The 144,179-nt window shown below is 47.6% G+C and overlaps 2 protein-coding genes across 2 annotated transcripts; both read left to right on the plus strand.

Annotated features, from left to right (window-relative positions):
* Positions 1-30,425: 30,425 nt before the first annotated feature.
* On the plus strand, positions 30,426-64,482 carry LOC149449575 (uncharacterized). The gene is made up of 7 exons (XM_089693072.1): positions 30,426-30,484; positions 33,364-33,449; positions 41,599-41,814; positions 55,625-55,741; positions 58,843-58,991; positions 59,351-59,451; positions 64,058-64,482. Exons 1-7 carry the CDS (start codon positions 30,426-30,428, stop codon positions 64,173-64,175), a joined length of 846 nt encoding a protein of 281 aa, XP_089549198.1. The 3' UTR covers positions 64,176-64,482.
* Positions 64,483-70,210: 5,728 nt separating this feature from the next.
* LOC149449576 (killer cell lectin-like receptor subfamily B member 1A) lies at positions 70,211-120,690 on the plus strand. The gene is made up of 6 exons (XM_089693073.1): positions 70,211-70,256; positions 86,228-86,413; positions 88,475-88,588; positions 95,128-95,276; positions 100,274-100,374; positions 120,469-120,690. Exons 1-6 carry the CDS (start codon positions 70,211-70,213, stop codon positions 120,572-120,574), a joined length of 702 nt encoding a protein of 233 aa, XP_089549199.1. The 3' UTR covers positions 120,575-120,690.
* Positions 120,691-144,179: the final 23,489 nt, after the last annotated feature.

Raw genomic sequence — 144,179 nt, forward strand, 5'->3', positions numbered from 1 at the left:
CTGACCATAACCACCATCTATAACCTACTATCTAGACCCAACACCTAACTGTAATCCACACCTAACCATAACCTCCATCTATAACCTACTATCTAGACCCACCACCTAACTGTAATCCACACCTGACCATAACCTCCATCTATAACCTACTATCTAGACCCAACACCTAACTACAATCCACACATGACCATAACCTCTATCTATAACCTACTATCTAGACCCAACACCTAACTGTAATCCACACCTGACCATAACCTCCATCTATAACCTACTATCTAGACCCAACACCTAACTATAATCCATACCTGACCATAACCTCCATCTATAACCTACTATCTAGACCCAACACCTAACTACAATCCACACCTGACCATAACCACCATCTATAACCTACTATCTAGACCCAACACCTAACTGTAATCCACACCTGACCATAGCCTCTATCTATAACCTACTATCCAGACCCAACACCTAACTATAATCCACACCTGACCATAACCACTATCTATAACCTACTATCTAGACCCAACACCTAACTAAAATCCACACCTGTCCATAACCTCCATCTATAACCTACTATCCAGACCCAACACCTAACTATAATCCACACCTGTCCATAACCTCCATCTATAACCTACTATCTAGACCCAACACCTAACTGTAATCCACGCCTGACCATAACCACCATCTATAACCTACTATCTAGACCCAACACCTAACTTTAATCCACGCCTGACCATAACCTCTATCTATAACCTACTATCTAGACCCAACACCTAACTGTAATCCACACCTGACCATAACCTCCATCTATAACCTACTATCTAGACCCAACACCTAACTGTAATCCACACCTGACCATAACCTCCATCTATAACCTACTATCTAGACCCAACACCTAACTGTAATCCACACCTGACCATAACCTCTATCTATAACCTACTATCTAGACCCAACACATAACTGTAATCCACACCTGACCATAACCTCCATCTATAACCTACTATCTAGACCCAACACCTAACTACAATCCACGCCTGACCATAACCTCTATCTATAACCTACTATCTAGACCCAACACCTAACTTTAATCCACGCCTGACCATAACCTCTATCTATAACCTTCTATCTAGACCCAACACCTAACTATAATCCACACCTGACCATAACCTCTATCTATAACCTACTATCTAGACCCAACACCTAACTACAATCCACGCCTGACCATAACCTCTATCTATAACCTACTATCTAGACCCAACACCTAACTGTAATCCACACCTGACCATAGCCTCTATCTATAACCTACTATCTAGACCCAACACCTAACTATAACCCACACCTGACCATAACCTCTATCTATAACCTACTATCTAGACCCAACACCTAACTGTAATCCACGCCTGACCATAACCTCCATCTATAACCTGCTATCTAGACCCAACACCTAACTAAAATCCACACCTGACAATAACCTCCATCTATAACCTACTATCTAGACCCAACACCTAACTGTAATCCACACCTGACCATAACCTCTATCTATAACCTACTATCTAGACCCAACACCTAATTGTAATCCACACCCAACCATAACCTCCATCTATAATGTACTATCTAGACCCAACACCTAACTGTAATCCACACCTGACCATAACCTCCATCTATAACCTACTATCTAGACCCAACACCTAACTGTAATCCACACCTGACCATAGCCTCTATCTATAACCTACTATCTAGACCCAACACCTAACTGTAATCCACACCTGACCATAACCTCCATCTATAACCTACTATCTAGACCCAACACCTAACTGTAATCCACACCTGACCATAACCTCCATCTATAACCTACTATCTAGACCCAACACCTAACTGTAATCCACACCTGACCATAACCTCCAGCTATAACCTACTATCTAGACCCAACACCTAACTGTAATCCACACCTGTCCATAACCTCCATCTATAACCTACTATCTAGACCCAACACCTAACTGTAATCCACACCTGTCCATAACCTCCATCTATAACCTACTATCTAGACCCAACACCTAACTGTAATCCACACCTGTCCATAACCTCCATCTATAACCTACTATCTAGACCCAACACCTAACTGTAATCCACACCCGACCATAACCTCCATCTATAACCTACTATCTAGACCCAACACCTAACTGTAATCCACACCTGTCCATAACCTCCATCTATAACCTACTATCTAGACCCAACACCTAACTACAATCCACACCTGTCCATAACCTCCATCTATAACCTACTATCTAGACCCAACACCTAACTGTAATCCACACCTGTCCATAACCTCCATCTATAACCTACTATCTAGACCCAACACCTAACTGTAATCCACACCTGTCCATAACCTCCATCTATAACCTACTATCTAGACCCAACACCTAACTGTAATCCACACCCGACCATAACCTCCATCTATAACCTACTATCTAGACCCAACACCTAACTGTAATCCACACCTGTCCATAACCTCCATCTATAACCTACTATCTAGACCCAACACCTAACTGTAATCCACACCCGACCATAACCTCCATCTATAACCTACTATCTAGACCCAACACCTAACTGTAATCCACACCTGACCATAACCTCCATCTATAACCTACTATCTAGACCCAACACCTAACTGTAATCCACACCTGACCATAACCTCCATCTATAACCTACTATCTAGACCCAACACCTAACTGTAATCCACACCTGACCATAACCTCCATCTATAACCTACTATCTAGACCCAACACCTAACTACAATCCACGCCTGACCATAACCTCTATCTATAACCTACTATCTAGACCCAACACCTAACTATAATCCACACCTGACCATAACCACCATCTATAACCTACTATCTAGACCCAACACCTAACTGTAATCCACACCTGACCATAACCTCTATCTATAACCTGCTATCTAGACCCAACACCTAACTGTAATCCACACCTGACCCAACTGAACTGCCTCTAACACTCAACCATAACCTCCTCAAACATAACCTAATATAACTGCTCACCTGACCTTGACACTTAACAATAACCCCCACCTGATCCTAATTCAACTATAACCCCCCCACACACACCTGAACCTGACACGTATCAACACCCCCCCACACACACACCTGAGCCTGACATGTATCCATAACCCCCCACACACCTGAACCTGACACGTATCCATACCCCCACTCCCACACCTGAACCTGACACATATCGATACCCCCACTCCCACACCTGAACCTGACACATATCCATACCCCCCCACACACCTGAACCTAACACATATCCATACCCCCTTCCCCACACCTGAACCTGACACATATCCATACCCCCACACCTGAACCCGACACGTATCCATACCCCCACACCTGAACCTGACACGTATCCATACCCCTACCCCCACACCTGAACCCGACACGTATCCATACCCCCCACACCTGAACCTGACCCATAGCCAAAACTTCAGCCTTACCCTTAAAAATCTTTAGCCCATGAGACATTGTATTGCTGACTTGTTTCCTGGCTGTCTCTGACTTCAGAACTTACTGAGTCCCTGACCAGGGCTAATGTCAACTCAAAATTGAATTGCAGCCTTAACCCCTAACTCTGACTTTATCACTTTGCAGATTGAGTGACGGCTGTTGGATGGTGAGCGGTGGAAATCTGCAGATTGTGTCCTGCTCAGATAATCACAGATGGATCTGTGAGAGGAACATTGTACTAACTTCATATAAAGGCTCCTCGTACCTCAATATGGAATTCAGCCTGTGGAGGGAGACCTTCGCTTGCTACAGACAATCAAGCTGAACAATGAGCAGGAGCCTGTATATAAAAACTGTGATATTTACTATCAACTGCTTCCAGCATATAAATGTAGCACCCTCCTAGTTAGCTATGGGGAGCTGGGTAATCATTTATTTTAGTTAGAGGCAGAGCAGCAGCCTGGAGAAATAGTCAGAGGATCAAATTTGGGTCAGGGATGAGAGGCTCTGCAGATCAGCTCCCTGAAACCTCCCTCTGATCTATTGGCTTGGAGAATTCTCTAGAATTCCGTGGGCAAGGGTGAGGAGAAGCTGGTCTGAACTCTCAAGGGATTCTGGCCAATCCCCAAGCAGAAGGCTTAGCATGGGGTCAGGACAGCGCTTAAAGTGTTACTAAACCCACAACAGTAAAATCAGTCTGCAGATATAGTAAAGCATGCTTGTTATACTCACTGTGGAACCTAAGGGGTTAATCCTTTGCATTGTGTAAAAATGATGTTTGATCCTGACTTCTCTTATCCTCCCCTTCTTCCAATGTCTCTCTCTTATCTCCATACAAGACATATCGTGTGGAGATACTGCACATGCTCAATTTGGTGTGTATTGCTAGATAGTTTTTTTTTTCTTGGGAGAGTGCATGTGGTCACCACAGGACCAATCAGCACTGTCCAGTCAGAGGTTCTGCATCCTCCTAGAGAAAACTCCTACAAGCTTTAACAAGTGCTCTGCTGTACACTGATAGAAGTCACAAGACTGCTATATACTGCTGGTGAGAAAAGGTATTTAACAATTTATATTTACTAAAATTATTGCATTTCCATGTTGTGTGTACTGTGAGATATAATTAATGCAGGGTCCGGGGTTTAGTAACACTTTAAGAGTGACCGAGCCTGCTCAGTAGCAGGAGAGTGCAGGTGGAAGATGGAGAAAACAGGCCGGAGTGACGAGCCTAGGAGGGGGTCCACGAGAGGGGCCTACCTACAGACAGAGTAGTTGAAAGGGAGGATCTCTCTTCCTCATTGGCCCCTGAGAGAGGACAACCTAGGAAGCAAGAAGGAGCCAGCCCAGTAAAAGGCCTGAAGGCATCCACCAACCCACAAGCTTGCAGGAGAGGACTGAGTGAGTAATCCCACACCCCCAGGCCAGAGATAAGGGGAGAGGACATTCTGGTGGGAAACCTGACTAGCCCTCATCTGAGACTGTTGATTCTAAAGTGACAGATTCTGGGCCCCCTAGCCCAAGGATTCCCACAGGCAGCTGGGTGAAGAGGAGATTTCATCTAGAGTCTAAGGAGGTATATCAGGAGGGCTGAATAGCTCTCCAAGAAGTGGAGTTTTGTCTAATGGACCTGTACATAGTTGTTAAAGAGTTTGTCTCCAGTTTACAGTAACCCTGGGCATCCCATACACCCCTCTACACTATCTAAGTTCAATACCGCTTAATAAAAAAAAACAAGTTCAAGAACAGTTTACTGTCTCCTGTGTGAAAGGTCTGGAGGAAATGAGTGTTGCTTGGCTGTTCAGGACTATAGGGGGACCCAAAATCTTCAGTGACTCCTAAGGGGGTAGTGCTACATAAATATTAACAAGGTCTTCACTGTTTTAGCTTTTGTTTTAAAATGGGACTCTTTGTTCCCTCCATCAGTTGGTCACATGACCAATTTTTTTTAAGATTTTGGGGGACTGACACTGAGGTAGTGCTTGACAATCAGCAGTGGAGGGGTGCTCCTCCCCTTCAAAGGAACTCATCTGGTCAATTGTATGAGCAGCTGTGGAGTGTTTCTCCCCTTTACCAGAACCAATGTGCCCAATTGCATGAGCAGATGAAGGGGGCTAATTCCCTCTAGTGGAACCCATGTGGCTAATTGCATGAGCAGATGAAGAGTGCCCCTCTACTTTAGTGGAATCCATGTGGCCAATTGCATGAGCAGATGAAGAGTGCCCCTCTACTTTACCAGATCCAATGTGCCCAATTGCATGAGCAGCTGTGGAGCGCTCCTCCCCTTTACCAGAACCAATGTGCCCAATTGCTTGAGCAGCTGTGGAGTGCTCCTCCCCTTTACCAGAACCAATGTGCCCAATTGCATGAGCAGTTGAAGAGTGTTCCTTCCCTCTAGTGTAACCCATGTGGCTAATTGCATGAGCAACTGAAGAGTGCCCCACTACTTTAGTGGAATCCACATGGCCAATTTCATGAGCAGCTGAAGACTGCTCTCCCCTTTACCAGATCCAATGTGCCCAATTGCATGAGCTGCTGCAGAGTGCTCCTCCCCTTTAGTGGAACCCATGTGGCCAATTGCATGAGCAGTTAAAGAGTGCTCCTCCCCTTCAGTGGAACCCATGTGGCCAATTGTATCATCAACTGAAAACTGCTCCTCCCTTTATCAGATCCAATGTGCCCAATTGCATGAGCAGCTGTGGAGTGCTCTTCCCCTTTATCAGAACCAATGTGCTCAATTGCATGAGCAGCTGCAAAGTGCCCCTCCACTTCAATGGAATCCACGTGGCCAATTGCATGGTTGTTCCAGTCTGTGATGAACATGCTTTGTTGCCTCTGATCCATCGGGAGATCAAAGGAAAGGGAACTCTGATGGCGTACTAAACCATGGGAAGCAACCAATTCACCCAATTCATGATTTTACTTTCTTTTCTTGCAATGGATGTGCACCTAGTAGGGGCATAACATTTCCAGCTCAGCTGGGTTCCCATTTGTCTGGCCTTGGTATCAGCACAATTTGTAAAAGGAGTGAAATGCAGTTTTGTTTATCGGTTCAGGTGCGATTCAGGTGTAAAGTTTTATTTGAAATCCCACCTGAACTGGACTGAAAATTGCACAGGACTCTTTAGAAACCACATATGTGAACCAGCTTCATAGCAAACCAGTTTGGTTCATGTGTCATGCGGTTCAAATCACATCCCACTCACAAGCTTTTTATAGCCTATAAAGGAGATCACATCAAGCATGAACAGATTGTTGGAAAATAAATATATGACTTTGTAAATAAAAGCTGCAAAGATATGACTGCTTACCATTTCATCCACATGAATACTTCTCTGACTGTCAGCAAGGAATTATAAAATGATCACAAAGGTAACAGAGAAGTTTCCATCCATTAATTATCAGCAAAGATCTTCACATAGTGATAGGGATGGTTTTGGTATAGTAGAGTCTCCAGCTGGGGAAGTGGCCGGGACTGGGACCTGGAAGTCTCATTGGATGATATATAGAGATCTCTTATTGGTGATCATGTTCAGTGTTCTAGGATAAAAGATACAGAATATCAGTCATCATTTATAATCCCAGAAATCAGAATTATCAGCATTATCAGCACAGGCTCTTCTACTGCTGCAGGTATTTATCAAAATGTCTCCCACTTGACTGATTGAGAAAGGTCCATACCTTGAGTAATGATGTCAGAAAATGTGGAGCCATAAAATCCCCCATGACTGATATCCCAGCACTCAGCAATGCACAGTTGTGGTTGAGAAGTTATCACTCACTTGGGCTGTGAATGGATGAAGGTTTTTGCGCACAAGTCCTCAAAAAATGACTCAGACCAGTCCTGCACAGGACCTCAAGCAGCTCTCACTGTTGCCCTAAAAACAAAGATCAAAGTTTCTATTCCCCATAGGTTTCCTGAGGACCTTCCAGGGGCTAAATGGAATACTTCACCTGGGCTTTACCTGAGCCCTGCCAATCATATTCATCAGTCTTCTTTACTGTTGTCACTGGTGCCGGTCACTTCTTGTTCTGCCAACAGCATCGGGTACAAGGGTGTCATACCAAATACAGAATGCTCTTTATGGAAAGTCAATTATAGTACCAGTAGGAATGAGGAAAAATGATTTGTTTAGTGCAGTGATAAAACCATAAAATAGTAAAAAAATTAAAGTCATTGTCTACTACAGCCTCAGAATTTAGTTAGATCCCCTGCCAAGCCTCAGACCAGCCTGCTTGCCTGCCAGCCACTACCTTCAACTAGCCTCTTCAGGTGTCAATTACAGCCTCCAACTAGTTTGTTTCTCTGTCAACTCAAGCTTCCAAAGAGCCTGATTCTCTGCTCTTCTCAGACCAGTCTGCCCTTGTGCCTGTCTCAGTGCCTATCTCAGTGCCTTCCTTGGTGCCAGCCTGTATTGGTGCTTTCCTTGGTGCCAGACTGTCTTGGTGCTTTCCTTGGTGCCAGCCTGTCTTGGTGATATCCTTGGTACCAGACTGTCTTGGTGCTTTCCTTGGTGCCAGCCTGTCTTGGTGATATCCTTGGTACCAGCCTGTCTTGGTACTTTCCTTGGTGCCAGCCTGTCTTGGTGCTTTCCTTGGTGCCAGCCTGTCTTGGTGATATCCTTGGTACCAGACTGTCTTGGTGCTTTCCTTGGTGCCAGCCTGTCTTGGTGATATCCTTGGTGCCAGCCTGTCTTGGTGCTTTCCTTGGTGCCAGCCTGTCTTGGTGCTTTCCTTGGTGCCAGCCTGTCTTGGTGCTTTCCTTGGTGCCAGCCTGTCTTGGTGCTTTCCTTGGTGATATCCTTGGTACCAGCCTGTCTTGGTGCTTTCCTTGGTACCAGCCTGTCTTGGTGCTTTCCTTGCTGCCAGCCTATCTCTGTGCTTTCCTTGGTGCCAGCCTGTCTCTGTGCTTTCCTTGGGGCCAGCCTTTCTCTGTGCTTTCCTTGGTACCAGACTGTCTCAGTGCTTTCCTTGGTACCAGCCTGTCTCAGTACTTTCCTTGGTACCAGACTGTCTCAGTGCTTTCCTTGGGGCCTGCCTGTCTCTGTGCTTTCCTTGGGGCCAGCCTGTATTGGTACTTTCTTTGGTGCCAGCCTGTATTGGTACTTTCCTTGGTGCCAGCCTGTATTGGTACTTTTCTTGGTGCCAGCCTGTATTGGTACTTTCCTTGGTGCCAGCCTATATTGGTACTTTCCTTGGTGCCAGCCTGTATTGGTACTTTCCTTGGTGCCAGCCTGTATTGGTGATTTCCTTGGTGCCAGCCTGTATTGGTGATTTCCTTGCTGCCAGCCTGTCTCAGTGCTTTCCTTGCTGCCAGCCTGTCTCAGTGATTTCCTTGGTGCCAGCCTGTATTGGTGCTTTCCTTGGTGCCAGCCTGTCTTGGTGATATCCTTGGTACCAGCCTGTCTTGGTACTTTCCTTGGTGCCAGCCTGTCTTGGTGCTTTCCTTGGTGCCAGCCTGTCTTGGTGATATCCTTGGTACCAGACTGTCTTGGTGCTTTCCTTGGTGCCAGCCTGTCTTGGTGATATCCTTGGTGCCAGCCTGTCTTGGTGCTTTCCTTGGTGCCAGCCTGTCTTGGTGCTTTCCTTGGTGCCAGCCTGTCTTGGTGCTTTCCTTGGTGCCAGCCTGTCTTGGTGCTTTCCTTGGTGCCAGCCTGTCTTGGTGATATCCTTGGTACCAGCCTGTCTTGGTGCTTTCCTTGGTACCAGCCTGTCTTGGTGCTTTCCTTGCTGCCAGCCTATCTCTGTGCTTTCCTTGGTGCCAGCCTGTCTCTGTGCTTTCCTTGGGGCCAGCCTTTCTCTGTGCTTTCCTTGGTACCAGACTGTCTCAGTGCTTTCCTTGGTGCCAGCCTGTCTCAGTGCTTTCCTTGGTACCAGCCTGTCTCAGTACTTTCCTTGGTACCAGACTGTCTCAGTGCTTTCCTTGGGGCCTGCCTGTCTCTGTGCTTTCCTTGGGGCCAGCCTGTATTGGTACTTTCTTTGGTGCCAGCCTGTATTGGTACTTTCCTTGGTGCCAGCCTGTATTGGTACTTTTCTTGGTGCCAGCCTGTATTGGTACTTTCCTTGGTGCCAGCCTATATTGGTACTTTCCTTGGTGCCAGCCTGTATTGGTACTTTCCTTGGTGCCAGCCTGTATTGGTGATTTCCTTGGTGCCAGCCTGTATTGGTGATTTCCTTGCTGCCAGCCTGTCTCAGTGCTTTCCTTGCTGCCAGCCTGTCTCAGTGATTTCCTTGGTGCCAGCCTGTATTGGTGCTTTCCTTGGTGCCAGCCTGTCTTGGTGATATCCTTGGTACCAGCCTGTCTCAGTGCTTTCCTTGCTGCCAGCCTGTCTCAGTGATTTCCTTGGTGCCAGCCTGTATTGGTGCTTTCCTTGGTGCCAGCCTGTATTGGTGCTTTCCTTGGTACCAGCCTGTCTCAGTGCTTTCCTTGGTGCCAGCCTGTCTCAGTGCCTATCCAAGTGCTTTCCCCAGTGCCAGCCTTTCTCAGTGCTGTCCTTGGGGCCAGCCTATCTCAGTGCCAGCTGTGGCTATGTCTGTGCCAGCCTTCAGACGATCTACTTCTGTGTCAGCTCTTGCTCACTTTGAGCTTGCTCCATCTATGTCTCCATTCAACGCATATCATCTTCTGTTCCAGCTGCTGCCTTTTTTTTTTTAACTTACTATACCCCAGCCTTCCTTATCTGCAATAATTCTTCCTCACTTCCACCACCAGTATAATTCGTCTTTTGGAGAGATTCACTCATTTAGCCAAGCGGCGTCATTGACCATTTCTAAAAACTTCCCAGTTTCCCAACTCTGGTCCAAAGACCCTATAATGTCTTCTCTGTGTCAAAAGTCCTTCACCATGATTGATCTCCAGTGGTCCAGCACTATACTCTGCTCCATAATCCCTGCATCATAACTCTGCTTCAGCGGGTTTGAACCTTGACTGCTTGCTTCAATCATCTTTCACCATGTTGCTGCTCCAGAGGTCAGTCACCCCATCTCTTGTCCTGAGGTCTTGCACCCTGAAGAAACTTCCAAGTATCTACATTCTGATTAGTCGGATGCTTGATGCCGCTGAGTCTGTGTCTGCTATCTAGTGTGACTCCAGCGTTTATGCTGAGCTTCCACCAGCTGACTGGTCTATGTCCATTTAACCTCCATTTTCACTACTGTTTGCCTGGCCTGGGTCATCTGCCTTACCTGAGAGGAATCCATTTGGCTGATCTTCCTTCCTTCAGCAGCAATGCCTCTATGGTTAAGCCCAGAAGCTGGCGGTTGGTACCCAAGTTTCCAGGCCTAGTTGCAGTGATCTTTTAGAGAATAGGGGAGTTCCATGTAAGCTTCTCTGTGCCTCGGTGGATAGCAAAAAAGAAATTGAAAGGTAGTAATATTGCACTTCAGGATTATCACAGGACCAAATGCCCAAACAAAACATATATCCTATGGTCTTGGAAAACAGGTAAGTCCTGCAGCTCTTATGACCTTTCAGACTGAGAAATTCTGTAAATCATCGATGAAGGAAAATTAGAGACGAGGTGCAATGACCTGGTGTATTACATAAACAAGAATTTGTTAAGTCCAAGAATAAAACACACTTAGAAAACCTTCTGAGGGTCATACCCATATCCCAGTCTTAGCAGCAGGGCCAGATCTAGCCTGCCTGATTTAGGGGTGCACGGGGCGGACTGACCATTTGAGCACTCGGGCACTGCCCGAGGGCCTGGGGTCAGTAGGGGGCCCCATGAGATGCCCCTGGTACCTTTCATTGTCTTTTTCATAGGCTTTTTTGGGTGAGGGCGAGGACACAGGGGCCCCATGATCCCCTATTGCCCAGGGGCCCCATGAGTTTTCAATCCGCCCCTGGGGGTGCAGTAAAAATGTCATGGGGGCAGAGGATGCAAGGTCAGCAGGGCAGCATATAAGAGTCAGTAGAGCAGTGTACAGGGGGTCGGCGGTTTGTAGGGCAGTGTACAGGGGGCTGGCGGTTTGTAGGGCAGTGTACAGGGGTCAGCAGTGCAGAGGACAGGGGTTAGCAGGGCAGGGTACAGGACTGAGCATGGCAGAAGACAGCGGTCAGCAGAGTTGAGGACAGGATCACACTGTGAGGAATCTGATCTCAGCTATGTGCTATGTGGGGAGGAAAAGATCTGTTGAGTGCCTTGCGTGCTGCGCAGGCAGTGCCGGAACATCATCTAGCAGTCAAGGTGACAAATTGCACCCCCTCCCCAAAAAAAAAACAGCACCCCCCCCCAAGCATAAACACCTTCTGCAAGCCCAAATTCTACTCAAAGAAAAATGCAAAAATTCCCATCTTCACAGTCCAAATCCCCTTCCAGCACAAATCTTTGCTCCCAGTCCCACCTTCCAGCTCAAATCCCCCTAATCCCTAACAAATTTTCCATTCCCAAAAAATCACCCCTCCTAGTACAAACCCTTTCCCCCAAATCTCCACTCCTATTACTAATTCTCTTACCAATATCTCCCCCAGTACAAATCTCCACTCCTAGTACAAACCCTTTAATAAATTCCTCCTTTTAGTTCAAAGCCTCTCCACAAATACCCCCTCCTAGTAAAAATTATCTCCTAAAATCACCCCTCCTAGTACAAATTCCCCCCATTTCTAACACAAACCCTCTCCCCCAAATCCCCACTCCTTGCGTAAATCCTTTCCTCAAATCTCCCTTCCTAGTACAAATCCTCCTCCCTAAATACTCCCTCCTAGCACAAATATTCCCCCAACCCCCCCTCCTAGTATAAATTCTCCCTACTAGTACAAATTCCCCACCATCCCCACTCCTAGCACAAATCCTCTCCTCAAATCTCCCCTCCTAGCACAAATCCTCCCCCCTAAATCCTCCCTCCTAGCACAAATAACCCCCCATCCCCCCTCCTAATACATATCCTCCCTACTAGTACAAATTCCCCACCATCTCTCCTCCTAGCACAAATCCTCTCCTCAAATCTCCCCTCCTAGTACAAATCCTCCCCCTAAATCCCATCTCCTAGCACAAATATTACCCCCCACCCCCCCTCCTAGTACAAATCCTCCCTACTAGGTCAAATTCCCTACCATCCCCACTCCTAGCACAAATCCTCTCCTCAAATCCCCACTCCTAGTACAAATTATCTCCTAAACTCACCCCTCCTAGTACAAATTATCTATTAAAATCACCCCTCCTAGTACAAATTCCCCCCATTTCTAACACAAACCCTCTCCTCCAAATCCCCACTCTTATCGTAAATCCTCTCCCCAAATCCCCCCTCTTAGTACAAATTCCCCCCATTTCTAGAACAAATGCTCTCCCCCAAATCCCCACTCCTATCTTAAATCCTCTCCCCAAATCTCCCCTCCTAGTACAAATACTCCCCCCTAAATTCCACCTTCTAGCACAAATATTACCCCGAGTACAAATCCCCCCCCCAAATCCCCCCCATAGTACAAATCGCCCCTCCTAGTGCAAATCCCCCTTACTAATACAAATCCCCCCAAATTCCTCCCAGCACAACTGCCTACAAATGACCCTTCCCAGCACAAATCCCTGCATACCCAAATCACCCTAGTAGCACATATTGCCCCAAATTCCTAACACTAATCCTCCCCCCTCAATTCCCCCCTCCTAGCACAAATTCACCCCCCCTCCCAAATCCCCCTCCTAACACCCCCCCCCCTCAATTCCCCTTTCCTAGCACAAACCTTCCCCAATCCTGCCTCCTAACACACCCCTGCTCCCCCCCCCCCAATTACTCTTCCCAGCACAAATAGCTCTCCCTACCCCTCCTCGACAAGCTCACCCTCCCCCAATCTTACATGATTGAACAACAGGAGTAGTGGAGTAGTGAGGAGATGATCTCCCTCCTCCTGTCATAACAGCGATCCTCCATACAGCAGGTTACATAGGATCACAATTACATCCGACAGTACACGGCTTCATTCCCCCCCCCCATCCACATTTCCAAGAGTTGAGCAGTCATTGGAGGATATTGGGGGGGGTAATGGAGCCGTGTAGAGTCGGATGTAACAGCAATCCTGTGTAGCCTGCTGTATGGAGGATCGCTGTTATGACAGGAGGGGAAGATCACAGAGAACCTGCATCTCCTCCCCGCTCTCTACACTCCTGTCTGGTCTGATCACTTTAGATGCGGCCGGCCATGAGTGAGGGGGGGGGGGGGGAGAGCTCAGTGGGCATGGCATAAAGTACACGGGAGGAGGGGGGCACCCAGCCTGGGGGGGCACAACTAAAATCTGGTGGGGGGGCACAGCCCACCCCATCACTCCCCTAGATCCGGCCATGCTTAGCACTCTGATGTAAGAACAGCAACCTCCATGTAGCTGTGGGCATCCAAGGAACATCATCCTGTATTCCAGCTATAAGATGCGTTGGATCCACCAATAGAGCGGGTAAGTCGTGGTGTCCTTCCACTTCTGGGCAACCTACTTCCAGAGCACACGGTTGTGGTGAGGTGTTTTGGGAATGAATCCCCCTTTCCTAGGCAGTTCTCTTTCCACCCCTGGAATACAGGACACCACTCTTTGGCTACCTACAGGCCCATTGCTGGCCAAAGCATTTGGTGTTTTTAAATTGGATTGCTAAGGCTCTGATATGTGCATACTGTACATATCTATGGTTTTGTAAGTACATTTTATTCTTGGACCTAATAAATGTTCTAATATGGCAATACATGGGGTCATGTCACCCTGCTGTCTCAGAGGGATACATTGTGCCTCTGAGCCAAGGGCGGACTGACAACTCATGGGGCCCCGGGCAATAGGGGATCATGGGGCCCCTGTGTCCTTGCCCAAACTCAAAAAAGCCTATGAAAAAGGTACCAGGGGCATCTCATGGGGCCCCCTACTGACCCAGGGCCCTCGGGCAGTGCCCGAGTTTCCAAATGGTCAGTCCGCCCCTGCTCTGAGCACTCTAGACAATCCATATAGGATAACCAGTGTGTAAGCAGATGCAGATAGCTAGTCGGTCACTTGGTGGTAGGTCCCTTATAGCTAGAACCCTCCTGTAGTGGTGTCATAGGTGAGTCAAAGCCCATATATAAGCCAGGTTGGGAGGGGCCTGAGTGCAGTTGGGGCAAGGGAGCCAGTTTACCCACATTGTGCAGATGTAGTCACCTAGTGCCGGAGCCCTGGACAGGGCTGGAGAACAGGGGGGATAGTTCTGCACTCAGAATAGCCCACTTTTGAGTGGGTTGCAAAAGGCCTTTCGGGCTAAGCCAAGTGTTCTCTGTTGGGGGTCCATCCTCCTGGATAACCTGGGAGAAGTATACCTGAGCTGGAGGTGCAGTGTTCTTGTCTCTGGAATGACAAGCAAGGAATTGTGAGCTGGACACAGATAGTCTAAGGGAAATCTGAGCCCTCTGAGTGAGTACTAATGACCCTGGGAAGGAGAGAGACTGTAAAAGGGAAGATGGCTAAAAGGTAAAGTGTTGTATGCTGCTTTCACATGTGATTGCTGCGGGTCATCCACTTTATGTGATTGGCAAAGTACTGTCAAGTAGCCCCTGGTAGTATGTCTATGTGATGTGACTGTAATTGCCATCTCTTGAAGTAACAGCAGTAAAGTGCAACAACTATACTTGTTTTGTGTGGACAGTCCTTTCTTCACTATATAAAGGCCGGGGATGTCATGGGAAGTCCTAGGGCAAGGAGTTGGACACAAGATGGCAGAGGTTTGGGGCTTTAAGCATGTGGGTGTTCTAGCAAGAAGAAGCAAGGCAGGGATTGTTTTCTTTGGTGCCAACACGCCATTTACAAACTCCCTTACAAGTGTCTTGAGAAAGTCAAGATGTCTGCCATTCAGCAGGTCCTGGAGATAGGACTTTGAGCTGTGCAATATACCTTTCCATAGAATGCTCAGGTATTTTGCAGTACCCTGGAATCAAGGTTTTCTTCTCTTCTGTGGACCCTAATTCAAAGTTATACCCCAGTATTGGGATGTCTGATCTCTAGAAAGACTCTGAATAATTTTTATATGTCCTAGCAAATCTGGATGTGACACCCAGCCTGGTACCAGACCCTGGTGCAGGAAACCCTCTTGGTGGACGAGTTCAAACTAAAGATTTCTGGTCACACCAGATGACTGGTTACCTATTACTGGTTTCCTGATACTGTGGTTCTGAAGGACCCTCTCAGTGGCCAGGAGTGACAGATGGAACATACCAGGAACAGAGCCAATGGCCAGGAGTGACAGATGGAACATACCAGGAACAGAGCCAATGGCCAGGAGTGACAGATGGAACATACCAGGAACGGTGCCAGTGGCCAGGAGTGACAGATGGAACATACCAGGAACAGAGCCAGTGGCCAGGAGTGACAGAACATACCAGGAACAGAGCCAATGGCCAGGAATGACAGATGGAACATACCAGGGACAGAGCCAATGGCCAGGTGTGACAGATGGAACATACCAGGAACAGAGCCAGTGGTCAGGAGTGACAGAACATACCAGGAACAGAGCCAATGGCCAGGAATGACAGATGGAACATACCAGGGACAGAGCCAATGGCCAGGAGTGACAGATGGAACATACCAGGGACAGAGCCAATGGTCAGGAATGACAGATGGAACATACCAGGGACAGAGCCAATGGCCAGGTGTGACAGATGGAACATACCAGGAACAGAGCCAATGGCCAGGAATGACAGATGGAACATACCAGGGACAGAGCCAATGGCCAGGAATGACAGATGGAACATACCAGGGACAGAGCCAGTGGCCAGGAGTGACAGATGGAACATACCAGGGACAGAGCCAATGGTCAGGAATGACAGATGGAACATACCAGGGACAGAGCCAGTGGCCAGGAGTGACAGATGGAACATACCAGGGACAGAGCCAGGGGCCAGGAGTGACAGATGGAACATACCAGGAACAGTGCCAGTGGCCAGGAGTGACAGATGGAACATACCAGGGACAGAGCCAGGGGCCAGGAGTGACAGATGGAACATACCAGGAACAGAGCCAGTGGCCAGGAGTGACAGATGGAACATACCAGGGACAGAGCCAGGGGCCAGGAGTGAGAGATGGAACATACCAGGGACAGTGCCAGGGGCCAGGAGTGACAGAAGGAACATACCAGGAACAGTGCCAGGGGCCAGGAGTGACAGAAGGAACATACCAGGAACAGTGCCAGGGGCCAGGAGTGACAGAAGGAACATACCAGGAACAGTGCCAGGGGCCAGGAGTGACAGAAGGAACATACCAGGGACAGAGCCAGGGGCCAGGAGTGACAGATGGAACATACCAGGGACAGAGCCAGGGACCAGGAGTGACAGATGGAACATACCAGGGACAGTGCCAGGGGCCAGGAGTGACAGAAGGAACATACCAGGAACAGTGCCAGGGGCCAGGAGTGACAGAAGGAACATACCAGGAACAGTGCCAGGGGCCAGGAGTGACAGAAGGAACATACCAGGAACAGTGCCAGGGGCCAGGAGTGACAGATGGAACATCCTCCGGACCCAGCAGAACACCAACCACTGTAAGGGACCTCTGTGTGAGGTCTCGATCACGTGATCACTGATTGGCCAATCAGTGATCACATGAATAGCTGTAAGCAAGATGTCACTTCTGACATCATTGCTTACTGCATGTGAAATCTGTGAATGATCACAGAGATCACATTGTACAGGGCCATTCACAACAGCCTCGTACCATGTGACAAGCTGTTACCAATCACAGCTCACACAGTATTTCTCAGTGGCTGCAAGAATGCAGCCAAAGAGGAGAAATGATTGCTTTAACAGTCTTTATGGGTGTAAAAACAATCAGTGTAAAATAAAAAAAAAAAAAATCTTCATCACCCCCCACAAGTAGTACATAAAAAAAAAAATAATAATAATACAAAAAAAATAAAATAAAAATGTAAAAAACATTTTTTGAAAAATTATCTTTTTAGTAAAAAAAATTAACCGAAAATTATAACTGAATAATTTTGGCCAAGATTTATGAAGAAAGATTTATTTATTTTATAAGAAAAACACTTTTTTTTCAAACTTTTTGTACTTTTTCATTTATATAGCAAAAAAAAAAAAAATCCCAGCGGTGAATACATATCACCAAAATAAAGCTTTATCTGTCTCAAAAAAATACTTAAAAATTCATATGGGTACAGTGTTGCATGACCGCGCAATTGTCATTCAAATTGCGACAGTGCTGAAAGCTGAAAATTGGCCTGGGCAGGAAGGGGGGAAAGTGTCCGGACCGGAAGGGGGGAAAGTGTCCGGACCGGAAGGGGGGAAAGTGTCCGGACTGGAAGGGGGGAAAGTGTCCGGACTGGAAGGGGGGAAAGTGTCCAGACCGGAAGGGGGGAAAGTGTCCGGACTGGAAGGGGGGGAAAGTGTCCGGACTGGAAGGGGGGAAAGTGTCCGGACGGAAGGGGGGAAAGTGTCCGGACTGGAAGGGGGGAAAGTGTCCGGACTGGAAGGGGGTGAAAGTGTCCGGACTGGAAGGGGGGGAAGCGTCCGGACTGGAAGGGGGTGAAAGTGTCCGGACTGGAAGGGGGTGAAAGTGTCCGGACTGGAAGGGGGGGGAAAGTGTCCGGACTGGAGCGGGGGAAAGTGTCTGGACTGGAAGGGGGAAAAGTGTCCGGACTGAAAGGGGGTGAAAGTGTCCGGAATGGAAGGGGGTGAAAGTGTCCGGACTGGAAGGGGGTGAAAGTGTCAAGACTGGAAGGGGGGGAAGTGTCTGGACTAGAAGGGGGGAAAGTGTCCGGACTGGAAGGGGGTGAAAGAGTCCAGACTGGAAGGGGGGAAAGTGTCCGGACTGGAAGGGGGGTGAAGTGTCTGGGCTAGAAGGAGGTGAAAGTGTCCGGACTGGAAGGGGGTGAAAGTGTCCGGACTGGAAGGGGGGAAGTGTTCAGACTAGAAGGGGGGGAAAGTGTCCGGACTGGAAGGGGGGGAAAGTGTCTGGACTGGAAGGGGGGAAAGTGTCCGGACTGGAAGGGGGAGAAAGTGTCCGGACTGGAAGGGGGTGAAAGTGTCCGGACTGGAAGAGGGTGAAAGTGTCCGGACTGGAAGTGGGGGAAAGTGTCCGGACTAGAAGGGGGGGAAAGTGTCCGGACTGGAAGTGGGGGAAAGTGTCCAGACTGTAAGGGGGGAAAGTGTCCGGACTGGAAGGGGGGGAAAGTGTCCGGACTGAAAGGGGGGGAAAGTGTCCGGACTGGAAGGGGGGTGAAAGTGTCCGGACTGGAAGGGGGGGAAAAGTGTCCGGACTGGAAAGGGGGAAAAGTGTCCGGACTGGAAGTGGGAGAAAGCGTCCGGACTGGAAGGGGGTGAAAGTGTCCGGAATGGAAGGGGGTGAAAGTGTCCGGACTAGAAGGGGGTGAAAGTGTCAAGACTGGAAGGGGGTGAAAGTGTCCAGACTGGAAGGGGGGGAAGTGTCTGGACTAGAAGGGGGGAAAGTGTCCGGACTGGAAGGGGGGGAAGTGTCTGGGCTAGAAGGAGGTGAAAGTGTCCGGACTGGAAGGGGGGGAAAGTGTCTGGACTGGAAGGGGGGGAAAGTGTCCGGACTGGAAGGGGGGGAAAGTGTCCGGACTGGAAGGGGGAGAAAGTGTCCGGACTGGAAGGGGGGGAAAGTGTCCGGACTGGAAGGGGGGAAAGTGTCCGGACTGGAAGGGGGAGAAAGTGTCCGGACTGGAAGGGGGGGAAAGTGTCCGGACTGGAAGGGGGTGAAAGTGTCCGGACTGGAAGTGGGGGAAAGTGTCCGGACTGGAAGGGGGGTGAAAGTGTCCGGACTGGAAAGGGGGGAAAGTGTCCGGACTGGAGCGGGGGAAAGTGTCCGGACTGGAAGGGGGAAAAGTGTCCAGACTGAAAGGGGGTGAAAGTGTCCGGAATGGAAGGGGGTAAAAGTGTCTGGACTGGAAGGGGGTGAAAGTGTCCGGATTGGAAGGGGGTGAAAGTGTCCAGACTGGAAGGGGGTGAAAGTGTCCAGACTGGAAGGGGGGGAAGTGTCTGGACTAGAAGGGGGGAAAGTGTCCGGACTGGAAGGGGGTGAAAGAGTCCAGAATGGAAGGGGGGAAAGTGTCCGGACTGGAAGGGGGGTGAAGTGTCTGGGCTAGAAGTAGGTGAAAGTGTCCGGACTGGAAGGGGGTGAAAGTGTCCGGACTGGAAGGGGGGAAGTGTCCGGACTAGAAGGGGGGGGGGAAGTGTCCGGACTGGAAGGGGGGGAAGTGTTCAGACTAGAAGGGGGGAAAGTGTCCGGACTGGAAGGGGGGGAAAGTGTCCGGACTGGAAGGGGGGAAAGTGTCCGGACTGGAAGGGGGAGAAAGTGTCCGGACTGGAAGGGGGGGAAAGTGTCCGGACTGGAAGGGGGTGAAAGTGTCCGGACTGGAAGTGGGGGAAAGTGTCCGGACTAGAAGGGGGGTGAAAGTGTCCGGACTGGAAGTGGGGGAAAGTGTCCAGACTGTAAGGGGGAAAGTGTCCGGACTGGAAGGGGGGGAAAGTGTCCGGACTTGAAGGGGAAGGGGAAGTGTCCGGACTGGAAGGGGGTGAAAGTGTCCGGACTGAAAGGGGGAGAAGTGTCCGGACTGGAAGGGGGGAAAGTGTCCGGACTGGAAGGGGGGGAAAGTGTCCGGACTGGAAGGGGGTGAAAGTGTCCGGACTGGAAGGGGGGGGAAAGTGTCCGGACTGGAAGGGGGGAAAAGTGTCCGGACTGGAAGGGGGTGAAAGTGTCCGGAATGGAAGGGGGTGAAAGTGTCCGGACTGGAAGGGGGTGAAAGTGTCCGGAATGGAAGGGGGTGAAAGTGTCCGGACTGGAAGGGGGTGAAAGTGTCAGGACTGGAAGGGGGTGAAAGTGTCCGGACTGGAAGGGGGTGAAAGTGTCCAGACTGGAAGGGGGTGAAAGTGTCCAGACTGGAAGGGGGGGAAGTGTCTGGACTAGAAGGGGGGAAAGTGTCCGGACTGGAAGGGGGTGAAAGAGTCCCGACTGGAAGGGGGGAAAGTGTCCGGACTGGAAGGGGGGGGAAGTGTCTGGGCTAGAAGGAGGTGAAAGTGTCCGGACTGGAAGGGGGTGAAAGTGTCCGGACTGGAAGGGGGAAAGTGTCCGGACTAGAAGGGGGGGGGGGAAGTGTCCGGACTGGAAGGGGGGGAAGTGTTCAGACTAGAAGGGGGGGAAAGTGTCCGGACTGGAAGGGGGGAAAGTGTCCGGACTGGAAGGGGGGAAAGTGTCCGGACAGGAAGGGGGAGAAAGTGTCCGGACTGGAAGGGCGGGAAAGTGTCCAGACTGGAAGGGGGTGAAAATGTCCGGACTGGAAGTGGGGGGAAAGTGTCCGGACTAGAAGGGGGGTGAAAGTGTCCGGACTGGAAGGGGGGGAAAGTGTCCAGACTGTAAGGGGGGAAAAGTGTCCGGACTGGAAGGGGGGAAAAGTGTCCGGACTGGAAGTGGGAGAAAGCGTCCGGACTGGAAGGGGGTGAAAGTGTCCGGAATGGAAGGGGGTGAAAGTGTCCAGACTGGAAGGGGGGGAAGTGTCTGGACTAGAAGGGGGGAAAGTGTCCGGACTGGAAGGGGGTGAAAGAGTCCAGACTGGAAGGGGGGAAAGTGTCCGGACTAGAAGGGGGGGGGAAGTGTCTGGGCTAGAAGGAGGTGAAAGTGTCCGGACTGGAAGGGGGTGAAAGTGTCCGGACTGGAAGGGGGGAAGTGTCCGGACTAGAAGGGGGGGGGGGATGTGTCCGGACTGGAAGGGGGGGAAGTGTTCAGACTAAAAGGGGGGGAAAGTGTCCGGACTGGAAGGGGGGGAAAGTGTCCAGACTGGAAGGGGGGGAAAGTGTCCGGACTGGAAGGGGGGAAAGTGTCTGGACTGGAAGGGGGAAAAAGTGTCCGGACTGGAAGGGGGGGAAAGTGTCCGGACTGGAAGGGGGTGAAAGTGTCCGGACTGGAAGTGGGGGAAAGTGTCCGGACTAGAAGGGGGGTGAAAGTGTCCGGACTGGAAGTGGGGGAAAGTGTCCAGACTGTAAGGGGGGAAAGTGTCCGGACTTGAAGGGGAAGGGGAAGTGTCCGGACTGGAAGGGGGTGAAAGTGTCCGGACTGAAAGGGGGAGAAGTGTCCGGACTGGAAGGGGGGAAAGTGTCCGGACTGGAAGGGGGGGAAAGTGTCCGGACTGGAAGGGGGTGAAAGTGTCCGGACTGGAAGGGGGGAAAAGTGTCCGGACTGGAAGGGGGTGAAAGTGTCCGGACTGGAAGGGGGGAAAAGTGTCCGGACTGGAAGTGGGAGAAAGCGTCTGGACTGGAAGGGGGGGAAAGCACCCAGACTGGAAGGGGGGAAGTGTTTGGACTAGAAGGGGGTGAAAGTGTCCGGACTTGAAGGGGAAGGGGAAGTGTCCGGACTGGAAGGGGGTGAAAGTGTCCAGACTGGAAGGGGGGAAAGTGTCCGGACTGGAAGGGGGGAAAAGTGTCCGGACTGGAAGGGGGGAAAAGTGTCCGGACTGGAAGTGGGAGAAAGCGTCCAAACTGGAAGGGGGTGAAAGTGTCCGGAATGGAAGGGGGTGAAAGTGTCCAGACTGGAAGGGGGGGAAGTGTCTGGACTAGAAGGGGGGAAAGTGTCCGGACTGGAAGGGGGTGAAAGAGTCCAGACTGGAAGGGGGGAAAGTGTCCGGACTGGAAGGGGGGGGGAAGTGTCTGGGCTAGAGGGAGGTGAAAGTGTCCGGACTGGAAGGGGGTGAAAGTGTCCGGACTGGAAGGGGGGAAGTGTCCGGACTAGAAGGGGGGGGGAAGTGTCCGGACTGGAAGGGGGGGAAGTGTTCAGACTAGAAGGGGGGAAAGTGTCCGGACTGGAAGGGGGGGAAAGTGTCCGGACTGGAACGGGGGAAAGTGTCCGGACTGGAAGGGGGAGAAAGTGTCCGGACTGGAAGGGGGGGAAAGTGTCCGGACTGGAAGGGGGTGAAAGTGTCCGGACTGGAAGTGGGGGAAAGTGTCCGGACTAGAAGGGGGGTGAAAGTGTCCGGACTGGAAGTGGGGGAAAGTGTCCAGACTGTAAGGGGGGAAAGTGTCCGGACTGGAAGGGGGTGAAAGTGTCCGGACTGAAAGGGGGAGAAGTGTCCGGACTGGAAGGGGGGAAAGTGTCCGGACTGGAAGGGGGGGAAAGTGTCCGGACTGGAAGGGGGTGAAAGTGTCCGGACTGGAAGGGGGGAAAAGTGTCCGGACTGGAAGGGGGTGAAAGTGTCCGGACTGGAAGGGGGGAAAAGTGTCCGGACTGGAAGGGGGGGAAAGCACCCAGACTGGAAGGGGGGAAGTGTCTGGACTAGAAGGGGGTGAAAGTGTCGGACTTGAAGGGGAAGGGGAAGTGTCCGGACTGGAAGGGGGTGAAAGTGTCCAGACTGGAAGGGGGGAAAGTGTCCGGACTGGAAGGGGGGGAAAGTGTCCGGACTGGAAGGGGGGAAAGTGTCCGGACTGGAAGGGGAGGAAAGTGTCCGGACTGGAAGGGGGTGAAAGTGTCCGGACTGGAAGGGGGGAAAGTGTCCGGACTGGAAGGGGGGAAAAGTGTCCGGACTGGAAGGGGGGGAAAATGTCCGGACTGGAAGGGGGGGAAAGTGTCCGGACTGGAAGGGGGGGAAAGTGTCCGGACTGGAAGGGGGGAAAAGTGTCCGGACTGGAAGGGGGGGAAAGTGTCTGGACTGGAAGGGGGTAAAAATGGCTGACGTATATGGATCATTGAGAGGTGGCTAACTGTCAGCAGATAGACTATAAATGATACTTTCTATTGTTCAACAGAAGACAATACAGGGGGAGATCATTAAAATAATCATCATTTATAGAAAAATGGAAGGTTATATATTGATAGATTATTGATAGGATATTTTTGAGGCATGTTATTTATTTAAGGAATACTTGGAAGTTTAATTCAGTATTTAGCCCCTGGGGCATCAAAGTTCCCAACATGTAAATCCAAAATTTCTCTTTTTGTAACAAGATTCTATCAAAGTCACCTCTTCTAGATGAAATATTGAGTAGAAAAATACCTTTCACTTTCAGGCCTTCTGTTTTACCTTGATGTACTTCCTTAAAATGTAGCGTCAGGGGATTTTCCCTTTCTTTGTCAGTTTTATCTTTTTGGTCATTTCTAATATCACGTAAATGTTCATTTATGCGTACTCTTAAAGATCTTTTAGTTTTTCCTATATAAAATTTCTCACATGGGCATTCAAGCCTATATATCACTCTATTACTAGAGCAGTTTATAACATTTTTAATTGTAAAAGTTTTTGATTTATCTGCATTAGAGAAATTTTGACTTTTTTGTACATAAGGACAAATTTGGCAGTGGCCACATGGAAACCTACCTGTTGTTTTACCCATTTTTGTCAAACAATTTTCTTTAGGAATGTTTCTAAATTCCGATTGGACTAAAAAAGATCAGTTAAGTTTAGATGTTCTTTTTTCTACCATTTGTGGCTTATTTCCCACTATCTCTGCTATGCCGGGGTTAGCGGTTAGTATTTGCCAATGAGAATGCAGTACTTTTTTAACTTCCTTCCATTGTTGGCCAAATATAGTTATAAATCTAATGGGTTCATTTTGCTTTACCTTTGTATCTTCACTTTTCTTACCAAATAATTCACAATGAGCTTTGCTTAAAGCTTTAGATTTGGTCTTCCAAAGAGTTCTATGTGAGTAGCCTCTTTCCCTGAATCTCTGATACATTTGGGCAGCCTCTACTTTGCTTTGCTTAAAGCTTTAGATTTGGCCTTCCTAAGAGTTCTATGTCAGTAGCAGGGGTGGACTGACAACTCATGGGACCCCAGGCAATAGGGAATCATGGGGCCCCTTGTACTTGCCCAAACTCAAAAAAGCCTATTAAAAAGGTACCAGGGGCATCTCATGGGGCCCCCTACTGACCCTGGGCCCTCGAGCAGTGCCCGAGTTTCCAAATGGTCAGTCCGCCCCTGGTGAATAGCCTCTTTCCCTGAATCTCTGATACATTTGGGCAGCCTCTACTTTGAATTGGTTTTCATTTGTACGGTTTCTCCGTATTCGAAGGAATTGACCAATCGGTATACCTTGCTTCAGGGATTCATGGTGATGGCTTCCCCCATGTAGAAGTGTATTGGCTGCTGTTTCTTTCCTATATGTTTTTGTGATTAAATTTTTATCTTGAATAGAAATGGGCAGATATAAAAAATGAAATTTCCTTATAGTCATAGGTGTATGTTAGTTTAATATTCCTATCGTTTTGATTCAAAAGAGTCAAAAATTCCTGAAGTTGGTCTATGTTACCCTCCCATAACAGGAAAATGTCATCAATGTATCTGAACCATTGTGCAACATGGCTCCTATACATTGGTGAGGTATATACTTCATCTAATTCCCATAGTTCTAAATGAAGACAAGCATACGCTGGGGTCCATGGGGCACCCATGGAAGTACCACATATTTGTTGAAAGAAAGCTCCCAAAAATTAAAAACAATTATGTGAGAGCATAAATTCCTAAAGATCAATAATTAGTTCATTTTGGGCTCCCATTTCAGGATAATGTAATTCCAGAAAGTAGGCTACCCCTCTAAGGCCCAGTTATGTAGGATAGCTGTATATAGGGATTCCACATCAATTCCTACCAGAAGGGCATCCTCTGGGACTTTAATATTTTCCAACTTTGATAAAACATATCTTGTGTCTTTAACATAGGATTGTAAGGCAATAACTAGGTCTTTGTTTAGATCATCTATATATTTACCAATCGTTTCTAAAGGGCCATTAACAACCGATACAATAGGGCGACCATCCAGTTGCCGCCCGGCCTATAGCCAGATGGCAGCTGGGCGAACAGCTCATCCTTCTGGGTGGACGGCATATGGCGATCTTTCAGGAATGCGCACTGCGCATGCCCGCAGGGCCATGCTGGAGCGCGATCTGGCACCAGCCGTGTACCTCGAACACAGCCGATGACAGATCTGTGTATTGGCCCCGATGCCAGTACCATGTGACCTGCTGTGACCAATCACAAACCTGAAAATTGGCCTGGGCAGGAAGGGGGTAAAAATGTCCGGTATGGAGGTGGTTAAGTGGGTTCTTGTGGATTTTTGGGATCACATAGAAAGTAGGAATGTTATATGTATCAATTTTGAGCATATCATTTTCCTGTTTAGTTAACAGGTTAGCTTTTTATACCCAAATTATTTGTCAGGGTCCTGTCCACGGCAGAAGTTCTGGAAGATCTGGCATTTCTGCCAGTACCCTGCATGGCCGCAGAATCATGCATCAGCCTCAGTTTGGTACCAGATGGCCTTTATAAGGAGGCTCATCACTTCCTCAAGTTGCTGGATGATCTCTAGCTCCTTGTGCCCTGTTCCTGTTTCCTGTGACCTGTTTCCTGTGTTATTGTGACCTGTGATTTCCTGATACCGACTCAGCTTGCTCTTGGACCTGTCTACTCTATTTAACCCCTTAATTGACCTCGGCTTGGCTTACGGATACTCTCGCTCCTCCATGTATGACCTCGGCTATCCCATCTGACTACGTTTGCTCTGATTCCCACCTGGTACCTGACCTTGGCTTGAACCGGTTATCCAGTAAATGTCTAAATCCTGGAAGGGCTTGCATACCACGCACAGACGCCACCTGTCTGCAGACCTATCTCCGTGCATCAGCTGTGCTTCTAGGAGGACCACCAACCAGCACTCCTACAGGTGACCTGTGCAACTTTGGGCCTGACTCCCGCTGTCCCACTCTCAGGGGAGTCTGGAACTTAGCCACAAGAGAAGCCCTCTCTCCATTGGCCTCCATCACCAGGTACGTGATATTATTTTACGATTCAGAATATTAACTATTTTTGGAAATGGATTTTCAGATCATTTAATACAAGTTCTTAAATTGTTTAGTTGTCTTTTAATCTCATTTTCATAGTCATCACTAGAGATGAGCGAAGAAATGAAAAATTCGATTCGGCTGATTCGGCGAATTCCAGTGTGAAATTCGATTCGATGCGAATTTCTTCGCTACGAAGATGACTTATTTAAAGGGTTTCTAGGCTTCAGAGAGCCTTTAAATTAGTGCAGAACACTGTACCTTTAATTTAAATGCCCTTGGAGATGAGGAAGGAGAAGGAGAAGGAGAAGGATGAGAAGAAGGAGAAGGAGAAGGATGAGAAGAAGGAGAAGGAGAAGGATGAGAAGAAGGAGAAGGATGAGAAGAAGGAGAAGGATGAGAAGAAGGAGAAGGAGAAGGAGAAGGATGAGAAGAAGGAGAAGGAGAAGGAGAAGGATGAGAAGAAGGAGAAGGAGAAGGATGAGAAGAAGGAGAAGGATGAGAAGGAGAAGGATGAGAAGAAGAAGGATGAGAAGAAGGAGAAGGATGAGAAGAAGGAGAAGGAGAAGGATGAGAAGAAGGAGAAGGAGAAGGATGAGAAGAAAGAGAAGGATGAGAAGGAGAAGGATGAGAAGAAGAAAGATGAGAAGAAGGAGAAGGATGAGAAGAAGAAGGATGAGAAGAAGGAAAAGGATGAGAAGAAGAAGGATGAGAAGAAGGAGAAGGATGAGAAGAAGGAGAATGATGAGAAGAAGGAGAAGGATGATAAGAAGGAGAAGGAAGAGAAGAAGGAGAAGGAGAAGGATGAGAAGAAGGAGAAGGATGAGAAGAAGGAGAAGGAGAAGGATGAGAAGAAGGAGAAGGAGAAGGATGAGAAGAAGGAGAAGGATGAGAAGAAGAAGGATGAGAAGAAGGATGAGAAGAAGGATGAGAAGAAGGAGAAGGATGAGAAGAAGGACAGTTCTGTGACAGTTTCTGTCTATTTCTGACAGATCTGGGACATTCACTCCATACAGCTGTTTTAACCGCTGTATGGAGGGAATGTCATGGAACTGTCAGAAATAGACTATTAATGACAGTTCTGGGACTGTCCTTCAATGCAGCGGTTGAAACATTGTATGTATTTGTTTCCATAAATGGATCCATTTATGGAAACAAATACATACAATGTTTCAACCGCTGTATGGAAGGACAGTCCCACAACTGTCATTAATAGTCTATTTCTGACAGTTCCATGACATTCCCTCCATACAGCGGTTAAAACAGCTGTATGGAGTGAATGTCCCAGAACTGTCATAAGTAGTCTATTTCTGACAGTTCTGGGACATTCACTCCATACAGCGGTTTCCGGCAAAAAGTGTATGTGCAGAGTTCCTCTATTCTGCAGATACACTTAGAGGAGCTCTGCAGATACACTTAGAGGAGCTCTGCACATACACTTTTTTCCGGTTTGGAATTATTCTTATTTTCATCCTACTTCTTCTTCTTCTTCTTCATCCTCATCCTCATCCTCTTCTTCTTCTGAGGATGAGGATGAAGAAGAAGAAGAAGAAGAAGAAGAAGTAGGATGAAAATAAGATTAATTCCAAGCCGGCAAAAAGTGTATGTGCAGAGCTCCTCTAAGTGTATCTGCAGAGCTCCTCTAAGTGTATCTGCAGAATAGAGGAACTCTGCACATACACTTTTTGCCGGCTTGGAATTATTCTTCTTTTCATCCTACTTCTTCTTCTTCTTCATCCTCAGAAGAAGAGGATGAGGATGAGGATGAAGAAGAAGAAGAAGAAGAAGAAGAAGAAGAAGAAGAAGAAGAAGTATAATGAAAAGAAGAATAATTCCATGCCGGAAAAAAGTGTATGTGCAGAGTTCCTCTATTTCTGACAGTTCTCTCACAGCTTCTTCACATGTACAGCGGTTGAAATATCTGTATCCTAAATGTAAACTAATAGATACAATGTTTCAACCGCTAAACATGTGTTCCTTCTGTCAGAGAACTGTCAGAAATAGCGGAGCTCACTGCAGGGACACTTTTGCCGGCTGATCGGGAAATGTTCGATTCGCGCACCCGAAGTAGGCAAAATTTCGGTTTCGACACGAATCGAATATTTCCTGAAATTCGACTCGAATTCCGGTTCGCCTAGTTCGATTCGCTCATCTCTAGTCATCACTATCCATAAGCACTACGTTACCTCCCTTATCACTTCTTTTAATGACTATTTACATGGCATTACGTAATTCACCGAGAGCAATTCTCTCATTTTTGGTTAAGTTATCGGGGCGATTTTTTCCCCAATTAATTTTCCGTAGATCTTTATGGACTAGGTCAAGAAAAAGACTAAGCCATTTTGAATCTGATTTAATATTGATACCATACTCATGAATGGGGTGATTCTTTATCTATAAATCATTCACTACTCATGTTGACGTCCCAGGATTCTTTCTTCATGTCACTCCTAAGACGTTAAAGAGATATCGGTCGATTGAGGTTGGAAACATATTGACAATTCTTCACATCTGCAAGCCATTCATGATGATGATGAGATATGATGAAGGTAATACATATTTTAGAATCTAGTCTTTTCCTCTACACAGCATCAATAACATATATTTTGAATCTGATTTAATATTGATACCATACTCATGAATGTGGTGATTCTTTATTGATAAATCATTCACTACTCATGTTGACTTCCCAGGATTCTTTCTACATGTCACTCCTATATCCAGAATTGATGACCATACAAATGAGGTGACAAGGTGTATCCTCCTACAGTCATGTCATTATTGGAGTCCAGGTTACTATATGATCGAGATTCCTGATATCTACATGCTATTCATATTTTGAAGATTTATATCCTTTATGCTAATAGGAGGACATCTTCTTCATTGAAAACAGATCATAAGATATTCTCTCTTTATACATGTCCGATCACGGACTTTACTGGGGTATAAATCTTACTATATATCTTAGTATCCATTTATGATCTCTTTTTTCATTCAATTAATATGCTTATGTTATTTATTTTAGATTTAGCAATATATTGCCATTAACAGATGTCGCTCCCTAAAGATATATCAGCCGGTTGAGGCTGGAAACATATTGACAATTCTTCATATCTGCAAGCCATTCATGATGATGATGATGATGATGAAGGAAATACATGTTTTAGATTCTAAAGTCTTTTCCTCTATAGATCATCAACAACATGTATTTTGAATCTGATTTAATATTGATACCATACTAATGAATGTGGTGAATCTTTATTTATAAATCATTCACTACTCATGTTGACTTCCCAGGATTCTTTCTATATGTCACTCCTATATCCAGAATTGATGACCATACAAATGAGGTGACGACATGTATCCTCCTACAGTCATGTCATTATTGGAAGTCAGCGAGGAACACTAATTGTGAAAGCAGAATCACAGATCATATTGGAAGTAGACTTTCCATACACACTACAACCCCTCCTAGATGAAGATCTTTTTTTATTCATATCCTTCAGTTTCCCAGCCATGCACTTCATCACCATGATTCAGCTAAGTGTACACGCAGGACGTGTTTTTGTTTTTAACTCACTGTTTTGATTGACTATGTGTTCACCATGTCATATGCCCACCTTTTCAGAGGATGCTAGTGATCATAATAAAGAAATGATTTGCATCTATTACTGATGTGTTTGTTTACATTGGATGTAAAATACCATCTTTTTTTGCAGTTTGCTCTAGTCAACTGCTTACCTTTTCTTACTGCGATGCACCCCACCTATAAACTGGTCCTGCAGACAGAAGGTTTTTTGATGCGGCTTTATGGTGCCTGCAAGGACCTGAAACCTGATTTGATTTGTCATTTTATGTTTTGTTATTTCAAATTTTGTATGTCATTTATAATAAATGTTTTTTCTTTTTTTTGGTGAGCTATAGAATGGTGGAGTTGGGATGATGGTCAGATGGTGGAGTTGGGATGATGGTCAGATGGTGGAGTTGGGATGATGGTCAGATGGTGGAGTTGGGATGATGGTCTATCCTGGTCAAGAAAATGAAGAAGATATGAGAGATCACATGAGTGTGCAAACGCGAGTGGTTTTCTTTCTTTTTGGTGAGCTATAGAATGGTGGAGTTGGGATGATGGTCAGATGGTGGAGTTGGGATGATGGTCAGATGGTGGAGTTGGGATGATGGTCTATCCTGGTCAAGAAAATGAAGAAGATATGAGAGATCACATGAGTGTACAAACGTGAGTGGTTTTCTTTATTTTTGGTGAGCTATAGAATGGTGGAGTTGGGATGATGGTCAGATGGTAGAGTTGGGATGATGGTCAGATGGTGGAGTTGGGATGATGGTCAGATGGTGGAGTTGGGATGATGGTCTATCCTGGTCAAGAAAATGAAGAAGATATGAGAGATCACATGAGTGTACAAACGCGAGTGGTTTTCTTTATTTTTGGTGAGCTATAGAATTGTGGAGTTGGGATGATGGTCAGATGGTGGAGTTGGGATGATGGTCAGATGGTGGAGTTGGGATGATGGTCTATCCTGGTCAAGAAAATGAAGAAGATATGAGAGATCACATGAGTGTACAAACGCAAGTGGTTTTCTTTATTTTTGGTGAGCTATAAAATGGTGGAGTTGGGATGATGGTCAGATGGTGGAGTTGGGATGATGGTCAGATGGTGGAGTTGGGATGATGGTCTATGCTGGTCAAGAAAATGAAGAAGATATGAGAGATCACATGAGTGTGCAAACGCGAGTGGTTTCCTTTCTTTTTGGTGAGCTATAGAATGGTGGAGTTGGGATGATGGTCAGATGGTGGAGTTGGGATGATGGTCAGATGGTGGAGTTGGGATGATGGTCTATCCTGGTCAAGAAAATGAAGAAGATATGAGAGATCACATGAGTGTACAAACGCGAGTGGTTTTCTTTATTTTTGGTGAGCTATAGAATGGTGGAGTTGGGATGATGGTCAGATGGTGGAGTTGGGATGATGGTCAGATGGTGGAGTTGGGATGATGGTCAGATGGGAGTTGACCTCTGATCTACCCTGGTCAAGGAAGTGAAGAAGATATGAGAGATCACATGAGTGTTCAAATGCAATCACAGAATCTGTTTAGCCAATCATACACCGATGCCTGATTTGTTCCTAGATTGCTGTGTGTAGAACATCCAAATAACGCTGATTTTGTGTCTTTTAATATTGAGGGGGTACTACTAGGGGCTTTAGCCCTCTGCTCGCAGAAAACGGGTCACAGGAGTGCAGAATGAACCTGCACTCCTGTGATTCAAAGGAGAACCAAAGCCAAAGTAGCTTTGGCTATACTTCTCCTTTAATTAAAGATTTCTGAGACTTTATGTAAAGTCTTGAACTATTGCAAGTTCTCTCAGCTGAAGACACGCAAATCCTGGAATACAATTCAAGTAACACTGTACTTCTCAATAGAGTTCTCAAATAAGAGAAATACGCATTTCTGCCACTAGACGGCACTACAGGGGAAAGGATCTAGTTTAGTCTCCTTTAATCAAAGATTTCTGAGATTTTAAACTTTACATAAAATACCGTCTTTTTTTGCAGTTTGCTCTAGTCAACTACTAACGTTTTGCTAATATTCGTTTTTTAATCCACACCTCAATATAGGGCGAGTCAGAGAAATGGGTGGTTACACCCTGTATGTTGGCATTTTCTCTTTTTGTTAATGCATCGCAGTAAGGCTGCAATAACCCACACAGTCCAAGTGTCATGAAACAACCTGCATTGAAATGATGCAAAAACAGTTCACAATATACCCGGGGGGAAGACAGCCCAACTGGGAACACTCACGGGTCCAAGGGCATGTAGAGATCAGGTTTCAGTCAAACTGACAGCGCCTGTTAGGAGGGGCAGAATGCAGCCTGGCCATCGACTGTCCTAGTGGGAAGATGTCCAGAGAAGTTGCGAGCCTTACGCTTTCCCTCCTCATCAGGAACCTTTTCCTGCCTCCAGTTTTGTCCCCACCAGGCGGGTTACCTGTCCCTACTCTACCCACTCGCAAAATATGTGCCAAGCCTGGGAGTCGGGGCCTTTAATAGGCTCTACCTGACCCAAGATAGCTTCTAGAGTCACATGGGACAGCAGCATCCAATTGGATAGCTTCCGCAATGACCCAGGGAACCATTAGCAAACCATGTTCCTCTTGACTTCCTCTCCAGCTGCAATGCCGCTGGGGAAGAGCACCACCTACAGTTGAGCAAATAGACTGCACCTGCCTACAAATTAGTTAAAGCGGAGTTCCACTTAAAAAATAAAAAATAAAAGTCAGCAGCTACAAAAACTGTAGCTGCTGACTTTTAAAATACAACCACTTACCTGCCCCTCGGTCCAGCAGTGTCCTCACCACAGCTGGTTTCACCGACTGCCTTCTCTCCCTGGCGCTGGCATTTTCAGTGTGGGCACCCGGCTGTGACAGCTTGCAGCTTTACAGCCGGGTGCCAACTGCGCATGTGCGAGAAGCACTGTGCTTTGTGAATGGCCCTGCAGTCTTCTGGGACCTGTCACATGTCTCAGAAGACTACGGGGAGGGAGGGACAACTTCCGCTTCTGATCACCTAGGCAATCGCAGTGGAAGTGGGAGCAGGTACCTGTCAAATTTGGGTACCCGCTCCCCAAAGGTGCCAATCATTAATGGGGAGCGGGGGACAAAGGCTTCAAGTGGAACTTCCCCTTTTGGGTTGAGCTCCGCTTTAAATGATGCCTCCAGCCCTAAAACACCACCTCATTTTATCTCAGACACGTGCTGATCTACAACTGCCTGGTCACTATAAGTTGACCAGACCAACTAGAGGACGCCATACCAACGTTGGGTCCCTACCATTTTCTCCAAAACACAGGATATCACCATAGGTTTCTATGGAAACAATAGACTCCAAAGCAAAAATAGATCCTCACCAGTAACAGTAGATCCCCCAGCAGCCAACATAAATAGACCTTCCAGCGCAGCCCAACACCCCTGGCCATTACATACATTCAGTGCAGGAGATGCCGGAAAAAAAAGCCCAGTCACGGTTTTGTTTTTTATGTATGGGAAAATACATTGCTGACCACAGAGGAGCTCTCAGGTCTCACTACCTCTTCCCCTCTGGCTAGAGGGACCACAGGACAAAGTTCCTCTGCCTGCAGAGACAGCATGAAGGAGGATGCCGAGTCTGCCTGGAGGAGCGCACAGAAAGCAGGTAACCCAGGAAGGGATGAGGGGGAACACCGTGGGTACAGAATGCTCAGATCTGACATTGGGGGGGGGGCAATGATGTGCCCAAACCCAGAGTGACCAATCACAGATCAGATACTGCGAGGGTTGGGTAACTGATGGAGGTTATTACTAGACTCTGCTCCTTGGAATGCACCAGAATTCTACTGATGGGTAGAATGTACTTAATATTTGGGTAGATCATATCTCACTATGAATTAGACCCTCTGTGATCCCCATCGTTTATATCATTTGGAAGGTTTTCTGTCCATGAGCTCAGAGCCTCCGTATCTAATATTCCCACAAGAGCTGGAGTAGCAGAAGGTACAACGTCTATGAAGAGTCCAAAGTTGTTCCCTTCTTAGTAAATGTGCCGTTTGTCCAGTTCCCACCAACATCTGGTAAGGTAACTAAACATGGATTCAGCAGGATATCGGGAAGAGCCACACTAACCTTATGTTTGCTATCATTTCATCCAACCGAAAATTTCTTAAATGTCCTCATTGTGAAAGCGGGATTTACAAAATGGATTTGTATGTGATGTCATCCAAACACCCTCACTCTTCACCTCCATCAACCCAAAGCCCTCCCTGAATCTCTGAATCCAAATATCTTCCCCAAAGCACCATCGTCCAGGAAAACACAAAATTTAAACGGGATTAAACCCAACACCAGAAATCCTATATATGGCAGGTTTTTTTTTTTAATGAGCTGGTATTGCCAATCCATCAGCACCGCATCCCTATGAGATAAGTCCAAAAAGATATGAAAAGGTATGTGGGACTTTTAAGGTGCTCTCATACCCTCAGGAAAAATTTAAGGGCTGTTTCTGCCCAATTTTATTTTAAAGAAACTTCTGCACAACATAGGTTTCCCATGCAGGGGTATCCACCATCAATGAAACAAAACCATAAATTCAGCCTCCTGGCTCTCTTTAGTAGCACCGCTGCTCAGGCTTCATGCCTCGGTCCTCTTGACCATGCATGTGCAACACACTGTACCTAGGTTAGCGCCCTTTCTCAGCACTCCTGCTTCTCCAGCCCATAGGCTTGGGCCCTGTCTGCTCTCAGACTTCTCTGTGCCACCATGCACACTTGTGGCTGCTCCCTTGCACACACATGGACTCCTCGGGAGGGTGGAGCCCTAAAGACTCCAGGGCAAAGACCTCCTGTTGCCGGGGTGGATCCCAGAACCCTGGTCCTGACTCTAGAAGAGAGCTATGCACACCTGACCAATCAGTCTCCTGGCCATTCCCAAAACCTGGCCCCAGGATTGGAGATTTCATCCCTCCCAAATCACTTTGAAATCTCCAGGCTCCAGGTCCCAAAATGGACTTTACAAACAAATGAGGAAAGTGAAAAGCCACTTTCCTCTGCATCAAACAAGTACCCTGGAGCCCCTCAACCTGCCTTGTTGAGAATTGTCACATTGTCACTATATATATATATATATATATATATATATATATATATAAAATGATAACATTTTGTTACATAGTGAAAACCATAAAAACATAAATAACAATCCTCACCATTTGGGGGCAATATCAAGCCTTCAGTATAGTGAACCCGTAAACACCTTCCTCATTGAAAGTTAATATATTTATAACATAGAGTCACTCAGTGCAGAGAAAGTAGAAATTAGGAAGGTGATCCGATGGTTAATCCAACGCGTTTTGCCGATTGGGCTTCTTCTGGGCGGAAACACTGTAAACACAGAAGGAATCATAAGACACAGTGCAAACAAATCATCATCTATATTTACATTTACTGTCAACAGTTTTTGACATCATATATTGTCAGAGAAAACAAAGTATGAATATTGACGTAGCTACAGTAGTCATATGTATGGCAGCTTACCGATCATTCCATGTGGCGGCTGCGTTAGCTTTCTTTTTTTAATCTTTTTTCCCTCTGTTTACACCTGCTGATCTGGCCAGTAGCACACCCCCTGTATTAGAGCGCCTCCACTCTGGATGAAGGAGCACAGCAGCATTGTCAGTCTGGGGGGAGGGGAGTGTTAGATGTACTAGCAAATTTAGATACGCTAGCAAAAAGAAGCCAAACTCCAGATCACACTTTATTAGGAGTTACAGCAATCAGTTTTGTTTTTTTTGGAATAATTTTACATAAAAAAATAAAATATTATCATTGTAAGCAGTGGGAAATGGTTTGTCTCATTCCTGTAACTGATACAATCTGCAGGAGAGATTGTTCTTTTGAAAAACAAAAGACCTCCTTATCCAAGTCAAACCAATCCTCCAAGGCACTCCAACCCAAATATTAGCCAAGGTTCTTTTACCTAACCAGCCTCTTTCAGTCCAAACCCTTTACTCAACTCAAACACCAACACTATATGGCCAAAAGTATTGGTCGGCCAGCCTTTCCAAGCACATGACCTTTAACCACTTGCCTACAGGGCACTTATACCCCCTTATTTACCAGGCCAATTTTCAGCTTTCAGCGCTGCCGCACTTTGATTGACAATTGCACGGTCATGCAACATTGTACCCATATGAAATTTTAATAATTTTTTTCTCACAAATAGAGCTTTCTTTTGGTGGTATTTAATCGCCACTGGGCGCTTTACTTTTTGTGCTATAAATAAAAAAAGTGCAAAATATTTGAAAAAAAAAGAAAAGTTTCTTTGTTTCTATTATAAAATTTTTCAAACAGGTATTTTTTCTCCTTCACTGATGTGCGTTGATGAGGCAGCACTGATGGGCACTGATAGGCGGCACTGATGGGCACTGATAGGCAGCACTAAAGGGCACTGATAGGCAGTACTAATGAGGTGGCACGGATACGCGGCACTAATATGCAGCACTGATAGGTGACACTGATGATGGGTACTGATAGACGGCACTGACTGGCATCACTGCTGGGCACTGACTGGCGGCACTGACTGGCACAACCCCTGGGCACTGACTGGCAGCACTGCTGGGCTGCACTGGTGGGTGGCACTGGTGGGCAGCACTGGTGGGTGGCACTGGTGGGCAGCACTGGTGGGTGGGCACAGGTGGGTGGCACTGGTGGGCACAGGTGGGTGGGCACAGGTGGGTGGCACTGCTGGGCACAGGTGGGTGGCACTTCTGGGCACAGGTGGGTGACACTGCAGAGTGGCACAGGTGGGTGCACTGCTGGGCACAGGTGGGTGATCTGCTGGGCACAGGTGGGCGGAGCTAGTGGGCGCACTGCTGGGCACAGGTGGGCGGAGCTAGTGGGCGCACTGCTGGGCACAGGTGGGCGGAACTTGCGGGTGGCACTGCTGAGCACCGATCATCAGGGCACTGGTGATCAGTGACCCTGATGATCGGTGCCGATCCCCGCTCTGACAACTGCCGGTTCTCGGCAGTACTTTCCTCACGATCTGACAGCGTGAGGAAAGTGCAGCCGAGAACCGGCACTTGCATTTCCCTCTGATCAGCGTGTCATTGGACACCGCTGATCACGTGGTAAAAGGCCGCTGTGATTGGCCTTATACCACATCACGTGATCAGCTGTGTCCGTAGGATACAGATCGCTGGGTGCGCGCCCCCTGGGGCGCGCAGGAGAGCGCGTTCTGGGAGGACGTCATATGACGTCCACTCAGAACTGGCCGGCCGCAGTTTAGCCGTCATTCGGCTATCTGCGGTCGGCAGGTAGTTAATGGCCTCCCAGTCTTAGTCCGTAGGGTTCAATATTGAGTTGGCCCCGCCCTTTGCAGCCTTCTGGGAAGGCCGTCCACAAGGTTTAGGAGGGTGTCTATGGGAATGTTGGACCATTCTTCCAGAAGCACATTTGTCATGTCAGGCACTGATGTCGGGGGAGGAGTCCTGGCTCACAGTCTCAGCTCTAATTCATCCCAAAGGTGTTCTGTGGGGTTGAGGTCAGGACTCTGTGCAGGACAGTCAGGTTCCTCCAACCCAAACTGGCTCCTCCATGTCTTTATGGACCTTGCTTTGTGCACTGGTGCGCAGTCATGTTGGAACAGGAAGGGGCCGTCCCCAAACTCTTCCCACAAAGTTGGGAGCAGGAAATTGTCCCAAATTTTGCCTTAAGAGTTCCCTTCACTGGAACTAGGGGAGCAAGCCCAACCCCTGAAAAACACCCCCACACCATAATCCCCCCTCCACCAAACTTTACACTTGGCACAATGCAGTCAGGCAAGTTCCATTCTCTTGACCACCGCCAAACCCTGACACATCTATCGGATTGCCAGACAGAGAAGCTTGATTGGTCACTCAGGGAAACATGTATCCACTGCTCTAGAGTCCAGTGGTGGCGTGCTTTACACCACGGCATCCAACGCTTTGCATTGCACTTGGTGATGGAAGGCTTGGATGCAGCTGCTCGGCCATGGAAACCCATTCCATGAAGCTCTCTACGCACTGTTGTTGGGCTCATCTGAAGGCCACACAAAGTTTGGAGGTCTTTAGCTATTGACTCTGCAGACAGTTGGCGACTTCTGCGCACTGTGCACTTCAGCATGCGCTGACCCCGCTCTGTCATGTGACGTGGCCTACCACTTGGTGGCTAAATTGCTGTTGTTCCCAGTTGCTTCCACTTTGTTATAATCCCACTAACAGTTGAGCGTGGAATATTTAGTAGCCAGGAAATGTCACGGATGGACTTATTGCCCAGGTGGCCACCTATCACGGGACCACGCTTGGAGTCACTGAGCTCCTGAGAGCAACCCATTCTTTCACCAATGTTTGTAGAAGCAGTCTGCATGCCTAGGGCCTTGATTTTACACACCTGTGTCCATGGCGGGGATTGGAACACCTGAATCACATGATATGGAGGGGATTGGAATACCTGAATCACATGATATGGAGGGGATTGGAATACCTGAATCACATGATATGGAGGGGATTGGAGCACCTGAATCACATGATATGGAGGGGATTGGAACACCTGAATCACATGATATGGAGGGGATTGGAACACCTGAATCACATGATATGGAGGGGATTGGAGCACCTGAATCACATGATTTGGAGGGGATTGGAATACCTGAATCACATGATATGGAGGAGATTGGAGCACCTGAATCACATGATATGGAGGGGATTGGAGCACCGGAATCACATGATATGGAGGGGATTGGAACACCTGAATCACATGATATGGAGGGGATTGGAGCACCTGAATCACATGATTTGGAGGGCAGAGACAATACTTTTGGCAATATAGTGTATATTTAGCATCTGACCCAAAGCAAGGCATGATTACTCACTACAAACTTACACGGCCTAATCTCCCCCGCCAAGTTGTCTGCCTTATCCAAACCACTCACGTGCTCTCATCAACCAAGACATCCTCACAAATCCAACCTCAAGCAAATCTCATCCCTCAACTACTCATTCCCTATAACCATGTTGATACAATGGAATGCCATTGTAAAGACTGCAAGCAAAGCTCATTAAATCCTTCTCATTGCTCCATGCAGAGGTCATTACTATGTGTTTCTCATTGCTCCATGCAGAAGTCATTACTATGTCCTTCTCATTGCTCCATGCAGAGGTCATTACTATGTCCTTCTCATTGCTCCATGCAGAGGTCATTACTATGTCCTTCTCATTGCTCCATGCAGAGGTCATTACTATGTCTTTCTCATTGCTCCATGCAGAGGTCATTACTATGTCCTTCTCATTGCTCCATGAAGAGGTCATTACTATGTCCTTCTCATTGCTCCATGCAGAGGTCATTACTATGTACTTCTCATTGCTCCATGCAGAGGTCATTACTATGTCCTTCTCATTGTTCCATGCAGAGGTCATTACTATGTCCTTCTCATTGCTCAATGCAGAGGTCATTACTATGTGTTTGTCATTGCTCCATGCAGAGGTCATTACTATGTCCTTCTCATTGCTCCATGCAGAGGTCATTACTATGTCCTTCTCATTGCTCCATGCAGAGGTCATTACTATGTCCTTCTCATTGCTCCATGCAGAGGTCATTACTATGTCCCTCTCATTGCTCCATGCAGAGGTCATTACTATGTGTTTGTCATTGCTCCATGCAGAGGTCATTACTATGTGTTTGTCATTGCTCCATGCAGAGGTCATTACTATGTGTTTGTCATTGCTCCATGCAGAGGTCATTACTATGTCCTTCTCATTGCTCCATGCAGAGGTCATTACTATGTCCTTCTCATTGCTCCATGCAGAGGTCATTACTATGTCCTTCTCATTGCTCCATGCAGAGGTCATTACTATGTCTTTCTCATTGCTCCATGCAGAGGTCATTACTATGTCCTTCTCATTGCTCCATGCAGAGGTCATTACTATTTCTTTCTCATTGCTCCATGCAGAGGTCATTACTATGTCTTTCTCATTGCTCCATGCAGAGGTCATTACTATGTCCTTCTCATTGCTCCATGCAGAGATCATTACTATGTCCTTCTCATTGCTCCATGCAGAGATCATTACTATGTCCTTCTCATTGCTCCATGCAGAGGTCATTACTATGTCCTTCTCATTGCTCCATGCAGAGGTCATTACTATGTCCTTCTCATTGCTCCATGCAGAGGTCATTACTATGTCCTTCTCATTGCTCCATGCAGAGGTCATTACTATGTCCTTCTCATTGCTCCACCTATTTGAGACATCATATGTATGTGGATTTTGGTAGTGTTGAGTATTCCTGCAAAAAACCACTACTGCCCGTCTCTGTGAAATATTTCCACACAAGACAGATCTTCATATTGGGTACAATTCACTAAAGGTTATCTCATGAGTTAACTCCGTCACATGACCACATATTTTATGCGATACTGAAAATGTCAATTCACTATTGCTAGTATTTACAGAAAATAGCAAAAATACAGCATAAAAACACCTTAAAGCTCCACCCAAAAGGGGAAGTTCCACTTTAATGCCTTGTCCCCCGCTCCCCATTAAGGATTGGCACCTTTGGAGAGCGGGTACATGAATTTGACAGGTACCCGCTCCCACTTCCGCTGCCGATCGCCTAGGTGATCGGAAGTGGAAGTTGTCCTCCCTCCCTGTAGTCTTGATGGGTCCCAGAAGACTACGGGGCGATTCACAAAGCGCAGCGCTTCTCCTGCATGCACAGTGGGCATCCAGCTGTGAATGCCGGGTGCCCTCACTGAAGACGGCCGGTGAAACCAATGGTGGTGAGGACACCGCTGGACCGAGGGACAGGTAAATGACTGTATATTCAAAGTCAGCAGCTACAGTTTTTGTATCTGCTGACTTTTTTTTTTTTTTTTTAGGTGGAACTTGTCAATTCACAAAAGGAAAAAAATAATTAAATGCATGCGGTAATTAAGTAGTGGTCCAGGCATGCGGTATGTACTGGTAACTGTCATGGGTTGTTCCCCACTGACAGGTGAATGTAAAAAAAAAAAAAAAATTGCCGGCAATTAAAAAATAATTTAAAAAACAGCGTGGGGTTCCCCCCGCCCCCATCCATACCAAACCCTTCAAGTCTGGTATGGGTTTTGAGTGGAACCCGCACGCAATTTGTTTTTAAAAAAATGGTGCGGGGTCTCGCCAAAATCCATACCAGAACTTTATCCGAGCATTCAGATCGGTAGTTCAGGAAAGGGGGGGGGACAAGCCAGCGCTCGGGGGGAAGGGGGATTCCCCGCAAAGCACCCTGCCCCATGATGATGGGGACAAGGGCCTCTTCCCCACAACCGTGGCCGGTGGTTAAAGCTGTCTGTGGATACGGGGCTTATCAGAACCTTGAAGCCCACTTTAACAAGAGGGCCCCCAGATCCCACCCCCCCCGTAATATTTTTTTTCATTGCTGGCAATTTTTTTTTTACATTCAGCTATCAGGTGGGAACCCCGCTGACAGCTGAAACATTAACGCATGGTTGTCACTACTAAAATAGCCCATGGATTACTAAAATAACTCATGCGGTATTTAAGTAGCGTTTTTTTGTGAATTCAAACTTTAAAAACAATAAATTTTGTGCAGTATTTTGCCGCGTACTCAGACGCAGTAAGATACCACTTAGTGAATTGTGCCCACTGTCTGCGGTTGCTAACTGCTCCCAGCTAATATTTCCAATACTGTCAGTGGAGGGGATGGAGAGATCCATTGAATAACATATACTGTATATACTCATCAGAATGTATCATGACCACCATTGATAATTCAATGTTCTCTGTGTTTTTCCAGGACCTTCTTCTGAGCATGTTGCCCCTGATTTACCCAGTTGCCACCAGGAGGCTCCGAAGGAATCTCATTTTGTGCATGTGGCCCCCGCATCATACAGTGATAAGCATGTGGCCCCTGGATCATCCTGCAGCAATTGCCTGGTCCCTGCACTGCTCATGGCTTTGCTGTTGATGTGTGCCGCTCTGCAGTCCGTACTGATATTTCTCAAAGTCTCAGGTAAAGGACTCCTCGGGGGTGGGGCTCACGCATAGACTGACTAAATCTGAAAGATGCTATTGGGTGAAAACCAAAGATGGCTGTCAATATAATTTAATCGGGGGGATTAGATTCCGTTTAGCTCCTATGGCTCATTCCAGCAATGAATCATTTTCCTACGAACTCCTTTTCTGGTTGTACACTTCTAACTGCACCTATTGGAGAGTCCAAGTTTCTTGATTCGATGGAGAGAGGATTATCAAAGATACTTTTGTGCAAATTTGGTTGGTGCTTAATGGTAATCTCAACTGGTATTGACAGAGGTCAACCATGCATGAGGCTGGGACACCCAGGAACAGCCCAAGTAGGTTGGTCCTGCACAGCAGACCAGCAGACCCAATGAGCTCATATGGCTCATTCCAGCAATGAATCATTTTCCTATGAACTCCTTTTCTGGTTGTACACTTCTAACTGCACCTATTGAGGAGTCCAAGTTTCTTGACTCGATGGAGAGAGGATTATCAAAGATACTTTTGTGCAAATTTGGTTGCTGCTTAATGGTAATCTCAACTGGTATTGACAGAGGTCAACCATGCATGAGGCTGGGACACCCAGGAACAGCCCAAGTAGGTTGGTCCTGCACAGCAGACCAGCAGACCCAATGAGCTCCTATGGCTCATTCCAGCAATGAATCATTTTCCTACGAACTCCTTTTCTGGTTGTACACTTCTAACTGCACCTATTGGAGAGTCCAAGTTTCTTGACTCGATGGAGAGAGGATTATCAAAGATACTTTTGTGCAAATTTGGTTGGTGCTTAATGGTAATCTCAACTGGTATTGACAGAGGTCAACCATGCGTGAGGCTGGGACACCCAGGAACAGCCCAAGTAGGTTGGTCCTGCACAGCAGACCAGCAGACCCAATGAGCTCCTATGGCTCATTCCAGCAATGAATCATTTTCCTACGAACTCCTTTTCTGGTTGTACACTTCTAACTGCACCTATTGGGGAGTCCAAGTTTCTTGACTCGATGGAGAGAGGATTATCAAAGATACTTTTGTGCAAATTTGGTTGGTGCTTAATGGTAATCTCAACTGGTATTGACAGAGGTCAACCATGTGTGAGGCTGGGACACCCAGGAACAACCCAAGTAGGTTGGTCCTGCACAGCAGACCAGCAGACCCAGTAGTACCGGAGGGCTTTGTACAACGCAGAAAACAAACAAAACATCTGCTTGACCGAACTACTAACTAAACCTACTAACATTAGCTTGGCCGGGCATTTCTAACAAACAGGTTTTGATTTTTCTGTAAGAACTCTCTTGCTGCCTCGATACAAGTAGCGGTAGGGGGTCTCTCACATACTAAACTCTGGTATCGGATGTTTCTGGTGAGTCTGCTGAGAACTTTCTGGACCTTATGGGGTTGTACTAGGTTAGCATAGTATTTTTGGAGGGGCTTCCTCTGTCTGGATCGGTGTTCCCTCTGATCCCATAGAGACCCTGTGACTTTACCCAAGCCTCCTGGGTTAAAGGTTCTGATTTAGGCAGAGTGGTTAAAAGTTGTTCTGTAGAGCAGCCTTTCTCAACCAGGGTGCCCAGGCCCCCCCCTGGGGTTCCTTGAAGTTTCTTCAGGGCTGCCTTGGCAAAATGTCTAAAAATTGCCCAAAACTTGCATACAAGCCAGCGGGTGGACAGGTCTGCCTTTAGTTAACCACTTCCCATCCGGCTGTTGTATATAAATGGCCAGACGGTGGCAGTGCAGGGTCAGGTGGACATTTATATACGGCCTCCCCGCACCCTGCTTGTGCGCGCTCCCTGAGATCCGGTGCCCGCTGTGTCCTCCAGACACAGTGGAACACCGATCGTCGGACGGGACCTCTCTGTGAGGTCCCGATCATGTGATCACTGATTGACCAATCAGTGATCACATGCAGAGTAGTAAGCAAGATGTCACTTCTGACCAGGGGCGGACTGACCATTCGAGTACTCAGGCACTGCCCGAGAGCCCGTGGGTCAGTAGGGGGCCCTATGAGATGCCCCTGGTACCTTTCATTGGCTTTTTCATAGGATTTTTTGGTTGTGAGCAAGGACACAGGGGCCCCATGATCCCTTATTATTGCCCGGGGGCCCCATGAGTTGTCAGTCCACCCCTGCTTCTGACATCATTGCTTACTACGTGTGAAATCTGTGAATGATCACAGAGGTCACATGGTACAGGGCCATTCACAACAGCATTGTACCATGTGAAAAGGTGTGACCAATCACAGCTCACACAGTATTTCTCAGTGGCTGCAAGAATGCAGCCAGAGAGGAGAAATGATTGCTTTTACAGTCTTTATGGGTGTAAAAACAATCAGTGTAAAATAAAAAAAATAAAAAAATCTTCATCGCCCCCACAAGTAGTACATAAAAAAAAAAAATAATAATATAAAAAAATAAAATAAAAATGTAAAAAACATTTTTTGAAAAATTATCTTTTTAGTAAAAAAAAATTAACCAAAAATTATAACTGAATAATTTTGGCCAAGATTTATGAAGAAAGATTATTTAGTTTTATTATGTAGTATTATGTAGTTCTCAATGGTTGCAGGAATGCAGCCAGAGAGAAGGAGAAATTATTGATTTTACATCCTTTATGGGTGTAAAAGCAATCAGTGAAAAAAAAATCTTCATCACCCCCCACAAGTAGTAAAGTGTCACCATGGTAACATTGTACTGCTAGGGTGGCAGTATGTAAAACAACAAAAAAACAAAAATAATATTAAAAAATTAAAAAAAATTAAAAAAAATTTAAAAATTATAATTTTTGGTTATAAACTAATTTGGGTTATTTTTTTTTTACTAAAGATAATGGAATACATTTTGGCAAAGATTAATGATGAAATACTATTTATTTGCAAAATTTTATAAGAAAAACACTTTTTTCAAAATTTTTGGACATTTCATTTACATAGCAAAAAAAATAAAAATCCCAGTGATGAATAAATACCACCAAAATAAAACTTTATCTGTCTCAAAAAAAATGGTAAAACATTCATATGGGTACATTGTCATTCAAAGTGTTATAGCACTGAAAGCTGAAAATTGGCCTGGTCAGGAAGGGGGTGAAAGTGTCCGGACAGGAAGGGGGGGGAGTGTCCAGACAGGAAGGGGGGGGGAGTGTCCGGACTGGAAGGGGGGGAGTGTCCGGACTGGAAGGGGGGGGGAGTGTCCGGACTGGAAGGGGGGGGAAAGTGTCCGGACTGGAAGGGGGGGGAGTGTCCGGACAGGAAGGGGGGGGAGTGTCCGGACTGGAAGGGGGGGGGAGTGTCCGGACTGGAAGGGGGGGGGAAAGTGTCCAGACTGGAAGGGGGGGGAAGTGTCCGGACTGGAAGGGGGGGAAGTGTCCGGACTGGAAGGGGCTGAAAGTGTCCAGACTGGAAGGGGAAAGTGTTCAGACTGGAAGGGGGGGAAAGTGTCCAGACTGGAAGGGGTGAAAGTGTCCGGACTGGAAGGGGGGGAAAGTGTCCGGACTGGAAGGGGGTGAAAGTGTCCGGACTGGAAGGGGGGGGAGTGTCCGGACAGGAAGGGGGGGGAGTGTCCGGACTGGAAGGGGGGGGGAGTGTCCGGACTGGAAGGGGGGGGGAAGTGTCCAGACTGGAAGGGGGGGAAGTGTCCGGACTGGAAGGGGGGAAGTGTCCGGACTGAAAGGGGCTGAAAGTGTCCAGACTGGAAGGGGGGGAAAGTGTTCAGACTGGAAGGGGGGGAAAGTGTCCAGACTGGAAGGGGTGAAAGTGTCCGGACTGGAAGGGGGGGAAAGTGTCCGGACTGGAAGGGGGTGAAAGTGTCCGGACAGGAAGGGGGGGAAAGTGTCCGGACTGGAAGGGGGTAAAACTGTCTGGACTGGAAGGGGGGGAAGTGTTCGGACTGGAAGGGGGTGAAAGTGTCCGGACAGGAAGGGGGGGAAAGTGTCCGGACTGGAAGGGGGGGAAGTGTTCGGACTGGAAGGGGGGGAAGTGTCCAGACTGGAAGGGGGGGAAAGTGTCCAGACTGGAAGGGGGGAAAGTGTCCGGACAGGAAGGGGGGGGGGGAAGTGTCCGGACTGGAAGGGGGGGAAAGTGTCCGGACTGGAAGATGGGAAAGTGTCCAGACTGGAAGTGGTTAATAAATCACCTCTAACGTTGGGGGTCCTACATGCGTGGATGTTGCTGCATTATAAAGACTATTAGAATAGTTTCTCACATTTTAGAATGGGGTGCCTCTACACTGTCCATAATTTTTAAAGGGTGCCTCGGGACTACCCATCATTTTTAAAGGGTGCCTTGACTGAAAAAAGGTTGGGAAACACTATTGTGGAGACTAATATTAGGATCTGGAGACCAGGTAAGGTGTGGACCTAGGAATGGAGCTCTAAAAACCTCTGCACTACAGGACCCAGAAAGAACTTGTTAAGATTCTGAGAAAACAAAACATTTGTTTTCTCCATATCAGTGAAAAACCCTGGAGCCCCTCACCATGTGTAGTTGAGAAATCTAGGGGACACATATGTAGTGCTCAACGGCCTGCTGTTTGGGTCCCAAGGTTCCATGGTTAGCATGCTAGCAGCCAGGAACACAGTCATAGTTAGGCATGTGCAATTTGTTTCGGTCTGAATCTAAATTTGGATAAATTTTTGGTTATTCAAAATCTCAATAACAAGAGTAACTAAAATTTTTTTTTTAGTTTTTTTCTAACGAATTTCAAATTCGAATCGGTCAAAAATGTATTGACCAATCCAAATTCTGTGTTATTAACCACTTCCCAACCGTGCTATAGCCAAAAGACGGCTGAAGTATGGTCAGCTAGTTCTGGAAAGGCGTCCGTGGACGTCCTCCCAGAACCACACCCCCCGCACACCCCCAGCTGATCACAGGTCCAAGTAAAGGGCCAATCAGAGCTGCCTTTTACCATGTGACCAGCTGTGTCCAATCACAGCTGATCACAGTGTAAATAGGAAATGCCAGTTATCGGCAGTCCTCTCCTCACATTGACAGTGCTTGAGGAGAGGAGAGCCAATAAGCCGGATTTCTCAGGGGGAAATCTATACTGATCACCAGTGCCCTGATGATCAGTGTAGCTCCATTGGTGCCTATCAGTGCAGCCAATAGTGCCCATCTGTGCTGGCTTTCAGTGCCCATCTGTGCTGGTGTTCAGTGCCCACCTGTGCTGGCTTTTAGAGCCCATCTGTGCTGGCTATCAGTGCCCATCTGTGCTGGTGTTCAGTGCCCATCTATGCTGGCTATCAGTGCCCATCTGTGCTGGCTTTTAGAGCCCATCTGTGCTGGCTATCAGTGCCCATCTGTGCTGGTGTTCAGTGCCCACCTGTGCTGGCTTTTAGAGCCCATCTGTGCTGGCTATCAGTGCCCATCTGTGCTGGTGTTCAGTGCCCATCTATGCTGGCTATCAGTGCCCATCTGTGCTGGCTTTTAGAGCCCATCTGTGCTGGCTATCAGTGCCCATCTGTGCTGGTGTTCAGTGCCCATCTGTGCTGGCTTTTAGAGCCCATCTGTGCTGGCTATCAGTGCCCATCTTTGCTGGCTTTTAGTGCCCATCTGTGCTGGCTATCAGTGCCCATCTGTGCTGGCTTTTAGTGCCCATCTGTGCTGGCTATCAGTGCCCATCTGTGCTGGCTTTTAGTGCCCATCTGTGCTGGCTATCAGTGCCCATCTGTGCTGGCTTTTAGAGCCCATCTGTGCTGGCTATCAGTGCCCATCTGTGCTGGTGTTCAGTGCCCATCTGTGCTGGCTTTTAGTGCCCATCTGTGCTGACTATCAGTGCCCATCTGTGCTGGCTATCAGTGCCCATCTGTGCTGGCTTTTACAGCCCATCTGTGCTGGCTATCAGTGCCCATCTGTGCTGGTGTTCAGTGCCCACCTGTGCTGGCTATCAGTGTCTCCTCAGTGATGCCTGTCAGTACCCATCAGTGCCACTTATCAGTGCAGCCTCATTAGTGCCTCCTCAATAGTGCCCATCATTGCAGGCTATCAGTGCCCATCAGTGCAGCCTCATCAGCACACATCAGTGAGAAAAATCACTTATTTACAAAACTTTATAACAGAAATTACGAAAATAGTTTTTTTTCAAAGTTTTTGGTCTTTTTTTGTTTGTTTAGCAAAAAATAAACATCCCAGTGATGATTAAATACCACCAAAAGAAAGCTCTATTTGTCAAAAAAATTATAAAAATTTAGTTTGGGCACAGTGTTGCATGACTGCACAATTGTCATTCAAAGTTTGAGAGTGCTGAAAATTATCCTGGGCAGGAAGGGGTTAAGGAAAGGGCTGAGAAACCGGCCGCTGGGTCCATAACAACCTATGATTTATCAGCTGTCAGTGATTTTCCTCTGACAACTGAATGTAAAATAAAAGAATTGCCGGCAATAATTAAGAAAAAAAAATGTTGTGGGGTCCCCCCCACTATCCAAACTGGGCCCTTCTGGTCTAGAATGGCTTTTAAAGGGAACCCCATGCCAAAATGTTTTAGAAAATGGTGTGGGGTCCCCCCAAAATCCATACCAGACCCTTTTCTGTGCATGCTGCCCGGCAGGTCAGGAAAGGGGGGATGAGCTAGCGCCCCCTCCCCTCCTTAACCATACCAGGCCACATGCTCTCAACTTGGGGGTGCTTTGGGGTAGGGAATGCTCCCCTCCAAAGCATCTTGTCCCCATGTTGAGGAGGACAAGGGTCTCTTCCCCACACCCTGGGCTGTGGTTGTGGGGGTTTGCTGGCATGGGGCTTATCAGAATCTGGAAGCCCCCTTTAACATGGGAGCCCCCAGATCCCCCATGTGGATGATTATGGGGTACTAATCATTCAACAAAAAAGTGTAAGAAGTGAAAAAAGGCCAGTTTCTGACAAATCCTTTATTAAAAAATATCCCCCGAAGTAGATCCAATGTCATTGATGATGAAGGCCAGCGCCGCCAACCTGAAAAAACAAAAACAAATGCTCCGCCCTCCACAAAGGCCCTACTGTCTGCCAAACAGAACAAAAAAAACACTCCTCTCTACAAAGGTCTGCCAGCTCTGCCGTTTGACAGTTCTAAAATAACAGAGGGGCGGGCCACCCAATGTTGGTGCCAGGTGACCCCACCCCCTTGGGATGTCATTGACTCAGTATGCCCCCAGTGGATGACATAACAAGGGGGTGATGTCATTGGCACCGCCCCTTTTTTATTTAAGAACTGTCAAACGGCGGAGCTGGCAGGCCTTTGTAGAGAGGAGTGTTTTTTTGTTCTGTTTTTCTGGGTCGGTGGCTGCGGTCATCGTCATTGGCATTGGATCTACTTCCAGGGACATTTATTTTTTAAAGGATTTGTCAAAAACTTTTTTTTTTTTTCACTTCTTACACTTTTTTGGTGAATGATTAGGGGTACTATGCATCCACTAATCATTCACATGGGGGGCGGGAATTGGGGGTCCCATTAAGGGGGCTTTTAGATTCCAATAAGCTCCCCACCCGCAGACCCTCACAACCACAGGGTTGTGGGGAACAGACCCTTGTCCCCAACAACATGGGGAAAAGGTGCTTTGGGGGGGAGCCCCCCCAACCCTAAAGCACCCCCAACCCTAAAGCACCCCCCCATGTTGAGGGCATGTGGCCTGGTATGGCGCTCGCTCACCCCCCCCCCCCCCCTTTTCTGACCTTCCAGGCTGCATGCTCAGATAGGGTTTTTTTTTTATAATTTTATGGATAGTGGGGGGGGGGGGAGGGGGAACCCCATGCCATTGTTTTTCCTAATTGTTCATTGCCGGCAATTTTTTTTTAACATTCAGCTGTCGGTTGTTAAGGACGCGGCGACCAGCTTCCCGGCCCTTTCCTTAACAACCAGCTATTCTTCTCTCTTCTGGAATTCGGATCAGTTGATACATTTTCAAACAATTTGACTTTGAATCATTCCGAAAATTTGAAATTCGTTTGAAAATGAATAAATGAAACAAATTCTGAAACAAAACAAAACGAATTCTGAAACATATCCATTGCACAAAATTAGTAACGTAACAAATCTATCCAAAATAAAACATATTTTTCCATTCTGCGCAGGTCTAGTCACAGTCACTCTTCCAGCTCAATGATACGTCTAGGGGTATACTTTTTCAGGGTTTATTGAAGAACTTGAACTTAGATGGGTGCAGGGTCACCATGGGATATTCCAGAAACGTTAAGCAGAAGCTTGAGGACACTAATCTTCCTCCTAGCGATTCTGGGTACAGTACTTGCAGCAGCACATAATGGACTGAGCTACAATGGGACATCATGAACAATGTCCTCTTTTAAGCATCAGCTGACTCTGGTGCGTAGGGGATATCAGCAGACAGTTACTGGGATCTCACACTCCGATCTTTGCTGACTAATGTCCTTGGATAGTTGGATGCCTCCTTCCAATATCTTCCAGACACCTCTGCTGTCAATTCTTCAGACCAGATCCCAAAAAGAAGTCCCTCAGTCAGCTCCAGCAAAGATTAGTAGGATAGACCCCCCCAACCAGCATAGCTGGGACCTCGATGAGCATTAGAAAAACACAGCTGTACTGTCGAGAAGGGCAGTGGCCCTTCAAGCTGGGATACCCTCCTCCTAGAGAAGAACCCCTCTATTCTAGGCTCCAAACTATTTATGTTCATTCCCAGCCACCATCTGGGCACCACTCCCCAGGGATTGGCTTGGATTGCATGAATATTATCAAAATATAGCCCATTAATTTCTAGGATAATCACAAGCAGCCCAACGTATTACAGTGGAGCTAAGAACTAAATTTACCCAGCACCTATCTTGGAGGGAACTAAACATTACATTTTGCACAATCCTGCCCAGGGGCGGACTGAGAACTCATGGGGCCCCTGGGTAATAGGGGATCATGGGGCCCCTGTGTCCTTGCCCAAACTCAAAAAAGCCTATGAAAAAGGTACCAGGGGCATCTCATGGGGCCCCCTACTAACCCGGGCCCTCGGGCAGTGCCCGAGTTTCCAAATGGTCATTCCGCCCCTGGTCCTGCCATCCAGTGCCTCACACTAGATACACAGACTCAGAAAATTGAACCCTTGGTGCTGTATTCTTCCTCATTTACTCACTCTTAGTTTGAATTAGCTTTATGGCTAGTCCAGGTACTTATTGGAGACGCTCCCAAACAGGAAAGGACTGGGTTGGGCAGAATTTGCTCCCAGGGCCAGTATTGTTAACATTTGTTGGGTTGTGGCCTTTATAGTTCACTATTTAGACATCAATCGCAGTGGGACCCACAATCAGGGACATTTCTGTCCTCACCATGAAGGGGCCAAATGGTTGTAGTTGCTGCTTTGCAAAAAAGGAGGTTTTCCTTCACAGTCTAAAATGTTGGTTTTGCTTCCCGTCATACACTTTGTTCTTCTTTTCAGTGAAGTAGGCAGATAAAATGATGGTGATTAGTTGCTGCATGGAGCTTGGGCAAAAAATAGTACAGGAAAAGGCAGAGACAGGACAATGCTGAAAGAATAAAACAATTGATGGAAAAGATGATGAGATGAGCCTTAAAGTTGAACAATGGACTAAACTCTGAAATATAAAGTGTGTCAATGTTTTCTTAACAGCATTATATGTTTCCATTTACCAAGTGCCCATAGCTGCTCCTTACCACAGTTACATAGTTAGTCTGGCTGAAAAAAAGACAAAAGTCCATCCAGTTCGACTATTAAAAAAAAAAATATATAATCCTATACCCACAGTTGATCCAGAGGAAGGCAAAAAAACCAGCAAAGCACGATCCAATCTGCTCCTGCTGGGGAAAAAATTCCTCCCTGATCCCCCAAGAGGTGATTGGATATTCCCTAGATCTACTTTTCCATTATTGTGTACTGTCTGCAGATACTGCACAGGGGAAGATGCATTTGTCACCAGTAACTTCTCCAATCTACAAAGAAGTGCATCAAAGGCAGAACTTGGGAAATGTCTCAAATACCTCATTGAGACAATCAGACTAAACTAGGCAAAGCAGAAAAATGTAACTCTAACATTTCTGACTGATATTATCAGCATCTGCTGAGGATTCCTGCTGGACTTTGATGAGAGGCCAGGAAAGTTAGAGATCAGTATCAGATTGTTCTACAATGTCCTCATCACCCTCCCCTCCCATCACCAGAAATCATCCTCTCTTCCTATCACCTACCAAAAATCATCCTCTCTTCCTATCACCAACCAGAAATCATCCTCTCTTGCTATCACCATCCAGAAATCATCCTCTCTTGCTATCACCATCCAGAAATCATCCTCTCTTCCTATCACCTACCAGAAATCATCCTCTCTTCCTATCACCAACCAGAAATCATCCTCTCTTGCTATCACCATCCAGAAATCATCCTCTCTTGCTATCACCATCCAGAAATCATCCTCTCTTCCTGTCACCAACCAGAAATCATCCTCTCTTCCTGTCACCAACCAGAAATTGTTGTCCCTTCCAGCCACCAACCTGAAGTCCTCCTTGCTTCCCATCATAAACCAGAAATTGTCCTCCCTTTCCATCATCATCAAGAAAATATCCTTACTTGCCATCAGCAATAAGAAATTGTCCTCCCTCCTCATTCTTAATCAGAAATTGTCCTTCCTTCCCATCACCATCCAGAAATAATTCTTACTTCCCATCATCATCCAGAAATCATCATCCCTTCCCATCACCATCCAGAAATCATTCTTACTTTCCATCATCAAGAACAGGTTGTTCTTCCTTCTTATTGTTAACCAGAAATTGTCTTCACTACCCATAACCATCTAGAAATAATCCTTTCTTTTCATCACTGACCAGGAATCATTCTCCCTTCTCATCAACATCCAGAAATAATCCTCCCACCCCATCAGCAGCCTGAAATTATGTTCCCTTCCCATCATTATCAGGAAATAATTATGCCTCCCATCAGCAAAACAAAATAGTTCTTCCTTCCCATCATCAAGTAGAAATCATCCTCCCTTCCCATCGCCATCCAGAAATCATCCTCCCATCCCATCACCATCCAGAAATCATCCTCCCATCCCATCGCCATCCAGAAATTATCCTCCCATCCCATCACCATCCAGAAATCAACCTCCCATCCCATCGCCATCCAGAAATTATCCTCCCATCCCATCGCCATCCAGAAATCATCCTCCCTTCCCATCACATCCAGAAATCATCCTCCCATCCTATCACCATCCAGAAATCATCCTCCCTTCCTATCACCATCCAGAAATCATCCTCCCATCCCCATCCAGAAATCATTCTCCCATCCCATCACCATCCAGAAATCATCCTCCCTTCCTATCCCCATCCAGAAATCATCCTCCCATCCCATCACCATCCAGAAATCATCCTCCCTTCCTATCCCCATCCAGAAATCATCCTCCAATCCCATCGCCATCCAGAAATCATCCTTCCATCCCATCACATCCAGAAATCATCCTCCCTTCCTATCACCATCCAGAAATCATCCTCCCTTCCTATCACCATCCAGAAATCATCCTCCCATCCCATCACCATCCAGAAATCATCCTCCCATCCCATCACCATCCAGAAATCATCCTCCCATCCCATCGCCATCCAGAAATTATCCTCCCATCCCATCACCATCCAGAAATCAACCTCCCATCCCATCGCCATCCAGAAATTATCCTCCCATCCCATCGCCATCCAGAAATCATCCTCCCTTCCCATCACATCCAGAAATCATCCTCCCATCCTATCACCATCCAGAAATCATCCTCCCTTCCTATCACCATCCAGAAATCATCCTCCCATCCCCATCCAGAAATCATCCTCCCATCCCATCACCATCCAGAAATCATCCTCCCTTCCTATCCCCATCCAGAAATCATCCTCCCATCCCATCACCATCCAGAAATCATCCTCCCTTCCTATCCCCATCCAGAAATCATCCTCCAATCCCATCGCCATCCAGAAATCATCCTTCCATCCCATCACATCCAGAAATCATCCTCCCTTCCTATCACCATCCAGAAATCATCCTCCCTTCCTATCACCATCCAGAAATCATCCTCCCATCCCATCACCATCCAGAAATCATCCTCCCTTCCTATCACCATCCAGAAATCATCCTCCCATCCCATCACCATCCAGAAATCATCCTCCCATCCCATCGCCATCCAGAAATCATCCTCCCTGCCCATCATCATCCAGAAATCATCCTCCCATTCCATCACCATCCAGAAATTATCCTACATTCCCATCGCCAACCAGAAATTGTTCTCCCTTCCTATCACCATCCAGAAATTATGTTCCCTTCCCATCACCTTCAGGAAATAATTCTTGCTTCCCACCAGCAAAACAAAATAGTTCTCCCTTCCCATCATCAACATAAAGAAATCATCCTCCCATCCCATCACCATCCAGAAATCATCCTCCCATCTCATCATCATCCAGAAATCATCCTCCCATCCCATCACCATCCAGAAATCATCCTCCCATCTCATCATCATCCAGAAATCATCCTCCCATCCCATCACCATCCAGAAATCATCCTCCCATCTCATCATCATCCAGAAATCATCCTCCCATCCCATCACCATCCAGAAATCATCCTCCCGTCATCATCCAGAAATAATCCTCCCTTCCCATCGCCATCCAGAAATCATTCTCCCATCCCATCACCATCCTGAAATCATCCGCCCATCACCATCCAGAAATCATCCTCCCTTCCCATCACCATCCAGAAATCATCCTCCCATCCCATCATCAACCTGAAATCATCCTCCCTGCCCACATGCAGCACTAGGATGTCATGTATACTGGAAGATCTGAAGGCTTTTTTTTACAACAAGCCATGCCCACCTTTCACCATGCCCACCTTTCGTCATGCCCACCTTTCACCATGCCCACCTTTTACCATGCCCACCTTTCACCATGCCCACCTTTCACCATGCCCACCTTTCACCATGCCCACCTTTCACCATGCCCACCTTTTGTCATGCCCACCTTTCACCATGCCCACCTTTTACCATGCCCACCTTTCTCCATGCCCACCTTTCGCCATGCCCACCTTACAGCATGCCCACCTTTCACCATGCCCACCTTTTGTCATGCCCACCTTTCACCATGGCCACCTTTCACCATGCCCACCTTTTGTCATGCCCACCTTTCACCATGCCCACCTTTTGTCATGCCCACCTTTCACCATGCCCACCTTTTACCATGCCCACCTTTCACCATGCCCACCTTTCACCATGCCCACCTTTTGCCATACCCACCTTTCACCATGCCCACCAATCACTGCAGCACTATGGCGCACTTTTACATGGTACACCTGGTTGCAGCTGCCGCTTTACAAGAGGTTCTCAGTCCTCTCCTGCATTAGTGGGAGGAAATGGGAGATAAGGTTTCCTTCACGGTCTACAAAAATTGGGTTTCCTTTCCACCATACACTATGTTCCTCCTCCTCAATGAAGGAGCCAGATAAAGTGATGGCAATTGGCTGCTGGATGGAGCTTGTGCAAAGACATGTGCAGGAAAAGGCAGAGATAGGACAATGCTGAAAGAAAAACACAATTAAGGGAGAAGATGATGAGATGAGCCTCAAATGTGAGCAATGGAGTAATCTCCGAACCAGGGGCGGACTGAAAACTCATGGGGCCCCCGGGCAATAGGGGATCATGGGGCTCCTGTGTCCTCACCCACACTCAAACCACACCCAAAAAAGCCTAGGATAAAGCCTATGAAAGGTACCAGGGGCATCTCACAGGGCCCCCTACTGACCCCGGGCCCTCCGAAAATTGGGCAAATGATTTCTGAATAGCATTGTGTGTTAGTAAACCATTTACCACGTGCCCAGAACGGCTCATTATTGTGTATTGTCTTTAGGTACAAGTGAAGGTGGATTTGTCAACAGTAACTTCTCCGATCTACAAAGAAATACTTTGAAGCAAGAACTGGAGAAATGGCTGGAATTCCTCCTGGAGAACAATCAGACAAAACTAGGTAAAGTGGCAAAATTGAATCCTGACATTTCTGACTGGCATTTGCAGCCTCTGCTGAGGATGAGTGCTGAGGACTCTTAGAGATCAGCATCGGAAGATCGTTCTACAATGTCCTCATCATCCTCCATTCCCATCACCAACCAGAAATTGTCCTCCTATCCAGGACTGGGATGAAAAATAGGATGGGAATCAGATTCTTCTCTTAGCAAAAGTGTGAGGGATCTGAGAGTACTTGACACTCTGCCAGTAGATCACAAAATCTTGGTAGCATCTTCACATAATGTTCCTCACCAGTAGTCTCATCTCATACCGTTTAGTGGTCAATAATCACAATCCTATCCAGGGCAGACATCAGACATTTTGGGGCCCCTTACACAGCGTTAGGCCTGGGCCCCCCAGGCTTGACCACCAACATTCCCAGGGCCCACCCACTGGATAATCCAATGAATCCACCCACTGGCCAAAGAGCAGCAAAGAGAAAGCCTCTTATATTCAGGAAAGAGATAGCCTAATCCAGAAAAGAGATATCCCCGTATATTCAGCAAAGAGACATCTTCAAATATTCAGCAAAAAGACATTCCCTTTATAATAAGCAAAGACACCCCTATATATACAGCAAAAGATGGCCCAATCCATCAAAGAGATAGCCCAATCCAGCAAAGAAACATCCCCATATATTCAGCAAAGAGACATCTTCAAATATTCAGCAAAAAGAAATCCCCTTTATAATAAGCAAAGACACATCCCCTATATATACAGAAAAAGATGGCCCAATCCATCAAAGAGATAGCCCAATCCAGCAAAGAAACATCCCCATATATTCAGCAAAGAGACATCACCATATATTTAGCAAAGAGATGGCCCAATCCTGCAAAGAGAGATCTCCATTTAGCAAAGCGACAGCTTAATGCAGCAAAGAGACTTTCCCATATAGCAAAGAGATGGCCGAATCCAGCAAAGAGACAGCCCATATAGCAAGAGACATACTCATATAGAAAATATACCAATCCAGCAAAGAGACAGCCTAGTCCAGCAAAGAAACATCCCCATATAGCAGAGAGACATCCCCATATAGCAAAGAGACAGCCCAATCCAGCAAAGAGACATCCCTATATAGTAAAGAGACAGCACAATCCAGCAAAGAGACAGCCCAATCTAGCAAAGAGACATTCCCATATAGCAGAGGCAGCCCAATCCAGAAAAGAGAGATTCCCGTGTAGCAAAATACATCCCCATATAGCAAAGACACGGCCAAATCCAGCAAAGAGACAGCCTAATCCAAAAAAGAGACAGCCTAATCCACTAAATAAACATCACTATATAGCAAAGAGACAGCCCCATATAGCATCCATCAATGCACCCCTCATTAGAAGTCTCTGCATCAGTGCACCCCTCATTAGAGGGGTCTCCATCAGTGTCCCCCTCATTAGAGGTTGCCCCTGAGTGTCCTCCACATTGAATTCCTTTAGTCCGCCCTTACTGAGAGCTAGATGGGAATAGCCTAAATTTCATGGGCGGGATTTAGAGGGTGGGACTCGGTGGGTGGGATTTGGTGAGCTCGGGAACACAGTGTTTTTTTTTTATATTCAGTGCGCTTAGTGCAGTCCTGTCTGAGTCTTCAGCCACACCTAAAGCAGGAAGAGAGGCGAGGCACAGGAAGCAGCCAGATCTGGAGGAGGAAGTTCTGTTCTCCTCCACTGGATGATGGGGTGGCCCAACCACCAGGGTGGTTGGACTGCATCGGCAGAGCTGCAGGTAAGGCAAAAGAAGAATCATTCAAGTTTAAAACACTTCCCCAAATTACCCCTACTAGAACAAATCTTACATCTGCACCACCCAAATTCCCCCTCCAAGCAAAAATCCCCCCCACCAGAGTTCCTTTCCTAGCACAAGTACCCACCAAATCCCCCCAACTAGAAGTAAGCATCTTCTCCCTCCCCCTCCTAGGACATTTTACACACGTTAGATTAGCACATTTAACCCTTTGATCGCCCCGTCACACAGGTCAGTAAGAGCCCCTCCCATCCTGGGTCAGCTAGCGATAGATTGCCCGCACATCATCGCACTCACGCTATAGTTCGCTGATCACCGCCGTTACTAGTATAGTGTTTGTTTGGATCAATATATTGACATTACTGACTGTCTCTATTATTCCATATTACGGGACGGTCTCTCCTGTGTCTGGCTGTCTCTCCATCATTACTGACTGTCTCTATTATTCCATATTACAGGACGGTCTCTCCTGTGTCCGGCTGTCTCTCCATCATTACTGACTGTCTCTATCATTCCATATTACGGGGCGGTCTCTCCTGTGTCCGGCTGTCTCTCCATCATTACTGACTGTCTCTATTATTCCATATTACGGGACGGTTTCTCCTGTGTCCGGCTGTCTCTCAATCATTACTGATTGTCTCTATTATTCCATATTACGGGATGGTCTCTCCTGTGTCCGGCTGTCTCTCCATAATTACTGGCTGTCTCTATCATTCCATATTACAGGACGGTCTCTCCTGTGTCCGGCTGTCTCTCCATCATTACTGACTGTCTCTATTATTCCATATTACGGGATGGTCTCTCCTGTGTCCGGCTGTCTCTCCATCATTACTGACTGTCTCTATTATTCCATATTACAGGACGGTCTCTCCTGTGTCCAGCTGTCTCTCCATCATTACTGACTGTCTCTATCATTCCATATTACAGGACGGTCTCTCCTGTGTCCGGCCGTCTCTCCATCATTACTGACTGTCTCTATCATTCCATATTACAGGACGGTCTCTCCTGTGTCCTGCTGTCTCTCCATCATTACTGACTGTCTCTATCATTCCATATTATAGGACGGTCTCTCCTGTGTCCGGCTGTCTCTCCATCATTACTGACTGTCTCTATCATTCCATATTACAGGACGGTCTCTCCTGTGTCTGGCTGTCTCTCCATCATTACTGACTGTCTCTATCATTCCATATTACAGGACGGTCTCTCCTGTGTCCGGCTGTCTCTCCATCATTACTGACTGTCTCTATCATTCCATATTACAGGACGGTCTCTCCTGTGTCCGGCTGTCTCTCCATCATTACTGACTGTCTCTATCATTCCATATTACAGGATGGTGTCTTAGATGTCCTGATCTCTGGATCCCCATCCATGATAAATGTTATTTCTTCTCTGAGAACAAGATGACATATTTACTTAGCGATGAAGACTGTGCAGAACGTGGCTCCAGACTGGCCCTGGTGAAGGAGAAGACCATACGGGTCAGTATGAGGGTCACCTGGTGTTAGGGGTGGACATCAGCTGGTGGTCCATATATTGGGATGCTTTATTGGAGACACTCTCCCTCTTAGTTGAGTTTTGCTCAGACAATTCTGCAATGGGGTCCCAGCTATTGACGAGGAGACCCAAAACTCAAGTGATTTCAGTAACTTTGACTGCTGAATCCACATCTAAAAAGTGAAGCTATTTATTGTACAAACGTGCAGGGAGAGCAGCAGGCAAAACTGAGTACTGTGTTCAAAATGAAATCCAGTTACTGTTCTGTGGGACGCTGTTGTCTGGAGCCTTTGGGAGATGATAGAAATATAGTTAATGTTCTGCTGTGTATTGTGTTATCCAGAATCTGGTGACCATCACAGGAAAGGAATTCTGGGTTGGATTAATCCAATTTTACAGACATGGTGGAGTGTGGACAGGAAAATGGACAGACGGCAGCATGGAGTAAGTATCACTGGATGTTCATCAACATTAATTTGCAGACACACCACTCTTCAGTAGAAGTATCTCTGTATGATGTCATGCTTCCTCCTCCTTCCTCCTCCTTCCTCTTTCTGGTTAGCACTTCCACCTGGCAGCACTAGGGTTGTTGGTTCAAATCTCAACCACGGCAGGACCTGTCTAGAGTTTGCATGTTCTCTCTGTACCTGCGTGGGTTTTTCTCCCACGTTCCAAAGACCTGCTGGGAAGTTAATTGCCTCCGGTGTAAATTGGACCCGGAATGTGTATGTATGAATGTGAGTTAGGGACCTTAAATTGTACACCCCTTGAGGATCAGGGATGTGAGTGTACAATATATTGTCAGCCCCTGTGGTGTTGAGCGCTTGTAGATAGTCACTTGGAGTTCCCCAGGGCGTGGAGTCAAAGCCCCAGCTTGCTTCTTCACCAGAGCCCCTGATGGTGGGGTTGGACTTGCAGCAAGCTGGGACCAGGTCACGGCCCCCGGGTATGCCTAGCTGAGGATGAGGAGACCGCTCGCAGGAGCAGAGTACAATGGGAGGAGACAAAATGAATCTGATAGACTAGCTGAGGTCAGGACGGGTGGAAAACAAGCACAGTCAGAGAACGAAGCCGGGGTCAGTACACGAGTAGTCAATGCAGGATACAGGAGATAGCAACACACAGGAGCTCCGACAACTAGGAAGTTGCTCAGGCAAAGTGGCCTAGACTGAGCATGTCTTATATAGGCAGGAAAACAAGGAGGTGGGACAGGAAGTGATGGAAGGGAAGGAAATAAAACCCAGAGGACAGCAGACGACACCCATAGGTGAGCACAGACAAACACGTGAAAGGGATCAGGAACAGCACTGCAGCAAGGAGGTAAGAATACATAGAAACTGCAGGCCAACTTGTGACATATATGTAAAGCACTGTGTAAATTGACGGCGCTGTATAAGTACCTGAAATAATAAAGATTTGTATACACTCTGGCTGGATGACAGAACAGCTTTTCTCTTTACTGAACCCTGACAGACTATGAGAAACCAATTAGTAAGTACACATAAGTGGTGTCTTGTTAGCAGCCCAGGGCAGGACAAATGGAGGAGCTCTTGTGGTCACTCCCTTAGGGCATCTCATATAGAAGACGTTCTTTGGCATCTTTCATATGGGACCTCCCCACTTTGGAAACTTTCTTATGGTATTTCTTCTATGGAAGCTCTCTTACATGGTGGCTCTCTGATGGTAGCTTCCTATGACAGTCTTCTGTTGGCACCTCTCCTACAGCAGTTCTCAGTAGGACAGTTTCTGGCACTAGTAACTCATCTGTAGCACTCATGTGACCTCATTCACCTGTAATAGGACTGAACACGTCTGAGCAGTGTCTGACGTCTGTCACTCCGATTGGGTGATTCCGTCAGAGCACTGCTTCCTCACGACTGGGACACAAGACCAAGGTATTATAGCTGGACATCGCACCCAAAACTAGATGACACCAGCTTAGGTGAAGAACTGGATCATCTTTATTGAACAGGAACACAGGCTTTTATATGAAATAAACACACAACTCATATGGTGTTGTAGTGGCGCTAAATAAACATGTGAAGTGACTACCACAAAATAAATGTGACCAGAAACGTATGAAACATCCACGATTGACGTGCTAAAAAATTAATTTAAATTAAAGTGATCCAAAGTCCATAAAAAGCATCATAACGTGATCCAAAGTCCATAAAAAGCATCATAACGTGATCCAGAGTCCATAAAAAGCATCATAAAGTGATCCAGAGTTCATAAAAAGCATCATAAAGTGATCCAGAGTCCATAAAAAGCATCATAAAGTGATCCAGAGTTCATAAAAAGCATCATAAAGTGATCCAGAGTCCATAAAAAGCATCATAACGTGATCCAGAGTCCATAAAAAGCATCATAACGTGATCCAGAGTCCATAAAAAGCATCATAAAGTGATCCAGAGTCCATAAAAAGCATCATAACGTGATCTAGAGTCCATAAAAAGCATCATAACGTGATCCAGAGTCCATAAAAAGCATCATAACGTGATCTAGAGTCCATAAAAAGCATCATAACGTGATCTAGAGTCCATAAAAAGCATCATAACGTGATCCAGAGTCCATAAAAAGCATCATAAAGTGATCCAGAGTCCATAAAAAGCATCATAACGTGATCTAGAGTCCATAAAAAGCATCATAACGTGATCTAGAGTCCATAAAAAGCATCATAACGTGATCCAGAGTCTATAAAAAGCATCATAAAGTGATCCAGAGTCCATAAAAAGCATCATAAAGTGATCCAGAGTCCATGAACTCAATTCTTCTCCTTCACCACGTGCTTTAGACTGATAACCGAGTGCTTCACAGAAATCCCCCACATGGATGTACACTCACCACAGATAATTGCCTTCCACTCGTGGTTGGCAAACAAGCTTCCTGGGATAATCTTCCCAATTATAGATGACGCTTATATATTGCATAAGAAAGAGACTCCACTGCCTCGAGATCAACCATGTAAAACATAAACAGAAAGACGCTCCAATGGTATAGTAAAACCCAGATTCTTTGATTTAGCGAATGGACATTACTCACAGCAAACTAATAAAACAATCCCAAACCATTTGACCATGGATAAGCCTGAAGCGATCGTAGACCAGGTGCTCTCACCACCTCCGGTTTGTTTTTATCTGACGCCGTCACTTCCGGTCATGGTCCACGTCACTTCCAGTCACCGCACCATCACGCCATGACGCGTTTCATCACTGCCAACTTATTCATAGGGGCCCGGAAGTGATGTGGACCATGACCGGAAGTGACGTGATGGCGTCAGATACCAACAAACCGGAGGTGGTGAGAGCACCTGGTCTACGATCGCTTCAGGCTTATCCATGGTGGAGTCTCTTTCTTATGCAATATATAAGCGTCATCTATAATTGGGAAGATTATCCCAGGAAGCTTGTTTGCCAACCACGAGTGGAAGGCAATTATCTGTGGTGAGTGTACGTCCATGTGGGGGATTTCTGTGAAGCACTCGGTTATCAGTCTAAAGCACGTGGTGAAGGAGAAGAATTGAGTTCATGGACTCTGGATCACTTTATGATGCTTTTTATGGACTCTGGATCACTTTATGATGCTTTTTATTGACTCTGGATCACTTTATGATGCTTTTTATGGACTCTGGATCACTTTATGATGCTTTTTATGGACTCTGGATCACTTTATGATGCTTTTTATGGACTCTGGATCACTTTATTTTAAATTAATTTTTTAGCACGCCAATCACGGATGTTTCATTCGTTTTTGGTCACATTTATTTTGTGGTATTCACTTCACATTTTTATTTAGCGCCACTACAACACCATATGAGTTGTCTGTTTATTTAATTTATTATGGTTTATATAAAGTGTCAGCTTTTCACATATTGATCACATTTAGTGTAATATAATAGGTGTTGATAATTGTCACGATTGTATTATCACATTTGTTTCTCTTTATTCTTACAGGTCTTTATATACTTTAGAAATAGGGGCAGTCCCCACATGAGTAATAAAACAAATATTATTATTACATTAGGATAAACATCCCACACTGATTAGATAACGAGGTCAAGTTGACACCAGTCTACCCCATCATATAGGAACCTCGAGGGGGACTCCCCAACAGACAGAAACAATAGGTGACTCAATTAACCAATGGGGGCAAAGACACAATGGTAACACCAGGGGCGGACTGACAACTCATGGGGCCCCCGGGCAATAGGAAATCATGGGGCCCCTGTGTCCTCACCCACACTCAAACCACACCCAAAAAAGCCTATGAAAGGTACCAGGGGCATCTCATGGGGCCCCCTACTGACCCCGGGCCCTCGGGCAGTGCCCGAGTTCCTAAATGGTCAGTCCGCCCCTGGGTAACACACATCACCCCTTAATAAACAGAGTCCTCAGCATCAGGTTGTTTTGAGCTGATTAATCAGGGAGTCCACCCAGACAGTCCGGAGCCTACATGGGAATACACAAAGTACATTACACGTTCTGTATTTGAGGTGTTTGCTTTCATCATAAGACAACACTCGTACTCTCAATATTCCACCAGTCTGAAAAAGTGGCATTCCTCCATAGATTACTTGAGGGGGATTACTGACAAATATTTCTGTCCCAAGTGGAGGAGCTTCTCCAATCCAGTCTGCAGGAGGGCCCCATATTTCCTTTGACCATTACCCTATACAAGATGAATATTACACCTTTCCATCTGTTCCAGAAGGGAAGCTGTATTGTCTTTACTCAGAGGAGTAATCCAAGCCTCGCTCTCAGCATTCATCAAATGGTTGTCTATCATTAGAGAATGATCTGCTCTCTCCATCGGCCATATTACGTGGATAGAAGGCTAGCCCCTGTCCTGGTTGGGTCTGTCACAGTGTCCTCTATGGTTCCTCATCACCAGAGACTCAAGTATAGCAGCCTGTTTGTGTGCCAAACCCAACTACATATGTGGAGGCTCCTGGACATACTCTATTTCCTCTTGATCTCCTCTATCTCCCCCCATTACTATGCATCATCAATGCTTGTGGGACTTCTCTCATCAGATTCTATCTCCGATCTAGAACTATCACTGAAGGGATTGGAAGCTGTGCCAAGCTGGGATCTCATCTGACACTGGAGAACTGTTTTACCGAACTGATCTATATCTGTGAGAGAAGCTGTGTGACCCCGCTGATCTGAGGAACGCTGTGTGACCCCGCTGATCTGAGGAACGCTGTGTGACCCCACTGATCTGAGGAACGCTGTGTGACCCCACTGATCTGAGGAACGCTGTGTGACCGCACTGATCTGAGGAACGCTGTGTGACCCCGCTGATCTGAGGAACGCTGTGTGACCCCGCTGATCTGAGGAACGCTGGGTGAATGTTCTGGTCATTGTATGAATATTATGAATTGTATATAAAATAGAGGCAAAGTCATAGTTTTATGTTGCTGTTTCATATTTGTTTCTGTATTTGTTGAGTAATAAAATAATTGATACCAATAAACGTATACTGATTCTTGTAGGATTAAAGGATTAGGACACTTTTCTTACGCCATCCTCAGCTGATAAAAAGTTAGTATCCATTTTTGTCTGACTCGCTGGAGATGGTGCCGAACACATTGGACACCTTCATCTGTTATTGTGCTCTACTGGGATTCCAATGCATCCCTGAATCTTTAGGATGGAATGGGCAGCCTCCGGTTATCCCTGCCGTCAATTTATTCATTGCTATACAATAAATTCTCCAACATGGAGACCCTCATAGGTTAGAGTTAGGACTAAACTATAGAGAGGGGCCATATCAGGGCCATAACATGGGACCTCTGCTGTGTCTGGCAATGTCTCTTCTTGCTGAGCCACCTGAAATGCTGGACAACTTACTGGACAATTCCTTGAATGATCCTGCTTTGACCTTGTTTGTTGTGAAGCTTGAACCCTTTGCTCCTCCCATGAACTTCCTGATTTTGATCAAGTCTCTGCACTTCCTTTTTGCCAGATTATTGTGCTCTCTCCAGCCAATATCTCACTCGTGTCTCTCCTGCTGCCATCCAAAACTTTGCTATCACTCATTACTGATCTTTGGCTTGTTCCTCAACTAGACTTCTGCTTGATTCCAACCTGCAATTACTTGTTACCAACTTTCGCCTTGTTTACTGACTATGCTCCTGTTTGATCCCTACCTGCTATTGCTACTGGACCCTGGCTTGCTCCACCATCAGGAACTCTGGTGAACTATGCTCCTGTTTGATCCCTATCTGCTCCCTCATTTCCACCCCCTCTCTTCTCCCTTCACCCCTCTCCACCCATCTCATTTTCTAACTCCTCTATCTTATCTTCTCCTCTTCCCATCCTTCCACTTTTCTCATGGCATGTCATGGTCAGAAATCAGGCTCAGAGACCAGTAGCTATAGCAGTTGAGGGACCCCCACCGACCAGCAGGATTGGCATGCAAGCAGGTCACACCAATAAAGTCGCACCCGAAGGGCAGAGTCTAAGTACTAACCAGTTGTTAGTTAGTTAGTTAGTTAGTACTTAGTTAGTACTTAGTTAGTTAGTTAGTACTTAGACTCTGCCCTTCGGGTGCGACTTTATGTTGGTTATGTGTTATAGAAGACACTGGTAGTGATAAGCAGAATTATGACTTTACTTGTGTGGCTTAAGTTACAAACATACAGAGCACATTTCATCAGACATATTACAGACTCATTACTTCCTGAAGAGATGATAGAGAGACAGAGAACCATGAAGTCTTACACATACACAAACTGATAACCTTAGTGTACAGTGCCATCTACTGGTCAAGTGATATTAACATACAAATACAGTATATAGTACATGCTGTTGCATTCCCAACACCCCTTCTCAACGGCATGTGCATAATTATATGACTTTTAGTCTCTTTTGTAGAAAACAATAACGTTCCCTTGTTTTTGGATAATCTGGTTCCATTGGTGTTTTCGCTTCCTTTGCATCTTGCATGTGAAACTGTTCTAACATTTCTGTAATTTTCTGACTTTGGTTAAGAAGATAGCTTCCATCCTCTTCCCGCTCTATTTGAATTCCTAGGTAGTGAGTAATGTTCCCCAACTCTTTAATTTCAAAATTTTGTTTCAGTTTGTGAACTATTTGGTCATAGTCCCCTTCTTGTTCAAAACACGTCAAGATGTCATCGACGTATATTAGGATGTATGTCCATTTGTTTCCGATGGTTTTGCGACCAGGAGGGAGTTCTGTTAGTGACCAAGTTTTATTTTCTTGAAGTGATTTTATTTCTTCTTCAGCTGCTTTTCTCCACTGATCGGCTTCCCTTCTCGGCAAAGTTTCTATGTCTTCCCAGGATGTTGGCTCCTGTGTTTGATGTGTTTTAGCAGCGTATGATAACCTGCGGGGTGGGATCCCTTTTGTCATTCGTGAGGATCTTCTGATTTCTTGTTGTTCAGTGGATTCTATTGGCTCGTTGATTGTAAGTTCCACTTCTTGTTCTGGCTCTTGTCCTGCTTCGCATGGGTCAGTGTCTCTTGCCGATTCAGCGTGTAAATCCTCTCCACATTTTTCAAGAATTGTATTATCTGGTGCTTTACTTTCATCAAAATAAACACTGCGGCTTACTGTGACCTTGTTGGTCTTTGGACAAAGGATTCTATATCCCTTCCTCTGCTCACTGTAGCCCACCAGAATGCCTTCTATGGCTTTGTTCTCCAACTTGGAGCGTTTCTGACTTGGAATGTGGGCATATGCTTTACAGCCAAACACTTTGATGTGTCCTACGTTAGGTTTTGATCCATTCCACAGTTCATATGGTGTACTCTCAATAGCTTTTGATGGGAGCCTGTTTTGTAGGTATGTTGCAGTCATTATTGCTTCTCCCCAGTATTTGTTAGGTAAGGCAGCGTCCGTAATCATACATCTGGTCATTTCTACAAGAGTGCGATTCTTTCTTTCCGCTACACCGTTTTGCTCAGGAGTGTATGGTACGGTTGTTTGGTGTATAATACCTTGTTTCTTTAGGTATGATTCCATCTCTTTATACATATATTCCCCTCCATTGTCAGTGCGTATTATTCCAGGTTTCCTTTGGAACTTGTTGCTTGTCATAGCTACAAACTCTTGAAGTTTTTCTAATGTCTCACTTTTGTGCTTCATTAGATACCTTATTGTGTACCGGGAATAATCATCAATGAAAGTCAGTAAATATCTGTTCCCGCCAGGTGTGATGGTTTTCATTGGTCCGCACACATCACTGTGTATCAGTTCCATGGGTTTAATGGTTTTACTCTGACTGGTCTGTGGAAGAGAGGTTCGGGTGGCCTTTGCTTTGATGCAACACGTGCACTTGCTGAGTGTGTGGCAAGGCAATATTTTCATGTCTTCTGATAGACCTCTCTTTGCAAAGTCCTTTATAGCTTCTGGGTTTCGATGCCCCAATCTTCTATGCCACAGGTGGATGCACTTGTCATGTGGGTTATGAGTTGCCACATTAGCCTTCTCACTTTCAGTGATGAGTTTGTACAGATGTTCATTTAATCTTCCTCTTGCTAGAATTTGCTTTCCATTTTGAATTGTGCATTCATTACCTCTGAACTGGACAGTGAGTCCATTGCTTACAAGGGTTTTTACTGATAGGAGGCTTCCTTCTAGGCTTGGAACATATAGAACATTCTTTACAAGGATGCTCTGCTTGCCCCCTGATGGCGTTTTGCAGTTCAGAAATCCCTGACCTTTACCTTCTGCTGTAATACTTTTCCCATTTGCTAGGAAGACTTTATCTTTTACACTAAAATCAATTTCTGTGAAGAATGTCTCGTCACTTGTCATGTGACTTGTTGCCCCTGAATCAATGTACCATCCATGTGAGGTACTATTCTGAGTCACTTTAAAAGTACCACTCCATGACGCACTTTCATTTTCTTTCATGACCGCTTTAGCTCTTTCTCTTGTGGGTAGCTCCCGCTTTCGCTGCTCAGCTTTCCAGATTGAACAGTTCTTTTTCAGGTGACCGGCCTTTTTGCAGCGAAAACATACCCTGGTTTCTTTGCTTTGTCTTATGCCTTCATGCACCTTCAGAGCTGCCTCTAGTCTCTCATTCTCTTCACTATGCAAATTTTCCTTTCTTCTGCTGTATTCATCAATTAATTTTCCCTTAACATATTCTAGCGTCAGTTCAGTTTCCGGTCTAGTTTCTAGAGCATTTATAAGGGCACTGTATGATTCTGGAAGGCTGCATAGCAGTAGTGCCACAACATGGTTGCCTTTTATTTCTTCACCTATTGCACCCAGCTTGTCCACAATTTCTAGCATAGCATTTACATGTTCACCCATTTCCTGCCCTTTTTCCAGCCTCATCTTATACAGTTTGCGTAGCAGATATAGTTTACTGTTTAGGTTTGCACGTTCATGCAGTGTTTGTAATGCAGTCCACATACCTTTAGCTGTGTGTTCTTTCCTTATATGAATGAGATGATTGTCCTCCACTAACAGGCTTATGACTGCTTTTGCTTGCCTGTTTCTCCTGTCCCATTCTTCCGGGTTGTCATTGGGTCTGTGTGTATCTAGTACCGGCCACAAGTCATCTTTGGATAACAGCAGTTCAAGCTTAAACTTCCATAGCTGGTAGTTGGTATTGTTGAGCTTTGCTATTGTAAACTTCATATCTGAAGCACTTGCCATCTTTCAGTGAATTGGACACAGCTCTTGTTTCCTCACACAGGATTTGGTAGGATTTTAAATGCAGCACTTACTTGCTTGTAGTTTTCCTTTTTCCAGTGTCTGGAGCTGGGCCCATAACCTGTTGGTTATGTGTTAGAGAAGACACTGGTAGTGATAAGCAGAATTATGACTTTACTTGTGTGGCTTAAGTTACAAACATACAGAGCACATTTCATCAGACATATTACAGACTCATTACTTCCTGAAGAGATGATAGAGAGAGAGACAGAGAACCATGAAGTCTTACACATACACAAACTGATAACCTTAGTGTCATCTACTGGTCAAGTGATATTAACATACAAATACAGTATATAGTACATGCTGTTGCATTCCCAACACTTTATTGGTGTGACCTGCTTGCATGCCAATCCTGCTGGTCGGTGGGGGTCCCTCAACTGCTATAGCTACTGGTCTCTGAGCCTGACTTCTGACCATGACAGGCCATGAGAAAAGTGGAAGGAAGAGGAGAAGATAAGATAGAGCAGTTAGAAAATGAGATGGGTGGAGAGGGGTGAAGGGAGAAGAGAGGGGGTGGAAATGAGGGAAGGGGTGTATTGGAATTGGTGACAAGAGCAGAGGAAGCAAGAGGGAGGGAAAGAAGGTTGGAAATATTGAGGTGGTAAGGGAAAAGGAGGAGAGAGAGATGGAGAAGAGTAAAAGGGTAGTTAGAGGACTCAGAGGAGAGAAGAGGTGTGTCATGTACCTGATAGGAGACTGAAGAGACCAGGTTAGCCTCTTTAGTATCTCCGGCCAGAGCACCATTGGAAGTGAAACAGATAGTGCAGAGGGACAGGAGGATCACAAGTGTCTGTAGATGTTGGTGGCAGAACCTTGGTCTGAAGATGCTCAGAAGATCAAGCAGAACATCTGGCTCAGCACCACAAATAGAACCAGCGACCATTAGAGGGGAACTCTGATTTCACTGCAGATTCAAAAGTGGAGTCCATTAATGCTCTCAGTGAGCTTGCAACAGGAACACACAGGAATTACTGGAGCTGGTGCTGAATGCAGCCAGTGCAGGTGCTCAGTAACAGTGTGGAGCAGAAGGGTAGACACATAGGAAGCCAAGATCAGCAGCAAACCAGCAGCAAGGTACAGAATCAAATCAGGGTCATAAATGGAGCCGAGGACAGGAACTTGTATGGAAAGTTACAGACCACCCAGAGTTGACAAATATAGCAGGAGAGAAGGACACTCACACAGAGACTTCAGATCTCAGCCCACTTCTTGTAACCAATCCAGTAAGTTCCTTTACTTTTATTATTTTTAAACCATTTAACTCCATACTGTCTGATTCCTTTCCACCCAGTCATGTAGGCCCTGTGCTTAATCCACTTCCCTCATATCTCCAGAGCTGTTATTAGTAAATCAGCCCCATTGCCTCTAATAGGTCATATTCTTGTTCTTGCTGTCCTCATACATAGCTGACCACAGTGTGCAGACACAGAGGAGCTCTCAGGTTTCACTACCTCTTCTCCTTCAGATGCAGAGATCACAGAACATCATATGAGAGCAGAGACAACATGGAGGAGGATGCCGAGTCTGCCCTGAGGAGAGCTCAGAAAGCAGGTAACCTGGGGAGGGATGTGGGAGAACACCGTGGGTACTGGGGGCCCACAACTGTATTCTATCATAGGGGACAATGATGTGCTGAACCTAAAAGTGGCCAAACATAGATCAGCTACTGGAAGATTTGGGTAGTTGACGAAGGGTATTGCTGAACTCAATCATCTCTGATTCTTGTACTGTACGATCCTAAATAATGTATGATTACCTCATGGGGCACTACAGAAGGGGAACTTAGAGAGCTTTGTCAGGAACGTGTGTAGAGATGTCTTGGAGAACTGTTCCTTTGTTACCTTTAACTACTTTAGTGAAAGAACTTTGTTGTTCAGTTTAACTGCCTAGTCTGAACTCAGTAAAGGGTTTCATGCATGGCATATCAAAGAACAGGGCGTATTCCGGGGGATAAGAAAAGTTAAAGAAGACACAGAACAGAGGTCTAACGAGCAAAGAGCTGTCCTTAGGAGGCGATACCGCCATTACTAATGAATACCGCACTTGTTTCATGCTTAAGCCAACCAACCAGGAAACAGGTGACATGGTTAAAGAGACGTAGACATTGGTAGTGAAGGGATTTGATGCTTGCCCCCTTTCCTGGCGACCAGTTCCCCAAACACGGTGACTGACTTTCAGACACAGAGTACCTAGGGACCTAGCTTGAGAGTCTCGAGAGTTGTGCTGAGGCTTTGAGAGGAGAACAAGCATGGGTTTATAGAAGTATGCTTCCTGTATCCAATTATATACATAGGAGGTGCAGCGCTAAAACAAATTCTTAAATAGATTTTTCCATATAACAAAAAGTCCAATCCAGAGCTTTTATATAGAGAGATAAAAAATGAATCAGCCAAGACCTGACAGATATCCAGTATCCACCTAGGAAGGAGTTGGAAGTAGAATAGCAGTTGTTGCAATTTGGATTCAGAGCCCTGTCTGGAAACCTGGTTGCCTGTCTGAGACTGCATCCCTGGGTGACATTTATTCATGTGTGTCTGTAAGCTTTATATTGAAGGAATATATTCAGTCCAGTGGTCGCTTCCAGGAAGCACACAGCGTATATTGACCTTTCCTTTGGAGGAAAAGTACAATCCAGCCAAGACCCGACAGATATCTGATAGGTGCCCAGGAAACCACCAAAGGGAGAAATCCTTCACCAACATCAATCACACCGTCCCTTACCAGATGGTATTGACCCCCAAAGGAAAGGTCAATATCCGATAGGTGCCCAGAAAACCACCAGAGGGAGAAATCCTTCACCAACACTAATCACACTGCCCCTTACCAGATGGTATTGACCCCCAAAGGAAAGGTCAATATCCGATAGGTGCCCAGGAAACCACCAAAGGGAGAAATCCTTCACCAACACCAATCACACTGCCCCCTATAAGATGGTATTGACCCCCAAAGGAAAGGTCAATATCTGATAGGTGCCCAGAAAACCACCAAAGGGAGAAATCCTTCACCAAAAACAATCACACTGCCCCTTACCAGATGGTATTGACCCCCAAAGGAAAGGTCAATATCCAATAGGTGCCCAGGAAACCACCAAAGAGAGAAATCGTTCACCAACAACAATCACACTGTCCCTTACCAGATGGTATTGACCCCCAAAGGAAAGGTCAATATCCGATAGGTGCCCAGGAAACCACCAAAGGGAGAAATCCTTCACCAACATCAATCACACTGTCCCTTACCAGATGGTATTGACCCCCAAAGGAAAGGTCAATATCCGATAGGTGCCCAGGAAACCACCAGAGGGAGAAATCCTTCACCAACACCAATCACACTGCCCCCTATAAGATGGTATTGACCCCCAAAGGAAAGGTCAATATCTGATAGGTGCCCAGAAAACCACCAAAGGGAGAAATCCTTCACCAAAAACAATCACACTGCCCCTTACCAGATGGTATTGACCCCCAAAGGAAAGGTCAATATCTGATAGGTGCCCAGAAAACCACCAAAGGGAGAAATCCTTCACCAACACCAATCACACTGTCCCTTTCCAGATGGTATTGACCCCCAAAGGAAAGGTCAATTTTCTACAGGTGCCCAGGAAACCACCAAAGGGAGAAATCCTTCACCAACACCAATCACACTGCCCCTTACCAGATGGTATTGACCCCCAAAGAAAAGGTCGATATGCGCTATGCGCTTCCTGGAAGCGACCACTGGACTGAATATATTCCTTAAGGATCCTGGTCTTCAATATAAAGATACACCTGAATAAATGTCACCCAGGGATGCAGTCTCAGACAGGCAACCAGGTCTCCAGACAGGGCTCTGAATCCAAATGGCAGCAACTGCTATTCTCGGAAGGAGGTGGCTATCGGGTATCTGTCAGGTCTTGGCTGATGAATTTTTTATCTCTATATATAAAAGTTCCGGATTGGACTATTTGTTATATGGAAAAATCTATTGAACAATTAGTTTTAGAGCTGCACCTCCTATATATATATATAAGTATTGTAACCTGCAATACTGTGCTAGCTGCTTATGTGGGGTATAAGTACTGAGCTTGAACGGACCAGAGTGCGATATAGTATATTTTTTATTGTTCCTGTATCCAATAGCAACATGTGGATCATGGTCACTGGGAGTGAGGAGATGGGACTGCTGTATTATTGGAGACCGGTACAAGCTATGCGGTACTGGCTTAGAAATGCTGAACACCTGCAGAGGGGCAAAGTCTAACAGAAGTGTGCCCATAGTGCATACGTGTACAAAGTGTAGGAGTTTGGCCATGGATTGCAAAGAGTCAACAGTGCTCTCTTGGAGGAGTCTCGCTTCTCATTTAGAGCACTGCTTTAACATGGATTTCATGTGACCACAACTTCTGCCACCACTGAGGGCACACGAGAGATCTCTCATTCAGTTCCCCAACTGAAGACCTGCCCACAATTAACTATCCCAAATGCTTTCACCAGCCATGATATCCTCACAAACCCAACCTAAGCTGATCAATCAACCAAATCTCATCCTTCAACTACTCATTCCCTACAACCATGTCAAAACAATGGAATGCCATTGTAAAGACTGACAGCAAAGCTCATTATTAAATCCTTCTCATTGCTCCATGCACAGTCCATCACCATATCCTCATTGTTCCATGCACAGTCCATCACCATATCCTCATTGTTCCATGCACAGTCCATCACCATATCCTCATTGTTCCATGTGCAGTCCATCATTATATCCTCATTGTTCCATGCGCAGTCCATCATTATATCCTCATTGTTCCATGTACAGTCCATCATTATATCCTCATTGTTCCATGCACAGTCCATCACCATATCCTCATTGTTCCATGCACAGTCCATCATTATATCCTCATTGTTCCATGCGCAGTCCATCATTATATCCTCATTGTTCCATGTACAGTCCATCATTATATCCTCATTGTTCCATGCGCAGTCCATCATTATATCCTCAATGTTCCATGCGCAGTCCATCATTATATCCTCATTGTTCCATGTGCAGTCCATCATTATATCCTCATTGTTCCATGCGCAGTCCATCATTATATCCTCATTGTTCCATGCACAGTCCATCATCATATCCTCATTGTTCCATGCACAGTCCATCACCATATCCTCATTGTTCCATGCACAGTCCATCATTATATCCTCATTGTTCCATGCGCAGTCCATCATTATATCCTCATTGTTCCATGTACAGTCCATCATTATATCCTCATTGTTCCATGCGCAGTCCATCATTATATCCTCAATGTTCCATGCGCAGTCCATCATTATATCCTCATTGTTCCATGCACAGTCCATCATTGTATCCTCATTGTTCCATGCGCAGTCCATCATTATATCCTCATTGTTCCATGCGCAGTCCATCATTATATCCTCATTGTTCCATGCGCAGTCCATCATTGTATCCTCATTGTTCCATGCGCAGTCCATCATTATATCCTCATTGTTCCATGCACGGTCCATCATTGTATCCTCATTGTTCCATGCGCAGTCCATCATTATATCCTCATTGTTCCATGCGCAGTCCATCATTATATCCTCATTGTTCCATGCACAGTCCATCATTATATCCTCATTGTTCCATGCACGGTCCATCATTGTATCCTCATTGTTCCATGCGCAGTCCATCACCATATCTTCATTGTTCCATGTACAGTCCATCATTATATCCTCATTGTTCCATGCGCAGTCCATCATTATATCCTCATTGTTCCATGCGCAGTCCATCATTATATCCTCATTGTTCCATGCGCAGTCCATCACCATATCCTCGTTGTTCCATGCACAGTCCATCATTATATCCTCATTGTTCCATGCGCAGTCCATCATTATATCCTCATTGTTCCATGCGCAGTCAATCACCATATCCTCATTGTTCCATGCGCAGTCCATCATTATATCCTCATTGCTCCATGCGCAGTCCATCATTGTATCCTTATTGTTCCATGCGCAGTCCATCATTGTATCCTCATTGTTCCATGTGCAGTCCATCATTATATCCTCATTGTTCCATGTGCAGTCCATCATTGTATCCTCATTGTTCCATGCGCAGTCCATCATTGTATCCTCATTGTTCCATGTGCAGTCCATCATTATATCCTCATTGTTCCATGCACGGTCCATCATTATATCCTCAATGTTCCATGCACAGTCCATCATTATATCCTCATTGTTCCATGCGCAGTCCACCATTATATCCTCATTGTTTCATGCACGGTCCATCACCATATCCTCATTGTTCCATGCACAGTCCATCACTATATCCTCATTGTTCCATGCGCAGTCAATCACCATATCCTCATTGTTCCATGCGCAGTCCATCATTATATCCTCATTGCTCCATGCGCAGTCCATCATTATATCCTCATTGTTCCATGCGCAGTCCATCATTGTATCCTTATTGTTCCATGCGCAGTCCATCATTGTATCCTCATTGTTCCATGTGCAGTCCATCATTATATCCTCATTGTTCCATGTGCAGTCCATCATTATATCCTCATTGTTCCATGCACAGTCCATCATTATATCCTCATTGTTCCATGCACAGTCCATCATTATATCCTCATTGTTCCATGCACAGTCCATCATTATATCCTCATTGTTCCATGCACGGTCCATCATTGTATCCTTATTGTTCCATGCGCAGTCCATCATTATATCCTCATTGTTCCATGCACGGTCCATCATTGTATCCTTATTGTTCCATGCACGGTCCATCATTGTATCCTCATTGTTCCATGCACAGTCCATCACCATATCCTCATTGTTCCATGTACAGTCCATCATTATATCCTCATTGTTCCATGCACAGTCCATCATTATATCCTCATTGTTCCATGCGCAGTCCATCATTGTATCCTCATTGTTCCATGCACAGTCCATCATTATATCCTCATTGTTCCATGCGCAGTCCATCATTATATCCTCATTGTTCCATGCGCAATCAATCACCATATCCTCATTGTTCCATGCGCAGTCCATCATTATATCCTCATTGCTCCATGCGCAGTCCATCATTGTATCCTTATTGTTCCATGCACAGTCCATCATTATATCCTCATTGTTCCATGCACAGTCCACCATTATATCCTCATTGTTCCATGCGCAGTCAATCACCATATCCTCATTGTTCCATCCGCAGTCCATCATTATATCCTCATTGTACCATGCACAGTCCATCATTATATCCTCATTGCTCCATGCGCAGTCCATCATTGTATCCTCATTGTTCCATGCACAGTCCATCATTATATCCTCATTGCTCCATGCGCAGTCCATCATTATATCCTCATTGTTCCATGCACGGTCCATCATTATATCCTCATTGTTCCATGCACAGTCCATCATTATATCCTCATTGTTCCATGCACAGTCCATCATTATATCCTCATTGTTACATGCGCAGTCCATCACCATATCCTCATTGTTCCATGCACGGTCCATCATTATATCCTCAATGTTCCATGCACGGTCCATCATTATATCCTCATTGTTCCATGCGCAGTCCATCATTATATCCTCATTGCTCCATGCGCAGTCCATCATTATATCCTCATTGTTCCATGCGCAGTCCATCATTATATCCTCATTGTTCCATGCACAGTCCATCATTATATCCTCAATGTTCCATGCACGGTCCATCATTATATCCTCATTGTTCCATGCACAGTCCATCATTATATCCTCAATGTTCCATGCACGGTCCATCATTATATCCTCATTGTTACATGCGCAGTCCATCACCATATCCTCATTGTTCCATGCACAGTTCATCATTATATCCTCATTGTTCCATGCACAGTCCATCATTATATCCTCAATGTTCCATGCACGGTCCATCATTATATCCTCATTGTTCCATGCACAGTCCATCATTATATCCTCATTGTTCCATGCACAGTTCATCATTATATCCTCATTGTTCCATGCGCAGTCCATCATTATATCGTCATTGTTCCATGCACAGTTCATCATTATATCCTCATTGTTCCATGCGCAGTCCATCATTATATCCTCATTGTTCCATGCGCAGTCCATCATTATATCGTCATTGTTCCATGCACAGTCCATCACCATATCCTCATTGTTCCATGCACAGTCCATCATTATATCCTCATTGTTCCATGCACAGTCCATCATTATATCCTCAGTGTTCCATGCACAGTCCATCACCATATCCTCATTGTTCCATGCGCAGTCCATCATTATATCCTCATTGTTCCATGCACAGTCCATCATTATATCCTCATTGTTCCATGCACAGTCCATCATTATATCCTCATTGTTCCATGCACAGTCCATCATTATATCCTCATTGTTCCATGCACAGTCCATCATTATATCCTCATTGTTCCATGCGCAGTCCATCACCATATCCTCATTGTTCCATGCTCAATCCATCACCATATCCTCATTGTTCCATGCACAGTCTATCATTATATCCTCATTGTTCCATGCACAGTTCATCATTATATCGTCGTTGTTCCATGCACAGTCCATCACCATATCCTCATTGTTCCATGCACAGTCCATCACCATATCCTCATTGTTCCATGCGTAGTCCATCATTATATCCTCATTGTTCCATGCGTAGTCCATCACCATATCCTCATTGTTCCATGCGCAGTCCATCATTATATCCTCATTGTTCCATGCACAGTCCATCACCATATCCTCATTGTTCCATGCACAGTCCATCATTATATCCTCATTGTTCCATGCGTAGTCCATCACCATATCCTCATTGTTCCATGCGCAGTCCATCATTATATCCTCATTGTTCCATGCACAGTCCATCACCATATCCTCATTGTTCCATGCACAGTCCATCATTATATCCTCATTGTTCCATGCACAGTCCATCACCATATCCTCATTGTTCCATGCGTAGTCCATCATTATATCCTCATTGTTCCATGCGTAGTCCATCACCATATCCTCATTGTTCCATGCGCAGTCCATCATTATATCCTCATTGTTCCATGTACAGTCCATCATTATATCGTCATTGTTCCATGCGCAGTCCATCATTATATCGTCATTGTTCCATGCACAGTCCATCACCATATCTTCATTGTTCCATGCACAGTCCATCACCATATCCTCATTGTTCCATGCACAGTCCATCACCATATCCTCATTGTTCCATGCGCTGTCCATCATTATATCCTCATTGTTCCATGCACAGTCCATTATATCCTCATTGTTCCATGCACAGTCCATCATTATATCCTCATTGTTCCATGCGCAGTCCATCATTATATCCTCATTGTTCCATGCACAGTCCATCATTATATCCTCATTGTTCCATGCACAGTCCATCATTATATCCTCATTGTTCCATGCACAGTCCATCATTATATCCTCATTGTTCCATGCACAGTCCATCATTATATCCTCATTTTTCCATGCACAGTCCATTATATCCTCATTGTTCCATGCACAGTCCATCATTATATCCTCATTGTTCCATGCGCAGTCCATCATTATATCCTCATTGTTCCATGCGCAGTCCATCATTATATCCTCATTGTTCCATGCACAGTCCATCATTATATCCTCATTGTTCCATGCACAGTCCATCATTATATCCTCATTGTTCCATGCACAGTCCATCATTATATCCTCATTGTTCCATGCGCAGTCCATCACCATATCCTCATTGTTCCATGCTCAATCCATCACCATATCCTCATTGTTCCATGCACAGTCTATCATTATATCCTCATTGTTCCATGCGTAGTCCATCACCATATCCTCATTGTTCCATGCGCAGTCCATCATTATATCCTCATTGTTCCATGTACAGTCCATCATTATATCGTCATTGTTCCATGCGCAGTCCATCATTATATCGTCATTGTTCCATGCACAGTCCATCACCATATCTTCATTGTTCCATGCACAGTCCATCACCATATCCTCATTGTTCCATGCACAGTCCATCATTATATCCTCATTGCTCCATGCACAGTCCATCATTATATCCTCATTGTTCCATGCGCAGTCCATCATTATATCTTCATTGTTCCATGCACAGTCCATTATATCCTCATTGTTCCATGCACAGTCCATCACCATATCCTCATTGTTCCATGCGCTGTCCATCATTATATCCTCATTGTTCCATGCACAGTCCATTATATCCTCATTGTTCCATGCACAGTCCATCACCATATCCTCATTGTTCCATGCACAGTCCATCATTATATCCTCATTGTTCCATGCGCAGTCCATCATTATATCCTCATTGTTCCATGCACAGTCCATCATTATATCCTCATTGTTCCATGCACAGTCCATCATTATATCCTCATTGTTCCATGCACAGTCCATCATTATATCCTCATTGTTCCATGCACAGTCCATCATTATATCCTCATTTTTCCATGCACAGTCCATTATATCCTCATTGTTCCATGCACAGTCCATCATTATATCCTCATTGTTCCATGCGCAGTCCATCATTATATCCTCATTGTTCCATGCGCAGTCCATCATTATATCCTCATTGTTCCATACACAGTCCATCATTATATCCTCATTGTTCCATACACAGTCCATCATTATATCCTCATTGTTCCATGTGCAGTCCACCATTATATCCTCATTGTTCCATGCGCAGTCCATCATTATATCCTCATTGTTCCATGCACAGTCCACCATTATATCCTCATTGTTCCATGCACAGTCCATCATTATATCCTCATTGTTCCATGCACAGTCCATCATTATATCCTCATTGTTCCATGCACAGTCCACCATTATATCCTCATTGTTCCATGCACAGTCCATCATTATATCCTCATTGTTCCATGCGCAGTCCATCATTATATCCTCATTGTTCCATGCACAGTCCATCACCATATCCTCATTGTTCCATGCACAGTCCATTATATCCTCATTGTTCCATGCGCAGTCCATCATTATATCCTCATTGTTCCATGCGCAGTCCATCATTATATCGTCATTGTTCCATGCGCAGTCCATCATTATATCCTCATTGTTCCATGCGCAGTCCATCACTATATCCTCATTGTTCCATGCACAGTCCATCACCATATCCTCATTGTTCCATGCACAGTCCATCACCATATCCTCATTGTTCCATGCACAGTCCATCACCATATCCTCATTGTTCCATGCGTAGTCCATCATTATATCCTCATTGTTCCATGCGTAGTCCATCACCATATCCTCATTGTTCCATGCGCAGTCCATCATTATATCCTCATTGTTCCATGCACAGTCCATCACCATATCCTCATTGTTCCATGCACAGTCCATCATTATATCCTCATTGTTCCATGCACAGTCCATCACCATATCCTCATTGTTCCATGCGTAGTCCATCATTATATCCTCATTGTTCCATGCGTAGTCCATCACCATATCCTCAATGTTCCATGCACAGTCTATCATTATATCCTCATTGTTCCATGCACAGTCTATCATTATATCCTCATTGTTCCATGCACAGTCCATCACCATATCCTCATTGTTCCATGCACAGTCTATCATTATATCCTCATTGCTCCATGCACAGTCCATCATTATATCCTCATTGTTCCATGCCCAGTCCATCATTATATCCTCATTGCTCCATGCACAGTCCATCACCATATCCTCGTTGTTCCATGCACAGTCCATCATTATATCCTCATTGTTCCATGCACAGTCCATCATTATATCCTCATTGTTCCATGCAAAGTCCATCATTATATCCTCATTGTTCCATGCAAAGTCCATCATTATATCCTCATTGTTCCATGCACAGTCCATTATATCCTCATTGTTCCATGCGCAGTCCATCATTATATCCTCATTGTTCCATGCACAGTCCATCATTATATCCTCGTTGTTCCATGCGCAGTCCATCATTATATCCTCATTGTTCCATGCGCAGTCCGTCATTATATCCTCGTTGTTCCATGCACAGTCCATCATTATATCCTCATTGTTCCATGCGCAGTCCATCATTATATCCTCATTGTTCCATGCACAGTCCATCACCATATCCTCATTGTTCCATGCACAGTCCATTATATCCTCATTGTTCCATGCGCAGTCCATCATTATATCCTCATTGTTCCATGCGCAGTCCATCATTATATCGTCATTGTTCCATGCGCAGTCCATCACTATATCCTCATTGTTCCATGCACAGTCCATCACCATATCCTCATTGTTCCATGCACAGTCCATCACCATATCCTCATTGTTCCATGCACAGTCCATCACCATATCCTCATTGTTCCATGCGTAGTCCATCATTATATCCTCATTGTTCCATGCGTAGTCCATCACCATATCCTCATTGTTCCATGCGCAGTCCATCATTATATCCTCATTGTTCCATGCACAGTCCATCACCATATCCTCATTGTTCCATGCACAGTCCATCATTATATCCTCATTGTTCCATGCACAGTCCATCACCATATCCTCATTGTTCCATGCGTAGTCCATCATTATATCCTCATTGTTCCATGCGTAGTCCATCACCATATCCTCAATGTTCCATGCACAGTCTATCATTATATCCTCATTGTTCCATGCACAGTCTATCATTATATCCTCATTGTTCCATGCACAGTCCATCACCATATCCTCATTGTTCCATGCACAGTCTATCATTATATCCTCATTGCTCCATGCACAGTCCATCATTATATCCTCATTGTTCCATGCCCAGTCCATCATTATATCCTCATTGCTCCATGCACAGTCCATCACCATATCCTCGTTGTTCCATGCACAGTCCATCATTATATCCTCATTGTTCCATGCACAGTCCATCATTATATCCTCATTGTTCCATGCAAAGTCCATCATTATATCCTCATTGTTCCATGCAAAGTCCATCATTATATCCTCATTGTTCCATGCACAGTCCATTATATCCTCATTGTTCCATGCGCAGTCCATCATTATATCCTCATTGTTCCATGCACAGTCCATCATTATATCCTCGTTGTTCCATGCGCAGTCCATCATTATATCCTCATTGTTCCATGCGCAGTCCGTCATTATATCCTCGTTGTTCCATGCACAGTCCACCATTATATCCTCATTGTTCCATGCACAGTCCATCATTATATCCTCATTGTTCCATGCACAGTCCATCACCATATCCTCATTGTTCCATGCACAGTCCATCATTATATCCTCATTGTTCCATGCACAGTCCATCATTATATCCTCGTTGTTCCATGCGCAGTCCATCATTATATCCTCATTGTTCCATGCCCAGTCCATCATTATATCCTCATTGCTCCATGCAGAGTTCCTTACTATACCCTTCTCATGGTTCCACCTATTTGAGACATTTGGATCTTGGTGGTGTGGCGTATTCCTGGAAATGACCACTACTGCCCATCTTTGTGAAATACTTCCACACAAGGCAGGTCTCCGTATTGTATGTCCTTGTTCATTGCTTCCAACTGACATTAACAATGCTATAAATAGAGGATCTGGAGAGATCCATAACCTAACAAACACACTCATCGGAATGCACCATGACCATACATTACGTCTGGAGGAAAATACATTTCATCTCCAAACACGGAAAGGTTTCTTCACAGTAAGAGCTGTGAGAATGTGGTATAGACTCCCTCCAGAGTTGGGTGTGGCCAGCTCAGTGGATTGCTGTAGGAAAGTCCTGGATTCTTTCTTGGATACACAGAATATAACTGGATATAACATTTATATGGAAAGCTGATCCAGGGAATATCCGATTGCCTCTCGGGGGGTCAGGAAGGAATTTTTTTTCCCTGCAGCAGCAAATTGGATCATACTTTGCTGGGTTTTTTTCGCCTTCCTCTGGATCAACTGTGGGTGTAGGATTGTAACTTTTTGCTTTTTTAAAGAGGATTGGAACCCCTTTGAGCACTTATTAGATACACGGGGAGATGGGAAGCACGGGATTTTTACAATATATAAGATTCTCACAGGATTAAGCACGACTATAAGGCCACCATTTATAGAGAATTGGGAAAGGGATTTAGGAGTAATAATTGATGAGGGAAAACAAAAGAAAATGTATAGATTAATTCACGGGAATGTAAACATGAAGGAAGTTGAAATGAACTATAAATGTTTGGTAAGATGGTATATCACACCGAATGTAGGACATAGAATACGTAGAGACAATTCTCCTTTATGTTGGTGAGGATGTGGGGTTAGAGGTACAATATTTCACTTATGGTGGGAGTGTCACAAAATCCAAGATTACTGGGAGGGTATAGTACGTATAATACAGGAAATAACAGAGGTCAGTACCCCAAAGGATCCAGAGACTTGGCTTCTCTATGGTATGCAGCGAAGGGATTGATACCCAAGTTTTGGAGGGAACAACAGGTGCCGAAGGTAAAGGATTGGGTAGAAAGGGTGGAGAAGATATATAGAATGGAGGAACTTTACCACATGGAGGAAGATACAATGGAGATTTTCAGTACAAGGTGGGAAAAGTGGGAAGAATTTAACCACATGCCGCCCAGCCACTGTAGAAATACATTGGCAGGGCGGCACGGCTGGGCAAAACCACGTTTTAAATCGTGTGTTTGCAAAACAAGTAGGAGGCGCGCGAGAGGCGCGCCACCGCCCTACCTGTCCTGCTGATCATGGCCGCGGATGTCAGTCGCCGGGTCACAGCCGGTCGTTACCGATTAGCGGCTATCACTGACAGAGAGCAGAGCTGCAGTAGCTCTACTCTCTGTCAGTTCCCTGTCAGCTCCTGACATGCTGAGCCGGAGAGAAGAGTTTATCTCACATACACACCCCCGCCCCCTAGTAAAACACTCCCTTCACACAGTTAACCCTTTCAGTAAATAAAAATGTTAACCCCTTCCTCCCCAGTGCCATTAGTACAGTGTCAGTGGGGTTTTTTTTGCACTGATCAGTGTATTGGTGTCACTGGGGATGTCAGTGACCCCAAGTCAGTTCCCCCCCAGTGTCAGAATGTCCGCCACAGTCCCGCAATCCCGCCATAAGTCGCTGATCGCCGCCATTATTAGTATAAATAAAAATTAAAAATCCCAGTATCTTTCCCGCCATTTGTAAACGCTATAACTTTCATGTAAACCAATTAATTTACACATATTGGGTTTTTTTTTTTAGCAAAGACATGTCGCAGAATGCATTTTGCCAGAAATTTATGACGAATGTTGATTTTTAATTTTTTTTTACTGGACATGTTTTATAGCAAAAAGTCCAAAATATTGTTTTTTTTTCTCAAAAATTACAGCCTTTTTTTTTATAGCACAAAAAATAAAAACCGCACAGGCGATCAAATACCACCAAAAGAAAGCTCAATTTGTGGGGAAAAAAGGATGTAAATTTCTTTTATGTACCGTATTGCATGACCGCGCAATTGTCCATTAAACTAGCACAGCGCTGTATAGCAAAAAAATGGTGTAAATTGCAGTATCTCTCCCATAGTTTGTAGTCTCTATAACTGTCACACAAAGCAATCAATATACACTTATTGGGATTTTTTTTTACCAAAAACATGGAGCAGAATACATTTTGGCCTAAATTTATAACCAACTTTGAGTTTACTATATATTTCTTATAGCTGAAATTAAAAAATATTGTTTTTCTTCAACATTTTTGGTCTTTTTTTGTTTATAGCGTGAAAAATAAAAAGCGCACAGGTGATCAAATACCACCGAAAGAAAGCTCTATTCGTGTGAAAAAAAGGATGTAAATTTCGTTTGGGTGCAGCGTTGCATGACCGCGCAATTATCAGTTGAATTAGTGCAGCGCCGAGTAGCAAAAAGAGGCGTGGTCATTAAGGGGGGTAAATCCTCAGGAGGGCGAGGGGTTAAAAAGTCAAGTTTATACGTAGAATATGTGAAATAGAGAAAAGAAGTCATAGGGGACAAAAACAATATAATATCAGTATAACTCCAGGAACAGAATCTTTAGAATGAGGGGGAAAGTGCACAATCAAGGGGGATTTGGAGGGGAGGGGGGAGGGGTAAAAGATTACCAAGATTAATATTATAATTTGATAATGTTAGACAAATTTGAGTAACTTATTTTGTCTATTTTACTAACTTTTGTATATCCAAAATGGTCATTTGAAAAGTATTAATAAAATATTTAAATGATAAAAAAATAACTTTTTTTCTTTTTTAATGGTTGAACTGGATGGACTTTTGTCTTTTTTCAGCCAGGCTAACTATGTACCGTATTTGCCGGCGTATAAGACGACTTTTTGACCCTTGAAAATCTTCTCAAAAGTCGGGGGTCGTCTTATACGCCGGTACACATGTTAGGGGGGCTGCGGCATTAAGTACAGGGGTTTGCAGGGGCTGACGTCTCTTACCTGGATCCAGTCCCACGACGATCCGGTCCAGGAAGCGCGGCGTCTCCTTCAGTTCGGCCACTGGATGTTCGTGCGGCTGCGCGGCTCCGCCTCCTCACCGGTGATTGGCCGCCAGAACTGTAGCTCAGGAAAGGCACACAGGCGGCCAATCACCGGCGAGGGGGCGGAGCCGAGCGGCCCCGCGAAAATTGAGTGCCGGAGCAGCAGGTAAGTGCTCTGTGTAGAGGTGCTGCTGCAACCACATATGCTGGCTGCAGCAGCACCATACGAGAACAGGGTCAGCAAGTGTCAGTGGGAGGAATAGTGCCCCATCATTGGTGTCACTGATACCAATGATGGGGCACTATTCCTCCCACTGATACCAACGATGGGGCACTATTCCTCCCACTGACACCAACGATGGGGCACTATTCCTCCCCCCCACTGACACCAACGATGGGGCACTATTCCTCCCCCCCACTGACACCAACGATGGGGCACTATTCCACCCCCCACTGACACCAATGATGGGGCACTATTCCTCCCCTCACTGACACCAATGATGGGGCACTATTCCACCCCTCACTGACACCAATGATGGGACACTATTCCTCTCACTGATACCAACGATGGGGCACTATTCCCCCCCCCACTGACACCAACGATGGGGCACTATTCCCCCCCCCACTGACACCAACGATGGGGCACTATTCCCCCCCCCACTGACACCAACGATGGGGCACTATTCCCCCCCCCACTGACACCAACGATGGGGCACTATTCCACCCCTCACTGACACCAATGATGGGGCACTATTCCTCCCACTGACACCAATGATGGGGCACCTATTCCCCCCACTGATACCAATGACGGGGCACCTATTCCTCCCACTGATACCAATGATGGGGCACTATTCCTCCCACTGATGCCAATGATGGGGCACCATTCCTGCCACTGATACCAATGATGGGGCACCTATTCCCCCCACTGATACCAATGATGGGGCACTATTCCTCCCACTGGTGTGCATTGGAAGAGGGGTAGTCTTATACGGCGAGTATAGCCCAAACACTACATTTTAGCAGGAAAAGTAGGGGGGTCGTCTTATACGCCCAGTCGTCTTATACGCCGGCAAATACGGTAACTATATAACCATCATTCACGGTTCTTTGTTCTCTGTGTATTTCCAGGAACTGTTTCTGAGCATGTGGCCCCTGATTTATCCAGCTGCAACCAGGAGGCTCAAAATTCATTTCATTGTGTGCATGTGGCCCCTGGACCATCCTGCGGTATTTACCGAGTCCCTGCGCTGCTCATGGCATTGCTGTTGACGTGTGCTGTTCTCCAGTTAGTACTGATATTTCTCAAAGTCTCAGGTAAAGGACTCCTCAGGGGTGGGGCCATTACATACGGTATACTGCCATTGGCTTAAATCTCCTTGGGCTGTAAATAGATCTTGATTCAATTGATTGCTGCTGGCTCTCCAGTACATTTCAGAGGTGATCATTCAGTTTCTCACACACCCTTTTCGGATTGCGCACTTCTAATTGAACCTATGTTGGTGTCCAAGTTTTTCGATCTGATCTGAAGAGTTTTAACAAAGGTCATTTTTTTGCAAATTTGCTGGAATTTTGAGAATGGCTGGTGCTTAATGGCAATCTCATCAGGTAGTGGCAGAGGTGAACCATGCAGGAGACAGGGACACCCAAGGACATTTCAGGTAGGTTAGTCCTGCACTTTACTCCAGTGACACAGCAATCTAACACAGGTTCAGTGCAGGACATCTTCGTACAACAAGTCCATAACAGAACAAACAAAACATCTGCTCATCTGAGCTATTAAAAAAGCTCACAAAAATTTGGATAGGTATTTCTGAAAACACCCTTTGATTTTTTGACAATTACCTCTCACCCCCTAAATCTGAGTATCAGACAGGGGCATACCTACAGGGGTTGCAGGGGTCACAATTGCGACCCGGTCTTATGCTCCAGGGAGCACTGTGCGGCTCCCCTGTACACCTGGATAGGAGGAACCAACGTCCTTCCTTTTTCTCCTGCAGTCACGGAAAGCCTGCTTCTCCTCCTCTCCCTCCCAAAGGCATTCAGTAGCTGCAGGGGGAAAATGGAGGGGGTTGCCTCTTTTATATTCCACCCTGCTGCCCCTCCTATCCAGGCTCCGCTGCCACCGGGCCCCTGTGTGCTCTCCTGGTCCCCCTCACCCCCCTGCATTGCTCCCAGCTTCCCCCCTTCCCTCCTTCACTGGCTGCTGGGGGTGGATACTTTCAGGGAGGAGAGCAGGAGATGGGCCAGTAAATATGTAATTTGACACTCCCTTCCTTTTCTGAATGGACAAAGTCAGTGATCGGTACTGATCACTGACTCCGTCCATTCATAACTGAAACATAGTAAACTGTATTTACTATGCTTCAGTTTGTGAATGGAGGGGAAGCTCTGTACAGAGTTATTCCTGTCCATTCATTCTGTGCAGCTGAGGCTGCAGAGAAGGCGATTGAGGGCTGTGTCCTCAATCTCTTTTCTCTGTCTTAAAGGTGAAAAATCAGAAGCCCGTTTAGACCCCAGATATTTCACCGAAGCCCTCCAACAGGGCGCCTAAAACTTTTTTCTTAAAATTGTAAAAAATTAATTTGTAAAAAAAAAACCCCAAAATGATAAAAAAATGAAATTAAAATATAAAACTACTGGCATCAGTGGGTGGCAGAACTATCAGGGTCACAAATGTTGCACTTGACTCTGACATTCCGCCACTGTAGGGGGGGGCCCTAAGACTCTTTCTTGTGGGTTAAATGATCTGATTCTAGAGTGGTTATAAGCTACTTTGCTAAGGCTACCAGGTATGATGTGGACCTGGAAATGGAGGCTTTTCCCACCCAAAGCTCTATAAAGCCCCTTCACTCCAGGACCAGTGAACTTGTTGAGATCTGATTTTTTTTTCAAATCTTTGAGCCTTTTACCTTGTGTGGGTGAGAAACCTAGCTGGCATACAGTATATACATTGAGCACAGACCTGTCAGTGACTGTTTTTCAATGGATACACAAATCTGTACAATTAAATCCTTGGTTCATATAGTTCTTCATCATTTACTCACTTTTACTTATTCCAGGTTTGTGTTAGCTTAATGGCCAGTCTATTCCTGAGGATCCAGGAGATGCTGCCACACAGGGAAGGACAGGACTGGGGGCATTTGCTATCTGGGTTAGTATAATTATGACATGTTGGGTTGGTAGCTCTTTAGTAGAGGTACATCATCATTCCAACATCACTCACAATAGGACCCATAACCAGTGAGACATATGGGGAGACTTGTTAAAGGAAAGTCCTCAAGCACTGACTTCCTTTGCTACACTAGAATGTCATGAGAGCGAATGCCCAGGGAGTGGCCAGAGTTACTCTTTAACAATATTGTGCACTATTTTCAGGTATAAGAGAAGATGGATTGGTCACAAGTAACTTCAATTTACAAAGACGTCTGTCAAAGGAAGAACTGGAAAAATGTTTCAAATTCCTCCTTGAGACCAAACAGGCAAAACTAGGTAACATAGCAAGATTTACATTTAACATTTCTGACTGAAGTTTGTAGCATCTGGTAATGATTCCTACTGGACTCTAGTGAGGACGGAGGATTGTTAGAGATCAGTATCAGAAAATTGTTCCACAATGTCCTCAACATCCTTTGCTCCTGTCTCCAACCAAAAATCATCCTCACATCCCATCAGCAACCAGAAATCATGCTCCCTTCCCATCCTCAACCAGAAATCACCCTCCCTTCCCATCATCAACCAGAAATGATTCTCCATTCCCATCATCAACCAGAAATGATTCTCCCTTCCCATCATCAACCAGAAATGATTCTTCATTCCCATCATCAACCAGAAATGATTCTCCATTCCCATCATCAACCAGAAATGATTCTCCCTTCCCATCATCAACCAGAAATGATTCTCCATTCCCATCATCAACCAGAAATGATTCTCCCTTACCATCTCTGAATGGTAATTGCCCCTCCTCCTCATAACCATGCAATAATTGAACTTCCTCCCATTCACCAATCATAATTCATCCTCCCATCCCATCACCAATCCTAAATTGATATTATTTCTCATCATGAACCAGATACTGTCCTCCCATCATATGACCAACAAAAAAAAAATCCTCTCTTCCTATCACCATCCAGAAATCATCCTCTTTTCCATCACATCCAGAAATGGTCCTCCCAACCCATTACCAACCAAAAACCATCCTCCCTTCCCATCCTCAACCAGAAATCTCCCTCCCTTCCCATCCTCAACCAGAAATCACCCTGCCTTCCCATCCTCAACCAGAAATCACCCTCCTTCTCATCCTCAACCAGAAATCACCCTCCCTTCCCATCCTCAACCGAAAATCACCCTCCCTTCCCATCGCCATCCAGAAATCAACCTCTTCCAACTACTGTACCATCCAGAATTTCTCCCCACTTCCCATCACCATCCAGAAGATTGTCCCCCCTTCTCACCACCACCCAGAAAACGTTCTATCTTACCATCAGCATCCAGGAAATTGTCCCCTCTTCCCATTACCATCTAGAAATAGTCCTCTCTTCCCATCACCATCCAGAAATCATCCTCTCTTCCCATTACTAACCAGAAATTGTCTTCCCTTCCTATCAACCGGAAATCATCCTCCCTTCCCATCACCAACCAGAAATAGTCCTCTCTTCTCATCACCATCCAGAAATCATCCTTCCTTCCCATCACCAACCAGAAATAGTCCTCTCTTCCCATCACCATCCAAAAATCATCCTCTCTTCCCATCACCAACCAGAAATTGTCTTCCCTTCCCATCATCAACTAGAATTCATCCTTCTCCTCATCATCAACCAGTAATTGTCTTCCCTTCACATCGTAAACCAGAAATAATTCCCTCTTCCCATCTTCTCATCACCATCCAAAAAATAGTCCTCTCTTCCCATAACCACCCAGAAATCATCCATTCTTCCCATCACCATCCAGAAATCATCCTCTCTTCCCAACACCATCCAGAAATCATCCTCTCTTCCCAACACCATCCAGAAATCATCCATTCTTCCCATCACCATCCAGAAATCATCCTCTCTTCCCAACACCATCCAGAAATCATCCTCCTATCCCATCACCATCCAGAAATCATCCTCTCTTCTCATCACCATCCAGAAATCATCCTCTCTTCCCAACACCATCCAGAAATCATCCATTCTTCCCATCACCATCCAGAAATCATCCTCTCTTCCCATCACCATCCAGAAATCATCCTCTCTTCCCATCACCATCCAGAAATCATCCTCTCTTCCCATCACCATCCAGAAATCATCCTCTCTTCTCATCACCATCCAGAAATCATCCTCTCTTCCCAACACCATCCAGAAATCATCCATTCTTCCCATCACCATCCAGAAATCATCCTCTCTTCCCATCACCATCCAGAAATCATCCTCTCTTCCCATCACCATCCAGAAATCATCCTCTCTTCTCATCACCATCCAGAAATCATCCTCCCATCCCATCACCATCCAGAAATTTTCCTCTCTTCCCATCACCATCCAGAAATCATCCTCCCATCCCATCACCATCCAGAAATTTTCCTCTCTTCTCATCACCATCCAGAAATCATCCTCCCATCCCATCACCATCCAGAAATTTTCCTCTCTTCCCATCACCATCCAGAAATCATCCTCCCATCCCATCACCATCCAGAAATTGCCCTCTCTAACCATCACCATCCAGAAATCATCCTCTCTTCTCATCACCATCCAGAAATCATCCTCTGTTCTCATCACCATCCAGAAATTGTCCTCTCTAACCATCACCATCCAGAAATCATCCTCTCTTCTCATCACCATCCAGAAATCATCCTCTGTTCTCATCACCATCCAGAAATCATCTTCCCATCCCATCACCATCCAGAAATTTTCCTCTCTTCCCATCACCATCCAGAAATTGTCCTCTCTAACCATCACCATCCAGAAATTGCTCTCCCTTCCCATCACCATCCAGACTGAAAGACCAGATGCTTAACCTCCCTGGCGGTATGATTATTTCAGATTTTTGGTGCTGAAAGCGGTACATTTTTTTGCATGGAAATATGTAGTTTTTTTATTGTAGGCTGTAATTCTTAGGAATAACTCCCTGAAATCTGTCCGGACAAGAGTCTAGTAAACATCCCGGGGAGGATAAAACTTGAAACATGAAATCATAAATTATAATGTAATAAATAATCATAAACAATAATAATATAATAATAATAAATTTAACTCAATAATATAATCAAACCAGAAACACTGAAATGTGAAATATAGCGCCAAGTTCGCACGTCGCTGAGCAAAGTCGCAGAATCGTTTTCAGTGTCTGATGAGGAATTTCCCCCACCAATCATTATCACTCAATTCTGCAAGTGGTTCTGATTTACTATCGCTGTTCTCTAGCCGGTCTAAAACCGCGTCTGACCTAAAGGGACGCTTTTTGGACGCCATAGACATTTCTCAGTTTCCAGGCGGAAAGGGCGGTAAAAATGCAGGCAGGGCGCCGGACAAAGCACTCGGGACAAAATGTATGTGAAATGGTTTGAAACAGCAATGTTTTGCTAAGTAATATTTGTTTACAAAAAAATGACAGTTTTTAAAATTTTTAATTTGCCGCTTGTTCCGACCCCCATACTTCCCGACGTCACAGGGACCGGAACACAGAAGCCGGATGCCGGCATCGGCCGGAGGAGATGGTCGGGGACGCTGCAGGGGACACAACACGGGAGCGAAGGACAAGGTAAGCGCTACAGGGAATCCCTGAGCAACGCCGCATGGTAAGCACAAATGTTGCTCGGGGATACCACTTTTGGTATTGAAATTTCTCCCCGAGCTACACTCGGGAATACCGCCAGGTATATCCATAAGACCGACAGACAAAGATACCTTGGGTCAAAAAAGCAAACAGAAATACAGTGGGGCAAAAAAGTATTTAGTCCCCACCAATTGTGCAAGTTCTCCCACTTACAGAGATGAGAGAGGCCTGTAATTGGCATCATAGGTAGACCTCAACTATGAGAGACAAAATGAGAAAACAAATCCAGACAATCTCATTGGCTGATCTGGAAAGAATTTATTTGCAAATTATGGTGGAAAATAAGTATTTGGTCACCTACAAACAAGCAAGATTTCTGGCTCTCACAGACCTGGACCTTCTTCTTTAAGAGGCTCCTCTGTCCTGCACTCATTACCTGTATCAATGGCACCTGTTTGAACTTGTTATCAGTATAAAAGACACCTGTCCACAACCTCAAACAGTCACACTCCAAACTCCACTATGGTGAAGACCAAAGAGCTGTCGAAGGACACCAGAAACAAAATTGTAGACCTGCACCAGGCTGGGAAGACTGAATCCGCAATAGGCAAGCAGCTTGGTGTGAACAAATCAACTGTGGGAGCAATAATTAGAAAATGGAAGACATACAAGACCACTGATAATCTCCCTCTATCTGGGGCTCCACCCCGTGGGGTCAAAATGATCACAAGAACGGTGAGCAAAACTCCCAGGACCACACGGGGGGACCTAGTGAATGACCTGCAGAGAGCTGGGACCAACGTAACAAAGGCTACCATCAGTAACACACTACGCCGCCAGGGACTCAGATCCTGCAGTGCCAGACGTCTCCCCCTGCTTAATCCAGTACATGTCCGGGGCCCGTCTGAAGTTTGCTAGAGATCATTTGGATGATCCAGAAGAGGATTGGGAGAATGTCATATGGTCAGATGAAACCAAAATAGAACTGTTTGGTAGAAACACAACTCGTCGTGTTTGGAGGAGAGAGAATGCAGAGTTGCATCCAAAGAACACCATACCTACTGTGAAGCATGGGGGTGGCAACATCATGCTTTGGGGCTGTTTCTCCGCAAAGGGACCAGGACGACTGATCCATGTACAGGACAGAATGAATGGAGCCATGTATCATGAGATTTTGAGTGCAAACCTCCTTCCATCAGCAAGGGCATTGAAGATGAAACGTGGCTGGGTCTTCCAACATGACAATGATCCCAAACATACCGCCCGGGCAACGAAGGAGTGGCTTCATAAGAAGCATTTCAAGGTCCTGGAGTGGCCTAGCCAGTCTCCAGATCTCAACCCCATAGAAAACCTTTGGAGGGAGTTGAAAGTCCGTGTTGCCCAGCGACAGCCCCCAAAACATCACTGCTCTAGAGGAGATCTGCATGGAGGATGGGCCAACATACCAGCAACAGTTGTATAGGTAAAAGACACACAGTGAGCGCTCTCAAAGAAACAGCAGATGAACATCCAGGATAAACGCATATAAAAATCCTCAATAAAACATATACATATAAAATGCAGCGCTGTAAAACGATCAAATCATGCAAATCAACACAATAATAGTCCTGAAAAGGTGCTCAATAATTCCCAGTGCCAATGGAAAGAATGCAAACTAACCAGAAGCGTATTTAAAATACGCATGTGTGTAAGAAATCCTGGAGATTCCCCTCTCTCCCTCTGGTCAGAAAATGGATATGTGCTGAAATGGATGACGATAACGCCCTCTTGTGGAAAAGCGAAATCCTGCAGGCCAGGAAGCTCCCAGGATAGGATATTCCTCTTCAATGGCACCAGGGCTGGGATTGAAATCACTCTGTGGCTGTGAAATTGGGAGAGGGACCCCTCACAGAGAACACAGAGAGATACTCATAGTGTAGTATATTACTTCAATTTATTTAAAAAAACCAAGTAAAAAGCATGTAATCAGGTGGCAAGTGAAAGTGACCCACTGACCCTCTTAAAATTAAAGGTGGCCGCCGGGCCTCCACATGGCACCGGCGGCGTAGTGTCAATGATGTCCACAGGCTCCCTCTGATGCGTTTCGTGCGCACGCACTTCTTCTGAGGTAGAGCAAGTTTGCTAGAGAGCATTTGGATGATCCAGAAGAGGATTGGGAGAATGTCATATGGTCAGATGAAACCAAAATAGAACTGTTTGGTAGAAACACAACTCGTCATGTTTGGAGGAGAGAGAATGCTGAGATGCATCCAAAGAACACCATACCTACTGTGAAGCATGGGGGTGGCAACATCATGCTTTGGGGCTGTTTCTCCGCAAAGGGACCAGGACGACTGATCCATGTACAGGACAGAATGAATGGGGCCATGTATCGTGAGATTTTGAGTGCAAACCTCCTTCCATCAGCAAGGGCATTGAAGATGAAACGTGGCTGGGTCTTCCAACATGACAATGATCTCAAACATACCGCCCGGGCAACGAAGGAGTGGCTTCGTAAGAAGCATTTCAAGGTCCTGGAGTGGCCTAGCCAGTCTCCAGATCTCAACCCCATAGAAAACCTTTGGAGGGAGTTGAAAGTCCGTGTTGCCCAGGGACAGCCCCCAAAACATCACTACTCTAGAGGAGATCTGCATGGAGGATGGGCCAACATACCAGCAGTGTGTGCCAACCTTGTGAAGACTTCCAGGAAACGTCTGACCTCTGTCATTGCCAACAAAGGATATATAACAAAGTATTGACATGAACTTTTCATATTCACCAAATACTTATTTTCCACCATAATTTGCAAATAAATTCTTTCCAGATCAGCCAATGAGATTGTCTGGATTTGTTTTCTCATTTTGTCTCTCATAGTTGAGGTCTCCCTATGATGCCAATTACAGGCCTCTCTCATCTTTGTAAGTGGGAGAACTTGCACCATTGGTGGTGACTAAATACTTTTTTGCCCCACTGTACCTGCAGAAAGAAGAGGCGACATACTTATCATTCTGGCCGCCTACACTTATCCTAGCCCCCAGTACATACAGTGCCAGTGGAAGGAACTACTGATTGTGATAGGGAAAAGGATATTCACCTCATTTGGCCCATCGAATGGTTGTGATGGATAGATTAGCAGCATTTCCGCAGTATTTCAGCACATGGACGCCCAATATAAAACGTTTATTGCCTCTGGTTTTGCCTGTATGCTCCTTTGACCTTGAAGTGATAAAGATTTTTTTTTTGCCTGAATATCTATGGATTTGGTTACTCAGTGATACCGCACTCTCTATTCCATATCACAGGAAATTCATCTAGATGTCCACATCTTTGGATCAACATTCATGATAAATGTTATTTCTTCTCTGAGGACCAAAAATACCATGAAGACAGCATTAAAGACTGCACAGAACGTGACTCCAGATTGGCTCTGGCAAAGGAGGAGAGCATGCGGGTCAGTGTCAAATGGGGTGTGAGATGGAGAACAGTTTGTGGCATATATACTGTATATTTTTAGTTCTAGTAATATTATTGATATCTCAAAATTTTATTTGCCTCGTGATTCTGACCCTGGTTCAGCTATGGGATTAGAAGCAGCAGCATCAGAACCATAGCAGGAATAATCCCCCCTGCAGCTGTAATGGGGGTCCCAGGGATGGGGTTTCAGTCGATGTCTTAGATCTGGTGGAAGAAAAGCTCCTCTTGTTTTGCTGCACAGATTCAGCGCTGCAGCAATCCACAAGAAGGAAGCTGAGTCTCACACCAGGCCTGGCGCCATCACAATAATTCCAACAGATTGACTACAGTTTGACACTTTGGGGTTTATTTACTAAAGCTGGAGAGTCCAAAATCAGACTCCCTTCTGCATAGAAACCAATCAGCTTCTAACCTCAGCTTGTTCAATGAAGCTTTGGCAATGAAACCTGGAAGCTGATTGGTTTCTATGCAGAAGGGAGTCTGATTTTGGACTCTCCAGCTTTAGTAAATAAACCCCTAAGTGTCAGGATCTCAAGTAGGACATGGGCCTTAGACTACAGCTTTAAATTGATGTCACCGAAGTTTGGTTAGTTGTCACCGTTGTCGGGATCATTGAAGCATGAACCTTACACTACAATGGCCTTTTATACTGTGTAAAGAGGGATTTATCATAGGCTATCTGCCGCTGATGGGGTCCATTAAAAATGTTCAAATTCTAGATACATCTCTGGAAAGAAAGTGTCCTCCAGGTCACACAACACAGCCAGGTGGAAAATTTTGTTGAGTTCTGCTACAATCTGAATGGCATAGGCCAGTGGTCGGCAAGCCGCGGCTCGCGAGCCACATGCGGCTCTTTACAAACTTCAATGCGGCTCTTCTGTGTGCCGGGTGCCCGCTCCCCTCCCTCCTCTCGGGCGGCCGGCTGCCCCCTCCCCTCCCTCCTCTCGGGCGGCCTCCCCCTCCCCTCCCTCCTCTCGGGCGGCCGCCCCAAAAGTCAGGACTCTGCAGCTGTCAGGATGTAGGCGGGGCAGCCAGGATGTAGGCGGGGCAGCGTGACGAACTCCTCTCCTCTCACAGTCCGCCCTGAAGACCAGAACGGCGCGGGAACACGGCGAGAGGAACGCGCGGAGCAAAGGTAAGTGAATTGACACAGGGGAATATGGGGAATGAATTACTATATGGGGAATGAATTACTATATGGGGGATGTATTACTATGGGGGATGAATTACTATATGGGGGATGAATTACTATAGGGGGGATGAATTACTATATGGGGGATGAATTACTATAGGGGGGATGAATTACTATAGGGGGGATGAATTACTATGGGGGATGAATTACTATATGGGAGATGAATTACTATATGGAGGATGAATTACTATATGGGGGATGAATTACTATATGGGGGATGAATTACTATATGGGGGATGAATTACTATGGGGGATGAATTACTATATGGGGGATGAATTACTATGGGGGATGAATTACTATATGGGGGATGAATTACTATATGGGGGATGAATTACTATGGGGGATGAATTACTATATGGGGGATGAATTACTATGGGGGATGAATTACTATGGGGGATGAATTACTATATGGGAGATGTATTTTCAGTTTTAAAAATGTGGCTCTCAAAATAAATTTCAATTGTGGTTTTGGCGAGATTTGGCTCAGTTGAAAAAAAAGGTTGCCCACCACTGGCATAGGCCGATTGTACATGAACTCCTGAAGCCATGGAATGGCCCCATTCAGAAAGCCTAGGCGCTGCAGCTCCCCATAGATAGAAATGGCAGTGTGGTGTACTGGTGTGGTGTATTTAGGGCGGCATTTCTCAGGGGGGTCAGCACTGCCCTTCAGAAGAAGGGACAGAAAAAGGGACACACACTGCCTGGGGACCTGGTGGGTTCCAAGAGAGGCTGCAGGTTTCATGATGTTGTATGCACAGCCAGGCTCACTCCTGGGGATGTCCAGAGCTGTGAAGGTGAGTGTCTTTCTCTCTCTCGCCATGGGGGATGGTGGCTGGTGTATGGTGGGCAGTGGTAGGGGAAGGCTCTCTCGGAAGGGAGGAAGGGGTGTATTTACCACAGGGCATTTGCCTAAGGTGGCATTTCTCAGAAGAAGGGACGGAAGAAGGGACATACGTGGCATGGGGACCTGGTGAGTTCCAAGAGAGGCTGCAGGTTTCATGACAGTGTATGCACAGCCCGACTCTCGTTCCCGGGGATGTCCAGAGCTGTGAAGGTGAATGTCTTTCTCTCTCTCGCCATGGGGGATGGTGGCTGGTGTTTGGGGGGCAGTGGTAGTGGAAGGCTCTCTCGGGTAGGAGGCAGGGGTGTATTTACCACAAGGCATTTGCCTAATATGGCATTTCTCAGAAGAAGGGACAGAAGATGAGACACACGTGGCATGGAGACCTGGTGGGTTCCGAGAGAGGCTGCGGGTTTCATGACGGTGTATGCACAACCCGACTCCCGTTCCTGGGGATGTCCGGAGCTGTGAAGGTGAATGTCTTTCTCTCTCTCACCTTGGGGGATGGTGGCTGGTGTATGGGGGGCAGTGTTAGGGGAAGGCTCTCTCGGGTGGGAGGCAGGGGTGTATTTACCACAAGGCATTTGCCGAGGGTGACCTTTCTCAGGGGGGCAGCACTGCCCCTCAGAAGTAGGGATAGATGAAGGGACACACGCGGCATGGGGACCTGGTGGGTTCCAAGAGAGGCTGTGGGTTTCATGACGGTGTATGCACAGCCTGACTCTCGTTCCCGGGGATGTCCAGAGCTGTGAAGGTAAGTGTCTTTCTCTCTCTCGCCATGGGGGATGGTGGCTGGTGTATGGTGGGCAGTGGTAGTGGTAGGCTCTCTCGGGTGGGAGGAAGGGGTGTATTTACCACAAGGCATTTGCCTAGGGTGGCATTTCTCAGGGGAGGCAGCACTGCCCCTCAGAAGAAGGGACGGAAGAAGGGACACACGTGGCATGGGGACCTGGTGGGTTCCAGGAGAGGCTGCAGGTTTCATGACAGTGTATGCACGGCCTGACTCTCATTCCCGGGGATGTCCAGAGCCGTGAAGGTGAATGTCTTTCTCTCTCTCGCCATGGGAGATGGTGGCTGGTGTATGGGAGGCAGTGGTAGTGGAAGGCTCTCTTGGGTAGGAGGCAGGGGTGTATTTACCACAAGGCATTTGCCTAGGGTGGCATTTCTCAGAAGAAGGGACAGAAGAAGGCACACACGTGGCATGGAAACCTGGTGGGTTCTGAGAGAGGCTGCGGGCTTCATGACGGTGTATGCACAGCCCGACTCCTGTTCCCGGGGATGTCTGGAGCTGTGAAGGTGAATGTCTTTCTCTCTCTCACCTTGGGGGATGGTGGCTGGTGTATGGGGGGCAATGTTAGGGGAAGGCTCTCTCGGGTGGGAGGCAGGGGTGTATTTATCACAAGGTATTTGCCTAGGGTGACCTTTCTCAGGGGGACAGCAATGCCCCTCAGAAGAAGGGATAGATGAAAGGACACACGCGGCATGGGGACCTGGTAGGTTCCAGGAGAGGCTGCGGGTTTCATGACGGTGTATGCACAGCCTGACTCTTGTTCCCCGGGATGTACAGAGCTGTGAAGGTGAATGTCTTTCTCTCACTCGCAATTGGGATGGTGGCTGGTGTATGGTGGGCAATGGTAGTGGAATGCTCTCTCGGGTGGAGTCAGGGGTGTTGTTGGTCAATGTCAGGCTCTCTCTGTGGGGGGGGGGGGCAATTTTTGTGTTGCCTAGGGCAGCACAAAACCTAAATACATCACTGAGTATATGCATATGAGGTATGTAAAAAATAAATGACAAACTCTTCTAAGCTCAAGTGTGAAGCCTCTCATGAGCGTAGATGGTAAATATTCCACTGGAAGGGTCCCAGGCACCACATACACACAAGCTTTGCAGCAGTCTATGCAGGCAGGGAAGGTGCAAAGCTGCACAGTATAAGAAACAAAGGAGGGCATACCAGCCTAATCACGGTATACATCCTAGGTTGGCTCAGATGACATCCAATAAACTCAACGCATGTAGCGCCTTCGTCTAGTCAGGCTACAAGGTCACATTTCGTTTTTGGCTGCACTGTAGTGCGTGGAGCAATGACTGAATTCTGTGATCTGTACAGGGTTTCTTGAGATGGATTTTGATTTGTTTGGCCTGTTTTTGGAAGACGTTTCAAGAGCACAGAGCAGGGAGATTCAGACTATCATCTGAATATTCATCATCCCCCAGCCAATCCCTAAAAGGAAGATTCAGAAGGTGGCTGGGGAAATGTGCAGAAGGCCTAAGCAGATTGTCTTTCCTCTCCAAGGAAGGTTTTGGTATCCTGGAGGGGGCAGCTGCCCCTGGGAGAGAGAGATACTGAGACAAGAGATTGCAGTCTGGGCCTCAGCATGGGCAAGACTCACCATTTAGGACCACATCAAGGAAAATCCTGATATGGAATCTAAAAGGACCACATGTCAATGACTTCATGTGTCTTCATGTATATGCTGTACAAGAGCAAATTATTTAAAATTCATCATCAGACAAGACCCAGACATCGGCCCTAATTTTGGACGCATCTCATAAAGAATTTCCTCCATATTATTGGGCAATGCTGGAAGACTCCAAGGGAAGGCAAATGTAACATAAGTCCTCTATATACTGTAGGTGACTGGCTTGGAAAGTGTTGGAAAATTGAGCCCCTTCCCAATTGGCAACCATAGCCCACTCACCGGGGCCACTATTAGTCACAGAGGAATGCTCCATGCGACATAGACTGCTGTTGCTTGACAAGAGAGACTCCAGCTTAAACACAGTCCAATTGCCCACATTTACTTCATAATAAAGGGACAAAATAGACACCTTCTATCATTTATATTTCCAGCTGGAACACTGTTGTCTGGGGCCAGTAGAAGGTGCTGGGAGTACAGATGATCAGATGGTGAATAATCTGCTGTGTATTGTATTCTCCAGAGAATGGTGACCATCACAGGAAAGGAATTCTGGATCGGATTACCACAATATAACACCCATGATGCAACGTGGGCAGGGAGATGGGCAGACGGCACTACGGAGTAAGTAACACTTAGCATTTAGTAAATATCCTCAAAACATATTTTGGTTTTCAAAACAGAACTAAGAAATACAACATCTAAATAGGTCTCTTCCATTGTTTCTGGGGAGAAGATCTCACTTGGACAATGCACGCGTCCCATTCATATCATCAAACCAGATTGGGTGATCCAGGATTCAGTGTGGATCAGTGGGATGTGCTTGATGCTGATTCCCATCACCTGCACCTGGTGTTCCTCAATAGACTAGGCTAGATGTCTAGGACCAGGCTAGTTGTCTAGGACCAGGCTAGGTGTCTAGGACCAGGCTAGGTTCTAGGACCATGCTAGGTGTCTGGGACCAGGCTAGGTGTCTAGGACCAGGCTAGGTGTCTAGGACCAGGCTAGGTGACTCGGACCAGGCTAGGTGTCTAGGACCTGGCTAGGTGTCTAGGACCAGGCTAGGTGTCTAGGACTTGGCTAGGTGTCTAGGACCTCGCTAGGTATCTAGGACCAGGCTAGGTGTCCATGACCAGGCTAGGTGTCTAGGACTAGGCTAGGTGTCTAGGACTTGGCTAGGTGTCTAGGACCAGGCTAGGTGTCTAGGACCAGGCTAGGTGTCTAAAAGCAGGCTAGGTGTCCATGACCAGGCTAGGTGTCTAGGACTAGGCTAGGTGTCTAGGACCAGGCTAGGTGTCTAGGACCAGGCTAGGTGTCTAGGATTAGGCTAGGTGTCTAGGATCAGGCTAGGTGTCTAGGACTAGGCTAGGTGTCTAGGACCAGGCTAGGTGTCTAGGACTAGGCTAGGTGTCTAGGACCTGGCTAGGACTTGGCTAGGTGTCCATGACCAGGCTAGGTGTCTAGGACTAGGCTAGGTGTCCATGACCAGGTTAGGTGTCTAGGACTAGGCTAGGTGTCTAGGACCTGGCTAGGTGTCTAGGACCAGGCTAGGTGTCTAGGACTAGGCTAGGTGTCCATGACCAGGCTAGGTGTCTAGGACCAGGCTAGGTGTCCATGACCAGGCTAGGTGTCCATGACCAGGCTATGTGTCTAGGACTAGGCTAGGTGTCCATGACCAGGCTAGGTGTCTAGGACTAGGCTAGGTGTCTAGGACCAGGCTAGGTGTATAGTACTTGGCTAGGTGTCTAGGACTAGGCTAGATGTCTAGGACCAGGCTAGGTGTCTAGGACTTGGCTAGATGTCTAGGACCAGGCTAGGTGTCTAGGACCAGGCTAGGTGTCTAGGACTTGGCTAGATGTCTAGGACCAGGCTAGGTGTCTAGGACCAGGCTAGGTGTCTAGTAAATGTAGTTCTCCTGGATGATGATGATGATTATTATTATTAATAATAATAATAATCTTCCTCTAATAATAATAATAGCAAAACAGTTTTATTATTATTACATCATCAAAATTATCATCATCATCATAAAAATAATATATTTTTTCTGCTTCTTCTACTTCTTTGTATTGTTAACAATAATATTAATAATAATGTTGCTGTTGTCGCTATTATTAGAGATGAGCGAAGAAATGAAAAATTCGATTCGACTGATTCGGCGAATTCGTGGACAATATTCGATTCGAGTCGAATAAATTCGCTGTGAATTTAACTTAAAAAAGGGTGTTTCTAGGCTTCAGAGAGACTTAATATTAGTGCAGAACACTGTACCTTTAATTTAAATGCCCTTGGAGTCTGCTGGGGAAGAGAAATAATACTGTCTGTCAGTATGACATGCAGATGAGTGCCGTCGATCTTAGAATCACTGCACACTTCACTCCTTTGGCCAGTCACGGGGCCAAAACCAGTGTTTGGAGCCACAGTGTGGCGGTGGAGGCAGCAGCAATGGGAGGCCATACAGCAACCTATGACAAAATGGAAACCAGCAGGAGCGTGAGGAGACCTGAAAGTGGCACATGGCAGAGTGGGAGCAATGGGAGGCGGTACAGGGACCCAGGTCACACTATGGGCCCAGCAGCAGCGTGACCAGGCGGTACGGGGGCCCATGGCCGATATGGGGCTTGGTGGCACCTATGGAAGCCTGTAATCTGCCAGCAACCTATGACAAAATGGACAACCGCAGGAGTGTGAGGAGATTTCAAAGTGGCACATGGCAGATGGAAGCAATGGGAGGCCGTACAGGGACCCAGGTCACACTGTGGGACCAGCATCAGCGTGAACAGGCGGTACGGGGGCCCATGGCCGATTTGACCTCATTCATCCCATAGTCCTGCCGACTCACGAATAGCGTGGCCTCCTCAAAGGGCCTGAGCAAGCGCAGGTGTCACACATGAGCTGACAATGGCTGACATCTAAGTTACACAGGGAGTACCTTTATCCGCTTTTAACATCAGGAAATCTGTGATGGCCTTTAGCTGTTCGTAAAGGCGGTCTAACATATGTAGGGTTGAATTACACCTTGTTGCAACGTCACAGCATGAGGAGTCGGTACGGGGGCCCATGGCAGATTACATGTCTGGCAGCAGCTATGTGAGGCCCGTAATCTGCCTGCACCCTATGTCAAAAAATTTAACACACCAGCAGTGTGAAGAGACCTGAAAGTGGCACATGGCAGCAGAGTGTGGCGATGGAGACAGCAGCAATGGGAGGCCGTACAGGGACCCATGAGAGACTCTAGACTTGGCAGCAGCATGAGGAGGCGGTATATAGGGGCCCATGGCAGATTAGGGCCTGGCAGCAGCTATGTGAGGCCCGTAATCTGCCTGCACCCTATGTCAAAAAATTAAACACACCAGCAGTGTGAAGAGACCTGAAAGTGGCACATGGCAGCAGAGTGTGGCGATGGAGACAGCAGCAATGGGAGGCCGTACAGGGACCCATGACAGACTCTGGACTTGGCAGCAGCATGAGGAGGCGGTATATAGGGGCCCATGGCAGATTAGGGGCCTGGCAGCAGCTATGTGAGGCCCGTAATCTGCCTGCACCCTATGTCAAAAAATTAAACACACCAGCAGTGTGAAGAGACCTGAAAGTGGCACATGGCAGCAGAGTGTGGCGATGGAGACAGCAGCAATGGGAGGCCTTACAGGGACCCATGACAGACTCTGGACTTGGCAGCAGCATGAGGAGGCGGTATATAGGGGCCCATGGCAGATTAGGGGCCTGGCAGCAGCTATGTGAGGCCCGTAATCTGCCTGCACCCTATGTCAAAAAATTTAACACACCAGCAGTGTGAAGAGACCTGAAAGTGGCACATGGCAGCAGAGTGTGGCGATGGAGACAGCAGCAATGGGAGGCCGTACAGGGACCCATGAGAGACTCTAGACTTGGCAGCAGCATGAGGAGGCGGTATATAGGGGCCCATGGCAGATTAGGGGCCTGGCAGCAGCTATGTGAGGCCCGTAATCTGCCTGCACCCTATGTCAAAAAATTTAACACACCAGCAGTGTGAAGAGACCTGAAAGTGGCACATGGCAGCAGAGTGTGGCGATGGAGACAGCAGCAATGGGAGGCCGTACAGGGACCCATGACAGACTCTGGACTTGGCAGCAGCATGAGGAGGCGGTATATAGGGGCCCATGGCAGATTAGGGGCCTGGCAGCAGCTATGTGAGGCCCGTAATCTGCCTGCACCCTATGTCAAAAAATTTAACACACCAGCAGTGTGAAGAGACCTGAAAGTGGCACATGGCAGCAGAGTGTGGCGATGGAGACAGCAGCAATGGGAGGCCGTACAGGGACCCATGAGAGACTCTAGACTTGGCAGCAGCATGAGGAGGCGGTATATAGGGGCCCATGGCAGATTAGGGGCCTGGCAGCAGCTATGTGAGGCCCGTAATCTGCCTGCACCCTATGTCAAAAAATTTAACACACCAGCAGTGTGAAGAGACCTGAAAGTGGCACATGGCAGCAGAGTGTGGCGATGGAGACAGCAGCAATGGGAGGCCGTACAGGGACCCATGACAGACTCTGGACTTGGCAGCAGCATGAGGAGGCGGTATATAGGGGCCCATGGCAGATTAGGGGCCTGGCAGCAGCTATGTGAGGCCCGTAATCTGCCTGCACCCTATGTCAAAAAATTTAACACACCAGCAGTGTGAAGAGACCTGAAAGTGGCACATGGCAGCAGAGTGTGGCGATGGAGACAGCAGCAATGGGAGGCCGTACAGGGACCCATGACAGACTCTGGACTTGGCAGCAGCATGAGGAGGCGGTATATAGGGGCCCATGGCAGATTAGGGGCCTGGCAGCAGCTATGTGAGGCCCGTAATCTGCCTGCACCCTATGTCAAAAAATTTAACACACCAGCAGTGTGAAGAGACCTGAAAGTGGCACATGGCAGCAGAGTGTGGCGATGGAGACAGCAGCAATGGGAGGCCGTACAGGGACCCATGAGAGACTCTAGACTTGGCAGCAGCATGAGGAGGCGGTATATAGGGGCCCATGGCAGATTAGGGGCCTGGCAGCAGCTATGTGAGGCCCGTAATCTGCCTGCACCCTATGTCAAAAAATTAAACACACCAGCAGTGTGAAGAGACCTGAAAGTGGCACATGGCAGCAGAGTGTGGCGATGGAGACAGCAGCAATGGGAGGCCGTACAGGGACCCATGACAGACTCTGGACTTGGCAGCAGCATGAGGAGGCGGTATATAGGGGCCCATGGCAGATTAGGGGCCTGGCAGCAGCTATGTGAGGCCCGTAATCTGCCTGCACCCTATGTCAAAAAATTAAACACACCAGCAGTGTGAAGAGACCTGAAAGTGGCACATGGCAGCAGAGTGTGGCGATGGAGACAGCAGCAATGGGAGGCCGTACAGGGACCCATGAGAGACTCTAGACTTGGCAGCAGCATGAGGAGGCGGTATATAGGGGCCCATGGCAGATTAGGGGCCTGGCAGCAGCTATGTGAGGCCCGTAATCTGCCTGCACCCTATGTCAAAAAATTAAACACACCAGCAGTGTGAAGAGACCTGAAAGTGGCACATGGCAGCAGAGTGTGGCGATGGAGACAGCAGCAATGGGAGGCCGTACAGGGACCCATGACAGACTCTGGACTTGGCAGCAGCATGAGGAGGCGGTATATAGGGGCCCATGGCAGATTAGGGGCCTGGCAGCAGCTATGTGAGGCCCGTAATCTGCCTGCACCCTATGTCAAAAAATTAAACACACCAGCAGTGTGAAGAGACCTGAAAGTGGCACATGGCAGCAGAGTGTGGCGATGGAGACAGCAGCAATGGGAGGCCGTACAGGGACCCATGACAGACTCTGGACTTGGCAGCAGCATGAGGAGGCGGTATATAGGGGCCCATGGCAGATTAGGGGCCTGGCAGCAGCTATGTGAGGCCCGTAATCTGCCTGCACCCTATGTCAAAAAATTTAACACACCAGCAGTGTGAAGAGACCTGAAAGTGGCACATGGCAGCAGAGTGTGGCGATGGAGACAGCAGCAATGGGAGGCCGTACAGGGACCCATGACAGACTCTGGACTTGGCAGCAGCATGAGGAGGCGGTATATAGGGGCCCATGGCAGATTAGGGGCCTGGCAGCAGCTATGTGAGGCCCGTAATCTGCCTGCACCCTATGTCAAAAAATTTAACACACCAGCAGTGTGAAGAGACCTGAAAGTGGCACATGGCAGCAGAGTGTGGCGATGGAGACAGCAGCAATGGGAGGCCGTACAGGGACCCATGAGAGACTCTAGACTTGGCAGCAGCATGAGGAGGCGGTATATAGGGGCCCATGGCAGATTAGGGGCCTGGCAGCAGCTATGTGAGGCCCGTAATCTGCCTGCACCCTATGTCAAAAAATTAAACACACCAGCAGTGTGAAGAGACCTGAAAGTGGCACATGGCAGCAGAGTGTGGCGATGGAGACAGCAGCAATGGGAGGCCGTACAGGGACCCATGACAGACTCTGGACTTGGCAGCAGCATGAGGAGGCGGTATATAGGGGCCCATGGCAGATTAGGGGCCTGGCAGCAGCTATGTGAGGCCCGTAATCTGCCTGCACCCTATGTCAAAAAATTAAACACACCAGCAGTGTGAAGAGACCTGAAAGTGGCACATGGCAGCAGAGTGTGGCGATGGAGACAGCAGCAATGGGAGGCCGTACAGGGACCCATGAGAGACTCTAGACTTGGCAGCAGCATGAGGAGGCGGTATATAGGGGCCCATGGCAGATTAGGGGCCTGGCAGCAGCTATGTGAGGCCCGTAATCTGCCTGCACCCTATGTCAAAAAATTAAACACACCAGCAGTGTGAAGAGACCTGAAAGTGGCACATGGCAGCAGAGTGTGGCGATGGAGACAGCAGCAATGGGAGGCCGTACAGGGACCCATGACAGACTCTGGACTTGGCAGCAGCATGAGGAGGCGGTATATAGGGGCCCATGGCAGATTAGGGGCCTGGCAGCAGCTATGTGAGGCCCGTAATCTGCCTGCACCCTATGTCAAAAAATTTAACACACCAGCAGTGTGAAGAGACCTGAAAGTGGCACATGGCAGCAGAGTGTGGCGATGGAGACAGCAGCAATGGGAGGCCGTACAGGGACCCATGACAGACTCTGGACTTGGCAGCAGCATGAGGAGGCGGTATATAGGGGCCCATGGCAGATTAGGGGCCTGGCAGCAGCTATGTGAGGCCCGTAATCTGCCTGCACCCTATGTCAAAAAATTTAACACACCAGCAGTGTGAAGAGACCTGAAAGTGGCACATGGCAGCAGAGTGTGGCGATGGAGACAGCAGCAATGGGAGGCCGTACAGGGACCCATGAGAGACTCTAGACTTGGCAGCAGCATGAGGAGGCGGTATATAGGGGCCCATGGCAGATTAGGGGCCTGGCAGCAGCTATGTGAGGCCCGTAATCTGCCTGCACCCTATGTCAAAAAATTAAACACACCAGCAGTGTGAAGAGACCTGAAAGTGGCACATGGCAGCAGAGTGTGGCGATGGAGACAGCAGCAATGGGAGGCCGTACAGGGACCCATGACAGACTCTGGACTTGGCAGCAGCATGAGGAGGCGGTATATAGGGGCCCATGGCAGATTAGGGGCCTGGCAGCAGCTATGTGAGGCCCGTAATCTGCCTGCACCCTATGTCAAAAAATTTAACACACCAGCAGTGTGAAGAGACCTGAAAGTGGCACATGGCAGCAGAGTGTGGCGATGGAGACAGCAGCAATGGGAGGCCTTACAGGGACCCATGACAGACTCTGGACTTGGCAGCAGCATGAGGAGGCGGTATATAGGGGCCCATGGCAGATTAGGGGCCTGGCAGCAGCTATGTGAGGCCCGTAATCTGCCTGCACCCTATGTCAAAAAATTTAACACACCAGCAGTGTGAAGAGACCTGAAAGTGGCACATGGCAGCAGAGTGTGGCGATGGAGACAGCAGCAATGGGAGGCCGTACAGGGACCCATGAGAGACTCTGGACTTGGCAGCAGCATGAGGAGGCGGTATATAGGGGCCCATGGCAGATTAGGGGCCTGGCAGCAGCTATGTGAGGCCCGTAATCTGCCTGCACCCTATGTCAAAAAATTAAACACACCAGCAGTGTGAAGAGACCTGAAAGTGGCACATGGCAGCAGAGTGTGGCGATGGAGACAGCAGCAATGGGAGGCCGTACAGGGACCCATGAGAGACTCTAGACTTGGCAGCAGCATGAGGAGGCGGTATATAGGGGCCCATGGCAGATTAGGGGCCTGGCAGCAGCTATGTGAGGCCCGTAATCTGCCTGCACCCTATGTCAAAAAATTTAACACACCAGCAGTGTGAAGAGACCTGAAAGTGGCACATGGCAGCAGAGTGTGGCGATGGAGACAGCAGCAATGGGAGGCCGTACAGGGACCCATGACAGACTCTGGACTTGGCAGCAGCATGAGGAGGCGGTATATAGGGGCCCATGGCAGATTAGGGGCCTGGCAGCAGCTATGTGAGGCCCGTAATCTGCCTGCACCCTATGTCAAAAAATTTAACACACCAGCAGTGTGAAGAGACCTGAAAGTGGCACATGGCAGCAGAGTGTGGCGATGGAGACAGCAGCAATGGGAGGCCGTACAGGGACCCATGACAGACTCTGGACTTGGCAGCAGCATGAGGAGGCGGTATATAGGGGCCCATGGCAGATTAGGGGCCTGGCAGCAGCTATGTGAGGCCCGTAATCTGCCTGCACCCTATGTCAAAAAATTTAACACACCAGCAGTGTGAAGAGACCTGAAAGTGGCACATGGCAGCAGAGTGTGGCGATGGAGACAGCAGCAATGGGAGGCCGTACAGGGACCCATGAGAGACTCTAGACTTGGCAGCAGCATGAGGAGGCGGTATATAGGGGCCCATGGCAGATTAGGGGCCTGGCAGCAGCTATGTGAGGCCCGTAATCTGCCTGCACCCTATGTCAAAAAATTAAACACACCAGCAGTGTGAAGAGACCTGAAAGTGGCACATGGCAGCAGAGTGTGGCGATGGAGACAGCAGCAATGGGAGGCCGTACAGGGACCCATGACAGACTCTGGACTTGGCAGCAGCATGAGGAGGCGGTATATAGGGGCCCATGGCAGATTAGGGGCCTGGCAGCAGCTATGTGAGGCCCGTAATCTGCCTGCACCCTATGTCAAAAAATTTAACACACCAGCAGTGTGAAGAGACCTGAAAGTGGCACATGGCAGCAGAGTGTGGCGATGGAGACAGCAGCAATGGGAGGCCGTACAGGGACCCATGACAGACTCTAGACTTGGCAGCAGCATGAGGAGGCGGTATATAGGGGCCCATGGCAGATTAGGGGCCTGGCAGCAGCTATGTGAGGCCCGTAATCTGCCTGCACCCTATGTAAAAAAATTTAACACACCAGCAGTGTGAAGAGACCTGAAAGTGGCACATGGCAGCAGAGTGTGGCGATGGAGACAGCAGCAATGGGAGGCCGTACAGGGACCCATGACAGACTCTAGACTTGGCAGCAGCATGAGGAGGCGGTATATAGGGGCCCATGGCAGATTAGGGGCCTGGCAGCAGCTATGTGAGGCCCGTAATCTGCCTGCACCCTATGTCAAAAAATTTAACACACCAGCAGTGTGAAGAGACCTGAAAGTGGCACATGGCAGCAGAGTGTGGCGATGGAGACAGCAGCAATGGGAGGCCGTACAGGGACCCATGACAGACTCTAGACTTGGCAGCAGCATGAGGAGGCGGTATATAGGGGCCCATGGCAGATTAGGGGCCTGGCAGCAGCTATGTGAGGCCCGTAATCTGCCTGCACCCTATGTCAAAAAATTTAACACACCAGCAGTGTGAAGAGACCTGAAAGTGGCACATGGCAGCAGAGTGTGGCGATGGAGACAGCAGCAATGGGAGGCCGTACAGGGACCCATGAGAGACTCTAGACTTGGCAGCAGCATGAGGAGGCGGTATATAGGGGCCCATGGCAGATTAGGGGCCTGGCAGCAGCTATGTGAGGCCCGTAATCTGCCTGCACCCTATGTCAAAAAATTAAACACACCAGCAGTGTGAAGAGACCTGAAAGTGGCACATGGCAGCAGAGTGTGGCGATGGAGACAGCAGCAATGGGAGGCCGTACAGGGACCCATGAGAGACTCTAGACTTGGCAGCAGCATGAGGAGGCGGTATATAGGGTCCCATGGCAGATTAGGGGCCTGGCAGCAGCTATGTGAGGCCCGTAATCTGCCTGCACCCTATGTCAAAAAATTAAACACACCAGCAGTGTGAAGAGACCTGAAAGTGGCACATGGCAGCAGAGTGTGGCGATGGAGACAGCAGCAATGGGAGGCCGTACAGGGACCCATGACAGACTCTGGACTTGGCAGCAGCATGAGGAGGCGGTATATAGGGGCCCATGGCAGATTAGGGGCCTGGCAGCAGCTATGTGAGGCCCGTAATCTGCCTGCACCCTATGTCAAAAAATTTAACACACCAGCAGTGTGAAGAGACCTGAAAGTGGCACATGGCAGCAGAGTGTGGCGATGGAGACAGCAGCAATGGGAGGCCTTACAGGGACCCATGACAGACTCTGGACTTGGCAGCAGCATGAGGAGGCGGTATATAGGGGCCCATGGCAGATTAGGGGCCTGGCAGCAGCTATGTGAGGCCCGTAATCTGCCTGCACCCTATGTCAAAAAATTTAACACACCAGCAGTGTGAAGAGACCTGAAAGTGGCACATGGCAGCAGAGTGTGGCGATGGAGACAGCAGCAATGGGAGGCCGTACAGGGACCCATGAGAGACTCTGGACTTGGCAGCAGCATGAGGAGGCGGTATATAGGGGCCCATGGCAGATTAGGGGCCTGGCAGCAGCTATGTGAGGCCCGTAATCTGCCTGCACCCTATGTCAAAAAATTAAACACACCAGCAGTGTGAAGAGACCTGAAAGTGGCACATGGCAGCAGAGTGTGGCGATGGAGACAGCAGCAATGGGAGGCCGTACAGGGACCCATGAGAGACTCTAGACTTGGCAGCAGCATGAGGAGGCGGTATATAGGGGCCCATGGCAGATTAGGGGCCTGGCAGCAGCTATGTGAGGCCCGTAATCTGCCTGCACCCTATGTCAAAAAATTTAACACACCAGCAGTGTGAAGAGACCTGAAAGTGGCACATGGCAGCAGAGTGTGGCGATGGAGACAGCAGCAATGGGAGGCCGTACAGGGACCCATGACAGACTCTGGACTTGGCAGCAGCATGAGGAGGCGGTATATAGGGGCCCATGGCAGATTAGGGGCCTGGCAGCAGCTATGTGAGGCCCGTAATCTGCCTGCACCCTATGTCAAAAAATTAAACACACCAGCAGTGTGAAGAGACCTGAAAGTGGCACATGGCAGCAGAGTGTGGCGATGGAGACAGCAGCAATGGGAGGCCGTACAGGGACCCATGAGAGACTCTGGACTTGGCAGCAGCATGAGGAGGCGGTATATAGGGGCCCATGGCAGATTAGGGGCCTGGCAGCAGCTATGTGAGGCCCGTAATCTGCCTGCACCCTATGTCAAAAAATTTAACACACCAGCAGTGTGAAGAGACCTGAAAGTGGCACATGGCAGCAGAGTGTGGCGATGGAGACAGCAGCAATGGGAGGCCATACAGGGACCCATGACAGACTCTGGACTTGGCAGCAGCATGAGGAGGCGGTATATAGGGGCCCATGGCAGATTAGGGGCCTGGCAGCAGCTATAGGAGGCCCGTAATCTGCCAGCACCCTATGTCAAAAAATTAAACACACCAGCAGTGTGAGGAGACCTGAAAGTGGCACATGTTTGAGGCATGATTCATGGCGGATTTAGTCAGTTGTGTCAGGAACTGGTGGTTTGAAATCCAGACTAATCCACGCCTGATTCATTTTCACAAACGTGAGTCTCTCCACACTTTGGGTGGACAGTCGTGTCCTCCGCGGAGTTACAATACCTCCTGCCGCACTAAACACGCGCTCCGATGCCACGCTACTGGCCGGGCATGACAGCCTTTCAAGGGCAAATTCAGCTAGTTGGGGCCAAAGGTCAAGTTTCGTTGCCCAGTAGTCAAGGGGATTGTCTACTTCGGTTGGCAGGGTGCTGTCCAAGTAGGCCCAAGCCTGTTGTTTGAGCTCCTGCTCCAGGTCCACCTGATGCTGCTGCTGCTGCTGCGGCTGGTTAGTAGTTTCCTCACTGCGCTGGTGAAGAAAGCTACTCATCATCGACTGCAGACTGAGGCAGCCACTGCTGGTGGAGCTGCCACTGCTCCTACCACCCCACCCCTCCCCTGCTGCCATGCCAGCGGAACGCGAGCGCACAGGGCCCACAGTGTCTGAGGATGGACGTTGGCGCACAAAGGCAGAGACCAACTGACTACATAGGTGGTTTTTATAGTACGTAATTTTGGCCTCCCTCTCAGCAGGTGTGAAAAAGGCCACCATTTTGGACCGGTAGCGAGGGTCCAACAAGGTGGACAGCCAAAAGTCATCCCTCTGTCTGATGGTTATTATTCGGCTGTCGCTACGCAAGCAACCGAGCATGCTATGGGCCATTTGTGCCAAGGAATGCGAGGGACTCCCTGCCTCCATCTCCACAGCATACTGCCACGGTGCGTCTGGGTCCTCTGTCTCCTCCTCCTCCTCCTCTACCAGATGCTCCTGCTCCTCCACTCCTGTCCGCTGAGTGGAAAAACCACCCATTTCACTCAATAATTCCTGATCACAAATGTCCTCCTCTACCTCCTCCTCTTCTTCCTGTCCTGCCCCCACAGGGGTCATGTGGCGTTGAGATCTGTGCGCCACGTCTACCGCACCCTGACCAGCCATTGTTAACAGCATTTGTTCCAGGACGTGCAACAGAGGAATGACGTCGTTCATCCCATAGTCCTGCCGACTCACGAATAGCGTGGCCTCCTCAAAGGGCCTGAGCAAGCGGCAGGTGTCACGCATGAGCTGCCAATGGCTGACATCTAAGTTACACAGGGGAGTACCTTTATCCGCTTGTAACATCAGGAAATCGGTGATGGCCTTTCGCTGCTCGTAAAGGCGGTCTAACATGTGTAGGGTTGAATTCCACCTTGTTGCAACGTCGCAGATCAGGCGATGCTGTGGAATTCCGTTCTGCCGCTGCAGCTCAATGAGGGTGTTCTTTGCGGTGTAGGAATGGCTGAAATGCATGCACAGTTTACGTGACATTTTAAGGATGTCTTGCAGTGGGATGGTGGATTTTAGGAACCGCTTGACAACCAGATTGAACACGTGAGCCATGCATGGCGCATGGCACAACCTTCCTTGACGCAGAGCAGACACCATGTTCTTTCCGTTGTCAGTCAACATGGTTCCGATTTTTAGTTTGCGCGGAGACAGCCATCTGTCGATTTCTCTGTTCATTACACTCAGCAGTTCCTCCCCTGTGTGACTACGTTCGCCAAGGCATACCAGGTGCAGCACAGCGTGACACCGTTGCGCCCTGCACATGTGATATGCCGGTCGGGTAATGGGACTTGGCACGGGGGTGGCGGCTGAGGACACGGCGGAAAAAGAGGTGGTAGAGGCGGACATGCTTGCTGGACCAAGGACGTGCAAACGTGGAGGCAAAAGCGTCGTGACCTGTCCAAGTTGCTGGTGCGGCTGTGCCGGCACCACGTTCACCCAGTGGGCCGTAAATGACATGTACTGTCCCTGACCGTAGTTACAGCTCCACACGTCGGCGCTGCCGTGCACTTTGGCAGAGACCGACATGCTCAAAGACTGGCCCACCATCTCTTCTACATGTGAATGCAGGGCTGGCACTGCCTTTTGGGCAAAGAAATGACGGCTTGGCACTCTCCACCGCGGCGCGGCACAAGCCATCATTTCTCGGAAAGGTGCTGAGTCCACCAGTTGGAAAGGGAGGGACTGCAGCACCAGCAACTTGGACAGGAGGACGTTCAGCTTTTGCACCGTCGGGTGCGTGCTCGCAAACTGTTGTCTCTTGGATACGGATTCCAAGAAAGACTGTTGACGGAATCCGAGAAGAGGAGTAGCAGGAGAAGGAGCATCTGAACGAGCGGAAGATGCCAATGAGCGACAACTCCCCTCAGCAGAGGTGTTGGAGCCTTGACTGGCTGATAGAGGGCGATTGACGACGTCGGGTGACGGAGCAAGTAACGGAGCGGGTGATGGAGCGGGGGCTGGGGCAGGCAGAACCGCCGTATGTTTATCACGGTTTTCCCAGGCCACCGAATGGTGACGCTGCATATGCTGACGCAACGCTGTAGTCCCAACATGGGCCCCCTGGCCACGCTTGCATTTCTGGCCACATAGTCGACATACGGCTACGTTTACTTCCTCGGGCGGCTTGAGGAAAAATTGCCACACCACCGAGTAGGAAACTTTGCCCCCGCTACTCTTCACTGGCTGACTGCTACTTCCTCCGTGCGCAACGGCACCACTACTGGCCGTGGTGGTAGGCTGCAGTGGAGCTGGTGCTCTACTCCGTGGACGTTTGGCTCCACTGACACTGATGCGACCCTGCTGCTGTCTCCTGGGCAACCCACCGACTGTTTTGCTCGCTGCCAAGCTGCCACCCTCTTCTCCTGATGATGCGGAAGAAATTGCCTGATGACGACGAGGCTGCCAAGTGCGATCAACCTCCTCATCATCAAGTAGGGTCTCCGCCTCACTACTAGCCCCCTCGGCTGCGTCTGGGTCAGGAGACAGACCTGTCTCTAGACCGGCTACCGAGCCACTCTCCTCGCCAGTACTTGTTCGCTTGGCTGCTGAAAAGGCCGATGTCTCCCCCCGTTCCTGACCGCCCTCTGTTAGCTCTTCCTCACTGTACAGTGGGGCTGAGCCCACAGCATGCGATACTTCGCTTGGTGAGGGAACAGCAAAGGACAGGGGCAGGTAGAGGACACGTGATTTCAGTGGGCTTGCTCCCGGGCCATGCCAACTAACGGTTGTGTCTGACGTACCCACCGACCGTTGGCTGTAGGTGTCAGAGGTGACCTGGGAAGAGGAAGACGACCGAGCCAACCAATCAATGACGGCAGGGTTGTCGGTGGAGACACGACCGCTGGATGACACCGGGAGCACTGGCCTCTGGCTGCGAATAGTGCTGCCTCGACCCCTTCCTCTGCTGCCACGTCTGCTCGCTCCTAAAACATTGCCTCCTCTGCCACTCCTCTGCATGTTGTCTGACATACTATTTAATTCAACGATTAGGTGTCCCTGAGTAACAATTCTCTGGCACTCAGTAACAATTCTGTCTGTCCCTGAGTATGAATTCTGTGGCCCTGAGTAACAATTATGTGTCTGTGCGAGTAACAATTCTGTGTCTGTGCGAGTAACAATTCTGTGTCTGTGCAAGTAACAATTTTGTGTCTGTGCGAGTAACAATTCTCTGGCACTCAGTAACAATTCTGTCTGTCCCTGAGTAACAATTCTCTGGCACTCAGTAACAATTCTGTCTGTCCCTGAGTATGAATTCTGTGGCCCTGAGTAACAATTCTGTGTCTGTGCGAGTAACAATTCTGTGTCTGTGCAAGTAACAATTTTGTGTCTGTGCGAGTAACAATTCTCTGGCACTCAGTAACAATTCTGTCTGTCCCTGAGTAACAATTCTCTGGCACTCAGTAACAATTCTGTCTGTCCCTGAGTATGAATTCTGTGGCCCTGAGTAACAATTCTGTGTCTGTGCGAGTAACAATTCTGTGTCTGTGCAAGTAACAATTTTGTGTCTGTGCGAGTAACAATTCTCTGGCACTCAGTAACAATTCTGTCTGTCCCTGAGTAACAATTCTCTGGCACTCAGTAACAATTCTGTCTGTCCCTGAGTAACAATTCTCTGGCACTCAGTAACAATTCTGTCTATCCCTGAGTATGAATTCTGTGGCCCTGAGTAACAATTCTGTGTCTGTGCGAGTAACAATTCTGTGTCTGTGCAAGTAACAATTTTGTGTCTGTGCGAGTAACAATTCTCTGGCACTCAGTAACAATTCTGTCTGTCCCTGAGTAACAATTCTCTGGCACTCAGTAACAATTCTGTCTGTCCCTGAGTAACAATTCTCTGGCACTCAGTAACAATTCTGTCTGTCCCTGAGTATGAATTCTGTGGCCCTGAGTAACAATTCTGTGTCTGTGCGAGTAACAATTCTGTGTCTGTGCAAGTAACAATTTTGTGTCTGTGCGAGTAACAATTCTCTGGCACTCAGTAACAATTCTGTCTGTCCCTGAGTAACAATTCTCTGGCACTCAGTAACAATTCTGTCTGTCCCTGAGTAACAATTCTCTGGCACTCAGTAACAATTCTGTCTATCCCTGAGTATGAATTCTGTGGCCCTGAGTAACAATTCTGTGTCTGTGCGAGTAACAATTCTGTGTCTGTGCAAGTAACAATTTTGTGTCTGTGCGAGTAACAATTCTCTGGCACTCAGTAACAATTCTGTCTGTCCCTGAGTAACAATTCTCTGGCACTCAGTAACAATTCTGTCTGTCCCTGAGTAACAATTCTCTGGCACTCAGTAACAATTCTGTCTGTCCCTGAGTATGAATTCTGTGGCCCTGAGTAACAATTCTGTGTCTGTGCGAGTAACAATTCTGTGTCTGTGCAAGTAACAATTTTGTGTCTGTGCGAGTAACAATTCTCTGGCACTCAGTAACAATTCTGTCTGTCCCTGAGTAACAATTCTCTGGCACTCAGTAACAATTCTGTCTGTCCCTGAGTAACAATTCTCTGGCACTCAGTAACAATTCTGTCTATCCCTGAGTATGAATTCTGTGGCCCTGAGTAACAATTCTGTGTCTGTGCGAGTAACAATTCTGTGTCTGTGCAAGTAACAATTTTGTGTCTGTGCGAGTAACAATTCTCTGGCACTCAGTAACAATTCTGTCTGTCCCTGAGTAACAATTCTCTGGCACTCAGTAACAATTCTGTCTGTCCCTGAGTAACAATTCTCTGGCACTCAGTAACAATTCTGTCTATCCCTGAGTATGAATTCTGTGGCCCTGAGTAACAATTCTGTGTCTGTGCGAGTAACAATTCTGTGTCTGTGCAAGTAACAATTTTGTGTCTGTGCGAGTAACAATTCTCTGGCACTCAGTAACAATTCTGTCTGTCCCTGAGTAACAATTCTCTGGCACTCAGTAACAATTCTGTCTGTCCCTGAGTATGAATTCTGTGGCCCTGAGTAACAATTCTGTGTCTGTGCGAGTAACAATTCTGTGTCTGTGCAAGTAACAATTTTGTGTCTGTGCGAGTAACAATTCTCTGGCACTCAGTAACAATTCTGTCTGTCCCTGAGTAACAATTCTCTGGCACTCAGTAACAATTCTGTCTGTCCCTGAGTAACAATTCTCTGGCACTCAGTAACAATTCTGTCTGTCCCTGAGTAACAATTCTCTGGCACTCAGTAACAATTCTGTCTGTCCCTGAGTAACAATTCTGTCTGTCCCTGAGAATGAATTCTGTGGCCCTGAGTAAGAATTCTCTGGCACTCAGTAACAATTCTGTCTGTCCCTGAGTAACAATTCTCTGGCACTCAGTAACAATTCTGTCTGTCCCTGAGTAACAATTCTCTGGCACTCAGTAACAATTCTGTCTGTCCCTGAGTATGAATTCTGTGGCCCTGAGTAACAATTCTGTGTCTGTGCGAGTAACAATTCTGTGTCTGTGCAAGTAACAATTTTGTGTCTGTGCGAGTAACAATTCTCTGGCACTCAGTAACAATTCTGTCTGTCCCTGAGTAACAATTCTCTGGCACTCAGTAACAATTCTGTCTGTCCCTGAGTAACAATTCTCTGGCACTCAGTAACAATTCTGTCTATCCCTGAGTATGAATTCTGTGGCCCTGAGTAACAATTCTGTGTCTGTGCGAGTAACAATTCTGTGTCTGTGCAAGTAACAATTTTGTGTCTGTGCGAGTAACAATTCTCTGGCACTCAGTAACAATTCTGTCTGTCCCTGAGTAACAATTCTCTGGCACTCAGTAACAATTCTGTCTGTCCCTGAGTAACAATTCTCTGGCACTCAGTAACAATTCTGTCTGTCCCTGAGTATGAATTCTGTGGCCCTGAGTAACAATTCTGTGTCTGTGCGAGTAACAATTCTGTGTCTGTGCAAGTAACAATTTTGTGTCTGTGCGAGTAACAATTCTCTGGCACTCAGTAACAATTCTGTCTGTCCCTGAGTAACAATTCTCTGGCACTCAGTAACAATTCTGTCTGTCCCTGAGTAACAATTCTCTGGCACTCAGTAACAATTCTGTCTGTCCCTGAGTAACAATTCTCTGGCACTCAGTAACAATTCTGTCTGTCCCTGAGTATGAATTCTGTGGCCCTGAGTAACAATTCTGTGTCTGTGCGAGTAACAATTCTGTGTCTGTGCAAGTAACAATTTTGTGTCTGTGCGAGTAACAATTCTCTGGCACTCAGTAACAATTCTGTCTGTCCCTGAGTAACAATTCTCTGGCACTCAGTAACAATTCTGTCTGTCCCTGAGTAACAATTCTCTGGCACTCAGTAACAATTCTGTCTGTCCCTGAGTATGAATTCTGTGGCCCTGAGTAACAATTCTGTGTCTGTGCGAGTAACAATTCTGTGTCTGTGCAAGTAACAATTTTGTGTCTGTGCGAGTAACAATTCTCTGGCACTCAGTAACAATTCTGTCTGTCCCTGAGTAACAATTCTCTGGCACTCAGTAACAATTCTGTCTGTCCCTGAGTAACAATTCTCTGGCACTCAGTAACAATTCTGTCTGTCCCTGAGTAACAATTCTCTGGCACTCAGTAACAATTCTGTCTGTCCCTGAGTAACAATTCTCTGGCACTCAGTAACAATTCTGTCTGTCCCTGAGTAACAATTCTGTCTGTCCCTGAGAATGAATTCTGTGGCCCTGAGTAAGAATTCTCTGGCACTCAGTAACAATTCTGTCTGTCCCTGAGTAACAATTCTCTGGCACTCAGTAACAATTCTGTCTGTCCCTGAGTAACAATTCTCTGGCACTCAGTAACAATTCTGTCTGTCCCTGAGTAACAATTCTCTGGCACTCAGTAACAATTCTGTCTGTCCCTGAGTAACAATTCTGTCTGTCCCTGAGAATGAATTCTGTGGCCCTGAGTAAGAATTCTCTGGCACTCAGTAACAATTCTGTCTGTCCCTGAGTAACAATTCTCTGGCACTCAGTAACAATTCTGTCTGTCCCTGAGTAACAATTCTCTGGCACTCAGTAACAATTCTGTCTGTCCCTGAGTATGAATTCTGTGGCCCTGAGTAACAATTCTGTGTCTGTGCGAGTAACAATTCTGTGTCTGTGCAAGTAACAATTTTGTGTCTGTGCGAGTAACAATTCTCTGGCACTCAGTAACAATTCTGTCTGTCCCTGAGTAACAATTCTCTGGCACTCAGTAACAATTCTGTCTGTCCCTGAGTAACAATTCTCTGGCACTCAGTAACAATTCTGTCTGTCCCTGAGTAACAATTCTCTGGCACTCAGTAACAATTCTGTCTGTCCCTGAGTATGAATTCTGTGGCCCTGAGTAACAATTCTGTGTCTGTGCGAGTAACAATTCTGTGTCTGTGCAAGTAACAATTTTGTGTCTGTGCGAGTAACAATTCTCTGGCACTCAGTAACAATTCTGTCTGTCCCTGAGTAACAATTCTCTGGCACTCAGTAACAATTCTGTCTGTCCCTGAGTAACAATTCTCTGGCACTCAGTAACAATTCTGTCTGTCCCTGAGTATGAATTCTGTGGCCCTGAGTAACAATTCTGTGTCTGTGCGAGTAACAATTCTGTGTCTGTGCAAGTAACAATTTTGTGTCTGTGCGAGTAACAATTCTCTGGCACTCAGTAACAATTCTGTCTGTCCCTGAGTAACAATTCTCTGGCACTCAGTAACAATTCTGTCTGTCCCTGAGTAACAATTCTCTGGCACTCAGTAACAATTCTGTCTGTCCCTGAGTATGAATTCTGTCTGTCCCTGAGAATGAATTCTGTGGCCCTGAGTAAGAATTCTCTGGCACTCAGTAACAATTCTGTCTGTCCCTGAGTAACAATTCTCTGGCACTCAGTAACAATTCTGTCTGTCCCTGAGTAAAAATTCTGTGGCCCTAATAACGTTTCTGTGGCCCTAAGTAACAATTCTCTGGCACTGAGTAACAATTCTGTCTGTCCCTGAGTATGAATTCTGTGGCCCTAACTAGCGTTTCTTTGTCCCTAAATAACGATTCTGTGGCCCTCATTAACAAGTCTGTGTCCCTGAGTAATGGTTCTCTGTCCCTAAGTAACTTCTCTCTGTCCCCAATTCTCGTTTCTGTGGCCCTAACTCTGTCCCTGTCCCTAGTACAGAGCGGTCTGCCTCTGTTCAATGACTGCAGGCAAATGAAGATTTCCAAAATGGCCGCTATATATACCTCGACCATTACACAGTGCTGGCTGGCTGGCTGCTGATTGGCTGATGCGATCACATGTCGTTGAGGAATGCATTATGGGGCAGCGCGCCTTGTCTGCGTGCCTTCCCCGACATCCCCGCTCCGTCGCCGCACATGTCAGCCGCCATTTTCGGAAAAATTTCGATTCGCGCGTCCGAATTAGGCTGTTTTTCGGATTCGGCACGAATCGAAATTTTTCCGATATTCGACTCGAATTCCACTTCGGATACTTCGATTCGCTCATCTCTAGCTATTATTATTATTATTATTATTATTATTATTTATGTAATTTTATCTTCCATCCAGAAATGTCACCGATGGAACGGGAAGCTGTGCCAAGGTCGGATCGCGCCTTAGCTGGGAGAACTGTTATACTGCCCTGAGGTGGATCTGTGAAAGAGATGCTGAATGATTGCCCTGATCTGTGACAGAGACCATGTGTGACCGCTCTGGTCTGTTAGAACTGAGTGATTGAACGGATCTGAGGAATGCTGTGCGAAGGTTCCGCTCGCTGGGTGATGATGCTGTGAACGGATCTGAGGAATGCTGTGCGAAGGTTCCGGTCAATGGGTGATGATGCTGTGAATGGATCTGAGGAATGCTGTGCGAAGGTTCTGCTCACTGGCTGATGATGCTGTGAACGGATCTGAGGAATGCTGTGCGAAGGTTCTGCTCACTGGCTGATGATGCTGTGAACGGATCTGAGGAATGCTGTGCGAAGGTTCTGCTCACTGGGTGATGATGCTGTGAATGGATCTGAGGAATGCTGTTTAAAGGTTCCGGTCACTGGGTGATGATGCTGTGAATGGATCTGAGGAATGCTGTGTGAAGGTTCTGCTCGCTGGGTGATGATGCTGTGAACGGATCTGAGGAATGCTGTGCGAAGGTTCCGCTCGCTGGGTGATGATGCTGTGAACAAATCTGAGGAATGCTGTGTGAAGGTTCCGCTCGCTGGGTGATGATGCTGTGAACGGATCTGAGGAATGCTGTTTAAAGGTTCCGGTCACTGGGTGATGATGCTGTGAATGGATCTGAGGAATGCTGTGTGAAGGTTCTGCTCGCTGGGTGATGATGCTGTGAACGGATCTGAGGAATGCTGTGCGAAGGTTCCGCTCGCTGGGTGATGATGCTGTGAACAAATCTGAGGAATGCTGTGTGAAGGTTCCGCTCGCTGGGTGATGATGCTGTGAACGGATCTGAGGAATGCTGTTTAAAGGTTCCGGTCACTGGGTGATGATGCTGTGAATGGATCTGAGGAATGCTGTGTGAAGGTTCTGCTCGCTGGGTGATGATGCTGTGAATGGATCTGAGGAATGCTGTGCGAAGGTTCCGCTCGCTGGGTGATGATGCTGTGAACGGATCTGAGGAATGCTGTGCGAAGGTTCTGCTCACTGGGTGATGATGCTGTGAACGGATCTGAGGAATGCTGTGTGAAGGTTCCACTCGCTGGGTGATGATGCTGTGAACGGATCTGAGGAATGCTGTGTGAAGGTTCCACTCGCTGGGTGATGATGCTGTGAATGGATCTGAGGAATGCTGTGTGAAGGTTCCAGTCACTGGGTGATGATGCTGTGAATGGATCTGAGGAATGCTGTGTGAAGGTTCCGGTCATTGGGTGATGATGCTGTGAATGGATCTGAGGAATGCTGTGTGAAGGTTCCACTCGCTGGGTGATGATGCTGTGAATGGATCTGAGGAATGCTGTGTGAAGGTTCCGGTCACTGGGTGATGATGCTGTGAATGGATCTGAGGAATGCTGTGTGAAGGTTCCGGTCACTGGGTGATGATGCTGTGAATGGATCTGAGGAATGCTGTGTGAAGGTTCCGGTCACTGGGTGATGATGCTGTGAATGGATCTGAGGAATGCTGTGTGAAGGTTCCGGTCACTGGGTGATGATGCTGAATTGTATATAGAATACTATTGGAGCCATGGCTGTATTTGTACATTTTCTGAGTGATACAATCATTGATACTGATATGTGAAGACTGATTACTGCAATAATAAAGGAAGTCTCCTCCCAGCCAAGACTGTTTGTAATATGAGCTCCACAGAGGAGAGCAGAGCTGGGGAAGGCAGTTTTCTGACCCTACAGGTCTTAGAGTGCAAGAACTCCAGGGTTCAAACTCCGTAAAATGTTTAGGGGAGGTCCAAGCTGCAAGACCATGAGGCAGGTGAGATCCAAGCTGCAAGACCATGAGGCAGGTGAGATCCAAGCTGCAAGACCATGAGGCAGGGGAGATCCAAGCTGCAAGACCATGAGGCAGGGGAGATCCAAGCTGCAAGACCATGAGGCAGGGGAGGTCCAAGCTGAAAGGCCATGAGGCAGGGGAGATCCAAGCTGCAAGACCATGAGGCAGGGGAGGTCCAAGCTGAAAGGCCATGAGGCAGGGGAGGTCCAAGTTACAAGACAATGAGGCAGGGGAGGTCCAAGTTACAAGACAATGAGGCAGGGGAGGTCCAAGTTACAAGACAATGAGGCAGGGGAGGTCGAAGCTACAAGACAATGAGGCAGGGGAGGTCCAAGTTACAAGACAATGAGGCAGGGGAGGTCCAAGTTACAAGACAATGAGGCAGGGGAGGTCCAAGTTACAAGACCAAGAGGCAGGGGAGGTCAAAACTGCAAAACCATGAGGCATTGGAGGTCCAAGCTGCAAGACCATGAGACAGGGAAGGTCCAAGTTACAAGACAATGAGGCAGGGGAGGTCCAAGCTACAAGACCAAGAGGAAGGGGAGGTCAAAACTGTAAGACCATGAGGCATTGGAGGTCCAAGCTACAAGACCATAAGGCAGGGGTGGTCCAAGCTACAAGACCATAACATAGGGGAGGTCCAAACTGCAAGACCATGAGGCAAGGGAGGTCCAAGCTGAAAGACCATGAGGCAGGGGAGGTCCAAGCTGCAAGACCATGAGGCAGGGGAGGTCCAAGCTACAAGACCATAAGTTAGGGCAGGTCCAAGCTGCAAGACCATGAGGCAGGGGAGGTCCAAGCTGCAAGACCATGAGGCAGGTGAGGTCCAAGCTACAAGACCATGAGTCAGTCTCCAGATTCTACAAGTGGAATGGAGGTGATGTTGCCCTGACAAAATTTCCCCTTTGCTTTTGAAATCTTCGATATATCAAGAAAGGCAAAGACTGCAAACTCCTTTCATTAAAGGAGACTTCTGAAGAGGTCAGGCTATTTGTTGGAAAAACAAAAAATCTCCAGGTAAGGCAACATTCCCAGCTCATTGGTCTCAGGGTATGATTCTTGCTTTGGGTGTGAAAGATCCTGGATTCAAATCCCAGATGAGCCCACAAGGCAATGTTTTTCATCCCTGTGGAACCCGTCACCAAAGAGTTGGTTTTACTGTCACTTGCAGGTAGCGGTCATCGCGTAACCCTTTCTCAGGGCAGTCAGTCCAGCTACATTCAGATGGTTTTCCCCTTTTTTTGACAAAACACTTCAAATGGAGCCTGCGGCCTTCTTTCAACACATCTGGTGACAATGTACGTGGCATAAAGCTGGAATTGCATCCATAGCTTGACCCTTAGTATTGCCATGTTCAGTTTCTACAAAGACCCTGCTGCCTTCTCTGAGCTTGCTGCCAACAATTTGAGTTGCATTCAGTTGAAATTGCACCCAAAGCTTAGCCCTTAGTGCTACCATGCTGACTTTCCACATGAAGTGCAAGAGGTGCTGACCAGCCCCGTTCACTGCTGGGACTTTTTAACCGCCTCCCGCCCACCATATAGTGTAAAGAGGGACACAAGGTGGTTCTCTCAATCTGTGAGGAGTCATATGACGTCCTCCCGTTCTCACCTCACATGCGCTGCTCAGGGAGTGTGCAGCGTGGCGATCGTCAGTGCGCTGTGTCCCTCGGACACAGCAGATCACCGATCCACGGAAAGCCGAAGATGTTGGCTCGGTCATGTGATCAGCTGTGTCCAATCACAGCTGATCACATGTAAACAGGGAAATGCCGGTTATCAGCATTTCTCTCCTCTCGAGCCGTCACACTGACAGAGGTGAGGAGAGCTGGTAATCGGCATTACTCAGAGGGGACATCTACACTGATCATCAGAGCACTGATGATCAGTGTGGCCCCAGAAGTGCCACCTGCCAGTGCTCATCAGTGCCACATCAATGCCACATATCAGTGCCCATCTGAGCTGCCTTTCAGTGTCACCCATCGGTGCAAGTCAGTGACGCCAATCAGTGCCACCTATCAGTGCTGCCAATCAGTGCCACCTATCAGTGCCAGTCAGTGCTGCCTATCAGTGCCAGTCAGTGCCGTCTAACAGTGCCAGTCAGTGCCACCTAACAGTGCCAGTCAGTGCTGCCTATCAGTGCCAGTCAGTGACGCCTATCAGTGCCGCCTATCAGTGCCATATATCAGTGCTGCCTTTCAGTGCCCATCAGTGATGCCTGTCAATGCTCATCAGTGCCACCTACCAGTGCCTCCTCATCAGTGCCTCCTCATCAGTGCCGCCTATCAGTGTCCATCAGTGCTGCCTATCAGTGCCAGTCAGTGCCGCCTATCAGTGCCGCCTATCAGTGCCATATATCAGTGCTGCCTTTCAGTGCCCATCAGTGATGCCTGTCAATGCTCATCAGTGCCACCTACCAGTGCCTGCTCATCAGTGCCTCCTCATCAGTGCCGCCTATCAGTGTCCATCAGTGCAGCCTATCAGTGCCCATCACTGCAGCCTCATTAGCTCACATCAGTGAAGGAGAAAAATCACTTATTTACAAACTTTTAATTAAAAACTAAGAAAAAATGTTTTTTCGGACCAGCCCGTGTTTAGCCTACGATTCGGCATTCTAATGAGAGGTGCGGTGTAGATGGTGGACGGAATCCCTGCCAGGAAGCATGCTTGCAGTAGCCAAAAGTGTGTAAAGGCTCTTGCATCTCCAAAGTGCGGAACAGATACTTCTGAGAAAATTGACAAACTGTGCCTCTTGGTTTCTTCCTCTTCTTTCTTTTTCTTTTCATTCATTTCTTCATTTTTTTTTTTCTTGATTCTTTTCTTGGCATCCAGAGCATGAACTCGGCTCAGTGATTGGCTTCCTTTTGGTCCAGAGTATTTATTGGGTTCAGTGCTGGGCTTATTGGAATCGAGGGTATTAACTGGGCTCAGTGATGGGCTTTCTTGGGGTTCAAAAGATGTACTTGGTTCAGTGCTGGGTTTACTTTGGGTTCAGGAGGTAAACTAGGCTCATTACTGGGTTTACTTGGGCCCGAGAGGGAACTTGACTGAGTGCTGAGTTTTCTTGGCATCCAGTGAATAAACTGGGCTCAATGATGGGCTTTCTTGGGGTCCAAAGGATTTACTGAGTTCAGTGCTGGGCTTACTTGCAGGCCAGGGTATTAATTGGGCTCAGTAATGGGATTTCTTGGGGTCCAGAAGATGTACTGGGCTCAGTGCTGGGTGCACTTTGGGTCCATGGGGTAAACTGGGCTCATTACTGGGTTTACTTGGGGCCCAGAGGGAACTTGACTTAGTGCTGGGCTTACTTGGCATCCAGAGCATGAACTGGGCTTAGTGATTGGCTTCCTTTGGGTCTAGAGGATTTATTCAGTGCTGGGCTTATTTGGAGTCAAGGGTATTAACTGGGCTCAGTGATGGGCTTCCTTGGGGTTCAGAAGATGTACTTGGCTCAGTGCTGGGTTTACTTTGAGCTCAGGGGGTAAATTGGGCCCATTACTGGGCTTTCTTGGGGTCCAGAGGATGTACTGGGATCAGTGCTGGGTTTACTTGGGGCCCAGAGGGAACTTGACTTAGTGATGGGTTTACTTGGCATCCAGCGCATGAACTGGGCTCAGTGATGGGTTTCCTTGGGATCCAGAGGATAAATTGGGCTTAGTGATGGGCTTACTTGGGGTCCAGAGGATGTACTGGGCTCAGTGCTAGGGTTTACTTTGAGCTCAGGGGGTAAATTGGGCCCATTACTGGGCTTTCTTGGGGTCCAGAGGATGTACTGGGATCAGTGCTGGGTTTACTTGGGGCCCAGAGGGAACTTGACTTAGTGATGGGTTTACTTGGCATCCAGCGCATGAACTGGGCTCAGTGATGGGTTTCCTTGGGGTCCAGAGGATAAATTGGGCTTAGTGATGGGCTTACTTGGGGTCCAGAGGATGTACTGGACTCAGTGCTGGGTTTACTTTGGTTCTGGTGAAAACAGGGCTCAGTGCTGGGTTTCCTTGGGGCCCAGAGGGAACTTGACTCAGTGCTGGGTTAACTTGGCATCCAGAGCATGAACTGGGTTCAGTGATGGTCTTTCTTGGGGTCCAGAGGATTTATTGGGTTCAGTGCTGGGCTTACTTGGAGTCAAAGGTAATAATTGGGCATCCAGAACATGAACTGGGCTCAGTGATGGGCTTCCTTTGGGCTCAGAATATGGACAAGGCTCTGTGATACGCTTTCTTGGGGTCCAGGGGTTTCAGTGGGCTCAGTGGCTTTCCTGGGGTTCAGATGATGGAACTGGACTCTTGTGCTGAGTGTGACAGCAATACCTCCAGGTATGGGGTGGGTATCACGGACACTGTGTCCTCTTCCTGGTCGGAGAAGATTGGTACGTTTCTGCTCTTTAGGACTGAAGATCAGCGGGCACTGGGCATTTGGGTCTGCGATAGCCTGGTCAGGGTGCATTCTGGGTATTACTGTCACTCTTCATCTTTAGAAAATAGTTCTACCGGATATCCAAAATTCACTGACTTCCTGCCATGAGCGAGGAATACCCACACTCCTCCCACCATACAAAGAGGAGGGCAGGAAGGGGGCTCAGCCATGTCAACCCATCCTATACGGAGGAGGAAGTGACATCACTGCCATGGCTCTATTATTCCTATTGATTCCAATGGGGTTCAAGTCTTGCTGATAGCGGACCCGGGGCAGCCTGGCTCACCCTACAGACAACATATCATGTCTATGATGTATGTACCGTGTACTGTGCTGTCCGGTCATGTGACAATACCGCCTCCGGAACAATGGAAATTGTCGACTTTTCAACAAACTTTAATAGGAAAACATTAGATGGGGATTCATGTACAGCACAGGTGATGGAGACAGACGTGGTCACATGACACAGAACACTGATACAATGTATTCATTCTGAATTATATGAATGAAAGTGCAGAAACGTCACATGGAAAACGGAACCCCAACATTTACCACCATGTTCCAGATTAGGGGCCAATCATCAGAACCTCCTCGGGGCATATTCAGGGGGGACCTGTCATACACTATATTGCCACAAGTATTGGGCCCGCCCTCCAAGTCATGTGATATAGGAGTACCAATACCCTCCATATCATGTGATTCAGGTGTTCCAATCCCCTCCCAACCATGTAATTCAGGTGTTCCAATCCCCTCCATATCATGTGATTCAGGTGTTCCAATCCCCTCCATATCATGTGATTCAGGTGTTCCAATCCCCTTCATATCATGTGATTCAGGTGTTCCAATCCCTCCAAGTCATGTGATATAGGAGTACCAATACCCTCCATATCATGTGATTCAGGTGTTCCAATCCCCTCCCAACCCTGTAATTCAGGTGTTCCAATCCCCTCCATATCATGTGATTCAGGTGTTCCAATCCCCTCCCAATCATGTGATTCAGGTGTTCCAATTCCCTCCATATCATGTGATTCAGGTGTTCCAATCCCCTTCATATCATGTGATTCAGGTGTTCCAATCCCTCCAAGTCATGTGATTCAGGTGTTCCAATCCCCTCCCAGTCATGTGATTCAGGTGTTCCATGCCCCTCCATATCATGTGATTCAGGTGTTCCAATCCCCTTCATATCATGTGATTCAGGTGTTCCAATCCCCTCCCAGTCATGTGATTCAGGTGTTCCAATCCCCTCCATATCATGTGATGCAGTTGTTCCAATCCCCTCCCAATCATGTGATTCAAGCGTTCCAATCCCCTCCATATCATGTGATTCAGGAGTTCCAATCCCCTCCATATCATGTGATTCAGGTGTTCCAATCCCCTCCATATCATGTGATTCAGGTGTTACAATCCCCTCCCAATCTTGTGATTCAGGTGTTCCAATCCCCTCCATATCATGTGATTCAGGTGTTCCAATCCCTTCCATATCATTTGATTCAGGTGTTCCAATCCCTTCCAAATCATGTGATTCAGGTGTCCCCGCCCTTCATATCATGTGATTTAGATGTTCCAATACCCACCCAATCATATGGTTCAGGTGTTCCAATCCCCTCCATATCATGTGATTCAGGTGTTCCAATCCCCTCCATATCATGTGATTCAGGTGTTCCAATCCCCTCCATATCATGTGATTCAGGTGTTCCAATCCCCTCCATGGACACAGGTGTATACAATCACGCCCCTAGGCATGCAGACGGCTTCTACAAACATTGGTGAAAGAATGGGTCGCTCTCAGGAGCTCAGTGACTCCAAGCGTGGTCCCGTGATAGTGGCCACCTGGGCAATAAGTCCATCCATGACATTTCCTGGCTACTAAATATTCCACGCTCAACTGTTAGTGGGATTATAACAAAGTGGAAGCAACTGGGAACAACAGCCACTCAGCCACCAAGTGGTAGGCCACGTCACATGACAGGGCGGGGTCAGCGCATGCTGAAGCGCACAGTGCGCAGAAGTCTCCAACTGTCTGCAGAGTCAATAGCTAAAGACCTCCAAACTTGGTGTGGCCTTCAGATGAGCCCAACAACAGTGCGTAGAGAGCTTCATGGAATGGGTTTCCATGGCCGAGCAGCTGCATCCAAGCCTTCCATCACCAAGTGCAATGCAAAGCGTCGGATGCCGTGGTGTAAAGCACGCCGCCACTGGACTCTAGAGCAGAGGAGGCGTGTTCTCTGGAGTGATCAATCATGCTTCTCTGTCTGGCAATCCAATGGATGTGTCTGGGTTTGGCGGTGGCCAGGAGATCGGTACTTGCCTGACTGCATTGTGCCAAGTGTAAAGTTTGGTGGAGGGGGGATAATGGTGTGTAGTTGTTTTTCAGGGGTTGGGCTTGGCCCCCTAGTTCCAGTGAAGGGAACTCTTAAGGCGACATTTTGGACAATTTCATGCCCCCAACTTTGTGGGAGGAGTTTGGGGATGGCCCCTTCCTGTTCCAACATGACTGCCCACCAGTGCACAAAGCAAGGTCCATAAAGACATGGAGGAGCCAGTTTGGGGTGGAGGAACTTGACTGTCCTGCACAGAGTCCTGACCTCAACCCCATAGAACACCTTTGGGATGAATTAGAGCAGAGACTGCAAGCCAGGCCTCCTCCCCCGACATCAGTGCCTGACCTGACAAATGTGCTTCTGGAAGAATGGTCCAACCTTCCCATAGACACCCTCCTAAACCTTGTGGACGGCCTTCCCAGAAGAGTTGAAGCTGTTATAGCTGCAAAGGGCGGGGCCAACTCAATATTGAACCCTACGGACTAAGACTGGGGGGCCATTAAAGTTCATGTGCGTGGAAAGGGCGGGGCAAACTCAATATTGAACCCTACGGACTAAGACTGGGAGGCCATTAAAGGTCATGTGCGTGGAAAGGGCGGGGCAAACTCAATATTGAACCCTACGGACTAAGACTGGGGGGCCATTAAAGGTCATGTGCGTGGAAAGGGCGGGGCCAACTCAATATTGAACCCTAGGGACTAAGACTGGGGGGCCATTAAAGGTCATGTGGGTGGAAAGGGCGGGGCCAACTCAATATTGAACCCTACAGACCAAGACTGGGGGGCCATTGCAATTCATGTGCGTGGAAAGGGCGGAGACCCAATACTTTCTGTGATATAGTGTATATAAACCTCCTATACCCTGAGACTGGGGTTCTCGTTGCTGATAGTGTGTGTGACGTCATCATGCTGGGATCAGTGGCGCTCTCTGTGGCCCTCACACAATCGATGTCTATGACTCATGCCAGGGTTAAGTATATTGCTAAGTTATTTGAAATCGATCGATGCACTGTGAGGAAAATATTATAAAAGCGGCGCAGATTTCAAACGACAACCAGAAGATGGAAGTCTCCAAACCCCCCCCCCCCCAAATTTTTTGCAGGCAAGAGGGGTGTCAGTAGTGATTGGCGGGTGTTATATATCCTGGGGGAGGGGTGTCAGTAGTGATTGGCGGGTGTTATATATCCTGGGGGGGGAGGGGTGTCAGTAGTGATTGATGGGTATTATATAGCCCGGGGGGATGGGTATCAGTAGTGATTGGTGGGTGTTATATATCCCGGGGGGAGGGGTATCAGTAGTGATTGGTGGGTTTTATATATCCTGGGGGGGAGGGGTGTCAGTAGTGATTGGCGGGTGTTATACATCCCGGGGGGAGGTGTGTCAGTAGTGATTGGTGGGTGTTATATATCCCGGGGGAGGGGTGTCAGTAGTGATTGGTGGGTGTTATATATCCCGGGGGAGGGGTGTCAGTAGTGATTGGCGGGTGTTATATATCCCGGGGGGAGGGGTGTCAGTAGTGATTGGTGGGTGTTATATATCCCGGGAGGAGGGGTGTCAGTAGTGATTGGCGGGTGTTATATATCCTGGGGGGGAGGGGTGTCAGTAGTGATTGGTGGGTATAATATATCCCGGGGGGAGGGGTATCAGTAGTGATTGGTGGGTGTTATATATCTAGGGGGGAGGGGTGTCAGTAGTGATTGGCGGGTGTTATATATCCTGGGGGGGAGGGGTGTCAGTAGTGATTGGTGGGTATAATATATCCCGGGGGGAGGGGTATCAGTAGTGATTGGCGGGTGTTATATATCCCGGGGGGAGGGGTGTCAGTAGTGATTGGTGGGTGTTAGATATCCCGGGGGGAGGGGATGTCAGTAGTGATTGGTGGGTGTTATATATCCCGGAGGGAGGGATCAGTAGCAGATAAAACTAAGGTTGGTGGCACAGCATTGGTCATACCAGGTGAAGTTGTTTCCTGGTGAGATGAGGGTACACAAGTTGCTGTTGGGGTCACTAGGCTCCCCGTCCCCCCAGTTCATGTAGTCGGTGGGTTTTCCATCCATCCAGTACAGGTACCCCCACACTTTGTGCCTGCGGAGGCCGATCCATAGTCCGCTCCCCAACGCTCCGGCCTGCTTTATCATGGTGACCACGTGGTTCTGACTGGTGTCATCCCGGATACTGAGCAGGTCGGTGTAGTGTTGGCGGCAGTAGCGTAGGGCGTCCCACCAACTAAGGGGCGTGGTCATCAAGTAGATGTCAGCCAATCCATCTGCAGGAGGAGGACAGACGTGTTAGAGGAGGTCAGGAAGTGGGAATTCACATACATGATAAGCTGCAACTCCAACATGATTTCAGGCCAACCCGGGACAACACGGCCTCGGTGCCCAATGATGATCTTCTTATCGCCTGCCAGCAGCCTCCCCTCCATCTTTTTATATTCCACCCTCCAGGACCCTCTGAACCCCCCCCCATCCCTTCATCTCCTCCAACCCTTCCATAGACCTCTGCCATAGCACAGCAGAACCTCCTTCCATGTAGGTGCAAACTATGGAGATTTTACGGGGGTAAAGTGTACAATCCTTCACAAAGTCTGGTATGGATTTTATGGGGAACACTCTGTACATTGCATAGTGTGCAATGTACAGAGTGCAGGGTCCATAGTGTGTAATGTACAGAGTGCAGGGTCCGTAGTGTGTAATGTACAGAGTGCAGGGTCCATAGTGTGTAATGTACAGAGTGCAGGGTCCATAGTGTGCAATGTACAGAGTGCAGGGTCCATAGTGTGTAATGTACAGAGTGCAGGGTCCATAGTGTGTAATGTACAGAGTGCAGGGTCCGTAGTGTGTAATGTACAGAGTGCAGGGTCCATAGTGTGCAATGTACAGAGTGCAGGGTCCATAGTGTGTAATGTACAGAGTGCAGGGTCCATAGTGTGTAATGTACAGAGTGCAGGGTCCATAGTGTGCAATGTACAGAGTGCAGGGTCCATAGTGTGCAATGTACAGAGTGCAGGGTCCATAGTGTGTAATGTACAGAGTGCAGGGTCCATAGTGTGTAATGTACAGAGTGCAGGGTCCGTAGTGTGTAATGTACAGAGTGCAGGGTCCGTAGTGTGCAATGTACAGAGTGCAGGGTCCATAGTGTGTAATGTACAGAGTGCAGGGTCCGTAGTGTGTAATGTACAGAGTGCAGGGTCCATAGTGTGTAATGTACAGAGTGCAGGGTCCGTAGTGTGTAATGTACAGAGTGCAGGGTCCATAGTGTGTAATGTACAGAGTGCAGGGTCCATAGTGTGTAATGTACAGAGTGCAGGGTCCATAGTGTGTAATGTACAGAGTGCAGGGTCCATAGTGTGCAATGTACAGAGTGCAGGGTCCATAGTGTGCAATGTACAGAGTGCAGGGTCCATAGTGTGTAATGTACAGAGTGCAGGGTCCATAGTGTGTAATGTACAGAGTGCAGGGTCCGTAGTGTGTAATGTACAGAGTGCAGGGTCCATAGTGTGCATTGTACAGAGTGCAGGGTCCATAGTGTGTAATGTACAGAGTGCAGGGTCCATAGTGTGTAATGTACAGAGTGCAGGGTCCAGGAGTGTGCAATGTACAGAGTGCAGGGTCCATAGTGTGTAATGTACAGAGTGCAGGGTCCATAGTGTGCAATGTACAGAGTGCAGGGTCCATAGTGTGTAATGTACAGAGTGCAGGGTCCATAGTGTGTAATGTACAGAGTGCAGGGTCCATAGTGTGTAATGTACAGAATGCAGGGTCCATAGTGTGCAATGTACAGAGTGCAGGGTCCATAGTGTGCAATGTACAGAGTGCAGGGTCCATAGTGTGCAATGTACAGAGTGCAGGGTCCATAGTGTGCAATGTACAGAGTGCAGGGTCCATAGTGTGTAATGTACAGAATGCAGGGTCCATAGTGTGTAATGTACAGAGTGCAGGGTCCATAGTGTGTAATGTACAGAGTGCAGGGTCCATAGTGTGTAATGTACAGAATGCAGGGTCCATAGTGTGCAATGTACAGAGTGCAGGGTCCGTAGTGTGTAATGTACAGAGTGCAGGGTCCATAGTGTGTAATGTACAGAGTGCAGGGTCCATAGTGTGCAATGTACAGAGTGCAGGGTCCATAGTGTGTAATGTACAGAGTGCAGGGTCCATAGTGTGTAATGTACAGAGTGCAGGGTCCAGGAGTATGTAATGTACAGAGTGCAGGGTCCATAGTGTGTAATGTACAGAGTGCAGGGTCCGTAGTGTGTAATGTACAGAGTGCAGGGTCCATAGTGTGTAATGTACAGAGTGCAGGGTCCATAGTGTGCAATGTACAGAGTGCAGGGTCCATAGTGTGCAATGTACAGAATGCAGGGTCCATAGTGTGTAATGTACAGAGTGCAGGGTCCGTAGTGTGTAATGTACAGAGTGCAGGGTCCATAGTGTGCAATGTACAGAATGCAGGGTCCATAGTGTGCAATGTACAGAATGCAGGGTCCATAGTGTGCAATGTACAGAGTGCAGGGTCCATAGTGTGTAATGTACAGAGTGCAGGGTCCATAGTGTGTAATGTACAGAGTGCAGGGTCCATAGTGTGCAATGTACAGAGTGCAGGGTCCATAGTGTGTAATGTACAGAGTGCAGGGTCCATAGTGTGTAATGTACAGAGTGCAGGGTCCATAGTGTGTAATGTACAGAGTGCAGGGTCCATAGTGTATAATGTACAGAATGCAGGGTCCATAGTGTGCAATGTACAGAGTGCAGGGTCCATAGTGTGTAATGTACAGAGTGCAGGGTCCATAGTGTGCAATGTACAGAGTGCAGGGTCCATAGTGTATAATGTACAGAATGCAGGGTCCATAGTGTGTAATGTACAGAGTGCAGGGTCCATAGTGTGCGATGTACAGAGTGCAGGGTCCATAGTGTGCAATGTACAGAGTGCAGGGTCCATAGTGTGTAATGTACAGAGTGCAGGGTCCGTAGTGTGCAATGTACAGAGTGCAGGGTCCGTAGTGTGTAATGTACAGAGTGCAGGGTCCATAGTGTGCAATGTACAGAGTGCAGGGTCCATAGTGTATAATGTACAGAGTGCAGGGTCCATAGTGTGTGATGTACAGAGTGCAGGGTCCGTAGTGTGCGATGTACAGAATGCAGGGTCCATAGTGTGCAATGTACAGAGTGCAGGGTCCATAGTGTGCGATGTACAGAGTGCAGGGTCCATAGTGTGCAATGTACAGAATGCAGGGTCCATAGTGTGCAATGTACAGAGTGCAGGGTCCGTAGTGTGTAATGTACAGAGTGCAGGGTCCATAGTGTGCGATGTACAGAGTGCAGGGTCCGTAGTGTGTAATGTACAGAGTGCAGGGTCCATAGTGTGCAATGTACAGAGTGCAGGGTCCATAGTGTGCAATGTACAGAATGCAGGGTCCATAGTGTGCAATGTACAGAGTGCAGGGTCCGTAGTGTGCAATGTACAGAGTGCAGGGTCCATAGTGTGCAATGTACAGAGTGCAGGGTCCGTAGTGTGTAATGTACAGAGTGCAGGGTCCATAGTGTATAATGTACCCAGCCCCATTAATTTGGTTAACAAGGGGGCAGGGACAAGCAGTTGAGATTGTTGTGTAAATAGGGTGACAAGGCCTTATATGGGCAATGACCTCACGGGGTATACCCAGCTCTTTGGTTACACTCAGTGGAGGGGACCAGAGCTGTCATTCCTGGCCGGTGTAGTAATGGGTTCGGATGTTTTTTATCTTTCTGTGAGTAGAGGGTGTCGCTCACCTTGACTGATTGCGATGGGCATCGCCGGATGACTTACCTTCAGTTACATTCACGATGAATTCACATTGTGCGACTTTTATATTTTATTTATTAATACCGGAAATGTCAGACAGTGCGGAGTGTGTAATTACTATGTGCGGTACATGGTTCCGTAATTCATTGAGGTACATAGTACGCCTTACTCATTCACATGGGGGGCTGTTATCAGGGGATTCCCTTTATTTTTAAAGGGGCTTTTATATTCCAATAACCCCCCTCCACCCACAGACCATCCGACATCACCAGGCCAGGGTTGTGGGTATGTGGCCCTTGTTCTCATTAACATGGGTACAATGTGATTTGCTGGGGGATCCCCCATGCTAAGGACATGTGGCCTGGCAAGGTTCAGGAAGGACACTTTCTCATCCTCCCCTTTATTGGCCAGCCAGTCTGCCTGCTCAGATAAGGGTCTTGTAAGGACTTCATGGGAGTATACTTTTTTCTTTTTTGCGTGGGGCATCCCATAAAATCCACACCAGACTGGGAGGATCTGGTATTTAATATAGGTTCAACGCTACATTTTGTTTCTCTTGTTTTCTTTGTACCCCTTTGTCAAGGTCCACCCACATGCCACGCCCACAGCGATTAGCTAACCGAGGCGCGCACATGCAGCCATGACTTGGGGTAAGAGGGAATAAGGGGGACTTAACTTTGAATATATCTACGTATATAAGACCGGTGCTGATATACTTTCACAGCCCGCACTACCTCTTGGCCACCACCGGGGGGAGACTCCACTCCAATCCAGCTGGCTAACAACACACTGGCAGATATAAATCTTATATACAATCTGGTGCACTGATTAGAGTTGAGGAGCCCTAGGGTCCCTCCAGCTATCCTACAGTTAGAACCCCAGTTTGAATCACTCTTCAACTGTCCATAGACCCCCACACCAGACACACCACAATAGGTAGTTTGCCACCACCCAAAAGTTTATCCACAAAACGGTCTGTTGGGACACCCCACACACACAGATCTCCGTCTGGCCGATCTATTACCTTTACAATCTGCCAACACGCAGTGCAATTGCATACAGATTGGCAATGAACTTGACCGAGCGTATGAAGGCACTAAAATACGATCCAATCTAATCCAATCTAATCTCTCCAATCTAATCTCTTAGAAGATATGAGCCCGAGCTTAAAACACAGAATTAACTTATTAATTTTAAGATTTAATATCCCAAAGTGGTCAGTGCAAAAAATATGTACAAAGTATAAAAAGTTACAGAAAATACAAAAAATACAAGAAGACACACAATTGGCTACTCACTATAAAATAAAAGGGAATAAAAAACAGAAATAAAACTTTTACCGAGATCTATCCTGTGACTGGAGCAAGTCAGAGAGTCCGCAATCCGTCAGTCAAATAGAACCAGCTCCATACGAATCACAATGTCCCAATGTCCAGGTCCTCAATTTATGGGGATATGGACATAGGCGGGACATTAGTCCTCGGCCAACTGACCCTGGGGGGTGTTCCTGTACCCGCCCACAGGATGTTCTGGGTGCCGAACTGCCCAAAGTCAATTGGACCAGGAACGGCTTGAATCACCAAGTCAGGGAGTGAATTTCCAACACCAGCGCATCAGTCCGATCACGACAGTACCAATCACTATCGCACTCCAGTGCCACCTAACCATATCCTGCATTTTTCTGACATTCTACATAGGCCACAAATACCGTTTTTACATGCCGATGTAGCCTACAGAGTGCCCAATCAGAAGGAAGTATTTTCATCTCTCTGCAACTAATATTTTAGCTATTATGAGGGATGAAACATACCCCTTTGATCTATGTATATACTTTAGAGCTCCCCAGACAGATCGGGGCCCCCCTGGTGTCATGAAACCAAAATGTCTGTGTTTTTCTTTTAACTTCAGGAAGATGGCAGAGTCCGATTATGTATAGGTGACAAAATCTTATTAGCACCCGGGTGCCACTTCCAGCCTGAGGAAGCTCTGTCTCTTTTCAGATACTAATGGGTGACCATATGCCTTAATTCTGAACACATCTTTAATTAAAAGGAATGAACTAAATTTACGATTACATATTGGTACAGGTCACATATTATCTACTCAAATCTGTACATTTATGTCACACCCTTCCTACCTTGGAAGTTCTTGGTGGTCAGACTGGTGACAGCAGTGGTGGTGGTGGGAGTGGTCGTCTCAGGTAGACTGGTGGTGGAACTGGTTGACGAATGTAGACTAGTGGTGGAACCGGTTGACGAATGTAGACTGGTGGTGGGAATGGTTGATGAATGTAGACTGGTGGTGAGAATGGTTGATGAATGTAGACTGGTGGTGGGAATGGTAGATGTATGTAGACTGGTGGTGGGAGTGGTAGATGTATGTGGACTGGTGGTGGTAATGGTAGATGTAAGTGGACTGGTGGTGGGAATGGTAGATGTATGTGGACTGGTGGTGGTAATGGTAGATGTAAGTGGACTGGTGGTGGGAATGGTAGATGTATGTAGACTGGTGGTGGGAGTGGTAGATGTATGTGGACTGGTGGTGGGAGCGGTAGATGTATGTGGACTGGTGGTGGGAGCGGTAGATGTATGTGGACTGGTGGTGGGAGCGGTAGATGTATGTAGACTGGTGGTGGGAGCGGTAGATGTATGTGGACTGGTGGTGGGAGCGGTAGATGTATGTGGACCAGGGGTGGACTGACCATTTTGAAACTCGGTCACTGCCCCAGGGTCCTGTTGGAAGCCCCTTGAGCTGCTCCTGATACCTTTCTTAGGCTTTTTTGGGTGTGGTTTGAATGTGGGTGAGGACACAGGGGCCCCATGATCCCCTATTGCCCGGGGGCCCCATGAGTTGTCAGTCCGCCCCTGATGTGGACTGGTGGTGGGAATGGTAGATGTATGTGGACTGGTGGTGGGCTGACCATTTTGAAACTCGGTCACTGCCCCAGGGTCCTGTAGGAAGCCCCTTGAGCTGCTCCTGATACCTTTCTTAGGCTTTTTTGGGTGTGGTTTGAATGTGGGTGAGGACACAGGGGCCCCGTGATCCCCTATTGCCCGGGGGCCCCATGAGTTGTCAGTCCGTCCCTGATGTGGACTGGTGGTGGGAATGGTAGATGTATGTGGACTGGTGGTGGGAGTGGTAGATGTATGTGGACTGGTGGCGGGAATGGTAGATGTAAGTGGACTGGTGGTGGGAATGGTAGATGTATGTGGACTGGTGGTGAAAATGGTAGATGTAAGTGGACTGGTGGTGGGAGCGGTCTTCTCATCTAGCGGGCCCTGGCAGTCACAGCTCAAACCACTGCCATAGAAGTTGAAGGAGCTGGAGATGTTCCCAGCATGGGACAATGAAGTTGTGGCACCTGCAGAAAACAGAAATTCACAGATTAACGGAACATCTCATTCATTTCTAGAATAATTCCTCCTGGGTTAGGGCTGCACCAGATGTGCTCCTATCAGTACTGTAGTCTGGTGTCAGAAACCATGGGGCCCCGTACAGCCAACCTGACAGCCCCCCCCCCCCCCCCAAAAAAGAGTGTACTGTGCTTCAGTTATGAGTTAACACAGCGAGTGACTGGTACCAATCACTTATTGTGTTCATTCAGGAATGAAAGGGGCTAGTAAAAGTGACCCTTCCCCCACTCTCCATCCTGAAGGATCCTTTTGTGTGCTTGCAGATGCCGGTGGCAAAAAGAGAAGGGAAGCTGGATGCACTGCTGGAGTGAAGGCACACAGGGGGGCCCTGGGTAGCAGGGGGCAATTACTGGAACAAATCTCCTGGCTAAAAGCCAGGAGGAGGGAGAGCTGAAGAAGTCAACTTTCAGCTGCTGCAGAGAGCCATACAAGGGGATTGGTTCCAGTAATTGCCCCCCACCCCATGCTGATCACCCTCCCTGCCCACATTTGAGTCACTCAGCTGGCTTGGGCCCCGTACAGTAGGATCAGTGGTACTCCATTATCCATGGCCCTGACTGTACAGGTATCAGCCAAATCATAATGTGCAACTTGAACTCTGCTTTGTGAATACAAGAGAAGTTAAAATGCTGATAAAAAGGTAAACGGGGAGTAACAGGCATAAGACAGAGTATACCAGGCAATGCATTTATTGTCATCAGGGCTGCCCAGGTGTAATTCCCACAAATGTCAGTAGGGGGCAGCACAATACAGATCTGAGTACATGAACCCCAGCACAGTTAAGCCTAGTGCAAACACAGTTGTCTGCAGTCTCCTGGGGTGTGGGGGGTGGTAACACCTCTCTGACAAGGAAGCTGGCGGTAGTAGGTACCCTGATGATCAGCTAAAGGGATCTCCAGACAAGCTCCACCCACAGGGATTTGTGCAGGGCTGTCCTAATGAACAGACACCCCTGGGAGCTGCCCAGATGCACGGGAGGCTCCTGCAGTTACCTCCCCAGCACGAGGAATGGCATGTGGACAGAGCGGGTTATCAGTGCAGTGGGTAGGGGAAACTACTGGAACTGATCTTCCATGTGGCTCTTCCTGCAGCAGCTGAAATCTGGCATCACCTCCTCCCTCTCGGAATGGAGAGCCACACAGAAGATCAGTTCCAGTATATTCCCCCACCTGCCAAACTCATCACTTGCTCTGTCCACATGCCATTCCCCCTGTCCAGGCCCCCGCTGTGTGCCCCCTGCCGTGCACCTGCCATGCAATGTGCTCACCCCTCTGCAGCTCTGCCAGCTTCCCTCTGCTCCTGCCAGTTTCTGAGGGGGACAGGGCATCTTCAAATGGGGCCCCAGTGCATTACTCTGCCCCAAGGCCTATGATGCTATTAAGATGGCACTGGATCTGTGGACTGGTTCCATCTACAGGGATCTCCATACAGGCTTCATTCACAGGGCTCTCCAGAGGACTCACCTACAGGGATCTCCATACGGGCTCCATTCACAGGGATCTCCATACGGGCTCCATTCACAGGGCTCTACAAACAGGACTGATCTACAGGGATCTCCATACAGGCTCCACTCACAGGGCTCTCTAGACAGGACTGATCTACAGGGATCTCTGGACAGGTTCTACATACAGGGATTTCCAAACAGGTTCTACCTACAGGGATCTTCACACAGGTTCCACCCACAGGAATCTCTGGACTGACTCCACTCACAGAGACCTCTGGAACAGGTCCACCCACAGACATTTCTGGAGAAGCTCTACTCACAGAGATCTCTGGACCAGTTCCACCTACAGAGATCTTTGGACTGGCTCCACCCACAGGTATCTCCAGACAGGCTCCATCCACAGGGATCTCTGCACAGGCTCCACTCAGGGATCTCTAGACTGGCTCCACCCACAGGGATCTCTGGACCAGCTACACCCACAGGGATCTTTGGACCTGCTTCACCTACAGGTATCTCTAGACAGGCTCTACCCACAGGCATCTCTGGAAAAGCACCACTCACAGGGACCTCTTGATCGGATCCACTCACAGATATTTCTGTAAAGGCTCCACCCACAGGCATCTCTGGACTGGTTCCACCCATAGGTATCTCCAAACAGGCTCCACCCACAAGGCTCTCTGGACAGGCTCCACTCACAGGATCTCTGGACCGGCTCCACCCACAGGGATCTTTGGGCCAGCTCCACCCACAAGGATCTCTGGACAGGCTCCACGAACAGGGATTTTTGGACCGGCTCCACGAACAGAGATTCCTGGACCAGCTTCACCCACAGGTATCTCCAGATAGGCTTCATCCACAGGCATCTTTGGAGAGGTTCCACCCACAGGGATCTCTAGACCACTTCCACCTACAGGGATCTCTGGGCCAGCTCCACCCACAGGGATCTCTGGAACAGCTCCACCCACAGGGATCTTTGGACCTGATTCACCCACAAGTATCTCTAGACAAGCTCAACCCACAGGGTTCTCTGTGCAGGTTCCACATACAGGGATTTCCAGACAGGTTCTACCTATTGTGATCTCTAGACAGGTTCCAACCACAGGGATCTCTGGATCAGCTCCACTCACATGGATTGTTGGACCGGCTCCATCCACATGTATTTCCAGACAGGTTCCACTCACAGGCTTCTCCAGACAGGTTCCACCCGCAGGGATCTATGGATAGTATTCACCCAAATGGATCTTTGGACAGGATGCCCAGGTAGTAGCTGAAATCCCATGCTCTCATGCTGTCATCTGATGGCCAGTGAAAGAGCCCCTCCCCCACCTGTTGACATCTAACATACCTAGTGTCACGGAGCTGGTCCTTCCTTCCCCATCCTCCAGGTTTGCTGGCTGCCACCCTTCTGTCCCATCCATGCTGGGACTTCTAGTCCTCTTTGTCCCTGACACAGGCAGACCTCAGCAGCCCCTCACCCCCCTGGCTTGCAGCCTGGCCTCCTGCTGGAGGAATCCACAAACAGGCCATCTCCTCCCTTCCCCCTCATGCATGAATTCCTGGGCAGGTCTGGAGACCTGAGAGACAGGGCCCGTCGCCATGGTAACCCGATAGGAAGTATCCGGTTACCAGCTCTATTCTTAAGGGTGAGCAGAAAAACCCCCATTGTGTTCTTCTGTCTGCGTGTGTGAGGGAACGCTGTGCTGAGGGCCAGCTTCTCTCATCCCCCGTCCTCCTTCTCAGCTCCTGGACTGTCTGTGCTGCCTCGAATCCCTGCACTGTGGAGGGATCTTCTGCTGTCCCCGTGAACCTGCCTGGATCTATCACCTACCTGGACTTAACCCCTTTGTTCTCCGTGAACCTGCCTAGACGTAACCCATCCCTGCCTGGAGCCTCCTGGGTGGACTAACCCTGTGGATTACAATACCCCTGTTGTTCCATATTGCCTTCCAGAGAACTGTACTGTGTTGCTGTGTCTGGTGTGGATGTGTGGACTAAAGGAACTGTTGTCTGTGCCCCAAAAACCTCCCCAATAAAAGCACATTGGGTTCTGTGCAATCTGTCTCTGTGTGCTCTCTGGTTCTCTTGACAACTGGTTGGCAGCAGCGGGACGAGAGCACTCGAGATGGCAGATGAGAGTCTGCATACAATGGAAGCGGTGGCCCCGGAATATCAACACTGGACGGTAACCAGCTTACAAGAAAAGGCCAGAACTTTGGGCCTCAACTACAAGGGACTTACCAAAGATCAGCTGGTCCGGATGCTGGAGGAAACCAGCCAACAGCAATGGGAAGATGCGGGCACAGACAGGAGCCAAGCGGTCCTGACAGGAGATGGACCAGAGCTTCAAAGCACAAGTGGCAAGAGCCCTTGGGTCATCTGGTACGAGGAAGAGATGGCCATTCTGGGGGAGGATGCCACCCTTGATAGAAAGCTGGCGGCCATGGAAAAGGCTCAAAAGAGACAAACAGAGTGGGAAGCTGCAAAGTACCAAGCAGCTGCTCCTGTGGCTGTCCCTGTGGCACGGGAGGCCCAGAGAATATCCAGGAAGGACTTTAAGCCCTACCAAGAGCACACCGGAGATGTGGATGGGTTCTTCCAGGACTTTGAATACCAGTGCGAACTACTGGAGGTCCCAGTCACAGACTGGACTCGACATGTGGTAGGGCTGCTTGACGGAGGGGCTGCTGAAGCCTACCGAATGATGGACCCCCTCAAGAGACGGAACTATGAGGAGATAAAAAGGGCCGTACTGGACTACTACACGGTCTCATCGGAGTCATATCGGGCCCAGTTCCAGACTACCCCCCGCCTCCCAGAGGCCTCCTTCAAAATGTTTGCACACAAGTAGTCGATAGCCTGCCGCCGGTGGCTGGAAGGGGAGAAGGCAACCTCCCCTGAGCAGATCATCCAGGCCATCCTGAAGGAACAATTCCTTTTCAAGTGCCCCCCCGAGCTCTGACAGTGAGTGCGTGAGCGGAAACCTGCCACCCTGGAAGAAGCTGCAGCCTTAGCGGATGAGGCTCTCCTCATTAACCCTCAATGGAAGAAGCCTGCGGCCGAGGCACCCCAAGCGGCAAGGATGCCCCATCCTACACCGGTGCCCTACACACCTCCCCATCGCTGGATGGCCCCACAAATAGTGCCAGCGCTACGGCCCTTACTACCACCTCGTTCCGCCACCTCACAACGGGGCCCCAGACAGGCCTTAGATAGGCGGTGCTTTGGCTGTGGACAGATTGGTCACTACCAGTCCAGCTGCCCCGCCAAAAAACAAACTCTCGGGCCTAGCTTGCCCCGGCCAGTGAATTCTGTGGATCTGTACCAAGCTCCCGAGGACTTGCCACCACCCCCTTCAGACTGGGATCTTGCTTCTGCAGACAAGGACACCCCCCCAGGAGTCTTTGGCCTACTGCCGGTGGGGGCCCCTACCCAGAGCCTCCAAGGAAAGCACTTGCAAGAGGTCACTGTGGATGGACAAAAGGCGGTGGGCTTCCGAGACTCAGGGGCCTTCCTCACCATTGTGGACCCCCAAGTGGTGCACCCTGACGCTGTACAGCCTGGCCCTGGGATAGTGATTAAACTAGCAGGGGGCACCAAACGCTTCATCCCTCTTGCTACCGTCAATCTGGACTATGGCTTGGGGCCTAAACGCTGCAACGTGGGTGTAATGGGAGGACTGCCTGCAGATGTGCTTCTTGGAAATGATGTTGGTGATCTTCAATGCCACTTTGTGGGAGCCGTCACACGAAGTCAGGCCTGCCGGGAAACCGCTGAGAGGAAGGAGTCACCCCATCATGTGGACGGACCTCCGCTGCCCGCGGTGAGTGACTCAACTCTGACTGCTGACAATGCTGGGGTGACATGGGACTGGGACAAGTTTCAAGGGGACTTAGCCACCGACCCTACTCTGACACGTTTCTGGGCCCGAGCAGGGCTGACTGGTCCGGGGACCGGCGAAAGGATAGTGCAGGAAAATGGGTTGCTGTACCGAGTGGTGGAGACCGATGCCGAAGGAGGGCCCCAGACCGTGGCTAAACAGCTGATAGTTCCCCAACAATTCCGGACCCAACTGCTACACCTTGCTCACGATATTCCCATGGCTGGGCATCAGGGAAAGCTACGGACCGAAAGGAGGTTGGCCCAGGCCTTCTATTGGCCTGGGATGTCTCAATCGGTAGCTCGCTACTGCCGTATCTGCGATACCTGTCAGCGACATGGAAGGACAGGTGGCCTGCGGGCCCCCCTACAGCCCCTACCCATTATTGAGGAGCCATTCCAACGAGTAGCTATTGACATTCTGGGCCCCTTAGCTCGCCCCAGCAAATCTGGAAAGCGGTACATCCTGACCATCGTGGACTATGCTACTCGTTATCCCGAAGCAGTCGCCCTGTCCAGCATCACAGCTCCCAAAGTTGCAGAAGCCATGGTTACCATTTTCACCCGAGTGGGCTTCCCTG

Source organism: Staurois parvus, unplaced genomic scaffold (assembly GCF_062004578.1).
Source record: "Staurois parvus isolate SC_StPar_1 unplaced genomic scaffold, SC_StPar_1.0 ptg000612l, whole genome shotgun sequence".
Lineage (NCBI taxonomy): Eukaryota > Metazoa > Chordata > Amphibia > Anura > Ranidae > Staurois > Staurois parvus.

What these genes read in the sequence shown, in the direction of transcription:
- LOC149449575 (XM_089693072.1), top strand. Translation starts at nt 30,426, where the DNA reads ATGGTCTATCCTGGTCAAGAAAATGAAGAAGATATGAGAGATCACATG. An exon ending in GATCACATGAGTGTACAAAC is followed by an intron (nt 30,485 to 33,363) that starts GTGAGTGGTTTT and finishes CCCTCTGGCTAG; the next exon opens with AGGGACCACAGGACAAAGTT. An exon ending in TGGACAGACGGCAGCATGGA is followed by an intron (nt 59,452 to 64,057) that starts GTAAGTATCACT and finishes TCTCCGATCTAG; the next exon opens with AACTATCACTGAAGGGATTG.
- LOC149449576 (XM_089693073.1), top strand. Translation starts at nt 70,211, where the DNA reads ATGGAGGAGGATGCCGAGTCTGCCCTGAGGAGAGCTCAGAAAGCAG. An exon ending in GACCAAACAGGCAAAACTAG is followed by an intron (nt 88,589 to 95,127) that starts GTAACATAGCAA and finishes TCCATATCACAG; the next exon opens with GAAATTCATCTAGATGTCCA. An exon ending in TGGGCAGACGGCACTACGGA is followed by an intron (nt 100,375 to 120,468) that starts GTAAGTAACACT and finishes TCTTCCATCCAG; the next exon opens with AAATGTCACCGATGGAACGG.